Raw genomic sequence first — 117,025 nt, 5'->3', positions numbered from 1 at the left:
TGTCTGTCAGAAGGCTCTGTTATGTCCCACAACCCCTGAAGAAAGACACTGCAGCCCCAAAAGTGACACAGCGCTGGCTGAGAACTGCCTTGCAATAGCAAGTGTGAAGATTTACTTCCTTATTTTTGTCCCACGGTTCTCATGACTAGACCTGTGCAAAACAGGACATTTGATAGCCGTCCAGACAACAGCTGTCATATCTACCTGATTTCCATGTTGCCTTTTAGCCGGCTTGCTCTGCCTGTCTGATAATAAAGGGGTACTGCAGAGGGTGAGCGGCTATGAGGAAGTAATCCAGGCACCGGTATCTTTGCAACTGTCCCTTTACTGCCTCTGATTTAATTGTCCTTACCTCCTGCAGTGGGAAAAGTGCAACATGCAGGTGGGCAAACACCGCCTTGCACAGCCAGCGCTAAGGAGTGGGAGTGAACTTTGCTCCTTTATTGGCTTATTGCATCAGAAACACCTGTCCTTCCTTCACCACCCCACACCGGTGTGGGGCAGAGCAGCCTCAGATCTGATCTCCAGGCATCAGCCTTGCATGTTCCCTCTTCTCTCCTTGCTGTAGGAATGGAGCATTGTTTGGGGCTGTATGAGTTTTCCTCCCTTGATCTGAAGCAGTGTCATTCCCATGGAGCTCATCTTACCCTGGACAGCTGAGAGGCCTCCAGAGGCAGAGATGTGAACCTGTTTGCCGAGTTGAGGCATTTCCAGTGGGTGGCAGAGAAGCAGAGCAGGTGATGGCTGCCCTGACACACAGGGGGTGTGACATTTTCCAGCAAGCTGCAGACCTGCAGCTCTGATCTGGGTCTTCAGCAAGAGCAGGAGATACACCCCATGCAGTGTATCTCCAGGACATGTGGCAGGCTGATGGGCTTGGCTTCAAAATGCCTCTATTTGTAAAGCTCTGAATGCAGCACTGGCTCTTTAAGTCAAAAACATCCACACACTCCTTCCCTGAGACAAAACGTCTTTGTCCCTGTGCATGAAACATATTATGATTCAAATTCCTGCAGAGCCATTAGAACGAGAAAAGTGCATGAGTCTGACAGCGTGGGCCTGCCTGCAACTCTGAATATGATTATTAATCATCCTAGATATTAATAAAAGCATCTCTTCTTGGTTGGAACATTTGATTTTTTTTTTATAAATAAACACTGTGAGTGGTTATAAATATTGATCACTGCCAGTAATAGTAAGACCTTTTACATATAGTCTTGCAACAAGACAATCAATCCTGCTGAGGACCAGATTGGAAACAATAAATGGCTTTTTGGGTCCTGAACTGTCTGGGAAATATGGCTTTTATTCTGATGTCTGAGAGAGGGGTGAAGCTTTAGGGAAGAGGGCTGCAAAATCTGTCCTTAGGGGGTCTGCATTTCTAGGGAGGTTGACCAGGGTTCATTTTCTCTCTTCAAGTCACAGAAAAACAGAATTATTAGGTATTTCCTCTTTCAGACAACTTATGAGTGGTTGTCAAAACATGAGACTGGTGGTGACCAGCTTTTCGTTTTCCCCCCACTAATTAGGTACTAATGTGCAGTCTCTGCCTTTTGCCTCAGCTTCCATATCTGGAAAATGAAAAAAAATCTCACTTCCCTCTTCATCAAGTCTTGTGAGAGATGATGTGCAAATGCTCAGAAACCTCCAGTGCTTAAGAGTGCTAAAAATTAGGTGGATTTCTCTGTTCCTCCAAGTGTGGAATACAAGAATTACGTTAAAATGAATTGAATTCACTTTAAAGAAGAGAGAGCTTTAGTTTCAGCTGGGAAGCTTGGGAAATGCCACCCATGGGGTCAGGATGGCCGGGTCGATCTGCATGTGTCAGAGAGCTCTGAAAGGGGATGAGTGTGGGTTTCCTTTTGTCTCAGTGCTGGCAATTGCATGTCACTGTGGACAGGCTGTCACCAAACTGACGCTCTCATTATGCCTGACCAGTACCAGCCAACTTGAAGGGCCCTTGGAAAAGGGGAAGCAGAAGACACACACCAGCTCTGTGGTGCTCTTTCTCCTTGCTGATAAGCTCTTCCCTGAGTGTGTCTTAATCTACTGCTTGTGTCAGGGTGGAGAAAAGGGCACGGGGTGAGAAGTGGGATATGTATTTTTAAGTTTGGAGAGGGATGTTCACTGTGGGGTTGAGATGTAGGCTACCCATAAGCAAAAGATGTGGAAAAAAAAAGATGTGGAAGCCAGGGCTTGTCCATCCCCACTGGTTTTGCAGGAAGATGGAGACAGTGCCGGAAATTGTTTGCATTATTTTCCTAGTGCTGCATCTCTCTCACAGATGGCAAAACTCCCTCTAGGCCTCCTGCTTGAAAAAGCCCAGCAGGCTGAAAAAAGCCTGCAAGGCTGATTTTTTTTTTTTTTTTTTTAGAGTTCTGGGTGCTTTTAACCACTCCTTGACATCATTTACAAAGGCAAGGAACAACTTTCTGGCACGTCTTGTCCTTTGGCACAGCTGCATGTGAAGCAGCTCACCAAATACCTTTTGGAGCACCTGAGAGCCTGAGGGGCATCTCCTGCACACCGAGCAGATGGGCAGCTCACCTGGGCACATGCAGGGCAGAGTGTGCCCCCCACAGCCAAACGCCCAAAAAGGAGCAGATGGATTTGCAAGCCACGGGAGGATGGTCAGACTCAGGATCACACCCAGGGGTCTGTTTGCTGGGAGCGCTCAGCCTGCTGGAATGAGGTGGGTGAGGACGAGCAGTGCCTGGGTGCAGCCAGCTGCCCTCTGTCCCCGCTCCGGGGCTCAGAATCCCGCCGGCACCGTGCAGTCCAACGCGGGGTTGGTGCCCTGCAGTACAAACGAGGCCTCCAAATGATGGCTGCATTAAAGTGTTCCCAGCCCCCAGCGATTACAAAGGGTGCCTGGCAGAACAGGAGTCTGTTTGTCTGCTGCGCTCTGCACAAACAGTCGCTTCTGTAAATACATCTCACATGAGCAATTAGCCCCGGCAATAAAGAGGTTCCATCTCTGCCGAGCCGCTCGGGAAGCTGTTCTTCACTGGGCACCGGAGAGGGCTCAAGCAGCTGGAGCAATCCCCCAGCTGCTGCCTTCCCTGGGAAACCACGGCTCTGGGGCTGCAGAGCATCCCCTCCATTCTGCTCCAGCCCTCTTGGCTGGGTCTCGGTGCCTTGGCAGACACCGGTGATGCTCTCCAAACAGCCCCTGGGTGATAACTGAGCACCCGGCAGCAAGCGGACACACGTTGCTCTTCAACTCCTGTGACACCCTGGGGGCAGGGAAAAGTTATTTTAAGGGTGCAGGAAATATTATGCTGCGAAATTGAAGCTGGCTCCCACTGTGCTTGGAAAGCACCCAGCCCAGCTCAGCAGCCATTCTTATCACTGACTAAATGCACTTGTAATTATTTCTCCTTTCCCTCCTTCCTCACCGTTACTAGCATTTTTCTCCTCTTTCATCTTGCACAATTAAACCTGAAAACCAACCCAGGAAAAGCACTAATCAGTTGTTATTCATGCATATTTGCAATGCCAGGTAGAGGCCTCCTCTGGATAGCAGGGCTCTCTGTTCCAGGCTCTGGTCATTGCAAAATCCACAGAGAATTATTAGTATCAAAGCCCTGGACATCCTGGTCCCACACACAGAGGAGAGATGTCAAATGTGATGAGCATATTGTAGGCAACACGCCTTGATGCCTCTTCTTTTTACAGCACACTCTGCGTTTGGAAAAAAAAAAAAGAAAAAAAAGAGGGAAGAGACAGGGACAGGTAGAAATGAGACAGTCACCCCCAGGCATGGGGCAGCCTGCTGCCTAATGTCTAACTTTCCAAGGAGGGCAAGTCCTGTTGTGGAGGGGAGAGGAGCTTTTGCTAATGCTGCTCTCTCTTTAATTTCTAGCTTTGCTTCCTGAAAGCAGTTCATCCTCTCTAAATCTTTCCAGAAGTGAACACGTGTCTTTTTCTTGGAGCAGAAATTGAAGTGCTCCTGTACTGCTTTGCTTGTTCCTACACTGGTATCACTGGAGTACAGCTCCAAGAAGATAGCCAGTCTTGCAAGACTTGTTAAAACAAACAAACAAACAAACAAACAAACAAACAAACAAACAAACACAAAAATAGAAAAAAGAGTGACACAGATCCTTGTTAATTTATTTGAAAACACCAGTATATTTGTATATTGGTACTTGTAACAGGAATAAAGTGTTGTTCCCCACTTTGAGTTGGAGCAAGGAGCCAGTGTGATCCCTGGTGGCAGCCTGCTGTCCTCAGGGCTCCACAACCTAAGAAGACTCAATGGCACCATCTGATGGTTGAGAGGAAATATTCATATTCGTGAATACTCCTCCATTCAATGCTATTCCCAATCAGTAACAAGGTTTCTAGCTCGGTGCAGGTGGGTTAGTGGTCTTTCAAGGAGGCTTAGGGAGGGATCCGGGAGTGTTGAGAGGTTTGGCCTGTATGGGAGGAATGCTACCCTCTTCCTCCTTGTCTCCTGCAGTGCTGACACAGGGGAAGCAGCAGCACCTCTGGAGGAGGTATGTGAAAAATGGGTGACAGTGACCTTGTAGGGTACAGTCACAAAAATGTAGGATGCTGCTGTGGCTCCCCAAGATCAGCACAGAGTGCACTGTGCCAGAATGGGTGTGCTAGTAGAAACAACGAAAAAACACTGCCCCAGCAGCCTGGACAAGGGAAAGCTGAGCTGGAGCTGCTAGGGAGGATTTGGTGTGTGTGTAAGGCTCTGTTGATGTAGGTGGCTCAGACCAATGGGGATTTGTTTGGTAAGTGCCCTCCATTGATTTTTCTAAGTATAGGAAGTTTTGATTTCTCCAGCAAAGGCTGTAAAGGAAGGTCAGGTTTATTCTGTGTCTACTTTGCAGCATTAGCAATGGAAGGTGACCTGTCCTCTTTCTCCTCTGACTCTGATGTCTGCAAGGGCAGTAAGTGCATGGAGTCAGCTAAATTTTGCCCCCTGCTCACAGTAATCTGCTGCTACATGAAATCCAGGGGGATAGGGTGACAGGTAAGAAAGCTTTGTCCAGGGCAACTTCCTCAGATTTGCTGGGATACAATGCTGCCATGAATTAATCAACACTTAAAACAGATACCACCATTTGCTTCCTGGGCACCATGATTTGTGTAGGTGAAAGCAGCTGAAATAACTCCCTGGAGTTTATCTTTGTGGGAGTATGGAAGCACATCCATTGGTCTTTTCATGGGATCAGGCCTGTGTGTCTCATGTGCAAACTGGGGCCACAAGAGCAGCTTTTAAAGGAAGAGATGAAAAACCCTGTGTTCAGCATGCTGGGGATCTGGCAGAGTATGGAGGTTTCCTCAGGGCATCCCCAGGCTACAAGGCTCTGCTGTCCACAAACTCACACAAAAATTACTTACTTCTCTCTGCTAGTCCTAATCCATCTGCAGGGAAAAACATGGCCACTACCAAATCCCTCCCAGGTCTGTGGGAGCAAGATGTGAGTTTTCCTCCATCTGCAAATGGTCACTCCTTCCCACACACTGCCTGCCTCAGCCCTCCTGGCCAGGGCACTGGTCAGTTGTTGTATGCCTGTTGCTTAATCTGGCTGTTGTCAAAGGGAAGTTTTCTTCCTGGGTGGAGCTGATGGATGCAAGGGAAGGCTTGATCTCGATCTGCTTCTGGCAGCCAGCACCAGTGCTAATGCTTTCAATGGCTCATTAGTCATTTATGGAGTGCACCCAGGCACCTGAAAGTCTTCCTGGGGATGTGGGGAGAGTGAGGCAACACATTTATAAGGGGCTGGGCAGCAAGTTGTTTGCGTCATACCTAGGAAATCAGCCCAGAGCAGATATGTGGTTTCTGGATGTAGCTCCACCAGGTTTTTTTGATGCCCCAGCTGCCCAGCATGGTTCCTCACCCTACCAGCTGGTTGCTTGGGCAAGGTGAACTTGAAGGGATGGGAGAAGCAACCCAAGGGGAGTAGGACTGTCCTTCAGGAGTAGCAGGATGCCACTGAGCTGATCATTACCATAAGTAAATGTTCCCCAGCAGACTAACACACCTATCTGCTTATGCCATCAGTGTGAGTCTGCACAGAGATGCAGTCACCTGTTAACCAGCTGGTACCAGTCATCCTGAAACATGGAGAGGGTGGAGGAGACACTTCCATGCACACAGCCCGCTCAGGAAGTCCATGCCATGGATGAGCAGAGACCACATAGGTTGCATTCCCATGAAAGGCACCAAGCTTTCCCTCCCTTGACCTGCAACTGTCACCTAGGGGAAAAAGTCATCCCCTTCCTCCACTGAGGAAGATGGAGATGATTAGTAAAGCACACAGTCAGCCAAAGCAAACAGGCAGTTCTGGCCAGGCTAAATGCTTGGCCCTCTCACTGCAGTCCCTGTTACTTTTCCCTTAACTCTCAGCTTCAAGGTCCCTCAAAAAAGCATTCCTGGAGGTTGCAAAGAAGAAACAAGGAGAGGACAGGCAAAGAGGTTTCCTGAAACCCAAGGCCTGAGGGGGACATGTGAGAGGCATGGATCAATAGCTGCACTTCCGAGAGCCTCCAGGCTCCCTGGATCAGCGATAATAGCGGGCTGAGCTCATTGCTAATAGCTTTGGTGGGAGAGAGAGCCAAGGGCAGCCTGTCTGCTTTGGAGGAAGCCTTGATGCTGTCTCTGTGCCTCTGTCAGCAACACTGCCTGGTGCAGGAGGATCCTTTTTCATTACTCCTCTGTGCATGGACCGTGTTTTTTGGTGAGGAGGGGTATCAAGGCTTGGTCTTTGACTGGGTGTTATCAAATGAAGAGTAGAACTGGCAAAGCTGCAGAGATTATCTGAACTAGATGACTTCCTGCTGTGATCTGAGTTAGCTTGCTGGTTGTATTCCCTTTAATCCACCCTGATATAAAAATACCCCAAGGAAAGATGATTGCCCCGCATAGGGAGGTTCCTCTTCCTAAGAGATCTCTGTACTCCCACTGATGCTCTGCCAGGCACCAGATTGCCTGGCTTTGAAGGAGTACAAGGTGCACTCTTGTGGAACTGGGGTGAAACCAATTACCATCAGGAGTGCATGCCCAGGGCCTGGTGCAGAAGGTACCTAAGCTTCATCATTCCTGTTTACTGCCTTCTCCTGCTTTGCCTGGCAGGGTTTACCTCCCCTGTGCCAGCCTTGCACCCGGTGCTGCAGCATGGACAACTAGGGTAATGTGGTTATAGGATTTTCACAAGAATACTGAATTTCCCTTTTTTTCTTTCTTTAGGTTTCCACAGCTAAACAAACTCCTCAGGGATGAAAGCACTTCAGGAGCCCTGAGTGACCCAGAGGACTCATTATGGGGCCAAGGGGGAAGAGGCGAGGGCAGAAAGTTCAGCCATCCGAATGCCATCCCACTGTGCTGTCTCAGTGACATTACAGCCTCAGCTACAGCCCTCACGGGCACCACTTATCCAACCAGTGCCTTCACCCTGATGGAAATTGCACTTCTTCATCTCCAGCTTCTCCATACCCTATGTGCCCTGCTCTCAGCATGGTGCCCAGGGCTGAACCCACAGCTGTCTGCAGCAGGGGCAAGCACCACAAAGCCCTGAGCACCTGGCTGTTTTCTCAGGGGCTGCACAACAAAAATATCCTGGTCATCTGTGCCAGTCTGTCCCAGAGGTTTGTAGCAAGTGAGAGGCAAGCATGCCAGGTGCCTGTGGGGAGCATCTTCTGCACATCCTGGCTGTTGCTCCGTAATGGATGGTCTGGTCAGCAATTAACAGGGAAAGCAGAGCAGGGAGAGGCAGCCCTGGCAGCAAAGTACAGCATGATGTACTTTTGCTTGGCACCAGCAAGGTCTGAGGAATGTCTCTGGTGGGGGAAGGTTAATGCTGCCTGGCTGGAGACAAGGCAGTCTGGCCCTTGCTCGGGCACCACCAAGTCTGCTGGGCAGTGGCTGTGTGGGGGTTCCCAAATGCAGAAGCTTCATCACAGCACTGTGCTCAGGGGGTGCCAGGGCAAAGCCAAAGCCAAGCCTTGAAGACAGGCTGAAGGCAGCAGCATTCCTGCCTGTCCCAGAATGATGTGCTGAGCCAGAGGGGATTGCTGCTGAGCATTTCCCAGCTCCTGAGGTTGGAGGGGACTGCACACGTGTGTCACAGATGGCACGTGGAATCTGTAAGGCAGTGGTCACTTGTCACTGACCTCTCTAATGAAGAAGACAAGCTGGATGTCAGTAAAGAAAGAAGTTTTGGGGTGCAAGCAGGGTCTCCTAGAAGTGGACATCTTTTACAGCCATCTGTCCACAGTCCAACAGCTGGCGTCTTGAGTTATCAGTGCTGCAACCCAAACCTGGTCCTCAGTGTGTTCAGAGATGTAAAAGACTTGAACCACATGGTTCAAGTGAATGGAGCAGGACACACGTGGCTTTTAGGAACACATGGAGCCCTTCCCTTCTCCTGTACCATATGTAGCCTGGAGATGAGATGGGAGCTGGATACTGCAAACATTAGAGTTGAGATTTTCTTCCCAGCCTTGCTGATGAAGGACAGGTTGCTTGCAGAGGCACTGAACCTCCATAGCCTTGCTCTTTATGCTCTTAGTTTGCACCTATAGGGTGCAAGGGATTTCAAAGCTGAAGTACAGAGAGCTAAGCCTAGCATTTAATTTTCCAGATAGTACCTGCCCTTCCTCAAGTCACACAACCTGGTGGGGGCAGAGCCAGGCTGGGGGCTCCTGGCACATGGTGGGCTGTGGTCTTGCAGACATCGTCACTCTCCAGATTTCTGTCCTGCATCGGTCCAGCAGGACGTGTGAGCAGCTGCTTGCCTTTGTCCCTCTTTTCTCTCCTCCTCCTCTTTGTACCAACAAAGCACCAACAAAGCAGCAGTGCTTCAGCACACTGCAGAATGGGGTTTGTCCGGCACCGAGTGTCAGCCCCAGCTCTCCTGAAGGATGTGAAACGAGGGTAAGCATCTTTCCCTGGTGTTGAACAGTCAGAACTGCGATGGTGTGAAGGCTCCCAGCAGAGGCCAGCAGAGGCTGCTCGCTCGCCTCGCTGCAGGGCCAGCGCACGGCTGTGCCATGGCACAGCTCAGGGTCTCTCCTCCCCTCCTGAGCACAGCTCAGCTGCCAGGGAAAGGTGGCCCCCAAAGCTTGCTTTGAGCTTGCCCCCGTTGCCTCCTCTGACTTTGCTGTGGCCTCAGCTCAGGGTTAGAAGTGGCCATTCAGCAGCCCTTGGCAGTGTGATGGATGCTGTGTGGTACCAGTGAGGTCTGTAAGAAAGGACCAAACTGGGCAGGTTGGTCCTGCTCTCCTACAACACCATGCCCCCAGATGGCCCCAGGGGTTGTTATTGAGGGCAGGTCACTGGGATGGGGGGAACACACAAATACACAAATATGTGTTTGCCAGGACATGCAGGACGCATTTCCAGCCCATGGTGGATGGATGTTCAGGCTCCTGCTTCCTTCTGTCCTGCACCCCTGGCTGCTGCCAGCCTTGACTGAGCTGCAGACACATCTCCTCTGAGGCACAAGCTCCCAGCTCTCCTGTGCTGGGCTTTGGGGAGAGGCACTGGGAACCCATTCATCCCGGATGGATGGAAAGGCTCCATTGGGGTTAGCAGTGCAGGATCAGAACCTCAGCATGTGTTATGTGGAGACCCAGGACGTGGTGGTGAGAAGTGCCACAGCCACAGCCCAAATCCAGAACAGCTGCCCACTTCTATGCAAGGTGGATCTATTGACACCCAACACGCATCTCTGCAAGACACAAACCAGACCTGGCTTGGGATACTCAGGTGTGCCTTGCATGGAGGTTGTGCTTGTTCCCCTGAGAGCCCTCGAGGTTCATGAGGCACTCTGGAGCAGAGTGCTGGGCTCCCTGGTGACAGCAGGGTTGAAGAGTGATGCCACGAAGCAGCAGGATTGGAAAAACTGGAAGAAAAACCTGAAGAGCGGCAAAAGAGGGAAACTGTGGGGCTGAAGCAGCAGAAAGAGAACAAAATGCCATTCCTACAAACCTCCTCCAGTTCTTCTGCCAATGCCACGCTTTCCTTATCCCAAGCAACCATCCCTGCCGTGGCAGGGCGGGTGCAGGAGCTGTGTTCTCCCCCAGCAGTGCCTTGCAGACACAGATGTGCACTGGTCAGGATGCAGCTCTGTTCCCAGCATGACTGGCTGTGACTCAGAGAATGCCTCAGGGGAGCAAACCAGATGAGGAAGATGCTGCCTTCTTGCTGTTTGGAAATGAAGCCACTTTTTTAAAAAAATGGAGGCCTTTTTTTAATTTGCCGAGGTGCTTTGCCCACTGGGCAGTGACACAGTCTGTGGAGAAGAAGGAGGATTGCAATTTGTGTGGGCTGTGGGCAAGATGGGAGCAGCTGGGTCATGCCATGGGTATCTAGGGGCCAGCTGGATTTGGGCACAGTCAGATCCACACTGGTATTCAACACAGATGGTTTCTGCAGGAGAGGATTTTTGTTTTCATTGTTACCCTGGTGCCATGAAATGCAATTTTGGGAGACATTATCATTTGCCCTGCTCCTGCCGACACAGCTCCTTCCTGGCAAGGCAGTGAGAAGGAGCAATGCTGAGGGGCTGCCAGTGTGATCTATAGGGATTGCAGCATTTTGGGTCAGGGCACACATATTTAGAGGTAAATCTACAGCAGGAACACTACCTCTCCTTGTGCATGGCAGCTTTATTAAATAGAAATAAATAAAGGATCTTTAAAGGAGAGGCAAACGAGAGACACAAACCCCATCCTTGGGGCAATACAGACAGATGAGTAATGGGGCCCTTTGAGTAAGTGCCTGCCTGGCCAGCTCTGAGTCACTGAGCAAACAGCACCAGCCTGGAGCCAGAGGCAGGGCTATTCTTAGCCCTCGCTTGTCAGGAGATGCTGCCGAGGGAAAGGAGGCAGGTTAATGGGTGTCAGAGGGGGAAAACATTTGATTTCCAACTAGAAAGCCCCCAAAATCCAGCCTGAGGCTCGGTTGTAGTAACCCAGACTGGAGGTGACAAGTGTGAGGATGAGGAGGGTGACCACTGCCATGCCAGGGAGCTCAGGACAAATTTCTCAGGGAGTTGAAGGGAGGAAAAAGGACACCTGGAGGGACAAGTGTTCATCTGCTGTGTGCATTGCCCAGAGGGAACTGGACACTCCTCTGCCTGGGGAACATCTGGTAGCACAGAGTACGCACCACCCTCACCTGCCCCCTAGCAGCATCTCCCTTTCCCACCTGTCTGGCAGGGTCCCATTTTGAGGTTCCAAAAACCACCTCTGCTGAGGCATCCTGATGTCCCTGCTGCAGATGGGATTGCATCAGCAGGGAAGGGAGGTGGCAGAGGGGTGCTGCAAAGACCTGGACTCAGTTGCACTTGGGCTCCTTCTAAATAAAGAATCTCCAGTCATACTGGCTCGAGCTGCTGGCTCAGCCCAGAAGCCTGGAAAACTAAATGACATCATCTGGGTACTGCCGACAGACAATATTTCCACTCAGACACTGAGTGCCTGGGTTTCAGCTGAGGAGTGTGGCCAGGGAGCATTGATGGCTTTATGGAACTCCTTAATGCCTTTTCTCTCTGCAAAAGACCCAGGCGAGCAGTCACCCTAATTTTGGTCTCCACTTTCACCTGGGGCGTCCTAATCCAGACCCCAGGAGGAACCCCAGCAGCATCCCAGCCCTCTAAGCCAGCCTCGCTCCTATGCCACATGGCTGGGACAAACCCATGGACCATCCCATCAGCTCCTTTCCCCTCTGGGGTGCTCTGGCCACAGCTGTGGAGGATGCTTAGCCAGTGCCTGAGGGCTGGTGGGATCTACCACACTTGGCAGCGGGTCTGTAATTCCAGAAGGGGGGTCGTGTGTGGGAATTTTGTGCCTTGCTGCAGTAGTGCTCCAAAGCAATATGCTCATGAGCCTTGTCAGCAGCTACTGCCATGGAGAGCAGGGTGTCTCTCTAACCACCTTGTGAAGTGACATTGTGGACAGGAAAGTAAGCAGCAACACAAAGCATCTGCATCCCGTGGGCATCCTGCAGGTGAGGACCAGAATTACCCTGTCAGTTGTGGAATTACAGTCTGGTGTGTAGGAGAAGGACTGGGGGCAAGGCTTTTCCCCCCATCCCTCCCCCCCTCTCAACAGAGGCTCCAACTCTGCCTTCCTGGGTGGCCTTTGGCAAATAACCTGCCATCTTGGCTCCAGGTTTCCTATTTCTACAAGCTGGGATGAGTGGTATTCTCCTCTGATTTCCAGAGGACTCTGGACTAGGTAGAGACCCTCTGCAGGGGTACATGGAAAAGGAAAAATTAAGCCAAATAACAATAATTACTTTTCTCCTTCCCATGGGTGTTGTAAGGATTAGCTCATGTTTAGCAAAACCCTCTGTAAGTGCTAAATGTTATTAATGTTCTTGGATTGCTCCAGAAGTGAATGTGGCTTTCCAGGGAGTGACGGGGTTTTTCCCTTGGCTGGCACGGAGCTGCAGTGAATTCCTCACAGCCCAAGGAAAGCAGCTATTCCTGTTAGGCTCAGGGCGTAGAAGAGTGTCTGCAGCACAAAGCAGTGCTCACCTTGTTTTTCATCAGTCTTTGGGAGATGAAGCCCAAGATCCCTTCTTGCATCTATGCACAACCAACAGTACACTGGAGGAACACGCATCCCATGGAGCCTCTCCAAGTGTGGTGCCCTAGTAGGGATTCATTTCACCAGTGGGGCAAATGGCATCTGCCAGGCTGCTCCCAGACACACCATGAAGCAGGAGAGACCTGGGAGGGGATATGGTTGCAGCACTGCCTGAAGAGACCACCCAGCAGCTGAGGCCAGAGGTCAGAGCCATAGCACAGCTCATGAGTGTCCTGGCTCAAGTAAGGGTGCAAGGGCGGGGTCAATTCATGCCCCTGGCTGTCCTAAGTGTCCTAACACACAGCACCTCTGTGCACCAGGAGTATTTATGCTCCTGCGAGGTGTGAAAAAGCAATGCACACCACCTAATGCTGGAAAGCCTGGGGGAGATGATAGATTCTCTTTTCCAGGCCCTAGTACTGGAAAAAAGACACCAAATCCTCACAGGAGAGGAAACTGGCTTGTGACTGGTTCAGCCCCTACCCGACCGCTCCAGCAAATGTCCCTCCTGGGGACCCCCAGCTCTCTGGGCAGGGGTACAGGGTCCCAAAGCCCCTCCAGCTGCCAGACCCTGTCACCCTGGCTCTCCAGCCCTGTGAGGCTGGGGCTGACTTTTTGTGACCCCTTCTCCCCATGCTGACTCAGCCATGCCCCCGTGGTGGGTGGCCACAGCCCCGGGTGGGACGGCTCGAAGGTAAAGGCAGTATGGACTGGCAAGCTTTCAAAGAGGCCACAAGCTAAATAAATAGCCAGCAGCCTATTTCAGTGGCTGCTATATTTAGCTCAAGGAACATTTATTTATAGGCTTGGCAGCCATTCTGAGTCAATAAAAGCCAGAGAGCTGGAAAAAGGACGTTCCTGGGTTTCTCGTTGCAGTAATGGTTTCTGCCGTGCAAACCGCGAGGAACAAGGGGAGAGGCAGCCTCAGCACCAGGGCAGGAGGAGGAAGCTGTGCTAGCTGCACACCCATGGGTGCCTCTGCCAGGGGACAGAGCCTCCACATGCTTGTACTCCCAGCCCCAGCTAAGAGCAGCTCCACCTGGGTTCCCTCCCACCTGGGTTCCCTCCCATCTGGGTGCTGCTGCAGTCCCCTGGCCCAGAGGGAACGTCTCTCTGAAACACGAAGGGATTTCATTGTGCCTGTGGAAGTAGTGACACAAGGTGTCAGCTCTGAGAACTCTGCTGCAGCATCTTCTCATGGGGAGTGAGTTTGGAAAAAGTAATCCAGGGCAAGTAAACTGGGAGGGAGGTGGCCGCAGTGTTCATGTTTCTCTATTAAATAATTGTCCCTTCTTATGTCACACATGGCAACAAGTGATTGAGAGAGAAGGACAAGCAGACAGCCTCTCTGGATCTGCTAGTGCTGTCAGGTGCACAGGAGGCCAAAGCTGCACATTAAGCTTCTACCCCAACAGCAGGTGATGGCAGTAGTTTTGAGAAGCTTTACAAAACACCCAGCAATTGCAGCTGGATAAGGGAAATGAATTTGGAAAAGACATGGGAGTTTATCCTAACCTGTGGAAAGCAGCTGTGAGGATGGATGTCCCTTTGCATATATGTCAATAAGTGCTGAGGCTTTCTGGAGCCAGAACTGCAGGGAGCCTGCTCACGCCTTCTCCTCCCTCCAAAGAAAACCTTCTGCAGGGGCAGCAGGGAAATGCCTCCACCACCTTCCACTTGAGCACAGTCCAGCCAAAATGGGGCTGCTGCTTGGCAGGCGCCAGCTGCCCCCTGAGCACAGCATGGCTCAGTTGGCCATCGGTGAGCAGGGAATATTTATAGGGTTTAACTGTAGTGCACAACAAGTGCGTGGCTACATGCTGCTATTATGTCAGGAGCAAGGTAGGAGCAGAGCACAGCTGGGAAGCAAAATAATAATAATTATAATGATAATAATGGTAATAATAAAAACAACAACAGTATATTTCAATGCAAACACTCCATGTCTTTAGCTCTTTAGCTTGGTGATCTGTACCATTCCCTACATGTGTGTCCCTCCATCTGGAGCAGGACTGGGACAGTCCTTTGCATTAGAAAGAGATGCTTAGGCACCTGACTACAGCTTCAGAGCCCCTAGAGTGGCAGTTTGCAGTCTGAGTGCCTGTGAATGCCCCAATTAATTTTATGCCACTACTCTCTCAGCCATGAACCTTATTTTTGCTTTGAATTAGTCCAGCTGCAGCTTTCAGCTGCTGGCCCCTGTACCTAGACACAGGTCTGGCTGTGCAGCCAGGTCTGTCTGTGTCCAGGTCTTGGCTCTATGTCCAGGTCTCCACCAGCTCTAGGCCCCATCACTGCACCCAAATGTCCACTGCCCTCCCCAAACTCCCAAAGACCCCCATCCTGAGAAGGTCTGACCCTCAAAAACCAAGGCTGACACCAGCTGTTAAAACACCTATTCGGGTATTTATTACAACACATTGTTTCAAAATACAAAAGAAAGGAAAAGAAAGTAGAGGGTAGAAAAGCACTGCTGTTTACAGCCTCTGGTAATAAATAAATAAAGACGAGGCAGGGGCAGGGTGTCTCCCCGGGTCCAATGCCGGCGCTGGCCAAAAGGACAGCGAGGAAGGGAGTGTGGTGGGGCTGGTGGCCAGACTCTCTCTTCCATGCTTGGGAGTCCCCAGGTACACCAGGGTGGGTACAGACCCCCTCTCTGTGTTGTGCTTGCTGAGGAAGAGTCTGATCCTACAGGGATGAGGAAGGGAGAAGAGTCTCAGTCCCAGCATGGTTGGAACCTGCCTGCTCCCTCCCTGTCCACGGCTGTTCCAAAGGCAGGTGAGGTAGGAAGGGTGATGCTGACTGGGACCCCAACAGAGATCTACCAGGGTCCCCCAAGAGAGGGGTGAGACCTGAGCTCTCTCCTCTCCAGTGTGGTCTCAGAGCAACCTTGGAAATGTGTTCAGCACAGCATGATGAGAAGGACCCCAACCCATGACAAAGCAAAGTCATGACAGAGACAAGAAACTGTGCCTGGGCCACTTGGAGAAGGGCAGTGTTAAACCCCGCAAATTAAAATGACTCTTCATGGGGCTGGCGCAGTACAGGGAGTGTTTTGTACCACGGTGCAGATGGGGGTCCTCTTCCCTTCCCCTAATGTCTCCTCCTGCACCTTACAGTTATCTGGAAACCTCCAGGCTGTACAAAGAGCACAGGCAATGGGTGCAAAAAAGCCAGCACCAGCCTCTGTCTGCTCATGACACCACAGTTTTGGTAAGTGTTTGATAAAGACCATACAAAGTCCCATGCTGGGAGCTACTCCCAGCTTGTCTAAATCCCTCCAGGTACCGCAGGCCACTCACATGTCTCCCTGTGGCTCTGCCACTGGGCTTGCTCTAGCACTGTCCATGTGTCTTCCCCAGGCCGCGCTGTTCCTGGCCAGGGGAACTGCCAGCACGAGGAGGACACTGAAGCCCAGGAAGCCCAGGGCATGTGGCAGCAGCCAATGTCCCGGGCTCAGCTGAGCAGGGCAGCTTTGAAAACCAGCTGCAACGCCAGAGCAAGAAGCCCCTATGGGGGAAGGTGCAGCCTGCAGCTGCGGCCAGCTGAAGAAGGTGAGAGGACCACGACCTGGACGAAGCTGATTCCATGAACTGGATGCCTGGCCAATGCTTCTTAAAGCTTTAAGCTTTTGACATTTAATCCTCTGTTGTTGGTGCCAGTGGGTTCCTGCCTCTTGCAAAAATAGGCAGGAACTTGTATGGGGGAGAGGAGCTGCAGGAAGGGAAGGGAAGAGTTAAAAGAGTGGATCTGCCCCGGGTTTGGGTGCCTTTATCTCCTTAGGAAGCACCTCCCTCCAGCTCCTCTGACAAGGGTTTGCCTCCTGAGGCTTGGGGCAGCCGGGAGCTGTGCCGAGTCAGCCACAGCCGGGCTGCGGGGAGCAGAGAGAAGGTGAGATGGGGCCTTGCTTTTATTCACAACAGAGAAACAAAGAGCAACATACAAAGAGTAAGAAGCAAAAAAGTACAGAATCATAACCATAATAATCATAATAATAATCATAAATACTCAACTCTATCATTCATAGATTGCAATGACAACACTGATAGCTTATTATCATTAGTATTAAGAATGGGAGGGGAAAGGGGACAGCAGGAGGGGTTTCCGAGGGGCATTGTCTCCTAAGGGGCAAGATGTAACGGGGATGGACATCCAAAGAAACAAGCAGACAAAGAGAAGGGCTGGGAAAGCAGCAGGGGCTGGGGACGCTGCTGCTGAGGCCAGGGACGAGCCTGCTCTGACCCAAGCCTCTGGCTCAGTGTTGCCAACCTGATCACTGCCCTCCTGCCAGCTTTGCTCAGCCGGGAAGGAGGTGGCTGGGAGGCTCAGCCCTAAGGACAGGCAGAGGCTGGAGGGAAAGGAGCAAAATGTCCTTCCTAGTCTGAAGGAGAGCTGTGATTTGCCCAGTTCTTCATGTGGTGGAAAATGCAGGCCCACTGCACTTTCCACTGCCATCGGACACTCAGCAGCTTTGTTGGTTCCTCTCTTGAAAGAAGAGACCTTTCCTCTCCTCTGCTCACACTTCCACCTCTGTAGGTCACTACAAATGAAACCACCCTCATTAGATCAGCATAGAAAGGTGATTTTCGGTTCCAGTGAGGCTTTGGGATGGGTCAGCTGGCTGTGAAAGCCCATAAAAGACTTGGCTGACAGATGATGTGGAGGATTACCACCCGGCACATCCGTCCTCATGACAACTCACTGCTCTCTGACTCATGGACAAAGTGGTTCATCAGACAGAGTTTGATTTAAAAAAAAAGATAATTGCAAGCCACTTGGAGACCCTGATGGCTTTGGGTCAGGATGTGCAGGAGACATTTGGGCAGGGCTGCTCCATCAAGGCTTATTTCTGGATATAGACTTAAAATATTGTATATATGAGGGTTTCTGATGCACATGCCCAATGTAAAGGAGAGGGATGAATGCAAAGTACATCAAAATAAGGCTGCAGAGGTGGGTCATGAATGTCTACAATCTACTAATCTTAAAATATACTTATCTTTGTTTTGGTTTCAGAGGAGAGAGGAATCCATCGTGTGTAAAACCTCAAACATGTCTCAGAAGCATCCAGCGATGGCAGAGTGTAGATGACAAAAAGCAAACCATGTATCTGCCTCTTTGCAGACTTGCAGGATCTCATTTACAACATGCACCCTCTCCTTCCTGACTTGCTCCATATGCTTTTTTGTGCTTGCAACACACTGTATCATGTAACAGGAGGAATTAGATGGGAGCTTTCTAGTGCATTGTCTCATCTCCCCACCTGGTAGTGCCCACCTGTTGTCCATTCTATTACATCCCTTGGGAAGTCAATTAAGCCTCTCTCCATTGCTCAAAGCTACACCTAACCAGCTCCTGCCAGCAACCTGCCTGGCCTGAGCTCAGTAAGTCTGTGCTGGTACCAACCCTGGAGGACTTCGGGATGGACAGGGACTGAGTGCTACGAGGCAGAGATCAGCAGACAATCACCACTGGCATGCTTGGGAAGAGATGTGGCCACTGAGGAAAGCAGAAGGGCAAGGAGGACCAGAAGTACTCCTTGGACAGGAGGCAGGTGACACTAACACTATGCCCAGTGTGGAGGCACCAGAGGAAGGATGAAGCCTTTTTCTTCTCCCTCCTTGAACTTGACATTGATGCCTATTTAGGATGGCCTGCTGCAAGTGGAGCTCCTGAAAGAGCTGCCTGGCTTGCAAGATGGACCTAAATGCCTTTTGGAGTCTAGAAAGAGAGCTTAGAAAATAGTGTCATCACTGCTTCATGGTGAAAAGAGAGCAATGTTCAGGATGGCAACACTGAGCAGGTCTGAGGTGGCTGCTGGAGGCAATGATGAGTGGTGGGAGGCTTTTGAGGACTGACTATGAGATCTCTCACTCTCATCAAAAATGATGTGGGGAGAGGAGCAGGTGGTCCCTGGCTCTCCAACCACCCCCATCCCTCCCTGCCACACCACAGGGAACCAGTCAGGAGCATGCTGGGGGTCCCCATCATCTCACCAAATAGCTCCATGGAAAACCAGAAAAACTAAAGCCCGAAGAGGGCAAAGGAGTCTCCAGGGAGACTTGCCTCAACTGTGAACACAGAGGTGGTTGAGGAAGACACGAGTTGAAGCCAGCAGCCCCTCCTTGTGTGATTGCAGCTCCTCATGCCTCTGCTTCATGTTCAGTTTTAAACCTGAGATCATTTGGTTTTGTCACGGGTAGTTTGATTTAAAGATAGAAACAAATGACAAGAGGAGGAACAAGGGAAAGGGAGAGAAACCATGTGGACCCAGAAAAGAAAAAAAACAACACTCCAAGGATGACACAGGACACAGACATGCACGAACACAGACCCCTGAGGTATCAGCTTTGCAAACTAGTGCGAGACAAGGGAGAAAGCAAAGACAGCTGCAGGGAGAGATGTGCTTTGCAGTGGAGGCAGCTCAGTGCCTCCAGCTTCAGAAAGCAGCTTCTCAGCAATCCTGACATTGGGGTTTGGGGGCAAGAGCTTCCCACCAGATGGGAGGAAGCAGCCAACAATCTCTGAAAATAAGTCACTTGTGCCCCTCCATGTGCTTGCAGAGCTTCATGTCTGGACAGCTTATCATCCACTGGATGGAAGGGAGCTAGCCTGGAGGGCAACAGGACCGGGGGAGTCCCAGCACCTGCAAACACGCTCCTCCCGAGTTTCTCAGATGTGAAACAAAGGATGTGGGAAGCCAGAAGAACTGCCGCCCCCAAAGGGAAAGTGGTGCCCATACCTTCCAGGCAAGGTAGCGGAGGTGAGAGGAAGCTGAAGGGCTGGGGAAGGCAGGAACGATACCTCCCAACAAGAAATCCCAACTACCACCAGCCTCCCATCCCCTCCCTCTGCTGTGGCAGCTTCCGACGCCTTCCCAATGCAGCTGGAGGTGACATCCTGCAGTGTTCCATCCACTTCAGGGGACTCCCACCCTTCCACCTCCAGCAAGGATGGGCAGCCAAAAGGAGGGGTGTGGAGGAGAAGGGGTATGGCTGGGATTGGGTGACTGCCGGGATGGGGACAATGCCTAGGATGGGATGATGGCTGGGATGGTGTTAATGGATGGGATGGAGATGAGGAGAAACAGAGACCAAGGTGGGAAAAAGAGGCAGCAGCTTCCAGAAGAGTTTTCTGGCTCAGTTTGTGTCCTAAGAAGGTTTTATGGTTTGCTCGTTTACTTGTTCATTTCTAGAAAAAGTGCCCAGAAGAGTCTCCTGTCCCTTTGTTGGTATGCCCAGAGAGAAGTGGGGAAATCTATGTTGTGGACATTAACTATAGAAGGAGCCACAGGCCTCAGATATTGCTTAGAAACTCGTATTTCAGATTTAAATACCATACACAGTAAAAATAGAGCTGAAAGTACCGCCCCACATTGTCTGCAAATCATTGCCAGAATGAACAGCTTCAATAAATTAAAAACAAAACAAAAAAATTGAAATATTATTTACGTCTCAATAAAAATTGCAGTAAAACCATTTACCTTTTCTTTTGTGTGTGTGTTTTCGGGTTTTTTTTTCTTTATATTATATATAATATATATTTATATATGTATAGGGCTGCTCCAGTGCAGCATTTTTAGGATACTTAGCCAGAGAAACAGAGGGGAGCATGCTTAGTGCACCAGGGTGCAGGGAAGGGGCAGCTGTGGTCCCCCTTCCAGGTGCCGGGCCCCAACACCACAGCCAAAACGGCAACCCCTGCCTCTTCCCACTTGAGTTTTAGGCCCAAATTTTGAGTGCAGGTCTCTGAGGGCTGGGAGGGAAAGGACCAGGGTGAGTGCAGGAGGGACACTAAGCATCCGCCGCTATGTTTCCCGACTCTGGAAAGACTTGTCCACCTTCGCTTCGGTTTCAGCGCTTGCGCTCCCGAAAATGCACGCGCAAGTATAAATACACCCCCCGACCCCACCGCCCCCCCTTCCCGCTCCCCCCAGCTTAAATATCCCCCCGCCCCAGCCCCGTCCCAGGTCTCCAGGCACCCCCAGTGAGTGTCAGGACACCTCGATGATCTCCATGCTGCCCGAAAAGCTGGACTGTTTGCTGATTTTGCCCAGCTCTTCCCGAGCCCTGCCCTCGGACATGGTCTCCTCGAATTCCATCTGGCAGCTCCTCCGCTTGAACTGCTTCTCGGCGCCGGCCTCCTCATGCCAGCTGTGCCGCCCGTCCCGTGGCTCGGCGCGCGCCTTGTCCCTCAGTCTGATCTCGCAGCCAGCCGCCACGGTGCCGCAGCCGAATGGCGCAGGGTACGGGCCCGCGCTGGCGAACAGGCCCCCGCCGCCGCCGCCGCCGCTGCCGGAGTCCTTGCCGAAGAACCAGCCAGCCTCGCCCGAGGCAGAGCTGGGGGACTCCAGGTGCACCCCGCTCCAGGCCGCGGTGGCGGTGGCGGGCGCGGCGGGCGGCTGGCCGAGCCGTGGTGGCAGCCCGTCCTCGGCGCCGGGGCTCTTGCGCGTGGCGCAGGTCCCGCCAACGTTGAGGCTGAGCCCGTGGGCCGGCGAGCCCGCCGCGTGCCGGTGCTTCCGCCGCTGCCTCACCTTGGCCTCCAGCAGGAGCTCGGGCCCCGTGGGCCGGTCGGGGCTGTCCGCCCCTGGGGAGAAGGGGCTGAGGCTGCCCGAGCCCGAGGGGCTGTCCAGCTTGCAGAGTTTGGGGGCTTCCCCAGGTCCAGAGGGCCCAGGGGGGTCCTGCCGCAGGCCGGGGGAGTAGGCGGACTTGATGTCCAGGGAGAAGGAGCGTTTCAGACGGTTGGTGTCCTGGATGCGCTCGGAGGAGAGGTGCAAGCCATTGAGCCCCTGCTGCAGGGTGGTGGGTGACAGGACCTTCGGGGTCCCGCCCTGCCGCTCGGGGTCACTGGTGGGGGACGCCGAGCCGGTGCTCCTCGGCACGTCCTCGGCCTTCTCTGAGGTAGGTGTTAGGGGATGCCGGCTGCTCTCAGCCACCTCTGCTGGGTCCTGCTGGGTGTCCCCCTCGCCCCAGTCACCCTTTGACTTGAGGGCCTTGAGGAGCTTCAGGCTCCTCTCGTACTCCAGGAGCTGGCCCAGGAAGTTGAAGTTGGGCGAGATGGATGGGCGACGGTCCTTAACGAACCTGCCGAGAGGCACAGACAGCCCCGTTGATGCTTGGTCCTTCAGTGGGCCACCCCTACTCTCTCAGCCTCTTTAGGGAGAAGAGGCATCATCGAGAACCTCCTGACCAGACCATCCAAAGAAAAGGATCTTGGGGAACCATGGGGCCTTGGGATGCCCCAGGATTAGAGCTGGGATTGCCTCCCCGCTCCCTTTTATCACTCCCAACCATTCCTTGTTGCATGCACTTTATGAGGGGAGCTTTGGTTTGGTTTTACTGGGACCCAGCCAAGGCAAGACAGAGCTTCAAGAAGCCCTGACCCTCTCCTTCTGGGCTCAGCCTGCTTTCCTTCCCCGGAGTGAAGCATACTGGCACAACCCCCCACTACCCTCAGGGGAATACTCACCTGTAAGCATCATCTGATGACATACCCATGGTCTTCATGATGTAGGCGATGGCAATGGTGGCTGACCGGGAGATCCCAGCCAAGCAGTGCACAATCACCTGGCAGCTGGACACCTTAGCTTTGTCTGGAGCATGGCAGAGGAAACAGAGAGAACAGCGAAGGTGAGCAAAATGGTTCTAGCCTCCCTCCCCAGCCCTCAGCCCCTTTGTGTGAGAGCTGCTGGGAGCAAGACCAGGGAGGACAGAAGAATTCAGGTTGTGAAGGCTGAAAATTGGAGAGTCTGCAGCCATAAGAAAAGCTCACCGATGAATTCAATGGACTTGTCCAGCCAGGGAAGCAGCTTCTCACAGTAGTTGTCATTGACAGGAATGCGCATGAAGTGACTATCACAGATGAAATCTGGCTTGGGACAGGAGTTGCTGGCATTTAGGACATAGCTTATCCCGTTCTGTGTCATCAGGTCCTGGTGGGAAAGAAGCCATCAAATGATCAGCTGAGTTCAGCCCGCACCATGTACTCAAGGTCTGTCTCGCCATGCACACTCCCTGTCTTTTCCCATCCCAGCATTTTCTCCTGTGGGTCTCCTAGTGCTGCCTTGGCCTAGCTGATGATAATACAGCAGAGACCAGCTGAAAAGCTTGTGTCAATTTAGATGACACAGGTTTGAACCTCAGTAGATCTTTATTTTGGTCCAAGTAAAGTGATCAAGGCCAAGGACACCTGGAAAGGGGTCCCAGAGGGGAATACCCAATAACCCCAGTATGAGAGGAATAGGACAATACAAGAAAGAAAATTGGCAAAAACTCTGTCTGAAAGCTGTAAAAGTATCAGCTGAGGGAGAAAGGAGACATCTCATCAAAGAGCGGAGTGAGTCACTGGTAGCACCCTACATTGACCAGTGTGGCCAGAAGATGCTCTATCCACAGGCTACAGAGTGAGGTTAAGGGTGGAGGCTTTGTGTGGGCAATGCTTCTCTTCTACAGCACGTGACCATATTGTGGGGATGGCAGAAAACACAGTTCTAAAACATGAACAAAACCCTCCAAGGAGGTGGGGAGGGAAGGAAACCATTAACTTCCCCATCTGGCATTGACTCCTCAGGATTTTGGCCCCAGGATTTCAGCCCTGGCTCTCCAGTGACCAGTTCCTGCCCTTCCAGCGGGAAGGATGGAGCCAGTCCAGCTCCCAGACTCACATTCCTGTAATTTTTTTCTTTAATTTCCTTCTACTCCCTGTACATAATTTTTCTCTCCCTCCTTTCTGTCTCCAGCTCCAGTCTGGTGTCACGATCCCTCTCCTTCCTTGCATCTCCTCCATGGACAAAGATGCCTGGCTGACTCCCTCATGGCTGCAGTAGGGAGATGCTTGGCAGTACTTTTAACTGCAATTCCTCTTTCTTTCTTCTCATCATTACTTTTCCTTTAAACAAAATTCCTTCCCTGTGTGACATCACAGCATAGCCTTTCTGGCACCTTTTAAAGGGCACTGTGTGGGAAGGAGAGGAATCCTTAATAACTTCACCCCTCTGCATGACTGGGGTCCCCAGTGGGACGGGGAAGATGTGTCCCCTCGACAGGGCTGTACCTTGTTCAGGACATCCTTCTGGGAGCCCAGGTAGAGATGTGGCAGGATGCGTGTGGGGCCAACGTTGGCCACAGGCAAGCATGGCTGGGAGATGCTCATCGGCAGGATGGCAGCTGGCTTCCCCTCACAGAGCCCTGGGAAGCAGGATGAGAAGGTGGCAAAGCCTCCTGTGGAGAAAACAGGGACATTGAGCTTGGAGCAGCAAGGCCAAGATCATCAGTACCTGGCACCCCGAGGCCCAGGCTGGGGACAAAGTGGTGATAACCCTGCAGCCCTGGAGCCTCCAGGAGCAACAAGCCACCAGCCACCACTGACCAGTGCACATACATTGTGATGGCTGTGACAGGCACATGGAGAAAGGAATGGAGAACCAGCTCTGATGTTTCCCTGTCACAGCTGGGTATTAATGCACGTGTGAGGCATCCCACACCCTCTCCAATGAAGTTGGCTCTTCTCAACTTTAGCTGAACAGCAGGAAGAGACAGTCCTTTTCTTGGCTCCCGCCTATTCTGAGGACAGGGCCACCTTTTGATAGCAAAATTCATCAGGATAAGGATGACGACAACGAATCCCACTGAGATGCAAAGCTCCTGGGGTGTGGGAGGTCAGCCCAAACCTTCTGCTCTGGCTACACTAACACATCACGATTTCTGAGAGACAGCCCCTCTGCCCAGCCCTGCCAAGCCAATGACATCTGCTACATCATACTGGTATAATGGTACTTGCAGGCCACTGCTCTTCTTCATGCTATGACCTTGCTGAATGTGATAGCAAGCAGTGTCCAGTTTAGTGCACCAAGCTGCTGGGAAGTCACACTCAGCTTGAGCATCTTGAAGCCCAGCGTTGAAAGAAAACCCCCAGCTGAGGCTGCAGTAGCTGGCAGCCAGAGCTACTGTCACAGTGTCTGTCATGGTCAAAAGCCTGAGAGCCTGTCCTGAAAGCTTGAGCAGGGCTGCAAGCCTTGCCCTGCTTGCACAGTGGGCAGCAAGGGGAGCTGGAAAACCCCAGGTGCTGTTGCATGTCCTGCACAGTTCCATAAGACCACTGGTGATCCTGATTTGCTCTCACTTGCTGATCCCGTACGCCAGGGTACAGCCAGGTCTGGCTAGCAGTGGCCTAATTTCACTCCCCTCCAGCTGAGGACAGCTGGGTGGCAGCTTCATGCAATGGAGAGGAGATTGAGTCATAGCTGCCTCAAGTCTCCCTTGAGGTTTTCCCAGTTATGTGAATGAGCAGATGCAGCTTGACATCAGCCAAAGGGCAGAGCAGACTTGGGGGCTTGACCGCCTTTGACTGTCAAAGGGACCAGGATGCTCCCACAAGATCCTTTTGAAAGCCCAAGTCTCTAGACTGAGCACCATGAGAATCCCTGGCCCATCTCCACAGCTAAACAAGACTTTTTAATGAGCCAGTCCCTCTCCCCTTTGGAAGCAAGGCAGCCTTGGCATATTCTCAATTTACCTTCTCCAGCATTTGGGCAACATTTCTGCTGATCCTCCTGGAGCACCCTTCTGGCTGCTGATGTGGCACCCACGCTCCAGAGAGGCATGACTGGTGCTGCAGACAACCTATCTGACATCTTTGTGAGATGAAGGTGATGGAGAAGCCAAAGCAGTGCACAAAACCATGCTCATACCACTTGGGAACATCCAAGGTCCTCCACCACACTCCACCTCAGCACCTCCTGGTGTCAGTGCCCACTGGCCTAAGGGGATGGTGTTCTCCAAGAAACCTCTTTCCTCCTCACTCTTATGTTTTCCTGTCTGGCAGCTAACACATCTCCCAGCTTCAAAACCCAGTCAAGACAGGAGGGGTAGAGTTAAAGCACCTTATCTTTTCCAGTACTTCCTTTTCTCTGGCTCCCTCCAAAATGACATCACCTCTCAACTGGGATATTAAATCAGAGCAAAAGCAGGAGGGCCAGCACAGGTGCAGCATAGCTCTGGTTACTGCTCATCCCTGCACTGTGTCCCCGTTGCCAAGGACTGTCCATCACTAGCCAGAGCTCTGCACGGACACATGCGACCTCCCCGCTTTGTCTCGTGCTGATGCCTAGGGGATGCTGGGGCAGAAACCCCCTGGGAAGTGTTTCCTTCAGCTATCCCTAGAGAAGCCTGCAGCATTTGAGTGGGGCACACATCTGACCCTGGGCTGGTGTGAAACAACGCGGGAATTTTTGTGAAGGAACACGGCGCATTTTTAGGGAGCAGGGTGCACACAAATGCAGCCTCAGGGATCAGTGCCTGCTCTGGTCCATAGGTGGCCAGCCTCTTGCACTCACTCACATTCATCAGGAGCTGCCCAGGGCAGTGGATGGGTTTGTATGACTCTTCAAGGTGATCTCATAGTTCAAGCAGGTCAGGGCATGCTGCTCTCTCCCCGTTGCCCGCCCCCAGCACACTCAGCTGGCAGCAGATCCTCTGCCAGCCCTGCCTGGGGAAGTCCAGGCAGGAGCTAAGGAGGGCTGTGAAGCAGGCAGGGATGTTTGTTGAGTGGCAGCAGCACCCTCAGCTGCAGTGCCTACCAGGGCAGGCGGCCACAACTGGAGGATGCTGGCACCTGAAATGATGTCCATAGCTCACCTCATTTGTCCTAAGCAAAACCTCAACTCTGTGTCTGGGAGTCCAGGCATGCTCCCAACCCACCTGTCCTCATCTCCCCCATACTTGCAGCTGCTGAGGGCAGCCTGGGCTTGGGGGAAACCCTAGAGATGGGGCCGGGTACTTGACACCATCCCAACATGGAAGCGGCACTCACCCCACCCTGCAGCGGCTGCTCCAGCATGCCTTTCATTTTTTGAAAGCGAAGCAGCTCTTTAAACAATCCCAAAGGCAGTGAGTGTCCCTGGCTGGGCTCCAACTGATACCTGGGCTTTCCTCCCCTCTATGCCCCAGGCCACGAATCCCAGATTTTGCTGGGAGAGAGCAGCAGAGCCCAGTGATGTGAGGAGCCAGGGTAGCTGCAGTTCTAGCCTTTCCTCTTTTATTCGCAGTGCTGGTGCCAGGAGCACCATTTCTCTTGGCACGTGTGGAATTTAGCTCAGGAAGGATTTGTATTTGTCATGGAGTGGGTGTCTGGGGATCTCTGGTTTCTTCTGGATGCTCCCCTACACTGGTGAGGGCTTGCTGGGGAGGAGCTGGTTCTTGTGTCACAGCCTAGTGAGCTGCTCAGGGCTCCAATAGGAAGGGTTCTCAAAACCATTCTCTGGAAAAAAGTGTCTGCCTGCCTACTGTAATTACCTGAGGCAGAAATGGTGCCCAGGAAGAGAAGTGGGAACTGAAAGGGAAGGGAACCAGAACAAAAGTGGGGATGCTTTCACTGCAGCTGCTGAAAATGGAGGAAAGAGGAGCCAAGAACCAGCACCAGACAGGTTCTAGGAGGCCTAGGAAGTGAAAATCACCCTCCTGGAAGTGAAAATCACACGGAGGCACAGGGTGTTGCAGCAGCTTAGTGCCAGAATAGTGCAACAACAGAGACCTCTTATCTCCTCCGAGGCTTCACTCACATAGTGCTGACCACCCTTCCACCTCCTGCTGTGCCCTGCAGAGACCTCTGTGGGCCAGCCCCCAGCCCTGCTCTGCATGGCCCTTCTGTCAAACAGAGGACAGAGGAAAACAACACAACTTCTCCCCATCCCCGTCTTTGCCAGGCCCTCCCCTCTGTGCACTTTCCAGCTGAACAGCTATGATAACCTCCCAGTGAAACTGGATTTTGAGAACAGATGCTGCAAAAGGAAGGTAAACAGCCCTGGGAATCCTCCTCAAGTCTGTCCATCAAGCCAGAGGGAAGATGCCAGCAGCATCTTTGAACAGGCTGCTGTGGTACCTGCACTGCTGCAACTGTTGGGAGCCGTGTGACTCCTCCCCTCCAGCAGCAAACTGCACAGTGAGGTTGCAGTCCCTGCACCAGTGTCTGTCTACGGCCCTGAGACAGCTGTAACCAAAACGAACAAAAACACAAACACGGAAAGAGATTACAAGATGTAAGGACAGGAATGTTGCGCTGCTGAGCTGGGACTCTGACACAGCTGGAGAACCCTCCACTGCCCTGGCTGTCACCATCAGGTGGTCTCTGGGGACATCCCAGTCACAGCTGGGTCACTGACAACATTGCAAGTAAAAATCTGTCGCTTGTGAATTGCGCTGTGCTCTTCTCTGCCAAGACTGGGCAGCAGTGGTGGTGCAGAGAAGGTGACAAAGGAGGTGACGAAGTCCTGGCTAAGGACAGGGATGTGGTGTGGCATTATTTTCCTTCTGGTGCTAAGCCTCAACTTTAGGGATTTACAATCCATTAAGCTGCATGAGATGTTAACAGAGACGCTGCGGAGGATAAAAGGAAGGTGTGGGACACATAAAGCTGGATATCCCAGCTCCTGGTTGTTCTCTGTGTCCCTCCCTGCACTGAGACCTTCTTTCTAGGCTGGAGGTGTAAAGTGGAGCTGGGACTTGAAAAGCCTCTCACACCTTGCTCTGCTGGATGCACTCTGTGCATTCATCTCCAGCCTCACCTCCTTTTTCAGAGGCCTCTGAAACAACCCAACAGCTCTGGCCTTGATGCTGTGCCCTGCTGACTGTAAGAAGCTGTGAAAGGGCTGCCCAGGGCACCTGCCTCACCCCAAAACTGCTCTTCAAGAGAGCCACATGCCTCTTGAACACCCCCAGCCCCATGAATCTCATAGAAGCTCCCCACAAGACACACAGAACAGCATGTCCTGTTCAGCAGCCTCCCCTGTGCATTGCAGGCTCAAAGGTCCCCACCAAGAAACAGGGAAGAGGTGACATGTCACGCTGCTGTGCCAGCGGTTTGTGGCAGCAAGGAGGAGGAGATCCAGAGCTGGAAATCCTCCCTGGGCCAGCAGCTGCCACACCCCACTGCTCACCCCCAGCTCTCACACCGGAAGCTAGAAGGAGACCTACAGGGGCATTAAAAATGTGTTTTAAAGCCCACCCTCATCGCTGCAATAATGAGAGTTAGAGAGCAGCAGCCGGAGCTGTTCAGAGACCGGCTCCCCAAGCAGCTGCCAGAGGTTTTTGCGGCAGGCCACAGCCCCACCAATGAGCTTTGTGCCTGCGCTTGTGCTGGAGACCCTCTGCCCTGCTGAAGCTCCTGGCAGCTGAGGGGGCTGAGAGAGGCCAGGCTCCGGCCGGCTCTCATTAAAATGCCTGCGGTGGCTGGGAGCTGCTGCCAGGGCGGCACGTGGCAAGGAGCAGCGGGGCATGCAAGCGAGCACGCGCCTCGGCTTGCTGCTGGAGCAGCCGCCACGCCGGCATGGCTCCCGCACTGCTGCGTTGTCTTGGAGGCCACGATGGTGCCTGGATACCCCCTCTTCATCAGCCCAGCCCCTTGGGGGACATGCTGCTCCCAGCACTCCGACCCATCCATCCCTAGGTGTTTAAAGCACCTTGCTGAACTGAGGTACAGCAGGAGATGGTAAGAGCTAGGGGGACCTGCAAAACCCCAGCCCTCACCTGCATCATGTTCAGCCTTCTTATGACAGTGAGCCTGAGTGCTTGGTCGAGCATCTCTGCCGCAGGTTGAATTGAAGGACAGAAAATGGAGGGGCCTGGCAAGCTGCACATCAACCCCCAGAGCCGCTGGGAAAATCCCTCTTTGCAAAACGCCATCTCCCTGACTCTCGTGCTGGGTGGGAGCCTGTTGGTGCCGGCAGCTAAGGGCGGCACGATGAAACACTGCTTACTGCCACCCTTACTCACCGTGCTCCAGGGAGCTCCGGGGCTTTGTCAGCATTTCCTGCTGCCTGGGACGTGCCTGAATTTTCCCCCTGCCTCCATCCTCACTGTTTCCCCGGTACTGTAGTCCCCTTTGATTTTGCCCATCCCTCCCAGCAATGCCTGATGTGGACACAACACGTTTGCTTGCGCATCCTTCCCACAAGACTGGTGAAATCCTGGTGCTGCAGCCTGCCCAGCTTGCCCTCTCCTGGCTGATGCTCTTTTATGTCCTCCCATCTCAGTGCACTGGAGAAAGATGTCCGGTTTTCAACCAGACTCTTTTTCCACTCCCCTACTCCCCTGACCAGGTTTCACCATCCCCTCATTTGGCACAAGATTTCATCACCCCACTGTTGGCTCTTTTTTTTTTTTTTTTTTTTTCCCCAGGCAGTGGGGACGAGAAAGCCGATGAATCAGCCCTATTATGGATTCATGAGCATTCCCTGTCTCCCCAACGGTCACCCCAAACAGCCTCTGTCCATCTGCTGCTATAGTGCCCTGCCGCCTCCCAACCTGTGCCAGCCTCCCATGCCCTGCAGGCTGCTCCCATTCTCCCAAAGAAACAGAAAACATCTTTAAAAAAAGGAAAAGCAGCAGAAAGGAAGCCCTCCACCTACACAACCATGGACACACTCCTCGAGCTGTTGAGCTTGATTTTCCTCTGGTGACTCTGCCTGCTTTGGACCAGCCTTACTCGTTCTAAGTAAAGAAAAATGTGTCATTTCCAGGAGTGACTTATTACTAATGACACCATCACTGGGTTATGTACTTCATGCCACAAAAACCTGTCAAGCACTTTTAGCAGCCTCCCATTTTAAGTGGTGATGGAGGGGAAGTCGCTTGATTCAACCCTTCGGTAATCTAGGTCATCCCAGGCTCGGCAGATTTTTAAGCTGCTCCAGTTAATGTCCCCTTCCTCCGCGCGCCCTTTGCCCTGACACTGGGGAGTGGAAACATTGCAAATCCCCTTTCTGAAAGAAATCACCCAAGATGGGCAGGCAGGGCAGCGCTGGTGAAGCGAAATGGCTCCGGCGGGCAGCTGCCTGGGCGCGGGCAGCAGCGCAGCGCTCGGAGCCGATGGTCCCTTGTTCTCCCCGTCTCCCCGCCGTCCTCGCCCGTCCTTGCCCCGCGCACTCTCCTCTGCCCGGTGTCTCCCTGCCCCCCTCCCTCAACCCGGCGTCCGAGGGCGCAGAGATGCTGGAGGCAGATCCTCCTGGCTCCCGAAGCTTTCCTCCTTCCCTTCTCCGCTCCGTCCGCGCCCTCGCCAAGCTTGCCTGGACGGCGAAGGCTTCGGGGGAGTCCGGAGCCGTGCCCGCAGCCAGACAGTCTCACCGGACCGCGCAGCGGGTGGCAGGGCTGCCCAGCGCCGGGGCCGCTGCAGATGCCTCTGCCCGCTGCAGGCAGCCGCTCACCTGCCTGAAGGAGCTGCCCTCTCCGTGCAGCTCCTGTCCCAGCCCGGCCGCCTCCGCCAGCGCCGCGCACATCGCCCCTAGCTGGGCACCGGCCACCGCTCCGCTCCGCTCCCCTCCGCACGCTCCCCGCTCGCTTCCATCTGCCCGCGCTCTTTGTATCGCCAGCACCGCGCTCCGCTCCCCGCCGGCCACTCGGCAAAGGCGATCTCCGGCCCCCGGGCAAAGCAGGGCTCCGGCGGCGCAGCCCCCTCTTCCCGCTCCGTCCCCATCGGAAGGAAAGGCGCCGGGCCGGCTGACAAACCTCTCTTGTCCCTGCTCTCCTTCATCCTCCGCACCCTTATTTTCAGCTTCATCTGCCCCTCGCGCATGTCTGTCCAGAACTGGTCCTCGGAGGGAGCAATCATTACATCCACGGGCATCCAGGCAGCTGGGCTGCGGCTCGCGGGGGCACCTCGCACCGTCGCCAAACAACAGCTGGCGGGCAAACAAAATACTAAAAAAAACCAAAAAAAAAAAAGCGCCCCTGCGGCAGAGCAACGCCAGCCTCCCCCCGGCTCCAGCCTTCAGGCTGAAAAAATAAAAGCCATTAAAAAAAAGCCGAGCGGGGTAAGGGGGCTCGGCGTAGCCCCCTTTCCCCGGCCGCCCCCCTCTTCGCCGCCCGCTGCAGCCCGAGTGAGCTCAGCCCGGGAGCAGCCGCCCCATCCGCCGCCGCGCTCGCTGCGCGCCCGTACCGCGCTCATAGCTAACGGGTCAGGCATGCGGCCGCATTCCTTACTCAGCACACAGACACGCAGCACAACGCCGGGCTGACATATGCTCCGCTCCCTGCTTAAAGGCGCAACCGCGATTTTCTCGCCTGCCCAAAGCCCCCCGCAGCGAGCGGCCGCGGCGGGAGACGGATCGCTGCACCACGCCGGCTTTGGCCCCGCGCAGTTATTATGGGCACGGCAACGTGGTGTGGGAGGAAGCTCATGCCCACACCTCATTTTAGCACCTGCCGGGGCGGTGTGCGATCAAACCCCCACAACGAAGGGGGGATGCAGCACCGCCCCCCACCCCGGCTCCCTGCTGCTTCTCGTACCGTGAAGGGACCACGCGGCTGCACCCCCTCCTCGCAGCGGCTCCCGGCGGGACCAACGTGCATCCCCTGGGCGATGTTTAACTCTGAACCCCAGCACCAGGAAGGGCAATGCCGTGATCTCAGTTTCCCAAGAGGGAAACTGAGCCACAAAAGATTAAATAACTTCTCCCGGGCTCTCTGCTGCAGGGCAGAGCTGGGGACGAGACAGCAGGTCCCTAATAACCAGCTCATCTTGTCCCTTAATATCGCCACTAAGAGCACCGCCCAGGAGGATGCTCATCCTGGAGGGTCCAGTGGAGCTGGAGATGAATGGGTCCCCACAGCTGGCAGGAAAGGGGGCTGCTGGCACTGGGCTGCTCACACCTGTGCATGGCCATGTCAGATGGAGTTATCTGCCTGGTCCCAGCAAAGCAGGGCCGTGGTCTGGAGGAGATGCACCCTCTGCCAAAGCCTTCTCACGTGCAAAACTCCAGCAAGAGGGGACATGTAGGAATGGCCTTTTGGCCTTTCCTGGTCTCACTGGGGGGTCTATCCATCTCTAGTGGCTTCTGAAGCAGGTGGGGAATGATGTATTTTCTTCTTTGCATTTGTTCTAGGGAAGAAAATTACTTGTCCCCCGCTTCCCACCCGCAGGACTCCTTAATACATCTCCACACAGCTCCTTACGAGTTTATTGGTCTGAGCCCAGGCCTCCAGAAAATCATTCAGGATTATAGTAAGCGGGGGAGAGAAGGGGGGGCATGTATTGTGCCTTTGAAAATCTGAAGCTTTATGGGCTGAAAAACCCCAGGCTGAGCCATATGTGAGTGACTTCAGTGTTTTTCCTTTGAATGACATCACATGAGATGAGGTCATTGGCATTAACTAAGTGCTGTCTCCTCCCCCCCACCCCGAGCGGAGCCAGCCTCCTAACGAGCCTTGTTGTTGTAACAAATATGGTTTGATTATTATCAGATGTGGGTCAGAGGTTGGATAAAATTCAAAGCGTGCTCCAACTAGGCTGGAAGAGAGAAGCAGTCTTCCCCCACAAGCCATGCTAGGGAAGTGACTACCACAGCAGGTCCCCAGGGCAATGTGGTCCCCCACATTTGCCACCATTGTCACTACAAGGGAGGGTGCATGATGCTGTTGGCCAGTGCCAACGCCTGCCAGGGATGGGGATCCCTCCGTGTCCCACTGCCAGTGCACCAGCAGTGCTCTCCCCGTGCTGGTGGGTCATCCAGCTGTGACCTGCTCTGGTGGCTGTGGGTCTACGGGGGGGAACCTAGTCACTCTACTGCGGTCACTGGGTCATGCAGGGGCAGTGGGCAAGGGGGATGCTGCAGGAAGCATGTGGTAAATTAGAGGGTGCAATATTCAACTTGCCCCTGACCCAGAGATGCACAAACAAAATTTGCCTTTCCTCACTGCCTTCTGGTTGTCCATCTCCCTTAGGCTTCCAAGAGCCCTGGGCACAAGTTATTTTGGTCATGCCAGGGTCCTCAGGATGTGTTTGGACTGAGATTTCAGTTCAGGGCTCCTGGGAGCACCAGGTGGGAAGCTGGGGATGACACCATCAAGTAGACCTGAAGGCAGGGGGCTCACCAGTGTCCCATACCTCTTTGATCCTCAGCAAAAGACAAGTGAGCACAGATAGCCAGCAGCCCCCTTCCTCCACCAGTGTGAAGTCCAGCCACACCGAGATACCACCTGCAGCCACCATTCCCCAGGAAGCATCCTCCTCTCTGCTCTCTCCCCATTTTCTTCACCTTTTTGCCAAAACCAGTACAGGGGTTGGCACCTGAGGCAGGGGGCAGCTGGCAAGCAGAAAGATAAAAGGCAACATCCATAGTGCAGAAATACATTCCATGTATCAGCTGCTGCCCTTTGTCCCTTTTTCCCAGGTGCTCCTCCTGGCCAGGATGTCACTCATCCTGCCTCCAGCCCCTATTTAGCAGACAAGAGATGCATCCCTCAGAGAGAGATGCTCAGCCTTGTCAGCCTCACTTCACTCTCGTTGCCACAGCACTCCCTGGAAAAACATCTGCTGCAATGGGTTGGAGAGACTCATGCAATCCTCCTGCAATAGCAGGGAGCAGGATGAGTCCCTGTCCAGCACCTACATACCCTGTCAGGACAGTGCCTACGGCCTGGCACAAGCCCAGCTGGGCAGGGCCAGCAGTTCCTCTCTCCACCCAGCACTGGGACCTGGTAATAATTGCCAGTGACGACCTTTTGCAAGCATGCAGCACAGGCCCAGGGAAAAGGGGGAGGCGGATGAGGGGAGGCAGATTTCTCAAAAGGAAGGAAACTGTAACTGGGCAGTGGATCCTGCCCATCAGGATCTCTTACTGGGGAAGTTGCCTTCCCCCCATTGACCTTCCAGAAATGAGAAATGAAATTACACAGCAGTTTTCTAAGGCATAGCAACCAGAGGGCTGCTCTTCCCTAAGCCCCTTCTCCTCTGTCCCACTCTGCCTTTGACCCTTTTGCTTGCCTTTTCTGGGTCCAATGGTTAAAAACACGGCCAGAGGGGGAGGGGAAGCTCCTCAGGGTAATTATAGAATCGGGAAAACAAGTTGTCTGACGACAGCGTTGCTAAACAGGGAGGTTTAGAGCATAGGTCTGGAATACAATCAGCCTTGCACATACGTGACCTGGCTTAACCCCTCCCAGGGATGCAGTCACTGCTCCCGCCGGGGCTGAAAGCCTCCCAGGCATCTCCTGGTTGTGGTTCAGAGTGAGAAGGGGGCACCTTACTCTGCCTCTGTGCCTTGGACTGAGGGGACTGGGAACACTCCCTAGGCACCCGCCAGGCTGGGTGTCTGAATTTGGATGCCAGCACCCACTGAAGAGCGGATAGAAGGCAAAAAACCACAGTCCTGCCCTGGCTAAAGTGGTCCCAGATGGCTTTGCTGTAGGAAAGGAAGCAACTCCTCTAGGGATGTTCTGCATGAGAGGAAGGGATTCAGAGAGTTACCTGTAAAAATCACAAACTCTGCTATTCCCATTTGATTTTTTAAAAATGCCTTTCCCTCTAGGCTGCTATGAGCATACTACCTCACCACAGGAAAACATCACCACAGGTAATCTCCATGCACCTCACCACCTACAGCCTTAAAACAACTGGATGTAAGTCCCTGCACAGCCCTTCTTACAGTCCTGACTATCATTTGGGCAATTTTAGATGAAGAACAACCAGAATCCCCATTCACATTATTTACAAAGCTGGTTCTCCAAAACCCCCAAATCTGGGAAAAGCAAGAAACTGAGAGTCCTATGGGAGCTTTTTTCCTGTCTCTTTCCACTCCCATACTCTCCTCTTGCCAGCCAAGCATCTGCTTCTTTGGGTTCATCACAGTATGCTTTGGGATGGAGATGGCCACACATGGACAGAGGTGCTTGCAGGAGGTTCAGGGACAGTAATTAGACTTGAAGGAAAATCTTGTAGGTACATCTGATGGATTCGTGCCAGTAAGTCCCCAAGAGCTCTTAGACATTACAGCCTGAGGGTACTTGAAATAGCCCCAATGCTTGACCAACAAGGGCACTTTCAGGCCCACGTACTGAGCAGAGGCTCTGCTGGAGTCAGGGGACAAAACCCACCAGCTAGTGTATTCTGCACAGGCTATGTCTCCAGCAGACACACTCACAGCCCGAACTCAACAGGTGAAATCGTGGTGCTGTGCAGAAGGGGGGATGAGGAACGTGACCATCAAATGGCCAGCCACACGCAGGTCCTGCCTCCCCACTCCCATCAGACAGCTTGTGACTGCTGAACCCTGAGATTCACCCACATGGTTAGAGCATTGTGCTAATGCCACCCACGGCTGTGGGTCTGAGGGTTTGATTTCTGTATGGGTCATTCACTTAAGAGCTGGACTTGATGATCCTTGTGGATCCCTTCCAGCTCAGAATATTCTGTGATTCTGTGACCAAAGTGTGGGTAATTGGGGTATTTTCTTTCTAAGGTTTTAGCTCCTTCTTTTTCTTACATTGAGTTTGTAAAGACACCTCAATCCTGGTTCTAGATCTAGATCTAGATCTAGATAAGCTTTGATCTTCTGCATATGCCATGACAAGCTTTGGATGCACATGCTGTCACTCCAGCCTCTGAGACTTGGACTGAAGGCAAGCCCCCTCTGCTCTGCCCTGCCTCTGCTCTGCTTTCACACCTGCCTAGCTTGGCTTTTTTCATTCATCTTCTCTTTTCCTCCAGAGCAGCTCCAGCCCAATATGATCCAAGAGGAGCAGGCAGCAAAGGAGATGTGTGGCTGGCATGTGGCTTCTCACCAACATGACACAGGAAAGCATTATGGACTTTTCAGCCAAAGATTAAAAAAAAATGTTTTTCCTTTCCTTATTTCATTCTTTTTTCCTTTTATTCTTTTAATTAAAATCATCTATCTCTGAGTCCTTGTGTCTAAAATAATTCCAGCCAGTGCCTCAGTGCTAAACCCACTCATGCCTGGGCAGCCCAAGTCAGCTCCTGCAATGGAAATCCCCTTTCATTTTTTCGCTGCTTCTTTTCGCCTATGGCAAAGTCACCTGTCTTTGGTAGATTCCCCCAAAATCCCCGGAATCTCAGCCCCCACCCAGACCACTGCAGCCATGCAATTCCAGCTCTCTGGAGCCGTGCTGGATGGCCGTGGCACTGCCGGGCTGCAAGGAGCTGGGTCCTGGCCAGCCTGCTCACTGAGGAGGATGGCGAGTGAAGGGCTGGGAGGGATTTGTCGCTGATGATATTGTTACATTCTTTCCGAATCCTGGGAGTAAACAGACGCTCCAAATTTAGAAAGAACAGGACTGGAAAATTTAAACATTCCTTGAAGAATTGGTACAAAAGCGGGGGGAGGGGGGCGCTGAGGATGATCTCACAGGCGCTCCCGAGCCAGATGAAAAGCTCATGACTCGAGTTCAGAACGCGATTGAGGGGCCTGTTTCAGGTCGGAGCACGATATGGCAGCGGTGAGGCTCCCCCAGAAGATGGAACTGCAGCCAGAAGAGCCTCTGTCCTGCAAGGGGGGGTCCCAAGCCCCACCACTGCTGGCTACACTGGTTTTATCTCCAGCTGGCACAAGGCTTCCAGCACGGGAAAGAGGAGCTGGTGCTCAGCCTCAGGACCAGGCAGGGACAGGATGGGTGACTGAGCATCATGTGGACAAACCTCCCAAGCCCCCAGCTGTCGCTTTTAGCCACTGAAGAGGAGTAAAAGAAAATCTCCACATGCAGCTGGACAAATGGAGAGGAGCTGGTGAAGCTCAGCACCCACCAGCTCAGCACCGCACAGGGCTCTGGACAGGCTCCAATGCCAGAGCTGGCACATGGGAGCTGTCAGGGAGCAATGGAGCCAGACTGCTGCTGCTTCATAAGCAGATAATGCCTCTTAATAAAGACCAAGCGGGTGATTGCAAAGGGGAAGAATAAGGGAGGAAAAATATAGCAAAGTTAAAAAAAAAAAGGGGGGGCAAAAAAGGCAGGAAAAAAAAAAGCAAAAAAGCAAGGGTTTGTGCTGAAGTAAACAAAGGTTAAAGAACAGTCAGGCTCCTGCAGGAATAGCAGAGCTGGGCTGGGAGGGAGGGGGCATTACGTAATGCAGGAAAAATGTTGGCTCCATTCAGTTTTCCACCACTTCATGTGATGTCAGGAAAACCATATAAATCAACAGTCTTTCTGCTCCCACGGATGGAGGGCAGCAAGCAGCACTATTTATACTTACACAATTAAAAAAAAAAAAAAAAAAGAAAAAAAAAAAAGAAGAAGAAGAGAAGCTGATGATTTCCAAGACTGGGAATAATTGACTCAGATTCTTCCCTGCCAGCCACTGGAATCGCTGCTGCTGGGCTGTTAACCCTTGAGGAGTCTCTGGCACCAGTCCTGCCACTCTCAGCTCCCCTGTCCTCACCCATCAGCCTCCATCTGCTGCTTCAAGGGTCAGGAGGTCACTGGCCTGGAGGTGAGCAAGGACAGCCAAGCCTGGTGTTTGCATGAGATGGGGACACGGAGGCACAGACCATGACATCTGCTGGGGCTGAGAGAGCTGGGCAGCACAGAGGGCTGTGCAGGGCTGCCACACTGAACTGGGGACCCTCAGGACAGCTTCCCTGGGATAATGGCATCCACTGAGGCACGGGCCGAGATTTCAGCAGTCCTTGCCAACCCACTGGGATCACAAGGCCTTCTCCAAGGAGAGCTCAGGCACCTCTTCTGAGACACCAAATGGGTTGGGGCAGGACAAGGTGCTTGAGGCCGGAGTGGACAGACTGAGGGGTTAAACCCCACAAGGGCAAGGGTTTAGAACCAGGCCCACTCACACATCCTGCCCCAGACCCCCCAAGCACTCCAGAGCTGTCTCTACACCAGCCCATTGCTGCCCACGCTGCAGGCAGGAGGGAGCTGTGGCTGTCAGCAAACGTGCCCAGCCTCCCCTGGATGCTCTGCACAGCCATTCCAGACATGATTTCCATGTGAAACACCGCCGCCATGACCCAGTGTTCTACATTTCAGCTCCAGTTTTTTTCCACCTGCTGGTGGCCCGTGTTCCACATCAGGCTGAGGCCCTGCTGTGCTTTTAATTTGGGAGGCTTGAGCTTTGCCTGGTGCTTAGCACACCCGCACTCTTGCTAGGGCTCTGGGCTCCTGCAGCCCAGCAGGATGGAGATGGTCATCCTGATGGATGGAGGAGGTGTGTGCCCAAGTAGGGGACAGCAGGTTTGGTGGCAGGGCTTTGGTGGTGGTGTGCTGATGGCTGAGGGGGTGGCATGCTGCTGGGGCATGCTGTGCATGCAGCTGGGGGACACTGGGACTACGAGGCTCCCCCAGGCCTCCACCTGCCTTAAGGCAGGAAAAGGCTCCGGGGTTTTCAGGGCTGCCTCACACAGCCCTGGAGGCTGCAGGAGGACTCGGTGTGAGGGGCAGGGGTCCGCAGCCAGTGTACAGCACTGCTCCTCAGCCAGCCCTGGGAAAGCAGCACGGGGCTCGGGGGTGCCAGGGTCACACCACCCAGGCTATTTCCTGACCCATCCCCGTGACTAAGCAGGTTCCTTCCCAGATGCAAGCGAATCCACCTCTTCCTTCTCCTGCACCACACGCCAAGCTGTGCCCTAGTTTATGCCACGGTGACCTTGGAACCGCAGGCACAGCTACTGAGGCAGGCCAGGGGCTGCCACAGCCAGCTCAGGGAGGCATCCTCCAGCACTGGCCTCAGCAGAGCTCCTGCAACCCAGGCCACAATAATTAGCTTTAACATGATTTCATGTAGTCCCTGCTTGTTTTGGCTGCTAGAACCCGGGTCTGGGGGGTTTAATCTCACTGTTTCTCTGCTCTCTTCTCCCCATCACAATGCAGCTGCTCTAATTCAACAGCACTCACCCCTGCCTTGCATGGGCAGGGCTCCTTGAATGCCACTTGCCCATGCTACCTTCCCCAAGGTCTGTTCCCTCCATCCCTGCCGTGTCCCAAGGCACAGAGGTTGGTATCCTCTGCCTCAGCCCCAAAGCAGCATCCAATTGCCACAGGATGAGGGCAGGCTTGAGGGACAGAGGTGATTCCCATCTCTGTGCTTTTGGCACTGTTCAGGAGCGTGGCTGGGCTCAGGGGGATGGAGGGGCTGCATGGGGCAGTGCCTGCCCACCCATCCATGGGCAGAAGGCTCAGAGGTAGGCAGCCATCCGGGCAGATGTCCCAGCCAAGGGGAATCAAAGGCATGTTCAGCTCTCCCTCAGGCAGTTCCCTGCCTCTCTCTTCTCCTCTCTACTGGGCTGGAGCTTTTCATTCATCAGTCACTTGCCTCATTGCAGAAGGGCTGTAATTAGGGCAGCACGTGTCTCCTCCTGCCTGCACATTTGTGCCCGGAGAGCATCATCTCCAGCAGACCCTGACTCACTCAGTGATGACCCTCTGCCCCTGCCATCCTTCTCCTTTCCAGCACATCCACGGATTTCTTCTCCTGCCCTCCCTTTAACAGCAGCAAGAGGGAGCAGAGTGCCTGAACCAGGTCTGGTCCTTGGCACATTCATCAGGGATGAAGCAACAGAGGGATGGGAGAACAAAGGGCAGCTTTTGGATGGCTGGATCCATGCCACCACAGCCCCTCTGTGCCCTCCTCTTTCACTCACCCTGGCTGGTGGGTGCAGCAGCAGGGAGATGGACAGTGCAAGGAACGAAGGCACAGGGAGGACCCAGTGGTGCCAGCGTGGGCTGAGCCTCCTCAGCCTGCATGCAGGGCTGCCTTCCTTCCCCACAGCCACTGGTGGCCAGGGAAGTGGGTGCACATGGACACGGACAGCCACAGCTCTGTCACTCCAGGCTAAGGGCATGAGTGCCCCTTAACCTGGAGCATGAAGAGGAAGTGGTAAGCCAGGGCTCCTACCTGTGAGGATGGAGACACTGTGGAAACAGCTGTCCAGCTTGCCCAGGAGGATGGAGAGGAAGCTGTCAGCAGCCAAGCCGGTCACATCCCGTGTGCTCTGGTCATAGACCACCACGTCCTGGTGGTCCTCCGCCTCCACCTGCAGGGGAGTGACAAAAAATGGACATCAGAGGAACGGGCTTAGCACTGAGGATGCTGCTGTCCACACCACCATGGGAAGCAAAGCTGAATTTAGTGGTCACACAAGCAGGAAATTCCAGCTCCACAGCATTTCAACTGCTGGTTTTGACCACTAAATGGAGTGTCCAGCCAGGCTGGGACTCTGCTCCATGGCTACAAGTGTGTCAGTAGAGGTGCCCACTGGTGCACTTCACCAACTGTGAGTGCTTTTGAGCATCCTACCCAAAAGAGGGTCACTCCTCCCCATTGCCCACCTTCAGCTTGCTGTTACTTATCTGAATCCCAGAAATCACCACGACTTCTTCCATCACTTCCTCCTCAGCCAAGTTTTGCACTCAGATACTCGTCCTCAGCCTGGCTGGTGTCACAGGGACAAGAACACAGGGATTTGGGAGTGGTTCTGCAGGCAGGGGTGCTGCCAGCACAGTCCTTGTGCTGGGGCTGGATCAACAGCTCTTCAAGGCTCAGCCTAGGGACACCACAGTAATGCCTATACAGGCACTACACCTCACCTCAAAAACCCACAGATCACCCCTAAGGGCTGAAGGAGAGAGAAAATATCTTCTTTTGCTTAGTGGATGTTCAGGATAATATTCTTTCTTCCTTTTGTAATGTATGCTGGGGCCTGCACAGTGCAGAGATAAAGTGGGAAGAGGGGAAGGAGTTCCTGGGCTGCTATCATGTGATTTTACATACCACAAACTGCACCTAGCTGCCCACCACTGCAAGGATAAACTGGGGCAGGTGAGATGATGGGATAATCTGCAGGCAGGCAAATTTCTGCAGGCAGGAGTCCCCACACACCCAGTGATGACTGGATTGCAATGAGAGCACTCAAGGCACAGCCAGACACTCTCACACCTACCTGAAGGTCCATGCAATAAAAGAAGATAAAAATGCTCACAGAGGCATAGCTCAGCTCACCTGCTGAGGAGCTGGGTGTATGGCACACGCCTGCCCTGAGAACACCTGCCCTTCCAGCCATCGGGGTAAGGCACATCCATCACATCATGGGAGGAAAGGGAGGCAGCAGCAAGCAGGGAAGAGGGAATGTGTGCAAGCTGCTCTCTTCTCAGCTAGTGCTGGAGCTGCCCATTGGCCACCCCGTGCCAAGCCCTCTCCAAAATGTCTTTAGGAGAACAAGGTACCGCTCATGGACACCCTTGTTTTGCTGTCTCACTGCCAAGCCCTATCTCACCACTAGAGCAGATTTGCTCAGGGTTGCCATCATTATTAATGCTGCTTTCACACCCTGCTGCAGGTGCTTCCCTGCTCAGCGACGTGAGCACCATCCAAATAAAGCTGCAGGGAGCCCGGGTTTAGCTGAGCTCATCACATCTCTGCGCCGCAGCGGAAGGACAGCCCCGCACAGCAGAGATCCCCGCCGGGGCACCACGCACAGCTGTGCACCAGCCAGGGGGGCTCCAAGGACCCACCTGTCCCCAGCCTGGCACCAGGCACTGGAAGGCAAAGCTGGCCCCGAGGCTCAGTAGGATGACAGGAGGTATGAAAGGGCAGGATAAGAGGGAAGAGAAAAGGACATGGGAATTCTAAAATAAGACACTGAAAAATGACTGAAGCCACCTGAGATAAGACAGATGAGGATCTACCCCAGCATCTTTTCCTCAGCCAGTCCTGACTCAGGACTTTTGTGGGAGGTCATCCAAGCACAGCTGGAGGGAAACACAGTGGCTGACAAGCCGGTTCAGAATTGGGAACCTACCAGTCCTCAGCTTAGCCCTTCAAAGCTCCCTAGCACATCACAAAGACCCAGTTCTCATCCTGAAGCCCCATACCAGCAAAAACATCTTCCCCCAAAAAGCACAGTGAGGCAGGAATTACCCCGTAGTGGGGCAGGGGCTCATCCCAGCTGCACAGTCCAGGCTGAGGAGGCTGCAGGAGAGATACCAGCTCTGGCTGAGCAGTATTATCCCACAATAGGATTTAGTGTTCCCTCCACACGGGAAGGCTTTGTTTGGGCCGTTACTGCAGGGTTGCTGAGCGACGGCAGAGATGTGCGACACGGTTTACATCTTATTAAAGTTATAAGGTTTCACTCAATGTAAATGCCAAACAAGTGCTGGCCTCGCATGGCCTGGCTGCAGAAAACAAATACTTGGCTTGCTGGGGTGAGGATACCTGCAGGAAGGTCCTGAGGAGCCCTCATGGAGCATACAAGGAGCCTGCACTGACATCCTGGCTCCTCATCACCAAGGGAAATAAGGCAGAGATGTTTAATCAATCACATGGGTCTCGCATCAATCTCATGCCCTCCTGAAATGCCCCATCTCTGGCCCTAAACATAGGGAGGCTAAAAGCTACTTGGGACAGAGGAGGAGGGTAAAGCTGAAGAGATGTTCCATACTAGATTCCTGCTTCTGCCAGGTTGGCATAGGGCAGGGACACAGCTGACAACAGAGGTATCCTTCTGACAAGCAACACTTCCACGGGGACTGCTGTCACCTCAAGACTGCTGAAGTAACCCCAAGCATCACCCTCCACACAGGGTCCCCACATCCATCTAGCAAGGGACAGCAGGGCCAAGATGCAGCAAGTCTTTTGGCTCCAGGTAGATGTTGAGTGGGGCTTGCAAACCCATGAATGCCTTTGAAAAGCTGCTGGCCCACTCCAGTGCTGGGGGTGGCCCAGAGCAACTCCTCAAGAACAAACCTCGTCCCTGCCAAAATCCTGTCTGGAGGGGTATGACCAGCCTGGAGCCAGGACCACCTGGCCAACAGCTCCAGCCAAACCCCAGCGGAGCCCATTGATTCACTGCCTTTGTGCCAAGCCCTGTGCTCCCCATCACTGTCCCCAGCTCTGGCTGGAGGTAACTCCCATATGGACATCAGTCCCCAGCACTGCGTGGTTCAACACACCTTGGGTCCCAGCTCTGTCTTTCCCCAGCTGCCAAGCAGGGATAATGATGCTCTACAGGTGATCCAGGCTAAGATAAGAGTGAGCTATTATTATTATCCCAATTACTACTGACAACTCAGTCACGTATTGTTTCAAAACACAGTGAATCACCCCACTGAAATAACAGGGCTTCCATCAACATAAAGAGCAGCCAGGCACACGGCTCAAAAATAAGCCCCGGCTTTCCCTCAAGCCAAACAGCTGCTTGCAGAGCCAAGCTCCTAATGCAAATAAATAAATATTCCCATCACCTGAAGAGACCCTTGTCTTGCTTCAAAGCATGGCTGTAGTTGCTCTGGAGATTGCTGCATTTCAGGAAGTGAGAAGTGGTTGAGAGGTGGTCTTTCCAGGGGGATCTTGAAGAAGTAAAATTTTCAACATTTCCCTAAAGAAATGCTAGTGAAAAACCCAAACAGGAATTTCCCATAACCTCTGCTCTCCAAACTGCACTGAGGAGCTGAATTATTCCAATTGTTATTGGAATTTATTATTGTGAGAGTTTATTATTGTCAGCACTGGGAGAAGGGTTCAAAACCAACCAGAAGCAGTTATGTTGGTACCATTTTTGTGTGGAGGGAATGACTGTGGGAGGAATTGCTGCTGCAGCTTTTCCCAGATTGGGCACCATGGGAAGATGTCCAGGGCTTGGGGAGCAGCGGCTGTGGCAGCTGCCACAATCGTAGGATCGTAGGATCATAGGCATAATTCATTGAAAAAAAAGAAAGGGGTTTTAAATGTCTCCCTTTCTTCTTTCCTCCCAAATGGTCCTTTCCTCTCCTTGCTCCAAAAAAAGCCAGGAGCTGCTGCTATCCTACAGCATCACTCCAAACTGCAGCCCACAGAAGTATTGCTAATGGCACTCTTCCTTCATAGCAACATGGAAAAGAGGAGAGTAAGCACTGGGAGAAGCAAATTGGACGAATTCTCCCACCCCCCCTGCCAGCACGCAGGAGGGAGGAGCGGAGCTGGCGGCCAGGTGGGGTTTGCCCAAATGCTTTGCCCCGCACCAGCCCGTCTCCTTCCCCAAAAGGCGAACACCACCCTTAGGATCGCTGGGATGGGATGAGCAGGTCCAGCTCTCTTTGCCGGAGGCGAGGAGCAGTGGGACGAGCCCGGGGTTCGGGGCTGCCCTTTGGCTGCCCGGGCAGCCCCGCGTCGCTGCCATCCGCCTTTGTCTCGGCAGCCCCGGCCGGCCGGGAGCAGGAAACAGGAGGAGGGCGGGAGGCCCGTCAGGAGGAATAATGGGGCCGGACAATCGCGCTACTGATGTCACCCTTCCTGCCATCTGCTCGCCACGCCAGCCGTGCCCCCCGCCCCCCGGCCCCGGTGCGGGGAGCCAGGGGCACAGCGGGGCTGGGAGATGTTGACCACGGAGGCAGGGAAGGCAGGGAAGCGACACAGGGTAGCAGAGGTCTAAATCAGCTTTCAGCATCCCCTTTTGAGGATCTGTGCACCTCGAGGCAGCGGATCGTATTGATTTCTGGGGGTCCCAAAATACAGTGTGACTGAAATGGGAGGTGGGGAGAAGAGAAAGGGCGACAAGAAGAGTTCATCATCCCAAAGTACAAACACACAAGTGCATGCACAAAAAGGCTTGGACATCCCAAGCCACAGCCACTACCCCTGCTTTATGCCAGATGAGAATACGGCAATGATCCCCTCCCAGTCCTCCCCTTCAGCTTCTCAGGACAAGTGGCTTAACCTCTCAAGGGTGTCCAGAAGCTAATTAATTTTTGGGCGGCGTGTGCTGGGAGAGCCAGCAGGCGGTGGGCATGGCAGGGGCTGTGCAGAGCAGCAGCAGCGGGGACATGGAGCCTCCTGCCCACGGATGTGCCAGGAGGGATTTCAGCCTTATCCAAAAGAAAAGCGAAGAGGAATTAAAGACGATGGCAACGCCTCTCTCCTCTTCCCCTAGCATCCCTGGTTACAATCCCACCCCCGGCCAGTACGTGGACCATTATATAATGATCCAGGAGCCGGGAGAAAACGATCCTTCTAAGCTCCTTCTATGGGGACAGAGCAGGGAATGCCAGGAAGGACCAGCCGGCTCCTTTGGGAGCCCACTGCTCCACTGCAGCTGGCGAGCTGCAGGTTTGCAGGCGGATGGCATCAGCTGATGTTAACTCTTCCATGCTTCCCCCTTCCCTATCATCCTCCTCTTCTTCCTCCCCCTTGCGCATCGCCCGTCCTGCTGCTGCTGCCGCTCCACGTGACAGCGGCCACTGCAGAGGTGACCCTCGCCGGGAGGAGGGCGGCCGCTCCGCTCTCCTCGGAGCTTGCGAAAAACTGATTATTCTGCTTTATTCTCCAGGGGATTTAAGAGCAGCTAAAGCCGTTCAGGAATCAGTCTCTGCAATCCCCTCCAAATCGCCCAGCCCAGAGCATCACCGAAGCAGATTGGCGAGAGGCCGGCCCCCCCGCGCTGCCAGTCCCCTTGATCCCGGGGTGATGTCACCGGCAGCCAATGCGGACAGCGGTGGCTTCTCGGGGTGGCGGGGGGGCGAGAGGGGGGGACACGACGCAGATGGCTCCAGCTGGGCCCAGCATTTGATTAATCGCCTGAATTACCCTCGCTTTGCCATAAAATTACAAGGCGGGAGCGGGGGAACGGTGGGAGCGAACTGGCAAGGAGGGTGGGCTGTGATGGCAAGCCACCCTTCGGATGGTGAGCCATCCTCGGGCTCGTCCCGCGGCCACTGCGGGATCCAGGGGCACAGCCCTCGGGCAGCAACTCGGTACCCACCGGCACAGCCCTCGGGCACGTTTCCGTCATCCATCATCTCGGTACCCACCGGCACAGCCCTCGGGCAGTGCCTCAGCAGAGGGCACGACCCAGCCCACGGTTCTGCAGGGACACCCGGCACTGCTCCGGCCGGGGCTCCAGCCCAGTTCCGTGGCTCAGAGCCACCTCTATTATTTAACCAGGAGCGATAGAGAGGAGCCTGGGAGAGATAATATGCCATGACACCGGATAAGAGCTTCTGGCGTCACAGGGGAGGAGGATTACATGTCCCTGAATGGAGTTAGAGATGACAGAGGGGAGGGGAAGAGTTTTTAGCAGGGGATTAAGCTTACAGCTCCAGGAAGGCTTTGGGGGGTTGTTTGCTGTGGTAAGACAAGTCCTAGGGCTGATATACCTGTTAGACTTGCTTGGGGAGGGCTCCTGAAGCAGGGAGCCACATCAGTGGGATGGGGGCAATGAACAAGTCCCCGAGGACAGCCCTGAGGCCAAACGAGCTCACACTTTAGCTGTCCAAAGGGTGTCAAAGAGATGCTGGCAGATACCGGGGTCAAGGAATGGAGGGGAAGGATCCATGTGTTCCTCCCATCCTTTAGACCAGTCTGCATCCCACAAGACAAGAGCGTGTGAGCACCCACCAGGAAAGGTGAGGGTCAGATCCCTTACCTTCATCTTGGAGGCAGGCTGGATGAGCTCCGTGATGGAGACCTTGTCCTGCTGGAGCCTCCTCTTGACGAGCTTGGAGCAGCAGATGTTGACGGAGCTGAGGACGTGCCAGGAGTTGTACTCCACGAAGGAGCGGCTGTCGATGACCAGGGTGCCCTCTGCTCCGTTCCTCAGGAGGCTGGCCAGCTTCTTGGGGTCCATCACCTTGCGTGGGAGCCTGTCCCCAGCCATAACGGGCCGGTCCCCTCTACGGCGAGCGGGGAGCGAGGGGTGGAAGGGCAGGGCAGGGACGCCAGCACCCGTCTCCTCAAGGGGAATGAGCGAGGCTGAGGGGTGAGCAGGCAGCACCTGTCCTATTCTCCTCACACTGCTAATGCCCAGAGTGCCAACTCATTGTGCTGCACCTGGAAAGAGAAGAAAGGAGATGACAACCCATCAGTTGGGCAGGATGACATCTGGATGTCTTCAGAAAAATCTAAGAGTGCAACAAGCCACACTTTCAAGGTGTGTTCTCCCACAGATGTGGCATGTGCGACTCCAGAGCTGCCCAAGGCAGACGTTTTCTCTTTGTATTTAATAGCCCTCAGCAGAATTTTCTCACATGCATTTGTCTAATTGCTTTTTGAAGCCATGTCAGCTTTTAATTTAACAGGTACAGTGGCCAGTGGCAGGGAATAGAATGGTTTGCCAGTTACATTGACGAAGTCCTTCCCCTGGTTTGCTCCAAATCTGCTAATTGATGGCTCCTCTGGGTGACCCTTACTACTTGCACCAGAGAAGACCACACGCCTGTTCCCCAATCTTCTCCACAGTTCTTACCACATTTAGACTTAATTTAAGGAGCTTTTCAGGTCAAAGCAACTACAGAGCTGCCACTTACACAGACAGACACCTTTTGCCACACTGGTCAGCCCTGATGTGCCATGTTTGAGAGCCAGGCACATCAGGGACTTGCACAGGGCAAGATGTGACCTCCTTTCCCTGTTCCCAACCCAACAGCTCCTCACACTCAATTTGCTTTTTCTGACCTCTGCCAAGCCCAGAGCTAATGGTTTCACAGAAGCAACTTAGCTCAGCTCTAAGGTTCTGCTGCTGCATGGTGAAATCTAGTTCAGGGCCCATCATACACACCAGCAAATCAGGTTTGCACACTCATGTTCATCACTTCACACTGAATTTCACCTGCCTGTATATTAGAGCCTGCTCGTGGGTATCTTTCCCAGCTTGCCTCCTGGCAAGTCAAGAGAAGACAAGAAATCAAGCTGACCTTTACTCCTGTCTTCAAGAAACAGGCCAGGCATCAAGGCAGAGGTGCTGGGAAGTTGTACTTGGACTGAGATGGCCCCCGAGAGCCTTCTGCTTTTCAGCACCTAACTTGTACACCATTAGAAAGGGGCTTCATATACAGGAGTGCTTGGTATACAGATACCCTGTGTTTCCATCTCAGGAGCTGAGGGGGTTCGAGCCTGGTTCTCTCTGAGGTGAAGAACAAGATTCCTCCATGTCCAGCCCATGAGATCTGCAAGAGCAGTAGGCAGGCTAGGGAGCATTCAGCTCAGGGTGTCCTCTTAAGTTTTAATGGAACACGTCACTGCAAGTATGTTTTAATGGCATTAGGTTTTAATGCCACTGCAGTCATTCAGAAAATAAGCCTGGGCTACTACCAGGCTCCTCTTGTTGCTGCCAGACGGTGTTTTAGAGAGAACCCACAAGCTGTTTCATGGAAGCTTTAATGCATCTGAATTAGGAGGACTATGAATAACGTGCCTGAAAAGGCCAGTGTAAAGATTTTCATTGACCTCTGCAGGATCAGGATTTGGCCCATGGACCAGAGGAGGCTTACAAGTCACACTGATCCGAGTAAGCCAGCAGTTCCCTTAAGCTCTTACACCTGCAGGCACCTACTGCAATGGTAGCTCAAGAAACAAAAAACATCCTTGAGTCAGACACGCTACTGGGTGACATGACAGGGACCTCAGTTACCAGCCACCAAACCTGGAGGACACTGCCAGCTTGTAGGAAAAGAATGGAAAGCCACAGAATGTGAGGATGGGGGTTCCAGCACCAACAGCCCAAACTTCCCTGGGCTACCTGATCTGCCTCCCAGAGCAGGAGTAGATGTCTCAGGCTTCAGCCTCAGGATAAAAGCTCCCAACGGGAGGCCACATTAGGATGTGCAGTACTTTCCTTCCCTTGTATCACACCCCTGCTGCCTCTGCCAATGTGTTAATACAAATTACAGGAGGGAAAAAAAATGCCCTAGAAGCTGCGATAGTGACAGCCCCTCCTGGCACGGAGCACTTTGGCAGCCCCTGGCACTCTGGCACGGCTGTGCCCGGCGGCTCCTCGCCCCAATTCCAATTGGAGCAGCCCCCTCGGGGGCGGCGGGCGGTCCCCCCGCTGCAGGGACCCCGCTTCCCCCGGCTCTCCTCGGGGGGGGGCTTCAAAATTGAAACAGTTCTAATTAGGGGGTCTGAGGGGGAGCGGGGCTGGCTCCTGCTGGGATATGACACACCTCATTACGCTGCTACCGCCTTGCCAGAAGCCCCCCTGCTGTCCCTTGGCTATAGAGCCAGGGCACTCAGAAAGGATGCAAATTAGCCAGCTTTTCCCCTTAGTCTTCCTTTCACACCCCACTCCCCAAATCACTTTCTGCCTCCCTTACCCATCAGGACACCAGGCTGTGAATGTTTTTTGTCTCTTCCAATTCCATCGAAGAAAGAAAAAGGGAGTAGAAAGAGCTGACAGACAAAAAATCCAGAATAATACTTCGGCAGAGGGATGAGTGAAGTGGGAGGAAGGAGTGATCCAACACTGCAGAGCTCCTCCGGATATAGCATGGTATCAATCTCCAGATAGTGAGCAAGGGGTGAACTTTCTGGGTGTCAGACACAGAGGGTTCTGGGAAAGATAACAGATCCTGATGACCTTATCACTCTAAGAGAAACCAAGGCACAAGAGGCCTTCACAAAGTCCAGCAGATGACTGAAAGCTTGGGTGAAAGAGATTGGAGAATACAGATGAGGTTTCCCAAGTCAGCTAATAACCCCCATTCCTGCAGAACAACCAGATGAACCTCTACAGACTCATGTGACACATCAAACGGGTTCCACTCCCAGCTCCACCCCAAAGATGTGAGGGAAGGCAGGGCAAGGTTAGTCCATTCTGCCCCTCTTTCCTTTACAGGGGATGCAGTTGGCCACCGGGGAGCTGCAACCTTGGCATCAGAACCAAGACACGGGGACTTCCCTGCATAGGTTCAGCCAGGGCAAAGGCAGACAAGCAACTTCTCTGATAGCACCTTCACAGTACCTTGCAGGCTGTGTATGAGATGGTCTCTGAGAAGAACAAGCTGTAATGTCCCCATACCTGGGAAGACCAGAGAAGGAGGGAGGATGTCTTTTTGCTTCTGCTCAGATGGGTCAGAAGGAAAATTGAGGGAAGAGGCTTAGCCATGGAGCAGTGCTAAAGTAAGTGATCTTCTTACCATGGTGAGAGGAGACCAGGGGAAAAGGTTAACCTGGAACCTAAATTAGGGTTTCAGAAACATAGCTGTGTTCCTCTCTTATCAGTTTATTAAAGCCATCTTAATCTTCTTGAGTGTTCCTGAAGAACATTATCATAATCCTTTAATCCCACCTCTCCCTGGAGTGCCTGTAATGAGGAGATGGGCACATGGCTTAGCTGAATGGGGACAGCCAGCAGGAGAGGCCACACTGCAGCCGAGGGACAGAAAGATGGGCAGAGATTAGCACTGGGCTGGGCCAACTAAACAGGACTCTGTCCCTGGTGTCACCTCCACAAATGCTTGTGCAGGTGAGGGGAGCTGGCCACACGAGTCACAAGCATGGCAGAGATGCTCACAGCACGCCAGGCTAAGGGCAAGTATTCAGTTTGGCTGTGACCTTCTTCTGGGCAGGGCAGGGCAGGCAAGAGAGCAATAAAACCCAGAATATACACCCCAGCCTTAGTCTGTCTGTTTGGCATGAGAAACCACAGGAACTCATCCCTGTACTGGCCCAACACAGATCACACATGTGGAGTGATGCCACCTCCCTCAACTGCTCACCTTGCACAAGGACCCGAGCCAAGAGATGTGATATGAGAAGGGCGCAGATCTGGTTTCTCTTTTACTGGAGACATCAGCTGGAAGGGCAGCAGGTCTCCACAACAACCCCAAACCTCACTAAAACCTCACTAAAACTTCACTAACCTCATGTCCACTCCTTGCACCGAGCCAGTGTTGTGTCCTGGAGAGCAGCCCCGTGGAGGAGATGCTCCCCCCACTGCCACAGGCAAGCCAGCCTTGCTGCAGGAACACATTTCCATCATGCCTGTGAGACTGCAGCTACAGCATGTGATGCTCATCCCAGGAGCACACTCTTCTGGTGGCATCTCCACCTCGGGTTTACCAAGGGAGAAGAGCACCACAGGCAAACATTTGTTTATTTGTCCCCAGTAACCTGAAAGCAGCCACTCCTGAAGAACTGCCATCTCCACCAGGGACTCAGTGGCACTGATCTAAGTGATTTGGCTTTCCCCCTTGCAGCCTAGGGGCTGGGGGAAATATCTGTGCCTTGTGAGCCCTGCACTGAGATGCTGCCTGGCCAGGGCTCCTCCATCCATCCAGGTCAGCCCTGCAACCAGCCCCAGGCTCACTGCTAGGACGCTGGCAGGACCCCACGGGACCCCAGCTCTCCAGACAGTTCCTAAGACACAAATCACAGCAGTTTTTCCAAGCCCCACACCCTTTTTCCTGTTCATCCCCTCATTTCTTTCAAGTGCTTCAGCACTTAGCAAACTCCCCTCGGCTGGCTCATGCTGTTTGAGGGATTCCTAAATCACAGGACCATTACTAATTATTATTATTATTTTGCAGCAGCAATCAGGGACGCGGGGCTCATTAACAAGTTAGCACCTCTGGTTTCCCTGGAAACCCGCAGCTGCCAGGCAACGGCAGCGCTCCGGCCCGAGGCGATGCCACTGCAGCGCCTTCAGCTCCTTCCCAGAAAGATGCTCGGGTCCTGCACGGGGTGGATGAACCCAGCCTCGCCAACGGGATGAGGTTAGGAAACTGCAGGATGTGTCCCCTGCTCTGACCCATCTGCTGGGAACCTCAGCCCTTCTTCCCGATCCTGTTCTGCCACTCACAGCATCACAAACTGCGCAGCGGCTCCTCCCTCCCAGAGAGCCATGTAGGCTTTCTCCAAGGGCGAGGAATTCGGAGCATAATGATTCCCCAGAGTAACAGTGGGACAAAGCTGTCAGGTGCCTGCAGCAGCCGTTTTGGAGGTGATGTAACTGATGACGATTTCTCAGCAGTTTCTCAAGGTCCCTTTAAGAGGCAGCACAAAGGACTTCTTTGCTTGACGATGGAAAAATGGAGTGGTTTTTTTTTTCCTTTGCTCCTTAAAAGGAGGCAGGGAAACACCACTAACCACATCCACTAACTCAGACACAAAATCTGCTTGTCCACCTTTCCCTAGTGATTCTCAAGGATGGGGAGGAAGGACTTTGCCCAAGCCCCAGCAGTATGAAGATGTAGGGGAGATGGCAAAGACTTTCCCAGCATCAGTTAAGCCAAGTGGAGATCCACTGCTCTTTCCTAACCCCTACCATCCACATGGGAGACAGAAGACTCTCCTACAGCCTCATCCACACCGATCTTACAACCCCATCTTGTCTCCCTGCACACCCCAGGCACATTCCTCCTGGGACAAGAGCTCCTGCGCATGCCTCTCCATGCAGGGAGCAATTCAGGAAGGAGGGAAAGGGCAGCATTCTCTTTTTCCCACAGCACATCACCCGGAGGCAGCCACTGCACTTTTGCCAGGGTTTCAAGCCTGCTGATCTCATGATTCCTTTAATTTTTTTTCCTCCTCCTTTCTATGCCGCAGTCTCCTTTCAATTCCTGTAGGCTGGAAGCAGCAGGCCAGAGAGCCTGCGAGGAGCTGCATGCAACCAAACAGCACCCACTCGCCTCCCTGCATCTCCCATTGCCCCTCTCCACCTGCACCCTGCGGCCCAGAAGGTGTTTTCCACCAGAGGACGTGGCTGAAGGGCCAGGATGTCCTTCAGCAAAGTGCCAGATGGTGCACTCACACCGGGCAAGGGACGTGGCATGGAGCCACGTGGCAGTGCTCGTGTGGGGGTGCTCAGCCTTGGCTACGTGGCTGGTAGCGTGGGACAGCTCAAGGATGGAAGGAAAAGGGACAAGTTGTACCCAGCTGCCAAAGGAGCCTTTCACATGCACCCTCACCCCACGAGGCAGACCAGCTCTCCTGGCTGCACTTAAGCCAAGCAAAGGGGTTTCTCATCCTGTCCCACCACTTGATGTTGTGCCAGCAGCTTTGGATGGGTTATGACTGCAAATGCAATTGACTCCCAGCCTGTTTCCACCAAAAAAGTGCACTTAAGGATTTATAGACTGGCCGCTCCCAGAAAAATTTCTGACTGCAGTCATGGTAGTCAGTCTGGAGATCCGGTCAGGAAAAGCCAACAGGGACAGCAGGGAAAGGAATTTAGCTGGAGTCTAGATGACAAGGGCAGTATCTCCTCCTCTTAAACTTGTGCTTTTAACATGATTTATATGGTTTCCCCTTTAGTATAAACACAGGCTTTCATTTTAAAGCCTACAAAAGCCAAGACCAAAGGTTATCCATGACCAGCCAGCCATTTAATCACCACCTTTGCCCACGCTGAGGCTATTGCTCCCAAGCATGCTGCTTTCTAATACCAAGCTATCCCATTTCCATTCTCACCCTGCCAAGCTGAGAGCTGGCCACATTCTCATCCCAGGGCTAAAAGCATCTTCTGCTTTGAGCAGCTTGGCACACATCACAGAGGACACGATGGAGAAGAGAAACCTAGTTTTGTTGATCTTCAAGGCCCTTGACTTGCCTTACCCTCTGCCTGGTATCCCATCGTTTGCTGTGTGACCCCACGTGTCCAGCAGGTTTATCCTGAGGATAAGATTCTTCTTTGCCTTTTTACAGCAAGAGCAGACAGAGGCAGCCCAGAAAGGTAGGCAGGCAGATACTTCTGCAGGGCTGGTCTGCCTCTCTCATCCTAAGACAACAAACACCATAAATACCTGCTCGGTGCATTTGCAGTCTCCTGGAGAAAAGGTCTCCAGGACCTGGGTCCTATTTTCCTACAACACCTACACACCAAGTAAAATAAAGCAGAGGATTAAGCTGTGGTTCTTCAAAGCTGCAGATAAATATAGCATTTCACTTCTTAAGCACAATACCCAGTGACAGGAACTTGTCCATCTCAGCAGAGTGCTGGGGACACTCACAGGTGAGGCCAAAGCGAGCACCCAGCACATAAGTCACTGCACAGTGCAGTGACTAATGACAGTGGCTGATGCCCAGTGCAGTGTCATTAGACCCCATATTCAAATGACAAATAGGACCCCTGCCTCCCTGAAGAGTAATGATGTTCCATTCTGTGAGGTTGTCTGCAGTTTCTGGCGAGTACCAGTGTAAACTGAGGTGCAGATCCCAGCACAGGTTTGCAGCCAGAAAAAAACAATGCCCACAGTTATGCCACCCTGTTCCCACGAAACTGTGAATCTCCCTAGGAGATCCAGAATTCAACACAAATGCAAGGGGCTATGCCGGTTTTCCATGGGATGAGACATTCCCACGCAAACACATTTTACAAGACTTTTCCGACCTGGTTCACGGCTTGCTGAGTTCTCTATATGCACACAATAGCCATATTGCTCATGGGTTTGGGATGAATTAGCACGTGCCAGCTCAGGTTCCACTTCCACAAGGAGGCACCAGCTCTGAGTTTCAGAGGATTACCTTTCTCTAGAAAAAACACACAAGGCAGGCAAAGCCCAAGCTGATGCTACTGCCCCACTCTTCTCCTTTTCCCTTGGGGGCCATGATTCATTACCAGCTGGTTTTGTTCTTAATCTGAGGTGACACAGAGGTCAAACAACGTGGTTTGCAGGTCTTCCTCCATCCTCAGCACCCTGTCAAGCCACGGCTTGCTGGTCAGATGCCACAGCTCTTCATGTATGAAATCCTGCAGCCTGGCATCGTGACTGAGCTGGGTATCGCAGCACTTTGTAACATGGGTCTTCTCTCTGAATCCATATTATCACTGCTACTGTGGCTGGCAAACTACAGGGAGTCATTTGATGGAGGAAACAGGCAGCAATACTCCCCTCACTGACTCCAGGCAGGTGTCAAGCATGACATATATGTGTACTTTAACCCCCATTGAAAAAAAACCCCCAGAGATATATCATGACATCCACCCAGAGCTTAAACACCCTCCAACTCATCTCTACACCAGCAGGTCTCACTCGGCCCTGCTTCTGAGCCTGCAAGTGAAAGCTGGGGTGATCAGACCAAGCCTAGCTCCTTTTGGGCTGGCTGACCCCCAGCTAAGATCAGTTCAGTCACCCTCACCTTCCCACCTGTCCTGCTGGACTCCAACAGAGCTCACTCTTATCTTTGCATCAGGTACTGCTGAATGAACCTTGCTCAGGTGCCAGACAAAGAGGCAGCCAAGCTCAAAGCAGAAGGGATTGTGAGGATGACACAGAATTAACAGGCATCAGCATTCAGCAAGCAAGCGGAGAATGCACCGATCTATTTTTAATGGTACAATGAGAGTGCTTTACAAAAGGATGTGTCTGGGGAGATTCTGCCCAGTCAGAGATTTGCATTCGGGTTTTTTTGCAGCAGTCAACTTCCCCTGATGTGTGGGAGGCATTTTGTCTCTTCACCACCCCACAGAGAAATTCAGAGGGCCCTGGCTCAGTTTTGACTGGAGTCTCATCCCTCTGGGTCACCCTCCTGCCCTGCTGCATCCTTGTGACTTTCCACCAGAAGAGCTGAACCCGACACGAGCAGCAGGTAGGGTGTAAAGGACAGCTCCAGGTTTGCCTGGCTTCTGGGTGTCAGCCCTGCTGAGCCAGCACAGCTGCTGGGGACATCTCTGCGAGGTCCCCGACAGCAGCACAGTGGTTAACACGGCATTTCATGGGCTAGCTCCAGTCGGCAGGGCTGGCACCCTCTCTGCACCAGCCCTCCACTCAACAGCCTCCAGAGCCAAGCGAGGCTTGGGCTGCGCCCGCCCGCTCCCCAGGCAGGGCTGCTGGCCAAGGCAGATGTGGGAGCCATGAACAACTCCACTCGAGCCACGGATCAAGGAGGACCAGGCTGCCACCGCAAGCTTGGAAGTGAGGGTTGTTACAGGCAACACAAAAACAATCAGATGTTGTAGACACTTCTTGGTTGCTTCTTTTCAGCAGCATGCCCCAGAGATGGAGGGACCCTTTTTGTCCAGAGGGTCTGGATTTCAATGGGAGATGCATGATGTACCCAGGCACAGGTTTTACATATGGAAAGGGCCTGACTGCTCGATGCAGAAAACCTGCAATGCCCTAACAGACTGAAATTTCTCCCTGAGCTTCTGCTGCATCAGCTGAATTACCATGTGTTAGCTGCAGACAGCAGAGCTCCTCAGAGAGAAAAATCCCCTATTAAAAAGCTGAAAGGAGAGGAGCTGAGAAGCCGGGATGCGGGCACACAGCGCACCTCCGTGCCCGGTGAGTAATGTGGGCTGACAGAGACGGGCCGGAAAGACGCACTGCATCACTAGCAGGGCTGGAGGACGTGGTGGGGGACAGGATGCCAGGGGCATGCTGTCACTGGAACCTCCATACAGGATCAAAGCAGTGGTCCACCTCATTCTTGTCCCCTCACCAGCACTGCCTAATAACAGGTATCCTACAAAAGCCTGGGAGAAGCAGGACGGTGGGTATTTATGGACTAGTCATGCAGTAATTTAGGCTTAAAGGGACCTCAGCAGTTCAGCTGGTCCAACCCCTCTCTCCCTTAAAGGAGAACGAGCATCGACACCAGAACAGGTTGTCTTGCCCTTCTGGTTGGCAAATGACTTGTTCCAAGTCATCAGTGGACTCGTAACTCAACATGTAGAAACCCTACACAGAGAGGCTCTTTTGCAAATTGGGAGACGACCTTGAAGGACTCTGGAGAAATTCCTGAGGAACACAAGGTCTCTGCCCCAAGAGAAGGCTTCATTTAAAGAAAATACAGTGAAGGAAGACAAGACACATGCAAACATTGGGGAACCATGAGTGCTTTCCACACACAAAAAACAAAATGGAAAAAGGTAGAAGAGGAGCACAAAGAAGAAATCAAAGAAGGTTTTCCAGCCCCAGATAGGTTCCTGGGAGTCTCTTAAGTAAGTTTCAGCTTAATGCACACAGTCCCTGCATTTATGTCCTGTTATTGCTGTTTACAACAAGAGACTCTATGTACTGGACCAGCTCCCAGTGAGCACCTCCAGGTTCTCCTCTGAACCCAGCCTGGGCTAGCACTTCACCTATCTTCTGAAATGCTGATCCTTCCAAGACCCCATGCAAACAATACCTGTCACTTTATAAACTGAAGATTCAAAGCAGCAAAACCAACCCCACAGAAGCTCCGGGCAAAGCAAAGGAAGAAGATCCTGCACACCAACCTAGATTGTCTTGTCCAGCTGGGTCTAGAAAACCTCAGAGGAGGAGCCAAATATCAGAGAAGTGGAGCCAGCCATCCTACAGGAGCCATGGAAGTCGACAGCATAGTCTGGGCAGGGCTCTGTGCTGTGCACAGTCCCCCCACAGTCACACCTTCACTCTTACCCTGCTTTCCTGAAGTGGAGATGGTTGAGAACCAAAGGAGTCTCTTAGACAGCATGGACCCAAAGGTTTGGGGTAGAAAGTCTAGAAACATCTCTTGGAAGAGAAAGAGATGTTTTCCTCTCCATGAACTCATGCTAAAGAGGAGACAGGGTGACCAGGGCACTGACCATGACCAGAGCTCGGTATGTTCCACCATGGTCTCAACTGCTGGCCCACTTCCGGCAAAATAACTGTCCCATGGGGATGAGACACATGCCATGGTCTCCCCCTCCATCAGATGAGCAGGCAAAGCCATCGCTGGGGTGCACTACACCACTCACTGTCCCTGCAGGAACCTGCACTACCACTAATCACACCACAAGCTCTGCCTGGCTTTGACAGCAGCCCCTGACACCAGTAGTGCACAGCATCTTGGCACGGTCAGTTTTTACCCTCCCTCACACTCCCCTGGCTGTATTATAATCCTGCACACAGAAGTACACCCCGGTCTCCTGAGCAAGCTTGAGAAAATCTTGAGCACAGAGCTTGTTTAGCTTCTTATCTGATGAATGCTCCCAGGCCACTCACCTCCCTTCCCCGAGCCTGCCACAATTACGTCAGGTGCCTCCTTCCCACTGGCATCAGGCGGGACAGGTGTATCTTCAGAGAAGAAATGTAAAGCTTGAAAAACAGGTTTTAAAACCCAGAGGGCATGGGGATGCAGAGGAGTGTCAAAGCTTTCCCCACAGGATGACTGCACTGCCACTCTGGCTGCAGGAGTTTCTCTGCATAGCAGCAAGGAGAAGAGTGCAGTGAGACCCAGAGACCGTGAGCACCTGGGGACTTCTGCAACCATCTCCCCCTTACCACTGCCATTAAACACATGGCAGAGGGTAAAATAGTCTATAGGCTCTCCCAGTGCAGCATCCTGGCTGTCCTGCTGGGAGACAGGGATCAACATCCACAAGCTCCTTCTCTTCATCACCTCCTTCTCTACCAGATTCAGCTTGCTGGCACTGTTTCAGTATGATGGCAGTGTGTCCTATGAGCATGCACCATAAATCAGGGCTGCCAAAAGCTGGAACACCTCCTTTTCCTCCTTCCATTCCTGATAGTGTGAACATGCTCTGCACCTGACTGTGCCCACGGCTTTGGGAGCTGATCTGTGCACCAGAGAAATTAACCTCTGATCCCTAAGAAAAGCCTTGTTTAAAGGCAAGGAAGCAAATCCAAAGAGGAAAAAACCCCATCCCTCATGCAGATTACAGCAGCTGTTGCAGAGGTAAGGGGCAGGGATGGAATGGGGACCCACTCATGCCAAGAGAAGTCACTTCAGAAATCCAGAGGCATAATGGGTTTCCAGCCTTTGGGGGTGTTTCCTGCCTTTGGACATTTCCTAGGGAAGGAGACGGTTGCACAGGAGAGAAGCAGGTTTTCTCCCACCTCTTTAGATGCAATTTGGCAGCACGGGACAGACACTACTGCTTAGTCCTACCCAGCCCTCAGGGGTGTTTTCATAGTAAAAGTGATGTTGCATTTAATTTTAGGTGAATACAAGCTCTCCAAAGGCTCAGTGGCTTTCTCAGTGAGGTGCCTGGCACCCAGAAAAAACACACTGCAGACCAACACGGTGCAGTATTTGCAAGAATAATCTCCATGCAGAGTCCCCAGTAAATGCTTCTAAGGACTCTGGCCACTTTGCTCAGCTCTCCCAAGCTTAGCAGAGGCTAGATTTTAAAGAACAATGCTAGATCCAGGTTTTCCTTATGTCCAGGTTTTCCCTACCTATGTCTAAGCAGGGACAACTGAAAATCACGGGAGGACAATCTGTTGGGTTAGAAGACTTTTGGTGTGAGCTGCTGTCATCTCAGCTTGGAAACCTTCCAGCCCCAGGTTTGAGCCTCTCAGCTGTGTTGCCAACAGGCTATGGGCAGGAATTTCTGCCCACTGCCATTGCAAAGAGGCATCTGGGCATCCTGTGCTGCTCACGTTCTTGCCTGTCTACTTTTGTCCCAGCCATTTCGACAATCCTGCACATCCAAGCTGTGGATGGCTGTGCCACTGTGGCTGTGCCACACAAAACTGGGGACGAGACACCTGCAAAGTCCTTGAGGGTGTTTTAAAATCCAAATACGCTACGGCCAGGAGGATTTTCTTGGTGCCACAGCTTATTTTGTTTTGGGAGCCGTTACAAGGAAAATCAAAGCAAGTGCAGAAATCCCCATGCAGACCCAAACCCCAACAAACCTCTTCTGCAGAGAGAATCCTCCCGGCACAGCCGCCCTCTGACAGCACAAGCAGAGGCACACAGAGGCAAGGCCAAACCCAAAATCACCAATTCCCGTGCATCGAGTCCCTCCGAAAACAAAGCTCTCCTCAGCCGTGCCCTGAGCCTTTCCCTCAGCGCAGGAGGATGAGACAATGCAAGGCAATGTCAAACACCGCTCCACGGGCAAGCTGCTCTCAAGGTTATCATGGCCCCTGCGCTGCCAGGCGCAATCCTCAGCGCTACCTGTTCAGGCTGCTTGGATATCCTCAGCCTCTCCTGCGGGAGAGGGCTCTGCCTTATTACTCCAGATCAGAGGGAGATGGAACCTCTGGCAACCATTCCCAACGCATTCGTCATCGCCAGCTGCTTGGGACAGGGATGGTCTCTCCTACATATGCTTATGCAGCACCCAGCTCCTACCAGGGAGCTGTCGGTAACTACTGCAAAACGAGGGATAAACGCATCCTTGCCTAGAAAAATCCAAATATCCCTATCAGAACACCACTGCATCGCATTCTTCCTTCTAACGAAACCGCAAATTACTGACCTGTGCACAGAGCTCCCCCAATGCAAGCTGAAGCACTGACATCAGCTTTTGCTGTTGCTCAGGAATTTAATTCTGGGGGAGGAGAAAAGGGAGGGGGGAGCAGGAAGGAGAAGGAACTTATTTATCAGTAGGGGAAATAACCAGGAATCTTTAAAAACAAACAACGCTCAGCTCAGAAAGCAACATTTACCACTATATAATGACTGAGGGTGCGTGGGGGATGATCAATCGGTCCAGGCACATTAGGGGAGGTGGAGAGGATTTTTTTAAACGAGCAGCTTAACTCATTAATCGCGAGCAGCGCCTTTGGAGCCGCAGCAATGAAGTGTTGCATGAAACCCCCGCTGCTGAACACATGCCGGCTTCGTTTAAACGCCAAGGACACAGGGCGACACTCCAACCTCTTTCATCATCAGAAAAACCACAGCGCTGTTAACACCGCTTCCTCAAACACCAGCCCTCAGCCCCGCCAGAAAACCCCTCCACCCGCGACCCCCGGCCCGCCAGGACAGCGGGTATTCCCCGGCGCTTCCCAAGCCCCCTCCTCACCTGCACCACGGCCGCCCGGCGAGCGCACACGGCGATGGCAGGGTGGGATTTCCACCACCCCCCCGCCCCGAACACAAGCGCAGCATCCCCGACATGCGCGGCCGCGGAGCGCCAGCCCCCCCCCCAAACCCCCCCTTCTTTCCCCAATCCCCGCCGTGGGGCTGCTCCCTCCGCAGCCCCAGCACTTCACCCACATGATTCCCCCTCGCAGCGCTGCCATTCCAGCCCGGTACACCCGCGAAGCGCTGTGCCTAGGTGCGCACAGCCCGGTGCGCGCACACACACACCGGCGCACGCTGCGGCGCTGCCCGCCGCCTTCAGGGCGCGATGCCGGCTCCGCTCCGCACACGCGGGTGCCCCGCACCGCCCCCCGCGCCCCCCTCCCCGCCTCCCCGGGGGGCGCAGGGCCCCGTCCCGCACGGACACGGCGCGGACGCGGCGGGACGCGCACTGACCCGGCGCGGCGGGCGCGGGCGGCCGCCCCGCTCCGCGGGCTGTCCGCTGGCGCGGCCGCTGCCGGCGCCGCAGGGCCCGCATGCCGCGGCGGGCGGGGGGGGGGGGCCCGCTCCGCGCTGCTCCGCGCTGCTCCGCGCCGCTCCGCGCGCCGCCGGGAATGCGCCGGCGATGAGGTCATGCCTCGGGAGCGAGCGGGGGGGGGACGGGGGAAAGGGGAAAAAAAAAAAAAGGGAAAAAAAAAAGGGGGGGGGAAAGAGACAGCGTTGACGTCACCCGCAGCCAATCAGCGCGGGCGGCGCAGGGCAGGGTGACGTCAGCCCCGCGGGCGCGGAGCGGGATCGGAGCGGGATCGGAGCGGGATCGGGGTGCCGGGCTGCCCGCGGGGACAGCGGCCCGAGCGGCGAGGCGCTCCACGGGACCACCCTGCAGCCTGGGACACCCCCGGAGCCGCGCTGCTGCCGGCAGAGAACGCGCAGCAGTGTGTTTTTGGGTCGGGGATGGTTGCCGGGCTGCCCGGCGTTGCGAGGCTGAGCCCAGAGCTCTCCCGCAGCTGGGGCCAGCCCTGGCGCCTGTCAGCGCCCTGCCTGCCGAGCCTGGGGCAGCGGGGACCTGCGGGGCAGCCCATCCTCTCTGGGGTGCAACGCATCCTCTCTGGGGTGCCCAAGCTGCAGAAGGACAGGCATAGAGGGTGGCGTGGCAAAGAGTGACCAAAAAGCTGGGAGCTCAGGAGGAGCCTGAGCCACAGGTCGGCTCCCGGATGGATGGAGTGGGCTCACCCTCATCCTGCTGCAGGTTCACCAAAGAACAGCGCAACTTGGCCCGGTTACATGGCTGGGGTTTTTCTCTGCCCTTGGCCCTGGCTTGGCAGCTCCAGCTTAGAGAGGGATTAGGGTTTAGAAGCTTAGGTTTTGCTGGTGCTTAGGAAATGAAGGGAACCTTCCTCCCTGCTGATACGGATGCCGGATGTTTTAAAATTAACTCTCATGTCTCCAGAAACGCGGACGGCAGCTTGCTCGAGAAGAACGTCGAGCTCCCACAGTAACTGTCGGCAAAATCTCTCCCAGAAATGTCATTTCTCATAAAGCACCAGAAGTATAAAACCCTGGGATGCAAAATCTCACTCTCCCCATTGCATAAGCAATGCTGAGTTCATGCCCTTCTTCTAGTGCAGAAAATCTGTCAGCGGGGAAACTTTCAAAAAATGAGGGATATTCTACCTAAACTCATGGGTTTCAGCCCGGTTATGATAATCAGGGGCAAGATGCTGCGGTAGCACGGGCACTCACTACTTTAGTAGCATGGGAACACTTGGTCCTGGTGGGAGCTGGAGCAGCAGCATGACCGGCATGGCTGGAACGAAGCCTTTCCTGCTGGTTTTCCTGCCCACCTCCCTCCTTGTGACCATGCAAAGCACCCAGACCTAGGGGAAAACGTGAGAAAGACTTCTTTTGCCTCAGTTTTGGACTGTTTCCTCCTCTACCCAGCACCCCTTTTCTGGAGTAAAATAGGAAAAGAGAGGGGGAAAGGAATGAGTCTGAAAATCCCAAAGCTTCCTCATAAAAGCTGTTATCTAGGCAGAGAGCCATGAGCTCACAAAGCCTGCTGAAGGAAGAGGATTTAAACAGCTTTTTTCCAAACCCCAGTTAAAATCAATGTTTCCAATACTGGACTTGGCACATCACGATGAGCATCCCAGATGAGCTGTTGGGAGGATTGTTCCCTGTCTGTCCAGTGGCATGGCACAAGGGAGGAAAGTGGGAAGCAGGTGAAGTATGTCGAGCTTGCAGCAGGCAAGGGATGGGGAAGTGATGAGGAGGAGGCAGAGGATAGAGTGTCCCGAGGGACACCCTTGAACTGTACATTGCAGCAAGAGACCAAGCTGAGCTCCCTCTTGAGCCTTCATCCCTGCAATTTCTCCTCAGCTAATCCATGGATGCCCCTGCTGCATCCCTGGACGATGAGGACACAGGAGATTTGACCCACACGAAATCCCCGTTGGCAACGTCCAGGAGGAGCAGCTCCAGCGGGGCTGGGGACCAGTGGGACACGTTCGGGTTCTCACGGCCACGGGAGTGGCTCCAGCCCACGAGCCCTGCATCTCTCCCACGCCCACTGCTTCTGTGCGAGGCAGCCAAGCGCCTGGTGGGGAGAAACCAAAACAAATGATTCACTGCTGCTAAACTGCTCCCGGGATCACAGGGGCCAGGAGCAGGCGTTAACTGAGGCTTGCAAAACCTCACCTGCCTCCCAAAGCTGGCAGCTAACCCTATTTAGATCCCAGTCCTGCTCAGCCTGATATTCTGGCTTTTGGGTGCGGACCCACGGCTACATGGAAGTGGGCAGCCAGCCTGAGCGAGGGCAGCGCTGCGAGCACACCTGGTCAGCTCTGCATGGCTCGGGTCATCCCTATTACCCCTATTTCCCCCCGGGAAATTAAATTGGGAGAGCCAGGGCAATGCTGTAATGGTCAGGCAGGCAGAACAAAGCAGCCTCGTCTCTAAGCTCCATCTACCAGATGTGAATCTATTGTCTCAGCCTCAGGGCCATCACACCCCCTTCTCCATCACAGCCATCACGAGCTGAACAAAAATTACACAGCAAGTTGCTTATGGCTAAAGGAAAGCACTCTGTTTCAGGTAAAGCACTTTAAAAATAATTCACCCCCCCCCACTCTGGTTTTTCCTCTTTCCCAGATTTCGGGCACACCTAAAGATGGATTGCATCCCAGATACGTGTTTCCAATGCAAGTTATGCTTGTACACGTAATAGTTCTTGCTAAAACGTTTTCCAGGCCCCCTAATTGCCATGGCAGGCCAAGTGCAGAAGAGTGCAGCAGAGCCTTCTGCATGCATCCTGCAGGGATTAAAATTGGAACCTGATCATGAAGGAAACTAAAACTAGGAAAAAGAAATTGCTGCCAAACCAACTTTCTTAACCATCAAAAAGAAGAGACTTTTGTTAACTTGCAATTTCTTTAAATGGCCAAATAATATATTTTTTAACCTATCCTAGTTATTTAGATGCATTTCCTCACACCACTGGCTGAGCCAGCATCCCATCACCCTGGCTCAGCAGAGCTGGCTGTGGCACAGGACACTGTGTTCCCACTGCAGGGGGTATTGGCACCTCAAAACTGTGCTGATAGCTGAGGCCAGAGGCAGTCCTTGGGCTGGCATGGCTCTCCTTCTTCCAGGCTTGGTTTGTCCCACCATGTGTTGGCCTGTCTGGGATGTCCAGGAGTGGGACACGTGGTGCTGGAGGAAGGGGCTTGTCAGGCTTTGTATCACCTTGTTCTGTTGTGTAAAGAAATGTACTGACTGTGGTGAACTCTGCATTTAAGAAGGGCATCGCTCCCTTCTTTGGCCCATGCTCTCCCCAGCTCTCCCACCTCATGGCTGGGACGGATGCACAGATCCCTGTGCACGCCACCTTCTTCCTGCAAAGCCCAAAATGGTGTCACTCAGCGAACAGAGCTGACATGCTTGAGCAGGCAAAAGGCACTTCCAGCATTACCAGGCAGGTGTGTTTCTCACACGGGGGCTACCATGGATCTGTCTCCATTTTCCCGATAGGAGTACCTGTCTGTGTGCAGCATGGCTCAGCCCTCGCAGCGTGCAGAGCCGTGCATGCATGTTGCAGGAGCAGCTACTGTGCACTTAATTGCAGAAGGAGCAGGCTGGAGGGCCGTGTGTTGTGCCATTCAGCTCAGCACATGCTGCAGAAGCATTCATTCTGTAGCTCTGAATGTGCCACGAGGCGCTCCTGCCAAAGGGGAAAAGGAAAAGTAAACCATCGTACATTGAATAAATTCCCTCTGATTCCCTCTGCCCCAGACATATCGGAGGAAAGCTGGGCAGGAGCATGGAGATGTGCCAAATGTGGGGCATGGCTGCTGCGTGCTGGCACGATGGGTCAAAGTCGTGGGATGGGAGAGGTGGAGGAGCAGGACCTTTGCACTGGCATGAGGCTATCACGACAGAGGAGCTGAGGCTGGCAGCAGCAGCCAAGCTGCACAGAGGCTTTACAGTAACACCCCTCAGGTGCAGGCAGCATTCCTGCTCCTTTGCCCCCAGTGCTGAAATGAAATGCCATGCTGGCCCACATTAAGACTTGCCATGGGGAGTGAGGGGCTAGGATGTGCCTAGAAGCTGTCTGGGGTCATATTCACTTCTCCGAAGGCAGAGGGGAAAGGACAAGAGAGAGGATAGGGACAGGGGAATGGGAGAGAAAGCAAATGGTTTCATTTGAATATATCCAAGTCTTAAAAAAATAATCACTGCCCAGTGCTCTGGGACAAGACATGGTCTTTCTTCTTTGTATGTGAGTTGGAGATGGGAAAAACATTACCCTGGGCCAAAAGGCAGCATGGAGATAGGCTCTATGCAAGGGTCTGTCAGGTCCAGACCCTTTTTCTGTACCCTTGTGGTGGTTTTTGTTAGGCTGCTCACCAGTTGCTAGGGGTTTTTTTGTTTTGCTTCGATCATTTTCACTGATGAGAGCATCTGCTGCCATCTGTGCCTCCCCCTCCTCCCGCGGCAGGGCTGCACACCGCCGTGGTTCTGCCTGCAGATCCAGGCACTCTTCACTGTCCAACCTGCACAGGATGAGGGGATGCACAGGAGGGAAGAGGCAGCTCCATCAGTGCTCTGCTCTTCCCCTGTGTGATTTGCTGACAATATCTGGGCACTGCTGCAATTGTACCCCTCACAGGACACCCACAGTGCCAAGGTCCCAGAACTTGGTGGCTCTAAGCAAGGCTGCAGTTCTGCCTCTGAGAAGCCATCAACCTGTGAGACAGTGTTGGAGGGGAAAACAGAGATAAAAGGGCTTTGGTAAGGTCACCCAGGACATCAGCACATGGCTGGCAAGGGAGGTGAGAGTTGCTGCTTGCTGGTAGTGTGACTCTGCCTGCTGGCCCATGGAGTGCCTGGGAAGCAGGGTTGTGATGCTACAGCGTAGTCAGCTTCTGCTGGAGGATTACACACCCCAGAGCAGGATAGAGGTTGCCATTTGCATCTCTCTCTGACTGTTAATTTGGGTATCCAGGCTGATGGCTGACTCACCATGCTCTGCCTGCACGCCTGGCGGCTCATCCCAGTCAGAGGAACCGGTGGATGTCGACACTGGGCCGGGAGGTCCTTACCTGAATGAGCTCCATGTCATGTTTATTCCTGCCAGCCCATAGATAAAGGAGGATTGTGGAGTCGCGTTTACCAGCCAAACCCAAACCAGTTCACCCCAGCTGGGACCCGATGCGCTGCTGTCTGCAAACTGGCTTGGTGGCATTTGTGCGAAGGAGGCATCCCGAGCCCTGCGTGGCAGCGGGGACAGAGGCTCGGCTGAGCACCGAGACTTGCGTAAGCACGGCAAGGTTTGCTCACGCACTGCCTGGCTCGCAGCCACCTTTCCCTGCCAGCGTGGAGGGTAAATGTGTACATTTGTCTGACGCACATGTCCCGGCTGGCACGGAGGGCACATCCCTGCGGAGGGCTGGGGACCCGCTCCTGGCTGGTTCTAGGAGCCACGCTCACTTCACAGCTGCTTCTTGCTCAAGCCAGCGTTTGCCCTGTGTCGGGGCTGGCAGCTCGCCGGTGCCGGGGCGTGTGGCGGGGAGTCCCTCAAGAGCGTGGAATGAACGACCTGCGCTCCTCGCTAGGGCAAAGCCGAGCCGGGGCCGCGGGGATGGGCGCAGCGCTGCCGGCTCCGTGCTGCGGGGAGAGGGGGCCCTCTGCCTGCCTCCCGCAGCCTGGCAGCTCCAGCTCGGCCCCGACACCCCGATCTCTGCTCCGTCACCTCCTCCTGGCTGCTCGGGGGCTTCCTCGGGGTCCCCCCGCAGCCATTTCACCGCGGGGCTGAAGGAGCCCCGTCCCGAAGCGTTTCCTCTCCGGACCAGGGTGACGCTCAGCAGCCTCGGTGGCCTTTCCTCAGGCTCGCCCCGAACGCCTTTCAGCTACCAGGGACACCAAATCAGCACAGGTGTTTTAGGCACAATTGGACAATGTCGCCTAACAGGGAACAATCGCTCCCCTCGAGCTAAACAAAAACTAAAAAGCAATCCTCATCAAGCTGTCAGGCTCAGTTTCCCGAAGGAATACAATTAAATCTTTAAATGGCAACATGACCGTCAGTTCTTCCCCATCTCAAAAGATGCTTCTCAAGCTGCGTTCGGCTGTTCTTCTCTTCCACCCCCTCCTTTCAGTTTTCCTTCCCGCCGCGGAGCGCAACAGAGGCTGCGGCTTCGCAGCCAAAAAAAAGTGCGATTTGGAGAGCGCGGCGCGACGTTGTGAGTGGCAGGAGTGAAAAGGCAGAGAAGCAACTCTTGAAAGCCTGCCTTCTGCCGCGGCGGGTGTCAGCCTTGGCAAAACCTGAACTTCCAGAATTTTCTTGCAAAATTAAAAAGAAAAAAAGTAATTAAAGGACCTGTCGGATTTGGCTGCTGCTTTTCTTTCCCTTGTTCCCTCAAAATGAAAAAAAGTTCTTTCTTTTGCTTAACAGCACAATTAGTGCAATCTGGGATGTACTTGCCTGACAGTATATAGGGATGTATTTTTGCTGTCTCAGTTTGTGGTTCCCTGACACTGACGAGATGAAAAATGAACGCTGAATACCTTGATGCTGCTTCACTTGGAAGACCTATGCATGAATATTTTTTCTCCCCCAAAAGGTTGGAAATCTGTGTGTCCCCCTTATTTCCCCCATTTTGGGGGTGCTTTCCTTTTGTTGTTGGTTTGGAGTGACTCCATTAAGGGGGAAACACTAAGAGAGAGGAAGGGAAAGCACAGGAGTTTTGCTGCCCACAGCCCAGAGCTGCAGGTGGAGCTGAGCATGTGCTGGGGTCGGTCATCCCATCCTCCAGGCACAGGGTTACTGCATCCTTCTTGCCACCCTGTTCCTGTCCCTGGCGGGTCTGGGTGGACCTCCAGCCTGCTGCAGCGATTTCACCTCCTACAATGTGGGTAACAAACAATAAATATGATGGCTACTAATAATAACCCTCCCATTGCATCCCCAAATATACATGCAAAAAATGCTGCCAAGTCAGTTCAATATTCCCCCTGGTTCATTAAACCAGCATTCATTTTCCTGCAGATAAGATGGTCCGTCAGGGGAAGGGATGATGATAACTCATTTGTCACACTTGTTAAATGTAGAAAAGGCTGGCTTTGAGTCACTTCCAGTTTTGTGTCAGCTCTGCCTTTATCTGAGCAGCCCCATGCCTGCATGCCAAGCAGGGTGGGTCTCTCCTGTGTAGCACAGGAGATGGGGATGGTGGCTGTCCCTGCAAGATTTCCTAGAGTCAGGGGTGGTCCTGAGTGCAACGTGGCTGACATGAGTCACAGATCATAGAAAGGAATGCACTCGTTATTGCAAGAGATGCCAGTGGTCGCACAGGGATCTAAACATCCAGCTTGGAACCCCTGGCACTCCACACAGGGTGACCCTGTCTGAGTTATCCCCCCAGCCCATCCAGCTGCACTTGTGTTTGAGCTGAAAAGCCAGAGGGGTGTGATGGGGAAGGATTCCAAGGCAAGGCCTCAGACACAGCCAGCGTGAGCTTGGTGCATGTACAGGGGGAGGGAAAAGGGGATACAACTTCATCTCTGTGTCTCTTCTAACCTCGGAAGATCCTGGGATGACTGCTCTGGGTGTTGCCTAAGGTAGCACTGTCCCAGTGGGATATAATTTGCCAGTTCTGGGTGGCTGCAATGTGAGTCATTGCGGCTGTATCCTCTTTGGGGGCACTGCCATTGTGACAGGCACCTCCTTCCTCAGCCTGGGACGAGAACTGGCTATAGCCCCTACATATGTTAGGATGGAAACGCCGATGGCCATGACCCCTCAGGTCTTGCTCCAGGGAAGGGAGCTAGAAGTAACCGAGAGAAAGAGTATTGACCTCTGAATGAGTCATCATGGAGATGTTCATGGCTGAGATACTGTCAGGGCATCATACATGGCACTGCCAATCAAAACTGTTGTAAACAGACCCCTGATCTGATCTGGTGTGGCCTCCAGTGAGTGGAGGATTGCAGGTCTTTCTGCCCATAGCTCCCCTGATAAATGAAGCCCAGGACAGGATGAAGGTGTGGAGACCTGAGCAGGAAGGAGGTGACAACTCATGATGCTTTCAGGAAAGCATCTTCATGATCTGTCCCCACATCTCACTATGGCACGTCCCTCACAGAGCACAGCCCAGAGATAACCTGCTGATTTAACCAAGCACTCAGCAGATGATGATGTGTCCCATGACAGCCTGTCTGCATTCCCCATCTCTTGCTTCACCTCTGCTTTCAGGGTGGGTGCAAAGGTGGATCCTGATGCCTTTTCCCAGCTCCATGGCAGGTCTGCAGTGATTGGTACCCCTTGGCATGAGGTCATCTTACAGCTGGGAAAAGATGAGGCAGCTGTGGCATATGAGATGAGATGAAGGGTCAGAGGGGCTGATAGGCTGTATTTTAGTCCTGGTCTTGTCATTCATTTATGGGTGTTTTCAAGTCAGGGTGTGTTGATTTGCAGTATGACTGGCAGCTGCAGGCAGCTATTGGGCAGGGCTCTGAGCTCCTGCCCGTTTCAGTGGCAAATGCACATCGTCTCCGAAATCTGGCTCTTCATAATGACCCTGGGAAGTGCTGCAGTAGCAGCAGGTTCAGACTGCAGCGATTTATTTCTCTCTTCAGCGTTGGTCCTAGCAGGGGAGGGGGGCCCTGCCTGCCTTTGCCTGCTTGCCATAGATCTTCCATCAAGGAGTCAGCGAGGTCTCTGCTCTTAAATCTGGGTCTGCGCTCCCCTTCACGGCTGCATGCGGCCCCGACCTGCAGCAGCATCCCTCACTCCTCTGCTTTAAATCTCTCCCCAGCAGCTGCTGGTGACATTAGCATTTTTTTTTTTGCCAGCCCATGGAGACCAGGAGCCCAGCCCTGCTAAGGAAGGAATTACCCCGGCAGCATCACAGATCAGAGGTATCTTTTTATTGACAGTTTACAGAAATACAGTAGCACTCCACTTAGGTGGCTTAGGCGAGTTCTCCAGAAGGTGCTTTCCTTCTCAGCACTGATGGGAGATCCCCAGGAGAAACATGCCCTTTAACACTTTGGGGTTTCTCTGGAGGCTTTGGGGCTCCCCAGCATGAACTTCCTAACACTTTCAGCTCTCCAGGGGTTGGGAGTTGTTTGAACCAGTGGATGAAATTCAAGAGGAGAAAAGGAAAAGAAACCCCCACAAGCTGGGGGTGGTGGGGTGGTCTGAACACACCTGATATGTTGTGAGCCAGCCCTGCCATGATCCCCATCGATCACTGTATGTGTCTCCAGCTCCACAGCACCCCACTGTTCCCTAGAGATCAGCTGTCTGCCACTAAGTGTGCATAGCTCTGGGCTTTGCACGCTCTTTTCACACAGCTTGTTGGCCATACAACAAGTATTTCTTGGTCTGTTTTTCTTCCTGTACGTGCGTTAAGAGTGCGACCCTTTCCTTTAGCTGTTCACATACCATTTCAGGGCAAGAAGGGTATGCTCAGCTGGGCTGATAAACTAATTTAACTTTTATTTATGTATTTAATTGACTCTTTTTTTTTTTTTTTTTTTTTTTTGGCAATCAAGGTGTAGTAGTTGGTTTGTTTTGTGTGTCCTTGCTACAGGAAACTGCAGACACTTCTGGCGTAGAGGCATTTTGGCGGCGGCAGCTGCTGTTGGCCTCACTCAGTAGTCAGTGAGAGGGTATCGCAGGAAGATGAAGATAAGGATGATACAGAAGGTGGCAAGGGCTGAGCTGGTGATGTTAAAAAGCCGGGCAGTCTTGGCATCTTCAACTGCTCCATTTAAGTCATTGAGGAGTTTCTTATCCCGGACCTGAGAGAAAAAGATAATTAAATAAAGTGATTGCAACATGTATGAAAGACATAACTTGTTTCAAGCAACAGCCACAAAACCCAGTGCACCTGTATGCGGTTACCTGTACAGCAGATGAGGGCTGGGCTGAACTTCTTTGTATTTGAGAATTTGGGGTGCTGTAAAACACCCTGAGGTGAGGTTTGCACCCCATCTCTTCTACGGGTTGAGCTTGTGAAGCCAAGCACTGTAATACCTGTGGGCTGGAAATTCTTGGAAGCAAAGAAAACCTGAAAGAATGACTCGCTGCTGTTACCAACCAGGCAAACCAGGGCCCCATGGTCCCTGGAGTGGGCAGTGTCATTTGGAGCCTGCACAAAGGAACTGAGATGCCATTGTACACCCCGGGCACACAGGCACTAAAGCACACTTCCCACCGTGTCACAGCACCCTGGCCCTGCAGCGCCAGGCTTCAGCTCGCCCAGACACAAGGGAGAAGGCTGGCTGCAGTTTCGGTGTGCATCCCGTGCCTCTGTCTGCACTGAGGGGCTGAGCGGGTGAAACCTGGCACAGCATCCTACTGCAGCTCCAGGGCTGTGCACCAGCCTCCAGCATATTAAGTAGTCCCGGGTTAATGAGCTCCTTTCCTTTTGCCGGTCTTATGCGGATTGTGTAGCATCTCTGCCACAGGCAGTTTTCTATTCTGACAGCACAGTCTGCTCCCTTCATTATCCTGCAGGCTGGGACTTTTATGGGCTTTCCTTGGGACCGCTCTGCAGTGGGCAATGATTGTGCATGTCCATGTCACTGGCCTGTCCCCAGCTCTTCCAGGCTGCCAGGCAGTGCATGGCACAGCCAGGCAGCAATGCCACTAGCAGGCACTCCCGAGGTACTAGTGACAGCATTAGCAGGCAGCAGATGGCACTGCAAGGCAGCAGATGACACTGCCAGGCAGCAATGGCATTACCAGGCAGTGGATGGCACTGCCAGGCAGCACATGGCACTGTGAGGCAACGATGGCATTGCAAGGCAGCAGATGGCACAGCCAGGCAATGATGCTGCGAGCAGGCAGAGATGGCACTACGAGGCAGTGGATGGCACAGCCAGGCAGCCGATGGCACTGTCCCCCAGCAGCAGCTCTGCAGTTGGATCCCAGCAGAGGAGGAGTCACTGCTTCCTAGCAGGGATATGTCCCTGTCCCCAGGCTGCCCCTTCATCCAGCACTCAGCAGACTCAGGCAGCTGGAGCCACAAGGATGAACACAAGGACCAGGACACTTGATCCCTCATCCATTTCCCATATCCAAGCAGGGTGCCCAGGGTGTGGCAGGACCTGCCCCACTGCCTGGTCTGGGATGGGGGTTGTGGGGAGTGGGGCTGTGAGCCCTTTGCCTGCCCTACTGCCAGCAGTGAGAGCCCTGCAGGGCACTGCTGGCTGGACACTGGATGTGGGTGGCAAGCTGCAAAAACCAGAACCAGAGTCAGACTCAGGAATATTAAAAGGCTTTTATCGATCAGGAGCTTTCCAAAAAGACACTGCAACAGATTCAGACCACATCTACAGACTTTTCTCTCTTCCTCCTGCAGTGCTTACCCGCAGGGCTGTCCTGAAAGTCTTCTGCTGGACATGGGGAAGGGTTGCTGCACCCCTTTTTCCCACTGAGCCATGCCGGTTCACGGGTCCTCCAAAACTGCATTTCAGACCCTCAAGCAACGTTCCTCTTCTCCATCACACCAATGAGGACTTCTCTGCACAAGCAAACCCTGATCCTCTGAAATGTGGGTAGGGAAGCTGCTGTTGGCATGAGACCCACAGGATCTGGTGCTGGCAGGCACATAGGCAAGAATGAGCCTATTTTTCATACTTGTATTAAATCAAACCGTGCCACGTCCTTGGCCTCTGATGTGCCCTGCTCACTGGAGCCTGTAGCTGGAGCTGGGGCCATCTACTCATTGCTCTGCTGTGGAGTGCTCAGCTCAGCATCCTTCTGGGATCGCAGGGAGGGGACAGTCACAAACTGCACGTGTCTTTGGGGCACACTTGGCTGGAGCTCTCAGCAGAGGAGATGATCTCTGGGAAAGCATCAGGCCGGCAGCTTGGGAGCCCACATGCCTTTCTGTGTCAGCTGAATGTCCGGGATGACTCACATTTGAAATTATTCAGTAAGTTTAACATCCTCCCAAAAACCCCTGGGCTCAGCAGCACCAGGCATTTGGCACCTCCTCACGAACTGGTGAGAAGCCCCAAAGGTGCTGGATTCAGGCCAGAAATCCCGCTTGCCGCTCCCAGCCGACTCTTTGAAGCTCTCACACACTTTCCTCTTCCCAGCGCTGGGGCTGCCTCAGGCAAAACCGACAGGAGCAAATGCCTTTTGCCCCTTCCTGCACTGTAACCCAGTGCTCTCTGCCGCAGGCAAGCTGGCGTTTGCTGTCAGTGATTGCCAGGCAGACAGAGGTTTCTCCAGCAAACCGGCACACCAAGCTCTACAACCCTCCCGCAGCCAAGCCACTTCACCTTTGTGGGGCCAGCTCCTCTTGTCTCCAGGAGCTCTCTCCTACTCCTCGCCTCCTGTTCCTTCTGTCCCTGGAGCGCCCTAGAACCCTAATTTCCACGCTCACCCTTCTCCAGTGTTCCCAGCAGCATCTCCCACCTGACACCAGTTCACACTTGCCTCTCCTTGACTTTCCCATGGCTCTCTCTTTGGCCTTGCTCCTGTCATGCTGCTGCTGCTGAGCATCTGTGTGAGGGCTGCCTGGGGCTGCCCTCTCCCCTGTGACACCATTTCCCCACTCCCCTTTTTTTTTGGTGCTTTCCATCTCTTCTCTTTCCTGTTGTTTGGGTCCAAACGATGGCTGCTTTGACTCCTACCAAAGGGCACCCAGCTCTCTCCTCTCCCTGCACCTCCAGCTGGTTCCACCCACACACTCCTCCTACCAGCCCCTAGGGCTTCAGTGGTCACTCTCATGAAAATCATCCCTGATTGCCTATAATCATTTAGACTGAAATGGAGCCTCTAAGCACCAGACAAGTGCAAGGGCCCTTGTGGACTAAAAGCGCAATGAAAAGGAGTTTGTCCTTACACACCACTCACATCTTCAGCTTCCCACATCTCTGGAGGGCAGCCTTGTCTCCTCCTGAATGGCCCTGCACCCCCAGATGCTTCCAGATGTCTCCCTTTAGTGTCCTGCTGTGGCAACTGAGCCAGGCTCTGGAGGAGCTCTCCTGGAGAGCAGATAAGTGTTTCAGCTTCTTCCCTGCTTTGTCCTTAAGGAGATGCTGGTGTCTTTCTTATAGCCTAAATTCAGCTTTTCCTATTTCCATGCTCCTGTGACCACCATCATCATAATGTGCTGGCAGCTGGTGCACGAGCTTCTGGGAGCCCTGGAAGCTGATTCCTTCCATAGCCAGAGAGATGAAGCATGGTGAGGGACAGGTCCCCAAGGCCACAAGGCTGAACCCCCACCCCAGACCCAGGTGTGGTGTTTTCTTAGTCACAGGCTCTTCTCATCATCCCTTTGACCCTTCTCACCTTGCCTAAAACTTGATGGGGATTTTTGGCCCTGCTTTGCACTGAGATGAGTGGAGTGTGAGGATAATTACATCTGCTGACTGGGGTTTCCCTGGGCACCTCCAAGCACTCTGTGGTGGCATCTTTGGAGATCTCCCCCAGACAAGGCAGAGCTCACCTCTGATCCAGGCTGGCAACTTACACAATTTCTTTCTCCTATCGCAAAACACAAACAGCTTTTGTGCTCTAACATGCAAACCTTTCTCCTCTCCTTTCCCACCAGCAAAAGGTGGTGTGGCCTTTCTATCCATCCCTTCTTGCTTGTCACCTTCCTGCTTACACCACCTTGTCTTCCAATATCTCCATCTCACTGTGCCTCCCACACCTCCAGCGTGCCAATGCCCAAAGGTTCTTTCTCTCCTCCTTCTCCTCACCATCCTCTGGCCTTGGGGTTTTACCTTCTGCTTCCTCTCCAAGTGCTCCCCTTGGCTCCTGCCACCCCACTCCCTCCCCGAGCAGTCACCTACCCTCTCTTTGCCCTGAGGCTCAGCCCCTCTTATTTTTGGGAGCAGCAAACTTGCTGCTCTAGTAAAAAGTGCTGCCTCAGCTTGCAGAAGGAGACAAATGGTTTGTTGATAACAAGTCTAATGAGGCTGTTTTTAAAGCAGCCTGGAAGTCCACAGCTGGTTGTCAGTAAACCCATTTCTATGCAGAGCTCCATGTCCCTGCGCAGAAGGAGCTCTGGAGGCGATCCTTGGATTTATTTGCTCTGTGGATTTCTCAAGAGCTCTCCAGCCCACGTGCCTCTACCACACTGGCACTGGCGTCATGGGACTGTCACCCCTGCATTTCACCCACATCCATAAACCAATGCTCCTTCTAAAAAGCAGGATGAGAGCTTGCCTGAGAGGTTGGGCGCGGCAGCTTCTCGGGGTTAATAAATAGCTGTGGATTTGTGCTGGGCTGCTTCCACTCAAAACAAGGAAGATCAACAAGTGGCAAGAGGGGAAGGCAAACAGTCGTGCCCACAGCTGTGTGCTAAGGGCTGGGCAGAGAGTGGGTAAGAGAGCTTGGCATATTTCCATGACCTCAAGGGGCAAGAAAACTCTGCAAGCAATGCTGTGGGCTCCTGGTGAAGCTTAAAAAGCCAGTAAGGCTCCTCGGCATCTTCATCTCTACAGAGCCACAGCGAGGCATCCACACTGCGGCTCATCTCAGATCCCAGCTCCTCTGATCTCTCTGATCTACAGCCTCATGGCACAATGGGTACAGAGAAGGACTTGGCTCACCCTGACAGTCTCCAGAGACAAACCTCTGAACAACTGAAGTGAGATCTCCTGCCACCAGGCACTGATGCATCATTCATTACCACTTGGAGCTGGGAAAGGGGAAGGGAGGGAGGTGCTGAATATCAGACCACAACATTTGCTTCTGATCAAAACCAACTGAATCCAAAGCATTGCAGTTGGAGTGATACTTTTATCTGTGCTGGGCTGGGGTTACTTTAGGGCTTCTAACTTGCCTGATCCTGCTGCTGATCTCTTCTCCCCCAGCATCCAGCACACATGATTAGATGCAAGCGCCTTGCTTGCACTCTGGGAGGCTGACCTTGAGAAGCCTGAGATGCTAGAAATGACCCCTGGAGGGATCCATGAGTTGTGTGACCCCGTTGCAGCCCAGCAAGCTGTGTTTGCTGAGGATCTGGCCTGCTATGGGGTAAATAAAGATGGGGCATGATGCCACACTCCTGTTCAGAGTGCTTGGCTGTGACGTCTGTCACACAGAACCTGCCTTGTATGTCACGGTTTCTGCCCTCACCTTACTTCACGTGTTTCTTTCTTCACAAATTCTTTGGTGCAGGGGTGGAGGTTTTTGACATTTTTTAGTAAATGGTTGTCACCATGAAATAGCATTTCCCTGCAGAAAGAAATGTAGAAGGCTGTAGCTAGCATGCAAAAGGCCAGGCAGACATGCCCGTTTTCCCAGATGTGGCTGAAACCAATAAAATAGGGCATGAGGAAGGAAACAGCTTCACAGCAATATTCAAGTGTACCAAGGATATATCTGTCTTCCACTGTGGGCATTAAGCTGCTGAAACCCGAGGAAATGCTAGGGTGTGCTAAGATATATACTGAAACAGCTCATGCACTTGGGTTACAAAGGAGATACTGCTTTATTAACAGTATGAATCTGTCAGAAGCAGGTGACCTTTATGACAGGGAATTGAAAATGCTATTTCTGATAATGAAAACGATAATTCCTGAAGTTGCTAGATGTTTCAGTTATTTAAAGGAAGTGTAAAAGCTGTGACCCAGGAATCACTTAATGGCATCAGTGCACTGATGGCCCTTGAGGAAACCTGTGTCCCACTGGCTGAGGTAGGGCTCTGCTGTCAGGGGTCCCAGAAGAGACTCAGGGAGAGGAAGGTGCAGCCTCACTCTTCTCCTTCCTACACCACCTTAGTCAGTCCCTTTAGAGCACAGTCCTAGAAAGGCCGGACTTAAAGTGCCTACTGCTCAAATGTTCTTACATTTAATCGCAGAGGAACAGGAGAAGTCTGTTTAAAGGGATATCTATCCTCAGGGCATTTCTTGCTCCTGTTTTCTCTGAACTTCTGGGAAAAATATTATTGACGGTAAAAGAAAAGAAAACATACTTCTGGGGGAATAACCATAACACCCAGCCTGGCTAGGGTGTTGTGAAGATCCCTGCAGTAGCTGTGGCTAAGAAACACAGCTGCCTTTCTGAACATCCCAGTCTTCCCCAGGACAGACCTGCTACCGCCCCAGCATCTGCACTGCCTCTCACCGCCCATTCCAACAGCAGCTCATGAGAGCATTTGGCATCCCTTCAGCCACTTGCTAGCTCTGTCCTCTGCCTCTGAGGGACATTTTGTTTCTATTTTCCCCCTGCCACAGAGTCACAGCCACTGGGGAGCTCCAAAACCAGAGCAGAGTTATTTCTACCCGCTCAGCGTTACCTCTGTTTGGGTACCACGGTTACATCCCATCAGCTACCGCCTTCTCAGTCCAAAAGCCAAGGATGGTTTTTGACAGCCATCTTCTATTCTCCTTTCTCTGATTTGGAGCAAATTTGCCCATTTGCCTTCCCTCACCACTGCCTCTCTTTTTCATGCTTGAGTCTGTGTCCTCTAGATCTTTGCAGACAGATGCCAAGCCCACGCCTCTGTTCTGGTGTAAGGCCCTGGGTGACTTCTGGACTTTGCCCTTCTTTCCACCCCATGTTAAGGATAGTGAAGGGTCCAGCCTCTAAGAACTTCGCGGGTGGCAGACACTACTCTATCCTGTCACCAGGGGATGGGTCAGCCCTGTTCTCAGGCTGTCCTGCCCTCACTGCTGCAGCAGCAAGGGACCACATGTACCCAGATACTGATGGTAGCCTCTTCCACAGGAAAGATGTCAATTGTTAAAAGCAAAGACAGACAAGGAAAGGCTTAAAAAAATAAGGAGGAAGCCAGTTTTTTCTTCCCTTGCTGGATCAAGGTGTGGGGGATGATAAGGGACTTGCTCCCCCACTCATACTAGCCTGCTGCTTGACTGGATTTGCCCTTTGCTTTGTGGTGATGCTTTGCCCCAGGATGATTTAAGTTATTAAGTGCCTCATCCAGGCAGCAGCAGAGCCTCCTGCACAGGCAATGGATGAGAGCTCGCCTCCCATCTTGGGGAACGAGAAACTGAGGCAGGCACCACAAGGCTGGTGCTGGGTGAGTCCAGGATACAGGGCTGCAGACTTGTCCCTGAGCCTTTCTGATGGAGACCCTGACAGTGCTGGGAGCAGCCTCCTTGCAGTGCTGGGTGCTCACAGTCCAGCTCACAGGAGCTGTATGGGGTTAATTGATCTGCTTCTGTGACGAAGCCCGTCTGCACCCTGGCCTTCCTCTAAATGCTGCCTGCCAAAACAAATCAGCCAGCTCCTCTCCGGGCCACCCAGCCGCCCCGGGCTCTCTGCACATCCATTCAGTTAGTTTTGCATCTGGCAGGCAGGGAAGGGGAGGGCAGCCCAGGCCCCTCTCTCCTGGCAGCTGCCAAGGGGCTGCCTGTTTGCCAGGCACCATTCCTGCCGGGCTGCTCTCCCCTGCAGCTATCAGAAATAATAACCTGGTCCCATTCCCATCACGGGCTGTGCTCCATGCCATCAGCCTCTCCAACAACAAGCTTTGTATCCCCCCAGCCCCACACTGTGGGAAGCCCCCTGCACTCTCTGCCACCTTCTCACCATTCCCATGATCCTGGCAGGTCTCCAGAGTATCTTTTGGGATTTATAGGGCTCGGGGTGGGGGAAGCTGGCCACGAGCTCTGGTATTTTAATTACGGAGAGGGCAAGAAAGAAACAGGCAGGATTGCCCTGCACTTTGTAAGCTTCTTACCCCCTGCAACTTGCCAGCTGATGGTTGATCCTGGCTGGCTGCTTCTGACTGTTCCTGCCTGACCATCCAATGCTGCTGTGTCCTATCCTGATGATCTCTAACAGCCAGGATCCCAAATAAGGGACCTAGTGCCGGCGTGCCTGCAGGTGCAGCATGAGCCAAACCAGCCCTGTGTTGCCTGCCTGTCACCCTGCTGCCGCGGTACAGAGGAGCCTCTGAGGGTACTTGGAGCAAGTAAAAGTGCCTCTTCCCCACCTGAGGTAACATCCCAGGCTCTTCAGCTCTTCCCATCCCCATCCCCATTGTCTGCAGCCTCTCATGTGCGTGGCAAAGATGTGTTTCACATCAGGCACACCCCCAAACGCTTCCCCCCTGCCTGGTCAGCCCCTACCCCGAGCCTCACGCTCTGTACTCACTTTCAATGAATAGGCCAAGGCGATGAAGCCGAGGCAGCAGAAGTTGAGGTATACAAAGTTGAAGATGGACCAGAGATAGTAGTCGTTCACCTCGGTGGTGTCAGGGTAGATTTCGATGACAGTGGTGGGGTTGGTCATGGTCTTCTTCTCCACCGAGTGCTTGCACGGGACCGCTGGGCGCAGGCTGTCCCCTTTGCAGCTCTTGCTCTCCATGAGATAAACGGCAGAAGAAGGAGACAGGACGGGCGAAGCTTGCCGGAGAGCGGGGGGCTTGGCGATGCAGGCGAAGCAGCCCTGGGGGGGGCCCTGCGGGGGTCTCGGGGTCCAGGCCACCCCCTCAAAGGGGCATGGCGGGCCCAAGGGGGGGTCCTGTGTCCTCTCCGTGGTGGCTGCCGCGGCGTCACCGCGCTCTGCCCTGGCAAAGCGGAAAGCCCCCCCGTGAAAAATGGGGGTGAGGGGATGGAAAGGCAGGGGTCAGGGGGAGAAGAGCAAGGGAGGGAAGGAGCAGAGAAAGGGAGACGCGGGGGGAAGGCAGGAGAGACAGAGAGGGACCGGGAGACCGAGGAGAGAGCAGGGAGAGGAGTGAGGGAGTGGGCAGAGGAGAGAGGGAGGAGAGTAGGGCAGGCAGGAGAGGGAGGAGGGAGCACCGCTACACCCGGGGACCACGACGCCGCCGCCTCGGCGCGGAGCTGCCGCCGGCCCCGGCCCCGCGGCGGGGGCAGAGGCGCGGGCAGGGCGGGCAGCATCCCTCCCCCGCTGCCACGGCCTCCCCCCGCCGCTGCCCGCTGGCCTGCGTGACCCGCCTTCCAGCCACCACCGGTGAAATATTTTTTCTTTTCCTTTTTTTTTTTAAAGGAGACAAATAAAAGCAGAAAGAAACACTTGGGAGGCGCCGGGGGGCTGCGAGGGAGTTGCCAGCGGGGCGCGCTGCAGCCCCCCGCAGCTGTCCCCGCCCGCCTGTCTGTCTGTCGGTCTGTCGGGGCCTTCTCCTTTCTGTCCCATGCCGGGATGGGAGCTGGTGGCTCGGCTGCGGGCGGAGCGGGTCTCCCGGTGCGGCAGAGCATCCCGCCCCTCCGCCCTCCCTCCCTCCCTCCTTCCTTACTGGGGGTGGGTATTTTGAGGGGGGATTTTTTTTTCCCCTGAGTCCTAGTCTTTGCGGAATTCCAGATGTGATTCCATTTCCCGGTTCCTTCCACCTGCCAGCAGGTTTCCCATACCCCCCTCCCCCCATCAAATTTTTTTTTTTTTTTTTTAGGATATCGTGACTGGGGAGGTGGAGGAAGAGGAGGAGGGGAAGAGGGCATGAAGACAGAGGATGGGGAAGGGTATATTAGAAGAAGTTCCCCTCCACCCTAGCTTTGCAAATAGGAGAGACTAGTCCATCTCTGGCTGCCCGTCCGTCCGTCCATCGCTCTCCTCCGAAAGCATCAGGAGGAGCGAGGGATACTCACAAGGAGGGATGCGGGGAGTCGCTGCATATCCGGCTCAGCACTGCCTCCGGCTCGGCTTCCTCGGCGCTGGAGTTGAAGGAGGAGGGGAGGGCGGGGAGGGGGGCACCCATGGACAAGGGATGAGCAGGGAGGGAGTTAGGGGATGGGAAGGTCAACCTGCAGCCCCCTCTCTCCCCCCGAACATGCTTCACGCAGGAGAGCTCCTCCGTGTCTCAGCCCTTCTCCTCGTGTCCCCCCCACTGGGACGTCACCTCCTGCTTGGAGCATCCTGGTAGCGCCCCGCTGGAGAAGGGCATCTCCTGGGCCCCGGCCGAGCGGCTTCCCCGAGCATCAGAAGGGGATGCTCGGCCCTTTCTCCCCTTGGTCACCCACAGAACCCTTGGTAGCGGACACTCGCTGCAGCCTTGTTTGCGGGTTCACTGCTATGGACATAGTGAAAAACTAAAACAAGTGTGGCAGGAGTGCATGGGGACAGCCGGAATTAACAAGGGGAGGTGGTGGTGATGCAATGCTGTGGGGAATAGTGGGCTCTGGTCTGGAGGGGATGAATGGAACGGGGATAAATCCTGTGTGTGAGGTAATAGATCCTGCTGGCATGGAGCAAATCCCAATGCAGGCAGGGGTGGGAGCACTCCGGCAGCAGAATGCATCGGCATGTGGCTGCTTTAGGGGAGGGGACTGGGGGTGTCACGAAGGCTGGTCAAGCCCAGGAGGGCTTGGCTGTGCCCAGGCTTCGCACAAGATCGGGGATGTGCTTGCTGCCTCCCATTGCTGACACTCTGGAAGCTGCACGGAATCCCAGCTCTAGGGTGCTGCGGTAGCGTCCCCCCAGGGACGTGATGATGGAGAGCAGCTGGTGCCGTGCAGGGACAGCCTGCAGGTCATTCAGGAGGATGCAGCCGTGGCACAGGGAGGGTGAGGACACAAGGACACGCTGTGTCACCCCACAGTGACACAGCCTGGCGCAGGTGGCCTTGTTGCAGCAGGCAGTTCAGGGGAAGGTAGCAGAGAAAAAATCCCAGAGTACTGGAAACAGGGTGGGTAGAACAAAAGTTCGTGTGAGCAGAAACTGCAAGGGAAGGGAAATCCTTTGGAAAAGCCTTAAGCTTACCCACAAAGTGCTGAGCTAAGAAATAATGATGGTAATTTACTCAGCTCTTCACAGGCAGGTTTGGCTCCAGTGTAGGGGCACCCACCCTGTGTTCATCCCTGTGGGTTGGTGTGATGTGGGGGAACTTTTTGCACACCTACAGATCTCTGAGCCTAAAGGAGGTCCAGTTTCCACGAGACCAGTTTAATCCTTCTGAAGGTGCCTGCATTGGTTAAAAAAGGACAAATTGCCCTCTGGTTCAGGATTTATCGCTGCTGGAGTGGCGTTGGGTCCTGCCAAAGTAAAGGTTTTATTAGTGCTACAGCTGCCTGTGATGAGACCCAGGTCTCTCTCCAAGGAGCTGCTAAGAAACAGAGGCAGTGCTAGGGTGAGAGTGATGCTCCTGTGGGATTAAGAGGTTTGCAGGAGAGGCAGAGCCATGGCCAGCTGTCGTCAGCTTTTCTGGAGGGCTTGGACAAACTGAGCGGTGCAGAGTATCCTCCCCGCAGGCTCAGGAGAAACAATGAAACCCCATGGATGCTGACTGGAGCTATGATGAGCCTGCTGTTCATTTGCCTGGGGAAAGTTGTGTGGGTAAGGCTGCTCCTCTTCTTAATGTCAGGCAGGGATGGAGGGTGAGCAGAGAAAAAGGTCAGAGGGGTTTTGGAGCAGGTAAGAGGAGGCAGCAGAATGATGTAGGGAAATGTGAGATCAACAGAGACAGTCCCATTCCCTGGTATGAATAGGACTGAAAGGTCAGGGAGGTTGAGTAACTGCTTTTCCTCTTCTCCAGGTACCAGGTCATCCCTACAGTTTGCAGAGCACTTTTTGGTCTTTGGCTTAGTGATTCATCATATTCCTCGATGTTAAGTGTGAGAAGTGAGAGGTTTATTGCGTGGACCACAGTGGCATATATGCAGCATCACTGGTTCAAAAACCATCCATGTGACCCTTCCCCCAGGGAACTGACATAAAAAATGGAAGAAATAAAACTCCTCAATATTCTGCATTATTTTAACCCTCGTCCACTTTTCTAGGGATCTTCAAAGGTCCATGCATGCCCTCAACCACATGGCCTAGGACTACTTCCTTTCAAATAAAAGGTGGGGTGAGTATGAATAATTGCCTGCGTTACTGTGGCGTCAAGGCTGGCTTCCCCTTGTGCTAAGCACGGGACAAACAGAACAGAAGGATGCTTCCTGCCCCAAAGCAATTCTCCCGTAATCACGTCAGAGACATGTGGGCTGTAGCATAATCAAATACTGTAAGACCTGTGAGAAAATCTTCCATCTCAAATCCTACTCAAGCTCTTCAGAAAACCATTATCACAACCTGACCCTGCTTTTCCTTTTTTCTTTCTTTTTTTTTTTAACTTATTTCTAAAGGAAAAAGTCCACAGCCTCCTGAATGTTCCTTTCCTATTAACCCTATCAAATTCCTCAATGGATTGCTAAGTTCCATAAGCAGTAAGGCAGCCTGAGACTTGGAGGGGTAAATCATATCTTCCCACTCTCCCTTGATCTCTGTCTCCTGTTCTCTGAGCTTTCATCCTGCACTCTGCTTCTCTTCTCTCCCAAAGAAACCTAAAAATAAATAAATCCAAGAAAGAGCGGAAAAAGGAAAAGCCATCAGCCCCCAAAATGATGTGCTTAGTCATTCATGGTGAATAAAAATAGGTTCCCAAATGAACAAATTGCTGAGCCAACCAGATGAGCAAGTCATCTCCATAAATGAGGGGTCTCATCTTCCCTCTCCTTGGGCAGGTCCTTGTGTTAATGGGCTTTTGGTAAAGCCCTAAACAGAATTACTTGGAGAAGGATCAGGTCCACGACGACAGCACTGGGGATCAGTGCCCTGCACCCTACTACTTAAGGGGACATGTAATGAACAATTTGATGTTCTTTGCATCAATGGAGACACTTAATGAAGAGTGAAATACCATATTGTCATGTGCATAGAGTTCTGCAGAGATGGTGCAGTAAACAGGAGGGCTGAAATAAACCTAAGGACTTTCTGGGCAAGATAGTGTGGGACTGCATTCAGGCTGCTCCTGGGGCAGGGTGTACTTTGCTCCCTGCTGGAAAAGCATGGGGGGGCAATTCTGGCTCTTGGTTTCTCCTGCCCTTGGCCAGGAACAAGGCTATGATTGCTCCCACTGGGATGTAACGTTCAGCACACAAGGCACGATTGAAGAATTAGGCAGAATCCCCCAGCAGAAACAGGGCCCTCATATTCCTGTCAATAAATATTTGGCAGCAGATGACTTGTTCTCCCCTTGGGCTATTGAGGAACAGTGGGCTGCATGATTGGTTTTCAGGATCCAGCCAGCCCTTTTGGGTTAAATCCATCTCTTTAACACAGGAGAGCAGCTGATTGGGGAATTTAGGCATCCTGGGGAAACAGGGGCTCAGGACATGCCAGTAGGGAAATCAGCTAAGCTGTTTGCTTAGATCTGCTCTCAGAAGACGGGATGGGACTTGGCTGCATCCATCTTGCTTATGTAGATGATGCTTTTTTTCAAAGTAGGATTAGCTCTTATCTTCCACCTGGCACATGGGGTCTTCATTCCACTTCAGTCTCTAGCTCCCAAACAGCAGTGCTAGGACTAAAAATTACACAGCAAGGCAAGAGGGATGGATTTTTCCTACATTGTTGAAAAAACCCTACACTGTGTTTATCACTGGGCTCCAGGACTTCCCCAGACTTCACACCTTAGTTGATTTTAGGCCAAACTTGGAAACTGAAGTTCCGTTTTGGCTGCTACAGGACCACTCCAAATCCTAAGCAGGAACTTGCTCTAATCCTAAGCAGGAACTTATTCTAACTGGTCCAGAGACCAGGGGACAGCCTGAGTTCCCTGTTAATGGACTACCCTTGGCAACACTCAAGTGCAGAGGTGCAGAAGGCTGTAGGCTAGCAGGGATGCTGGGAGTGCCCGCTGCCCCAGTGGTGCTGAATCAGGCAGGTGGCACTGTCATGTCACCTTGCAGAGGCTGAATTATGTTTAATCCTTTGGAAAAGACAAATTCAATAGGGTCCTAGCATGTTTCCTTATCTAAGAGAAAGGGAGGAGCCCTTCTGAAACACACATGAATCCACACAAGTGGGCAACCAGATGTCCAGGGACAATAGGTCAGGGAGACACAGTCTCTGCACACCCACAATGAGTCTGGCATCTCAAACTGCAAAAGGAAAGACCACTCTCAGAGTTAAAGGGGAAAATACTGTATTTTCTTTTCAATTTTCTATGAAGAGACAATTAATTCTGACAGCAAAATCATTTTTTAAAACCAGTCACATGATTAGAGATGGGTTTAAAAATGCAAATAAAACAACAAGGGGAGGACACCCATTCAGGGAAGACTGCAGTGAACTGGTCCTCCAGCCTATCCTACAGTGTGTCACTCAGGGCATCGCTCTGGGCCACGCTTTCCCCAGGCAGCTGCCTCCTGCCTGCTGGCAGGTATCAGCCCACCTGGAGTTTCTGTGCCGGGACCAGCACAGCCATGGCCCAAGCACTCTGCCTGGGGCTGTGCTGCACATCCCACTGAAATCTGATGCTGAAGATGTTCAAAAGCCACTGCCAGGTCAATGCCAAGCTTCCCCCTCACATCAGGCCTGTTCAGCAGGTACCCAAGGGGCCAAATCTGTCTCCCCGTGCTGAAGAAATCTTGCGGCTGGGAAACGATGTAGCAGAACTTGAAGGAGCCCTGGGCACTTAACTGGTATGAAACTGAAGATCTCTGGAGAGGTGCTGAATATTTGCTAATTTTGGAGCAGCTACTGAAGATTTTTTTTCTTTTTGGTAACATGCTACTGTTCTCTCGCCAGTCTAAAAGAGTTGTCCTTTGGTGTCCAGATGTGGAGTTCCAGGTGAAGATTACGAGGAGGCAGAAGCAAGCTTTGTGGAGCAGCATTTGTCACATCTGGGGTTGTAGAGGATAATATATGTGTCCCATGTGTGCCTACACCTGTCCCCACTGTCAATGCCAGATCCCTCCAAGGTGAATGGTTATAATGCCAAACTTACTTCACTGGGCAAAACCGTCTATTCACTCACTGCCCGAAGACCTTCCTCAAAAAATTTCTTGGCCCCACTACTACTGCTGGCAGGATTATCAGTGAATTTTGGGTAGCCAGGATCTTGCCATCTGCTTAGCCTGGTCTGGGGTCATGGCCGCCACTAATCTTATCCTTTTGCCACTCCCCTAACTTCAGGACCTGATCCAGCACACTGGGAAAATGAAGTCTTTTACTCCCAGCACAGGGGCTGGGATTCTTGGCAGGCTCTCTCCTGCTCTCCAGTACTGATTAAAACTCATTTTATCATCCTCCCAGCTCCACCAGTGTTTGCCTACCAGTGCCAGCCCAGCAAATGGCTCCACATGTGCAGATCCTGGCTCACTGGGAGGATCTGCGTGCACAGCTAAATCAGCTAAATTCGAAGCAGGATTGTGCCTCACTCTCTCTGCAACACAGCTGGACATGAACAGAGCTCACCAGTGTTAGAACAGTGGAAAGCAGGTACACAGGGTGTTAAAGGTGTTGGATTTTGGGAGAGGGCAGCAGGGAAAGTGAATCCAAGTCCAGCAACTGCCATGGTATCCTCATGCCCAGGAGGTTTGCTGGCTCTGCCAACTGTCTCTTGAGTTTTGGGCAGTTCAGAATGCTGTGAATCATGTTTCCAAAAGCTCTTATGAGTCTGACAAACATGGATTTTACCAGTATGGTTTCAGCTTGCAGATCACTTAGTTGCTTCAGGAAACATTATTCTCAACTCACTGGCTGTGGTTGAAGCCGGGAAGATTTGCTGTTTGGGGAACCTGGGAGAAGGTCACTAAACTCGAGAGAGAACTTGTGCCACATGACAGAAGGCTGGACCTTCATGGCCCTGAATTCAAGCAACCTCTATTATAACCTATCTTGACCCCTTAATATTCATACTGACTGAAAAGTCCCCATGGACTGGCTAGAGCCCCCCCCAAACCCCTGTCCCACTATGTCAGGCATGTGGATATCATGCCTCCCAGCTCTCCCACTAGTGCCAACACTAAACAAGACACCATCACAGCCCTCAGGCTCTGAAACTCATCCCCTGGGCACACTACTGTGCTTCCCCAGCACATGCTCTCCTAGGACCAAGCCAGCACAAACTCCTTGCGAAATGACCTACTGGTCACTGCCTCAACCTGCCAAGGAGGGGTCATAATGACACATTCTCTCAGGCCATCCACTCCCCCACTTCATGAGTGAAAAAGCAATAAGAACTAATGTGCAAGACAGCCTTCCCTTGTCCTTCTCCCCCAGCACAGAAAACCAAACACAAGAGCAGTAGCACAGCCTCTCTGCATGAACAGATGTGCCAGGGGCTGGTTTCAGCCAGGTGCCCTCCCCCACCTGCAGGAAGGACACCAGCACTGGGAGATGTGAGAGGGCCTTGTTCAGCTCTGAGAATCATTCTCAAAAAGAACTACTGGAAGACCTAGCAGTAAAGCAAGGGACTACTCCAGCTGGAGTTGTCAGCTAGAGACCTCCCAGCACCACTTACTCAACAGAGTGGAGAAAGTAGCTAGCAGGGCACTATGACTATTTTCCATGTAATTTTAAATCTAGTTCCATTTCTTTCTCTTTTTTTTTTTTTTTTTCTCTCCTTTCCACTCACTGGGTTTCTAATACTGGTAACCTTTCTCTACAGCTCCCATGTGTGTGTGTTTAAGTGTGTGTGTGACAGAGGCAGTGGGGGTCAGGTGTTTAGGCACTTGTTGCAAAGCCAACACGGTTGTTATCACGGTCAAAGGCGGAGTAGTAGGGTCCAATAAAGACATCTCCCAGGATCCAGAGTGGGCCTCCAGGGGGTGGGATGTCCAGGCCTGAAAAGCCACTCATGCATATAGTCTCTCCTGATGAAGAAATCTAGAAAGAAGAGTGAGAGCTTCAAATTAAGCAGGTCATTCCCTTCCCTCAACCTTGCAAGCTTGGCAAGAACACCTGCAAGGCTGCCTTTGCTTCAGCCTCTCCCAGACTGAGATCCACAGATTGCAAAAGTGAGTCCCAACCCACTGCTTCTACGACTCCAAACCCAGCTCCCTCTCCCTTAAGCACTAAAGCACCAAGCAAAGCTGCACATGACCATAAACCTCCCAGCCCACACAACTCGGAATTAGAGCCATTGGTGAACGTCTGCACAAGATGGTCCTTGCAAGCTGATTCTGATGGCTTAAATGACAGTCTGGTGGCCTCTGCTATAATAAGGCTGGCCTCATTGCACCAGAATGCAGCAGAAAAGCACTGAATGTTTGTAGAAAGTGCGGCAACAGCTTGCCTCCCCTTCCTTAACCATCCTGCTATCCTTCACAAGCATTATGGAGGGGGTCTTATTCCTGTGAGACTTTGATGAGGTTACCTGGATCCATCTGCAGTGCCACCACCCTGACAGCCCAACCTTTCAGACTTTTTCCTGAGCACCAGCTCCAGCACTGCTTTGGCTGCTCTTGTGTTTTGGTGCAGTGGAAGCAAAAGCCAGGCCTTGGGGAAGAAGCATAAGGATGGAAAAATCTCCCGGACGTACCTTGAGGACATACTGCTGTCCTGTGAGGACGAAGGCCTTGTCTCCTATTGTCATTGTGACGTTAGGCAGCGTTGGCACTTTTTCACAGGGGATAATGTACTGAAATTGCAACAATAAAGGCTTTAGATTGGACCTCCCACACGCTCAGTCTTCCTTGAGCACAGTCACATCTTTGTTGCAGTTTTCCCTAAAACCAGCTCATCTCAAGGTGCAGAAGCTCTAGCTGGGGTAAGGAGACTGTTCCCTGCATAGGGCTCCAAGCTGAGGGGCAAGAGGGCTTTATGGATAGGCATGAAGCCAAAGGATGTTGGATTCAGCTTTTGGCTCTGCTGAGTCCCAGGGCAGCGCAGCCACAGTTGGGGGTTTTTACCAGAGGAGAAGCAGCTGTGGCTCAGTACACAGACAAAGCCAGTTTAATTTACAAGTCTTGGGGATGATGGCAAGTCTTAGCCAACTGCTGCTACAGCTTGGGGTCTCTGACATTGCAGAAACGCATGACAAATGCTCATGGCTCTGATTTGGGAAGGCTTTCAGAGCAGGCAATTTTTTTTCACGGTCTTTATAATCCATATTCTTCCACAATTTTAGGGAGGAGAGAGAGTCCTGTGAGATTAGCTTTGATGGTTGAAAACTTTCACGCAAAGGGTTGCCATTTGCATGAAATACACTTTTACTAAAGTGTCTCTGGACTCATATTAATGTGAATCTTTCGTCTCAGCTGCAACTCAGATCCCTTCTCTTCCACCTCCCAGAGATGGGTGGCAGAGGTGACTCAAAGCTTCCCAAAGTTCGTGGGACCAGGGCTTTCTACCATGAGCATGAATAGGTAGTGAATACTAGCAGTCAAAAGACGAAGGGGTCCCTGCCGTGCCAGTGGCTTTTCCAGGAGCACAGGCTGGGAACAAAGATCAGAGGGAGCAGAAGACTAGGGTCACAACAAGCATCTGGGTACAAAGTAGTATGTAAGCATAGATGTTGTGCTGGCCATAGACCCCCATATTTCCAGCCCAGCCTCACCTCGCCTTTTATGAGTGGTTTTGCACCAATGGCCTCCTGTATCTTCTTCACTTCTTTGGTGGGGCCAGTGATGAGTGAGGTTCCCGTGTCTACAATGGCCTCACAGCCCCCCTCACACACGGTCAGCCCGTTGGCAACATCCACCCTGGGGAGAGATACCTAGGCATTAGAAAACCCTTAAAGGGCTCCCAGTGAAGGCTGCAGGAAGCAGGTACACAGTCAGGCAAGGGAGGGCTGAGACAGACACTCAGGAAGAAGAGATGCTCAGAAACACTGATGCAGCACCAACTCACCCTGGCTCCCTGTTGTCTGCTCGTGACCGAGCAGGTGCCTTGAAGTGTAACTGCATTTCTGCAGAGAGCCTGGATGCTGCCTGCCTACTCTGCCTGCTACCTGCACTCCAGAGCTAGCGCTGCAGCTAATGGACATGGGAGAGAGCTAAGGACAATGAATTATGAACTTCTATGGCCTGTGCTACTGCAGAAAAACAAAGGGTTAAAGGAGTGGTGTTACAGCCATGGGCAAAGGAAGGGTTCCTGTACAGAAAAAAGGCAAGCCAGGAGCAGCTTGGCTTCCTCACTCGCATCGCATTTCACAGCAGTGCAGAAAGACAAAGCCTTCTAGCCAAGGGTCTGCCATACTTTGCCAATGCTGCAGCTCTGGGGGAAAATGAGAACTAAAACACCACGCTGGGGAGGGATGCAATTCCCAGGAAAAGGACACACTCTGATCACAGGCCACTTTTAAGTTCCCATCACGTGGGAGAGCTCAGAATAGACCGTGGGGCTGGCGGCCGTCAGCTCAGCCTGCTCTCCTCCCCTCTGCCTCCAACAATGCACGCTGATTGCTGCACCGTGCCCTTCAGTCAAGGGCTGGCTTCCTGAGGCCTCATCCTGCTCCTCCGGAGCTGTGTGCAGGACAGACATGCAGCTCAGGCCTTGCTGAGAGCTGAGCAAAACTGAGGTTCAATCTGTGGGGCTCGCCCTGTCTGCAAGGAGGACACACTGGCATTTTTCTCTGCTTCGCAAGGATGCAGCAGGAATCCTTTCAAGGGTCAAGGGTCTAGTCACAAACAAGAGGAAATGATTTTGCAGAACATCTCCTCATGGCTTCTGCCTCTCGTCTGCTTCCAGCAACAAACAACCCAACCCTAGGGTGGGATTTAATCTGCTTTTTTTGGTGTGGATATGCTGCAGGGATGATTCTTTTTAGAGGAGGGTCTCAGGCATATGCTGTGTGCACATGTGACCCCACGCACGTAGTCAGGTGGATCGGGAACTTACGAATCCATGTGGATCTGCCAGTAGGCCTTGCGTGTGACGTTGAACCAGCTGAACTCGCCCTTGTAATACTTGGGGTCAGTCCCTCCCAGGACCATCTCACCGCCAGGGACACCAGAGGGATCTCTGAAAAACAATACCCAAAGCTGTGAACATCAAGGGCGAGGCAAGAACAATCTGCTTCAAGTGCCCCATCAAAATACCTGCTGGGGTGCTTGGAGATGAAGCATAGCACTAACAGTATTGGAGCCAGATAACTTATGTTGTGCTATGTTATGTCAATATAAGGACAGATACTGTGATATAGGCTGGAATGGGGAAATAGGAATATTTGGGCTCAGCCAGAGCATCCTGCAGCTTTCCGCCTGGTAGTTTCTCACAGAAACCTGAAGAAACTCGCAGTAGGGAAGAGGGATGGCAAAGAGAAACTGAGCACTGACACAGGGACTTCCCAAATCAGCTTGTAAAAAGTGCCTGTGCAGGGCAGGACACAGCTGATGCAGGGCTAGGTTATCTGCACTCAACTCTGCCAACCAGCAGCCTTGGAGTGAATCCTCAAGGTTACCATCAGATAAGAGCTCACTGCCGAGCAGATGGGAAGAAATATGGTGATGGGGGAGGGCTGCTGCTTGAACGGCTAGCAGGTGCCCTCTCTGCTCTTGGTGTGCTACTTTTTGGGCTGAAGTAGTTTAGAGTTGCTGCTGCGGTGCCAGAAAAGTGATGGGGTGTCCTGCGGGGAGCAGCAGTGGGTGGGAAGGTGCTGGCAGCTGCAGAGGAGGATTTCCCAGGGTGGAGAGAGAGAGCACTAGCCCTCTCATTAGTGATGACTGATGAGTGGCACCCTTGCCTGGGAGGCAACATGGTGGTGGCCACATGGCTTATGGATTTTGGCAGCAGACTGGGGCTGTTTACCTCTCTAAAGGTGACTGCATTAGCAGCAAGCTCATGATCACAGCCCTGTTTATTTTTATTTCTCTTTCCTCTGAAACACCCTCTGTCTACTCATCAGTTAAGAAATCTGGTCACAGATCCACCCAGCTTTTTATCAGTAAAAGAACTGCATTTCTACTTCCCTTCTCCTTACTTCAGAGTTGCACACATAAGAGATTTTGGCCTGACTGCTCCTGCAAGAACTTGCTGTGACTTCTCCAACTGAAAAGTGTTGTCCAGAGTGTAAAACAGCAGATGACAAGAGGTGCTACTGGGAAAAAAAAAGCCCTCTGGGTTTGCCCTCACAACCAGAGGTGTGCCACCAAATCCAACACTACCTGTTTAGGTAGAAAGAGAACATATTTTTCTCGACCAGCTTCTGTTTCATGACGTTATCGAAGAAAGGCTCGGCGCCCTCCACAGAGATCTTTGGGAATGCCAGGCCCAGGATGCCATCAAACTTGGCAGCGATGAATGTCATGCCTGGCTGCTTCGTGGCCTCCCCAAAGATTTGATGCTGGATTTTCAAGTCACCAAGCTGTGGGGAGATGGGGACGGAAGGGAAAAGAAGATTGTAAAGAAAATTGTCTCAGGGGACCTGGGTGGTAATGGAACCTCACTGAATACAGGCTGTAGCACGTCCCCCAATGTGCTGCCACACTCCTGCCTGCTTTCACCATTGCATTTGCAGGCAGCTGCAGAAACCAGATACCCTGGTGCCACTCCTGTCAGGGGAAGAGACTGGCAACTCCGGCTCAGTGGAACCTCCTAAGTCCCTGCAAAGCCCAGCATACTTCTAAGGGGAGGAGAATCCCTTTAGCCTTTTGCAGTATCCCAGCACTAGCCTTGCTGTTCTGCAGCCCCTCCTCTCTCACAGAGGACCCATATCCATTTGTCCCTACTACATCTTCTCCTGTAACACTTACTACATCATTTCCTCCCAGTCTGAAAAGCTCTTGTGCTACGCCTTTAATCCTCTTCCCCTCTCTAGACATCTTCTAAGTTCATCTGTGTATCCTACCTCCATGAGTGCTGCACCTATCCTCGGTTGGGAGCACAGATCCCTCTCACCTCTGCCCACAACCCCTGTGATCCTCCCTATGTAAGAAACATCCCCGGGATATTGCTGAATCTCTTGGAAGAGCCACCAGCCCGCAGAGACCTTCCGTTAAAGGGGAGAAGACCCAGCCAAGAAAGTGAGGTTGAGCCTGAAGCACAAAAATAGCAAGCAGAGTACTGAGAATTCAAAGGTCACCTCCCTTGCCAGCCATGAGAAGGACTGGCATTCCCCAACGGAAAGCTGAAACGCCTTCCAAGGGCAGATCCCCAGAAAGAAGATGATCAGAGAAAGGAGGATAGCTCTGCTGATGGGGAGCAGGATGCATCTGCTGGCTTCTGGCTTTAGCAGTTCAGGAGGCTTGTGAGCTTCTGGCTGACCACAGGCAATTTTAGCATCCACGCTAGGACAATTTCAGCCTCTCAGCCTGCAGCTAGCAGCCCTGTAGTGAGCCAGGCTAGACTGACAAGCTGGCCTCTCCTACCTGATGGCAGATAACGATCCCTGTAAATTACTAATATCCCCCCAGGGTTAGCCAGTGCGAGGCTGGGACAGCAGCGCTGCCTTTAATGGTATTGGAGGATTGCACTAGGAAAGGGCGATCGAGCCTTGCGAAAGCTGAAAGCCACAGGGCAGGATGTGGGGGGAAAGCGCGTGGCAACGCATCCGCCAGCCCGCCAGCGCCTGCCCAGCTGTACGCCCCAGGTTTACAAAAGACACCCCTCGGCACCGCTGCTCCTCAGCAGCTCACAAACTTCAATGAAGCTTCTACTTAAAAAAAAAAAGCAAAATGCAACGCACTGATAACACTGAGCGTCAGGTTTGTTTGACTACTGCTCTGCTTGCACATCCCAAGGGGGAGGCAGATTTCTGCCCAGTCATGGATTCTCAGCAGACCCTGCCTGCACTTGGTCCTCAGCAGGGCTGAAACCCAAGACCATCTATAGCAGAGTGCTCCTGCCAGGTGACAGATCCTTTGTCTCTGTCTCTTGGCTGGCTCTCACCCCGAGAGCAACCGAAAATCATGACCAATAGATAGATGGCTGTGTGGTGGCCACTCTCCAGCACTTTGCAGATGGGCGTTGGCACTCCACAGCTCGCCTGGACTCCTGGTTAGTGGCCTCAGCCAGCAGTTAAGCACTGGAAAGCAAAGGTAGACCAAGAGGTGAGGGCCTCTGTGGCACAGCTTAGCACCAGGGCTTGGGGTGCAGAGGCACAAGGGAGAAGCAAGGAAAGTAATCTCCTGTGCAGTGTATCTGCACTGCAGTCATGGGAGAGACTTTGTGCCCTGTGGCCAGCTAGGTTTCCTTTGCTGTCCTTGAAGGACTTCCCAAGGTTGGGCTGTGATAAAGAGATGAGATGAGATGCCTGAGCAGCAGAGGGCTGGCTGAACCTGCTGCTCTTTGGAGAGTAAGCAGCACTGTGGAGTATGGTGCTACAGGGCATCACTCCTCCACAGAACAAGAGAGGATGTTTGACATGAGCTCATCACCCTTTAAAAAAAAAATTAGGGCTGAGGGACTCTAGACTACCTGCCAACAAACATCTTTTGGTCAGACGTCAGAGCTACGAGAGGTTGCTGTAGCTGCTTCCACCCACAAGAATGGCTGGAGCCAAGAGGGTCATCCTGAAGGTTATTTCAATGTCTTTCTTCCAAGCCTACCTGATTGGGAGCTTGCCTACAACATGTTGTGCATCAGAAGATGCATCCTGGTGTTCAAGCTGAAGGTCCCTGACCCTCAGAGTCACCCCCGCTCCTGCCTACTACAAGTGGGACACTGCTCAGCTCCATGCAAGAGGTTCCTCTTGCTTCTGTGCAGACAGAAACCAAAAGCTACAAGCTGTGCTGTCTGACAAGAGCCATTCCCGAACAAACTGAGGCACAAAATCCTTCCTCTGAGCTGCCAGGAAGTGGAAGGCTAATTAGCAAACAGGCATAAGGGTGACAATTACACATCAGAAAAAAGGAGAAAAAATGGCCATTCTCTTTCTGACTCATTTTAGCCCTTGCATTAAGCCCACACTTTCTAAGGACAATGAAGTTTGCTGTTTGCCTTGCTGCATCTTCGGATGCAGCCTAAAGGCAATAGCTGATGCTTCCAGGCTAGCCTAAAATCTTCATGCTGTAAGGATGGGTTAAAGACTGCGTATCTTGGAAAAGTCACACTTTTAGCTTCTCCTGGATACTTTTTGATTCTGATCAAATTGGAAAGCCAATACTTTTCAGCTGAACCTAAACAGAAACTTCCAGATCCTCAGATTTATGTGCTTATTCAAAACTTTTGCTTAGTTTCTCCCCCCCTGCAAAGCAAACATATGCTCTTATCCCTGCCAGGAGAGCGAGTAATCTGAGAGCACATGCACCCCTGACGTTTGGCAGCTGGCAAACTCTCTCGAGCATCTGTACCTGGGAGGAAGTCATGAAAGGCACTTGTCCTTCACAGGACAGAAAGCTCAGCCTTTGCTTGGTGAAAAACAAACTGTGAAGCAACCACCAGCCAGTTAACTCAAGCTGCACCCTGAACACTGCTTGGGAACCACCCCTCAGAGTGTTACCCAGCCTTTACAAGCATAAGCACCAGTTCTTGATGTGAGAACAGGATAGGGCAGTAAAGAGACCTTTTCTGGTTTGTGGCAGCTGCCCATGTGGATATCCACTAATGTGTGGATATGGGCCAAGAACAAGCTGGGCACCATCAGCAATAGTGCAGTGGTGTTGGCATGTGCTTGGGCTGGTAAGCTTTTGGGGTCACCAGGAAATATGTTGGAGGGATGGCCAGAGACCATGTTTGCAGGGGCACCATGTGAGCAATCCCTACTCCCACCCTGCTGACCTGCACATGAATACCTTCTCCCTTCACAGCCTGCCATGGTTATTGTTACCTCAACAGTCATCATTACCATGCCATTTCAAAGCACTTGGAAACACAGCACTGAAGGATGTTCTATACCAGCAGGACACTCAAGAAAGGAGACCCATTGAAATCTAACAGCACAGAGCATTCTACTGACAGCAGTCTGGGGCAGCATGGGGCAGGGGCAGCTGTAACTCACCGTGACTACATCTTGGCTGAGGAATCCAGAAAGGCTCCCTGTCCCATAGTGGATGGCAAACTTGGTGCCGTTCTTCACATAGGTGCTGGATTTAGCAGAGTCGTACTTGTGGTGCACCACTGCAGTTGGGAGGGAGACACACAGCATTAGTGCTCCTTTATACCTACAGTTCCCCAATACCTAACCCCACACCATCCAGCTTATCTGGACACTCAATGATGTGAAGGTGGGCCTGAACCTAGGGTTTGCCAAGCCCACACTGCTTAACAAAGCATTTCCAGTGTCTGGGGAATTAGGTGGGCAGATCCAATTCAGGCTGTTAAATCCGATTTGGCTACTGGGTATTAAAAGCCTAGAGGTTATGTGGCTGGTGTGGTGTGTTAGTCAACAGAGCAAAACGTATCCCTCCACATGCTGTGGAGAACCAGGGTGGCTTTAAATATAGTCTGCTCTGGGCATGAATGTTTTCATCTCACGGACTTATCACTTGTTTCTTTAAATAGGAGTAGCTGGAAACTTTTCATACACTGTTTTTAGTACAGAAAGAATTAAAAATATTCCTTTATTTGCAGAGGAGAAAGGCTTTCCCCTAGTCTAATCTGCTTTTCCCCTTGGCTGGGTTGGGAGCTGTAGGGTATCTCTGGTTTTACGGGCAGGCAGATTCCTCCTCCCCAGACTCCTCCCAAGTCACGAGCTGGCCAGCACAGTCCCGTGGCTGGCTGCTGAGTGGTGCACACAGCAGCTGAGGATGAACCAGCTGAGCCCTACACAAAGTAACAGCGTTACACAAGGAGTTTCCCAGCTAGGCTGTCTGGGTCCCAGTTTGGATTCCAGTCTGGCAGGAGCTTAAGCTCCTTGTATATTCATAAAACGAGCCCCTTGGTCCTAGCACCTACTGAGGCACTGCCTTGGGAAACCATCTCTCTGCTACAAATCAGGAACCCCCTAGGCATAACAGGTCTGGTCCTCTCCACCCTGTCAGCGTCCTAAATCTGTTTCACATATGCAAAAAGAACGTCTGTCTACAAGACACACAAATTTCCACCCAACTCCCAATGAGCACTGTGGAATGCCTTTCATGGTTGCATTTGTTGACTCCACACGTTTCTCCACTTTGCTTAGAGCAGCACAACCAGTGGCTTTTAAATGGCATTTTGCCATAGCCAGGTTTGACATCTTCAGCTGTGGAAGTTGATTGCATAGGAACGCCACAGAATTAAAAGAACACTTGTAGTCCCTAAGACATTCCCATTTCATTGTGCCTACCTGGCTCTGGTTAATTATAACTCCATAAACATGCACACACATGCTCCGTGCAGCAATAAACCAGAAACTAGGACAGTTTGTATCAGATCTGGCAAGAGGTTGACTTAAAAAAAGTCAGCCTTGCGCAATGGGCTAACAACAGCATTGGTCGGTAATCTGGGGAGAAACATCACAACCAATGATGCTGCTCCCCTGCTATAGGGCTGAAGCTGTTGGAGCAGATTTGGCCCTGGATGGGGGTTACTTGGAAAAGAAAAAAAACCAGTAAAGGACTAATGAAGGATGGATGCAGAAGCTGGGACTGTATTTCCAGCTCTGACTCTAAAAATCCCAACAGCCCCTTTCACCCTGCTGCCTCAATTTCTCCTTCTGCAATGCAAGACTCTGCATTTTGCAGGGAAGGAGAAACTTTAGCAGTTTCTGGCACCCATGATACTTACTGCAGGCAATGTCCAACATGGAACAGTGCACGGATGGCACCCAGAGGTTGGAGGAGCCAGTGTCAAAGATCACGGTGAAATTCTGGGGAGGTGTTCCAATACCAATCACACCGTAATACTGGGCCTGCAAAGCAAAAGAAGGAAGCCATGAGCAGAGGCAGCTGGCTAACAGCAGGGATTAAAGATAAAAAAATCTCTTAGGGTTGAATAGAGGATCTTATCTGGACACTGACCTCCTCATTTTTGGCACTGATGGATTCCCAGCCTTTGTCCTCTGGAAGGGAGGTTCCCCTTCAGTGTTCACAACTCATTACAGTGGGTGTGAAAAGGATAAATCGAGGACAAGTGGGATGGGTGTGTGCGGGGGAGGACATTTGGGGCAGGGAGACAGGGGAAAAGAGAAGGGGTGAGGTCTGCAGGCTAGCATGCAGTTCACTACAAGGATGAGAAAAAACGATGGAAGGAAGCCAAGCCAAACACCTGTTACTGAAAAGCTGAAACTGGCTGAGAAGCTGCTTTGCTCGGAGACTTTCAGAGAAACTGTGGGTTGCAGTGAGCAGCAGCACTGCCCACTGCACGTGGAGGTACAGCTGCGGGGGTTTTGGTGCTTGCTGGTGACCTCCGGGAATGGGGAGGAATAAACAAAGGCTCAGTCTCGAGAACTGGAAGACTGAAGAAGTGGTGGGAGCAAAGAGCATGAGCAGCACCACCAGAGACGGATTTAGGCCTCCAGGGTGAAAGACTGGGAGAAGTCCCTATAGCACAGCTTTCTGATGGATATCACTTTGCTCTGAGACTAATTTCTGCTGGGACTGGAAGAAACCTGAACGGCTAAGTTGTTGGCAATGTATCCCTCTCTCTACAGAGGAAAGGATGAATGGAGAATGCTAGGCAGGCGCAACATGGACTCATTATTCCCCATGCTCCCAAACAGGCAGGGAGCTGTGTCCTGCCTGGTGAGCAGCTGTTTCAGGGCTCTGGAGAGAAGGCTGCTAGCAAGGGAAGTCAGCCAGTAGTCTTTCCAAACCCCCCGTGAAGTTAACCGGGGTGGGGAGGGAAGAAAACAGGATTATCAAAGCTGTTCACCTCCTGTGCGCTTAGTTTGCAAGGCTTGCTTACTAAGTAATTAACAGTCCATTGCAACATTGCAATTAGCCATAATGAGGAGGCAGCATTTGCTTCCAGTGATTCTGTAATTATTGCTGGGGCTTGAGAATTAACCCCGGTACAGGGGCTCCGTTTGTCACATACATAGACCCATGAAGGGTTCCAGGGGCTGGCAGGTAGCATACGAGGCAGGCTAGTGGGGGTTGTCTTAAGAATTCCTTTGGCAGCAAAAGTATTTTCAGCCAGGCTGGGAGGGACCCAGTGATCCCTTGTCTGCCACCACAGGTTGGGTTGGTGTCCCTGAGACAAGGGAAAACTGAGTGGCAGTCTGAGCTGTGGCTGCAAGAGAGAACACCGTGACACAACCGTTTGCTCTGGCTTTCAACACTGCCAACTGAAACACCGGTGGCCCTTCCCAGGACAGGAAAGCGCTGGTTGGGTGACAAGAGCCCCTGGGGAAGGACAGCAGGGGGAATATATCCTGAATTAATGCCAAAGCATCTGGGCCTGGCTTTATTCTGCCAGTTAATGCTCATAACCTACACCGCCTGGTAAGGAACTCTGAAACAGTAAACCCCACACGTGTCTGGCAGCAGGGCAAGGGCAAACTTCATGTCCTTTATCTGTCTTCTCTTTCTGCCATCACACAGGTCCCTTTGCTCCCCAAGCTGCTGAGAAGAAAGTGGAGGTACAGGGTGGCTTTTCCCAAGGCAGTGCAGAAGATGAAGGTTAGTGAGAGGAAGGGTCCTGCATCCCTAGTCCCATGGTAGTACTCAATCTGAGTCTTCTTCCAGTATCTTGTGCTCAATCATTTATGCCCCAACACCTTAAGGAGTGGAGCATGATTTTTATGCCCCTGTCTTGCCAGAAGTAGAGTCCAAAGGGCCAGAAGATGCTAGGAAGGATTGTAAATGAGCAGGCCTCCATTTATGATCGTTAATTAGCGACAAAGGGGAAGGGAAATAGGTCACAAACTGAAAAGCTCCTGCTTGGGTGGCAGTAGGTTGTTTGTCGTTGTTATAATTACTAGTACTAGTATTTTTAGTTTAGCAATGATGGGAAGCACTTTTTGGCACCCACTCACTAAGCCATGGGGGTGCATGAATCTGTCCTACAGGATCAACATCTCTCTCTCTCCTTTGCCTTCCTGGCTGGTGGGAGGCTGGCATGTCTCACCACCCCCTGGGATGGGTACCCCTGCAAGTGACAGCCACTTGCCCAACATTGTGCTGGGTGCATCTGCTGCAGTGCAAGGGATGGTTCGCAGGGGGGTTGTTACTCACATCCATGTAGTTCTTCAGAATTTCTGGAGTGGGCTTGCCCTCTTCGGCAAAGCCCAGCTTGTACTTGATGGCCTCCGTGATGGAATTCGTATCTGGGATCTCACTGCCTGCCTCTCTCAGGATCCGCCGCATGGAAGGGAACTTGGTCAAGGGGATCCTGTGTGGGGACGGCAAACACACACCTGTTAAAGGGGGTGTGTAGGGGAGGGATACCTAGGGAAGGGGGGCAGCAGGGCTCCACTCAGAACAGGGGATGCGCCAGTACGAGCTGGGTGAGGTTTGGGCTCCTGCCAGCACGCTAGAATCCCCTCGCCGTGCTGCGTAGAGTGTTTTTTCCAAAGCCGGAGGATAGGGGGAAAGGCCGGGGGGTTGCCAGAGGTCACCAGGTGTACGGGAAGCCGGGGCGAGGCCCCTCCATTTGCAGCATGGGGGGAGTGCTCCGAACCTTGCTTTGATGGAGAGGGAGCCACCCCCTATGGAGGGCTATGAGAGAAGCTCGGAGGCCACCGCTGCAGTAGCACCGGGGGTGCTTCTCCCATGTACCCCCCAACCCGGGCGGCTCAGCAGCCCCCGAGGAACCCCCTCCTCTCACCTGATGAGGGAGGCGCAGGACCCGGCCAGGGCGAGCAGCAGGAGGAGGCCGCGGAGCCCCATGGCGGCGATGGCGCTGCTGGCGGCGGTGGCGAGGGGTCGGAGGCTGAAGGTCCCGACGCTGAAGAGGCCGCGACGCCGCTCCCGCTTCCCGTCGCTGTTTTTGTAGGCAGAGCGGCCGCTCTCCACGGATTTCTCGAGTCAGCTGACGGTCTAAAATTGCAACCGGCGGCGTCACGTGAGGGCGGGCAGGGGCGGGGAGCGGGCGCGGGGCCGGGGGCGCCGCCTCACGGCTCCCCCCCCACCCCGGGGTGACCCCCGGCGCCTCGGGCCGTGACTCAGCCCCCGGGAAAGGGGAATAAACACAGGGAAATCAGTCACGAGATGCCTGCCCGGCCGCGCGTGCTCCTTCTCGACTGCCTTTAACTTCCTTCTGCTGGGCTGATATTTTTTTTTTGTTATTTCCAGGTTTTCTGGTGTTTTTTCTCCCAGGGGAGCGGAGCTGGGGGGGACACGGGACACACGCACAGCCCCCAGGCAGCAGACCCCGAGCTCCTGGCAGGGCTCGGCTGCTCACGGACCTCGGCCACCCACCCGCTGTCACCACGGAGTGACATCGTGCACCCCCGCCCAGGAGGGCCATGGCACCCCCAGCCCTGTGTTTCCCCCAGGACATCTCCAGTTTGGGAGACTCGTCCCTGCAATCCCTCCGAGCTGGGTGTTTCTGGGGAAGATGGGCATATCCTAGGCCACAGATTTTTAGGAGGTGCAGTGTGGGACGAGGGGATGCCAAGCTGTATCTGCCACGCCTCAAAATGCACTGTGGTGGTACTGAGTCAACTACAGTCATGGAGAATGATGCTGGTGCAGGACAGAGCTATCAGCCTCCAGCAGCCCCTGAGATCTGCCCCTTCCTCAAAGTGCATCAAGGAGTACCAGGATGGGCTTTTCACCATCACCGGAGTGTCATAACAGGGTTCAGAGGTGCCACCCCACCAGCTCAGGAGGCCACAGCTAATCTCTGCCCAGTTTGCCCCAACAGAGCTCCTACAGAGCCACGAGACCTGCTGGAAAAACAGTAAAAGTTAAATCGGATTTACAGACATTTTCCCTTCCAAGCCCTGAGGGCAAGGGGGAATTGTTTCCTGCTCCTGCTTGTGCCTAGTTGTGGGGATGGGAAAGCAGCAGCCTGTGGGATGAGCTGGACACTGCTGGAGTGGGGGACCCCTAGCTTTGTGATGGTGTTCTTGTCCCTCTCTTGTCACATTCATGTTCATGCAACTTCTGTAAAATTGCTGGGTCATGTTACTGGCACCTCACTTGCACCATCTCCTTCCCACAGTCTGTCCCTAAGTCTCTTCCATCCTCCCACGGCCTCACACAGGATCCTGTTGCCCTGGGTCCATGCATGCTATCCCCCAGCTGTGATCCATCCTGAATATTTTTAGAGGGCATTTCTGCCCTGGGCTGTATCTTGTCCCACAAACTCTCCAAATCGCCACATGTTGGTCAAGCTGATGGGCTTCAGGAAACCTGCTGCCTTCCTGTGGGACACAGCTGCCATTGGGATGAGGTTTTCAGGAGCGATCCTGGAGGCATTGGTTGAACCTGGTGGGTCCCGTTATTTCGGCCAGCACCCTCTTCCCTCCTGCCCCTGCGGGTGTGTGGTCAAGCTGAGTGCCACTGACCACGAGTCAGCAAAACCCGTTGCCCTCCCGGCCCCGAGGCACTGCGTGACTCAGCAAAATCCGTGTGGCTCATTTGGGCAAGGGGCCAAGGCATAGCAGGTCCACAGCACCGGTAGCCTGACCCCAGAGGCATCACTGCTGCTGCTGCTGCTGCTGCTGCGGCTGCTGCTGCGGGCTCCAGCTCACGGGTCTCCTCCTCTTGTCCCCCTGGATGCTCACAGGTAGGAGTGGGTCAGACATAAACCAGCCTGACCGTGGTCCCATCCAAGCACACCTGCCTTCCTCAAGGGGTCTAAACCCCTTTACAAAAGTGCTTTGCAGACAAAAATGGCAGTACTGACGCCAGGCCCAGGCCTCCCTTACATCCCTTACAGGCTTTCCTGGAGCCAGTGCCAGAGCCCCAGCCCTCCTCCCTTCTCTTTGAAGTGGCTGGGAAACTGTAGCTCGCCAGGAAATCTGCACCTTGTTCAGGCCCCAGGCTGGGGCACCTACGGTAGTTCTTCCTTGAGCGTCTCCAGTCTGGCCAGTCTGTACTAGAATCCCGTGGCTATGGAGTGGGCTCCAGTTTGCAGGGATGGGCTGCTGAGTACAGCATGCCATACTAGTCACGTACCATCACACAGTGCCCAGCAAAGTGCTTCAGCAGAGTAAAGAACTCGACCCAGGCTGTGTCTGGCTTTTTTTTTTTTTTTATTCCAAGGGATTAAAGACAAGCTTTGCTCTTATGAATGAACCTTTGCTTGAGTTTCATGGTAGCAAGGCTTGAGTCCTCATCTGGGACTGCTCTCATACCAGTGCAAGAGGGTCATTGCTTTTAGAGCTGTTCTAAGTGACTTACATGTCCCACGTTTCCAATGGTTTACTGGGAAAAAGGGAGAATGGGGCTGTGCCAGAGAATGTTACAAGAGTGATCTTCTTCTGAGTGCTTGCAGGATGGGAAGGGACTGGGGGTCTTATCCCCCGAGTTTTGAATCTGTTTCTGTCCCTTGGCACCAGTAGTTTTGGAGCTGACACTGCAGTGCCTGTATGCTGGGGTGCCAGTGGCTCCAGCACGGAGACAGGATTTCTGCATTCAGGCTCCCTCAGCACCTCTGTGGAATGTTTGCCCTGGTGTTAAAGCCTTGAGAGGTACAGTGGGTATGTTTAACTAGGAGCTGGGAGCACGTCTGGGTATAGGCTGGGACCGTGAGAGTTGCATTATATTATCTTAAAAAGATAGAGTGGCACAAGCCTGGGCTTAGGGTTTTTTACACATTTTTCCTTGTTTGTGGAGCAAACAGGGAGTGCCATGGCTGAGGCATCTAGAGAACGTGTGAAACACAGTGGAGGGATCTATCCCTCCTCACTCCTATTTTGTCACAGTGGATGAACCCCTTTCCTTGCTGCTCTGTCTCCCTAGCCCCCTGCATCCCCTGTGGGTCCAAGGGGTGAACCAGCACATTGTCCCCTGCAGCCACAGCTGTGGGTGTGAGGTGACACACCCCACGCTTTCACAATCTCAGTCCCTGCTTGAGAGGATTCCCGAGGTGGGGTCAAATGACTCAGCTCCAATAGCTCCAGTTTGGAAGAGCACCCCAGCTCTGGGAGATTGGGGTCTGCTCTGCAAGTGGCACCTGGCTATCCCGTCTGCCCTTTGCCACACAGGCAGGGACCTGATGCAGCTTAGTTTATAAATGTAGAATCCTTTAGGTTGGAAAAGACTTGCAAGATCATCAGGTCCAACCATTAGCCCAGCACTGCCAAGTCCACCACTAAAGCATGTCCCTAAGTGCCACATCTGTCTGGCTTTTAAATGCCTTCGGCAATGGTGATCCCACCATTTTCCTGTTCCAATGCCTAACCACCTTTTCAGGGAATAAATTTTTTCAATATCCGGTCTAAAGTTCCCCTGGCACAACTTGAGGCCATTTTCTCTCATCCTGTCATCTGTTACCTGGGAGAACAAGCTCTCACCTCACTGCAATCCCCTTTGCAGTTGTAGAGAGTGACGACGTCTCTCCTGTGCCTCCTTTTTCCCAGGCTGAACGTCCCCAGCTCCCTCAGCCTCTCCTCATAGGGCTTGTGCTCCAGACCCTTCACCATCTCTGTTGCCCTTCTCTGGATGTGCTCCAGCACCTCAATGACTTTCTTGTAGTGAGGGGCCCAGAACTGGACACAGGACTCACGGTGCAGCCTCACCAGCACCAAGTACAGAGGGACAATCACTGCCCTAGCCCTGCTGGCCATGCTATTTTTGATACAGGCCCAGATGCCACTGGTTTCCTTGGCCACTGGGGCACACTGGCTCATGTTCAATTTCAAATGCCTTATTTTTGGGGGGCTCTAGCAGGTCTCCCATTTGCAGCTTGCCAGACTTCTGCCAGGGCTGCTACAGTGGCCTCTCTGTCCTTACACATGGGTGTGTGTTTGCCTTCACCCTTTTTTTCCTAAATTTATTTATCACAGTGGGTACCAATGCCATGAACTGCAATGACCTACAGGGCAAGGAAAGCTTCAGCTCAGAGATGCAGATTATTTTTTTTGCTCAACTATGGGTGGGATGTTTAGAGGGCATCTTCAAATTCAAGAAAATGCATTTTGCTTTTGAAGCTTGTTGCTAAAAGAAAATTATTCTCCCATCTGAGCTGAATAGAGCCTACGGGTGCACAAGCCTGGGCAAGTCTGGTTTCAAACACCCTGCCTCCACTGGTGCTGGTGTGAAGGTGCTGGATGCAGCTCATTAGCTGAGCCTGATTCACCATCCCTGAGATCCCGAGTGAAGCAGTGCTAACTTTTTCCCGGCACGGTGCCAGGAATTCGCCCACTCCCTACACCGTTTCCTAAACTGATGTACAATTCACAAGGTGAGGGTGCGTTTTGCAGTGGCACTGGCACATCCCAAACTACACCCTTTTTCAGGGTAACACCCACAAAAGTCAGACTAAGAGGTGGTTTAGTAGCAGCTCCAGGTGATGGGAAACCTGGGAGCAGAGGAGGGGTTGCACTAAGCACAACAAAGTGACTCACGCAGGCCCTGGCCATTGTGTCCCAGCGCTGTGGGCACTGGGGAAGATGTCCTTGGCATTGTGGGTGGTGGCAATCTCCAGTCCATTCATGCCGGCTGGCTGGGGCTGGTTTGGAGGCACTAGCCTGCTTAAACATGTTCTGGCTGCCATCATGGGCTGCAGTGACCTTGGGGAAATGCCAAGCTGCAAAAGGCCAGTGCTGCGTGGTATTTTTCCCCTTGCTGTCCTTCACGCTGCAAACTGTGATCCTGTTGGTGGGTGAGGGTGTCTCACTGGTGGCCGTGTGACACTACTGGATGTCATAGGAGGCAGGAGCCCTGAGCATGGCTCCATCCTCATCAGGGCCATTTGCAGCAGCCTTCAAACAGAGTGTTTTCATCACATCTTGCTCTTCCATCTTTTCCTGAGCTATTTAAAAACAAAACTCAGACAGGATTTCATAAGTAAAATATACTTATGGTCTTTAAGATTCTGAGCTGCTCTGGAAGCTGCTCTTCACTAGGATTTACTTAAACACTACCTTGCTTCAGTGGGCTGCTGCCAAGTTTGACATCACCTGTCCCTGTGTCCCACGCACTTTGTGGCCCTGCCCAAATCCTTGCCGCCCCCACACCACCTCCCCGTTCCTGACCCTGCTCGGCGTTGGATGTTCTTCGTCATCCCCTGGACCATCCTCCCCCACGGCTAGTGACACACCTGGCACCCACCTTGGGGAGGAGGGGGCCTGCCTCTCCCTGGCTGCTGGCCCTGTCTGCTCCTCAGGGCAGGGATCTCGTGTTGTTTGCCTCACCTGAGTTATTTTGCAGCAGGCTGAAATTGCCAGGGACGGGCAACAACAAACCTGGCAGACACTGGCAGCAAGGCAGCGTGACCCGTGGCTGACGGGATGGGGTGGTAAGTGGCAATGATGGTATTGATTCATCCCCACCCACGCCAGGATGTGATGGGGAACACAGGGACCCAACTCACCTTGTCACCGCCTTGAGCAATTCCTGCTTCTGTCCCCCATGTGAGCCTGGCTTGGGATGGGGGGTATTGGCATACTGGTGGGGTTCCTGTCATGATGCAGAGAAGTGCCTCCAGCCATGTCCAAGCACACGTTTAATTTCCTTTGCCAGCACTAGATGTTATTTAATTATTTCCTTTAGTTTCCGGCAGAAGTTGTCCTAAGACGACCATCATTTACACAAGCATGTCTCTTCCGCGCTGAAGACGCTTCTGCTCCTGTGTGGCCTCAGAAAGATGATGGTCAACACCCCATTGCAACCCAAGGATCAGCTTAAAAGTTGTAATGTGCTTTCTTGGAAAGGGAGCAGCCAGCTCTCACTGGTGATTTGGTGAGTCAGTCTAGACCACCTGGGGCAGTTTCTGCTGTGTCAATATTTCCACAAAGGCTCTGAATTTTAATTTATTGTTACCTTTTTGCTAAGCTCCATCTTTACTTGCCACCACAGCCACTATTTTCTGTCTGATTGCCTGGTTAAGATCTTGAAACTGGTTTCAAAACCGGCAAACAGTCTGTGGCTTTGCACACCCTCTCTCTGACCTTCTACATGCAGAACAGCCTGTTAATAATTTTTTGCAACGTGGGACGTGGCATCTCAGCCTCTCTGGCTGAGAACTCGAGTGTTTCTCAAGGTACACTGTCACCAGGGTGACTTAGGGTTAGGGTTATGGTCAAAAATGTAAAGATGCCTTGCTCAGTGCTCATGACCAAAGGTGCTTGTAGGTTAGGGAGGTGTGGGAGCATCCTTGGCAGACATTGCAGCTGCGCCCAGGTCCCGCAGCCTCCAGCATCCTCTCTCTCTGCAGCCAGGAGTCAATGAAGCTGAACAGCTCGGACACTGCCACTGCAGATCTCTATTAGCAGATAAATACCTGCTAATCTTCCCTCCCTGCAGTACCACCATTTCATAAAAAACTTGCTCTTGCTTAGCACCGAGTTGTTTTTAGCATTGTAACCCTAAATTGACTGGTGCAGCGAGTGAGGGATTAAGGGCACGGTCCTGGCCAAAGGTCTCCCACAATTCCTCGAGGCCAACCGGCTGCAGCCTCTGATCCCTGGGGTCACGCGCCCCACCCTGGAACAAGGGCCACTTGTTTGGCATCGCTGGCAGAACTGGGCCCTGCAGAGGAGGCAGCTGGCCTCCTCTGGCTGAGAAGAGTAGGGGCCCACTTCCTTTTCTGGACCAGGAGGGTGTCTCAGAGGGGAACCCAGACACCAGGCAGCTTTGGCTGAGGCCGTGGGTGGTTGTTGGAAAGCAATGGTCAGAATCAAGTGAAGGTCCTCTGAGCCCCCTTTGCACTTCTTTTCCTGGAATGGAAAGGTACAGAACCCAGCAGGGTTCAAAGGGAGCCTATCTCTGGTGATGACACAGCAGTGTGGTCTGCTCCTGCCTTCCCCTGGCCAGAAAAACCTGAAATGGGTATATCAGAGAAGCATGCCATGACCATCCCCAGCAGCAAAACCCTCTTCAGGTTGCAGCAGGGCACGAGACCCTGGGGCATCAGCAATCCCTTGAAGGAGGGAGCTTAAGGTACCTCAGAAAACCAAAACCTGAGGAGCATCCCAAGCATAAATGAACTTATTACAGATGCCTCTAAGACAGAAACAGCAAGTTTGTCCTTGCAGCAGGGCATGAAGCTGCAGTAGTCCTTGACAGAGGGTGTTTTTGATGGCACATCATTGAAACAGGGCAATAAGGGCAGTTTTGATGCTACAAGATTGAACTATGGCCTGAAGCAGCTGTACTTGGCTTTATATTATGCAACCCCACAAGCCCTGAGTTTCCTTCCTTTTTTCCTATTTTGGGCACGTTTTGCCGTGTCACTGCCCACTGTGCTGACAGTGCTGGATGAAGGCATGTGGTGCTTTCCCCCTGCCTCAGCATCCCACACACGGCAGTGGTTCACGTGGGCCTGCCCCCACCACCCTTGACTCAGCTAATTCCCTCTCACCCAAGGTGGTGACCAAGCTCCTGCTGGCCCTGTCCAGGAATTGGCAAATGCAATGGGTCAGGATAGTGGAAGATGCCCAGGACCACCATCACCTCCAGCACTGTGTCCGTGTCCCCAGCACCAGCTGCCATGGAAGCAGCTGGCTGTGTGTGCTGGGCAGGGCTGGAGGTGGGGGCTTGGATCACTGCACTGAGCCCGGTGGTGTCTGAGCTGCACAGAAGTGGGACAAATATCTGCACCTGCTTACTGAGCGTGTTTGGAGCATCCTGTAATTAATGTTTGCTCAGCTGATGGCTGCTTAGCATTATTAGCGAATGATGAGTGGCTGATGTTGTTGATGTTGCCACCTTGAAACATCTAATTTCAGCATCTGCACTGAGCAAATGGGCCAGGTGCCAGACTGCTGGTGCCAAGGCCCTGCCAGGCTTTGCTTCTTTGGAGGTGGCTTCCTTTCAAATCTGTGCACATGGGCATCCCTGCCCTGCCCTAGCAGCCCCGAGTTTGGACCCACACGGTGGCCACAATGGCAGGGAAGGACCTCTGCCAGTGGCATGTCAGGACCAGCAGCTGCTCTTGCTAAGGCAAGAAGTGCAGAGTCCTCATGCCCACGGTGGCAGGAGTGAGCTTGGAGACAGATACAAGATGACATTCACAGGCCTAATCCAAAGCCCACTGAAGGTTTCTTGTGTATCTAAGCCATTTTGATGAACATACCAAACATACAATCAATAAATGAATGTGTGTAAAGGAGTTATAACTCAGGAGACTGAGTTATCCCATCCTTCCTCCCACACTGCTAGACACAGGCATGACAAGCAGGCACTCACACTGGGATGTTTGTTTATTTGTTTATTGGGGGGGGGAAAGAAGCTTTGGTGAGAGCAACACTTGTGAAGCCTTTAAAAATAATTATTTTCTGATTACACTGAGATTAAAAAAAACTAAGCCAGCATCATCTTTACCTCCTTGTCCGTAATCCCGCTGCTGCCTGAGCAGCCAGTTTGCATTTTCTTACGAGGCGTTTCTGGAGAGCTGGCAGGTATCTGAGGTGCCATGTCCCCAGGCAGCACAGTGGCCTCTAGTGGCAACTCACATCCAGCCCAGGGGAAAGAAACCTGCAGGTGAACCTTGCAGGTTACTTGTTGCCCAGGAAAATTAAGAATTGTGTCCAAACTGCCAGAAACAGGGAGAGGCATCCCTGTTTGGGGTGTGGTGTGATGTCAGGCAGGGATCCGAGCACACCCATGTACCCCATGTGCAAGGAGCAGCTCCTCCTGAGACCCCCACCCATGCCCTCTACCCACGGCCCTGGAGATCCATTTAAGGTTGGCCACAGTACTCAGTCCTGCCCCAGCCCCGGCAGTGCTGGTCTGCTGCCCTGGCCCCTCCATGCCTTGCGCTGCAGGCAGCCCATCTCCAGTGCCCTCTCCTGGTGGGACACTGGAGCTGTTCTGTCTCCTGGATGGACCTCAGTGCTGGGTTGTAGCCTTGTCCCAGCCTTGTTTTGCAGCTCCAGGAACTGAGTGTCCTACAGGTCTGTCTCCTAAAAGCACTCCGTGAGCAGTGTGCATGCCTAAGGAAAGCTGTCTTGTGCTATAATCTCTTTTATAAGGAGGAATAGCTTGGGCTTTCTTTCTTTCACCCATTCACTCATTTCTAAAAGATTTGTAGGTCCTTTACGGTTTATAAGTCTTTCTCCCTCTTCTGAGTTTAGCTGGAGCTGCCTGAAGCACTCACTAGGACATCAGTCTCCTCAGAAACCAAGATGAGTGTGTCTGGTGAAGCAGGGTCTTGACGGCTCCCTTTAGGCAGAGATCCTGGGAATTAATCATAGAATCATAGAATGGTTTGGGTTGGAAGAGACCTTAAAGATCATCCAGTTCCAGCCACCCTGGTGTGACCAGGGACACCTTTCACTAGACCAGGTTACTCAAGAGTTCCATCCAACCTGACCTTTAACACTCCCAGGGATGGGGCATCCACAATTTCCCTGGGCGACCTGTTCCAGTGCCTCATTACCCTCACAGTAAAAAATAATATCTAATCTAAACCTGCCTTTGCTCAGTTTGAAGCCATTCCCCCTTGTCCTGTCACTGCATGCTCTTGTAAATAGTCCCTCTCCATCTTTCCTGTGGGCTCCCTTCAGGTCCTGGAAGACTGCAGTTAGGTCACCCTTAAGCCTTTTCTTTTCCAGGATGAACAATCCCAATTCTCTCAGCCCTCCATCAGAGGAGAGATGCTCTATCCCTTTAATCATCTTGGTCAGCCTCCTCTGGACTTTGCTTAACAGGCTGATGTCCTTGTGTTGCTCCATCTTGGAGACTCTGAGCCCAGCCAAAACTAGCATTTTTTTCTTGTTTCCTTCAGCTTGTGTGCGTGGCATTTGCTTCACTTATTTCTTTGAGCAAAGTCCTCAGGTCCTACATGGCAGGTAGGTGTAGTCCTCAGTGTCACAGCAGAAGTGTCCTCCTGTCCTGGAGCAGTTGTGTCTTTTGGCTTTATCCTAAGATGTAGAGGACCTCTCATCAGGAGCAGAAATATGCATCAAGCTTTGCATGGGAGTCCATGCTCTCATCCCCTTTCCCTGAGATTTGCTTGCTGCACGTTAGGAAATCTTTCCTTGTCCACCAGAAGTGTTGGCTCCAACTGACCAAGTCCCCTATGTCACTGGGAGGGAGGACTGCTGGCATGCAGCCTATCAGCAGCAGGAGGGGACCCAGGCAGAGGGTACCCCCACATTCTGAGCCCCTTGGATGTTATGAAGCCCATCATCGAAGAAAATGTGAGGCTGGATCTGGGCGAGGATGGGGCCCTTGGGAGCCCCATCCATGAAGAAAGCCTCGTCGATGGGCAGACCCCATTCCCGGAGTGTCTTGATGGCTCGGATGCCCATGTCCCGCCCGCTGCGGGCTGTCACCAGGTACGTGCGGATCGGGGACTTTTCCTGGCCAAACTTCTTACGCATATTCCCGAGGTGCATGGCAAAAGCCTTCAGGGGACCCTGGAAGCACAGCAAGACAGTTGGGAGTGTGTGGGAAATAAGAAAACACTTACTCTGCCTGTAAAAGCTATTTGTTCCTCTTCCAGGCTTTCTCAGGGTTCTGCAGAGCACACAATGCCCGTGGGCTGTAGGACCGGGCAATGCAGTCCCTGGGAGTAAGGTGAGCCTTGTGGTGCTCATCCTAATCCCAAAGAGAGGAGCCAGCAGTGCCTCTAGGTCTGAGTCCTGCAGGGACTTGGAGAGCAAGTGGTCACAGCCTACAAAAGGTGGTGTTGGGATTAGCCACAATCCTAGATATTTAGGGCTTACTTATAGGAGATAACAGATCTGTTTCCAGTGAGACTCCAGGGACTGAGTAGTGGATGCATACGGAATCTGTAAGGATTTCTGCTTTTTTGACTGCTCATGCCAAAGCCCAGCTGGAGAGACGGGCAGAGCCTGGGGGTGCCCATGGAAGTGGGGTGACATGCTCACCTCTCCTATGGGGATGGCCTCCATCGCCCGCTCGTACTGCACTGCTCCCTCCAGGCCCTGCTCCTGGAAGATCTGGTCTGTCTCGTCGGAGAAGAGCACGGCATCCCCGTCAAACACCACACGGAGTGGAGTGCTGGGGGCCTGCACCTCTTGCTGGAAGACGAGCGCTGCTGAGACCCCTGTGAGACAGAGCAAGGTGGGGTCAGGAGGGACACCCTTCCCTGGAGCAGCTCATGCATGGCCAGCAGCTCCCCATGCATCTGCGGCAGCCCTGTCCCACATCACCATGCCAGGGCCTCCAAGTCAGGGAGCTTCCTGGGGGAGTCATTCCAGCCTTTCCATGGCTGTGTCATCCCCTGAGAAAGTGCTGCTGATCAGAAACCGAGGTCTGGGGAGATACTGAAGTGTGGTAAGAGATGGTGGGTGGTTGTCAAGGCATGAGCAGCCCTCCTTCTGGTGCTTGCTCACCCTGCTAAGCCTCAATCTTTAATGCCCAGATTTAGCACTCTGGTGTGAATAATATGGGCTGGCATCTCCATTGATTGCGGTAATTGGCTTAATTACAGTCTCTTCCTACAGGCTGCTCCCTGCCCACCCTCATATGTGGACCCAGGCACTCAGATGGGAGACACTTGTCAGGACAATGATTAGGGCAATGATTCTCTCAAGGAGGTTCCAGGAATGTGCTGTGTAGTGAAGGAAAGTCCAGGCTGCAGATGGCTTGCTCCTGACCTTGAAGGACGGTGGCCAGCTGATGTGCTCATACCCAAGCGAATTAGTAAGAAGGTGATTAACCCCATTAGAGGAGTTGGGGAGACTGCACTCCCTCCGAATGAGGTCAGGCACGTGCTTACATCTATCACTGAGCACACAGTAATTCTGCATGTACCAAGACAGCAAATTTCTGTGGCATCCACACAAAGTCCTGGGAATCACTGATAAATTCTCATTGATGAATGGAATTGCATCTTTGGTAGAGCTATGTCCAGAATGATGCATAATGCACTCAGTGACTTGTGAGGGCATCTGAGCAAGCCTGGTGTGTTTGCAGGCTACTGGTAAGGACAGAAGAGGAGACTGAACTGTTCAGGACTGTACTGGTAATCAATGCGCCATCCACCCCTTGTCCTTGTGAAATCAGAGGCTCTGGTGTTGTCCCTTGGTACTGAGCTGCTTGGAAGAAGTGTGGTGGGTTTGGGGACGTGGGATGGAGGGGAGAACACACCTCTCCGGAGGGCATTGCAGACATCTGTCCTGTCAGCTGAGAGGAACAGCTTGACACCGTGGGACTTCAGGTACTGTGTGGAGTCCTCGTCACTGACGAAGCAGAACTTTGAGATCTCCAGGCCTTCAGGACAAGGGATGGGAGTGAAGTCTTACGGAGCAACATCCTCCTCACAGCCCCTCACTCCCTCCCTGGGTCTCGGTGGGCTTTGCTGCAAGAGCTCAGGGCAATGAATTTCCCAGTGGTGTGTGGGAAACCTGCCTGTGTTCTTACTGCATCTTCTTAACCTGTTGTTGCTCCTATAAAACTGCAGAGTGCACTTAATATTCCTTCCATCCCTCCCTTAAATGAGCATTCCTCCTGACAGCACTCTGGGATTTAGGGTGGTTTTTTTAAACAACTTTTTTTATTTTCAGTACCTGCCTGAACATGCCGGAGCTGTGCAAAATGCTGCCACACTTCCTGGTGTGAAAGATATGGCTGCTGAAGGGAGCTGGGCTCCAAGAGAACCCTTTTCCCCCTTTCCCTTGTATCCCCTGGCTCTCTGTTTGCCACTGATGGCCCATTGTGGTGCCTGATCTGCTCTGCAGCCTCTCAGGGAACTCAGGCATGGCCAGGGATGGGTCCCCCTTACCGTAGTGCTTGGCGCTGTTGATGATGCGCACGCCGCTCTCTGGGCTGTTGTTGGAGAGCACCAGGATGTCAAAGAGGTCCCTCTCTGCTGGGTTGCTCTCCAAGATCTTCTTGTTAACATACTGCACTGCCTGCGTGGAGATTTTTTTTTTAAAGAGGCATGACTGCAGTACCTTTGCAGGGGCTCTTTTGCAGTTAAGGTTAGTGTTTTGTGCTGCATCTGTCAGCTATGGCAGGGCTGGCATGTTATGGAGAGCCAGACAGAGCAACCATCCTGGAAAAGCTGGGTGAGAGAGATGGACTGGTCAGGAGCACAGGTCTCAATGCCCTGCAATGAGGCCAAGAAATCAGGACAGGCAAAACTACATCCCGTGATGGGAGCTGAGACTTAAAGCAGGGATAGCTGAGCTTTCACCCTATCCTGCAAGTGTGTGCATGTGGCCCTAGCCAGCTGTGGGGCTCACCTGGATGAAGGCAAAGGCTGTGCCAGGTGGCAGGGGCTTGTCCTGGTTGGCCTGCTGGTGCCTTGTGTACTCCTCCTTGCCCTTCTCCAGGTAGAGCTTGTGCTCCTCCTCCAGGTTGAAGATGGCTCTGGTGGTCACAGCAATGACCAACGCCCTGCTGGGGTCTTTCTGCAGGACAGGGAGGAAAGAGGAGTCAGGGGACAGCAGATAAGGAGCTTGTGGAGGTGGGGTGAGCAGGGGACACCAACCAGAGTGGTGGGGTTGGGTGTTAGAGGTATCACCCCTGTGTCATGGTCCCTGATGCCAGAGGTACCACACCCAGTCTTCATCTTCAGGCCACCAAGGATGGGGCTGGCAGTTGTGAAACCCTAACCTGTCTGATAAGTGCCACACACTACAAGGACAGCTCACACAGAGGGGATTGCTTCATGATATTGTTGTTTGTGGGCACAGCACAGCTACAGTCATCTGTTTGTGCTGGGCTTCTCTGCACATACCGGTGGTATTACCCTTCATTTGTGACTGTCCTGGACAGTTGAATTAAAGTCTCCGTGTATATAGAGAAGCTTCTGCTTTCTCCCTGGCTGCTCCAAACTTTAAGTGTGAGCAAATGTACCTGCTCACTCCATGCAACTGGAAATCACATGGACTTCACTGGGACCAGGTGCCCAGCTGCCCTGGGACAGCCACTTCTGCTGAAACCCAGGCACGAGCAATTCAGGCCACCACAGTTCTATGCTGTGGTGTGTTCTCTTCTGTGGTGGCATTTCAAAACTTGGTTTGGAAATACAGGATGTGTGTTTTGTAATGAACAGCCTTTTACCTGTTTTACATTGGTGTTTATGACTGTGCTTTCTGGCTCTGCCATCTTCAACTCTCAGCCCTTAAGAGAAAATATAAAATTAAACTGACAGATTATAATATAGTCAATCTACAGTCAATCTAGAGAGGGGGAAGAGTGGAAAGGAGATAGGAAACATCCTACATACCAAATACAGCAGTCCAAATGAACCTGTTCCTGCTGACAGGAGCTTTGCTCCGAGAAAACCTGTTCTAATAGCTCCAATTAAATGTGATGTGCTTTTCAAACACAGATCACTGCTTTATTTTCACCTTTGTTTTTCTCAAAGAGTATTTTTCTCTGTGTGGAACTGCTGAAAGCTGTTGTAGAGCTCTTTTCCAAGCAAAATAAGGCTGTCTTTAAAAGCCAAAATAGGTTAGATCTTATAGGCAGGTTTCTAGTTCACATCCTTGTTGCCTTTTTTTCCGTTTTTGCTTGAATAGTGAATTTGTTGCTACAAACGAAGTTCACTGCATCAGCAGCTCATCTGCAGCTGTAAAAGGCCATAGTAAGTAGAAGTGTGTGGTGAGGGCTTGGATAAAGGCTGAGACTCCTACGATGGGGTTGGTCTGCCCCTCCACAGCCTGTGAGCCAGTCAAGCCCTACCTGATTACTGTACTGGGGGGCTGTGCAAGCAAAGAGCAAAGCCAACATGCAGTGTAAAGGACAAGTCAGGGTCTGCACAGAGACCTGTCTTTTGCCACGGTTTTATTTAATCAATGTTTATTGTTTAGGAACTGCAAAATGTTGCCTGGGTCAGTAGGCAACACCCCAGCCGTGAGAGCCACAGCCTTGCCATGGGGGGCTCAGTGCCTGACTGCCCCAGGAGCAGAAAGTCCTGCAGCTGGGCTACTCCCCCAGCAGCCAGGGCTGCCTAGAAAGCCAGAAGATGCTGAGCATCCCTTTGTTTCCTCCACCCCATGCCCCGTACTGGGAAGGGGTCTTCTCCCAGAGAGGGTGGCAAACACGAGCGCAGCTGCGCAGGCACAAACTTTTGCTCTGACACAATCTCAGCCAAGTATTCTCTGAAAGTCAAAATTAAACGCAAGGAAGCAACGGAGCTGAGCAGCCCTACCTGGTGGGAGAACCCACCTCTAATTTCTGCTTCACTGTTCCAAGCACTGCAAGCCAAGCCCAACTTCTCCTTTCCGGCTCCCTGCCCCAGTAACCCGCAGCGCTGTTCGCACACGGATCTGCACAGGCTGCGAGAGCCCAGGAAAACATTCCGGCATCGTGCTGCTGGTCCCTACGGCTGCCTAGCAGGGAGCAGATGTTCCCCTTGCACACAGACAGCTAGAGAGAAAAGCCCAAACTCACCCCGAGTGCTCCCCGGCACAGCCCGTCCAGCGGCAGCATCCAGCCCTGTCCGAGGCGCTGCTGTTTATATTTCCCCCTGCCCGCGCTGCAGGAAGCAGCAGGAAGCAGCAGGAGCCGGGATGGGCGCAGCTCCGCTCCCCGGAGTGCTGGGATTTGTAGGCAGCCAGCTGTTTGGCATCGTGCCCTGGCCAGCCTGCATTTCCCAGCTGGCATTGCACAGGATCGTGGTCACCTGGCTTCGGACACAGCTGCGGTCACCCTGGGGAGGGGACTCGGCGCTGCTCCTGCTCCTCGGCGCTTCGGCTTACTGCCTGATCGCTGTCCACAAGCCGTGATGTCTTATTTCTGCAGCTGGAGTGTTTACAGCGTGCCTCTAGTCCTCTCATTTCCCAGCCCATGAATGGTTGTATTTTTGACCAAAAAATAGAGGTACCTGGTCCAGAGTAACTCGCAGCCTATGCAGGGATGCGGGGGAGCAAAGGCAGGTGCAGAGCGTTTGCAATTTTACTGTAATGGTTTTGGATCTCTTTTCCCTTATTTTCTGAAAGCCGTGCTGTCCTGAGCAGGGTTGATTTTGGGACTAGGATTTTACTTTTCTAGGTAGACTGCGTGGCACCCAGCCCTGTGGGGCTCAGAGTGCCGGGATAGTTCAAACACTCCCTTTCTGTCCAAGAGTGTGACTGTCAGGGATGTGGGGGGAGAGGATGAGGGAAGGAGGGCTGACACAAGAACACCCTGCAGCTTTTTCCTTGCCCTGCTGCTGGAACAAGGTCTATTGCTGCAGCCTGCCAGCAGGATCACCGAATCTCCTACCAAAATGTGGGAAGCCACCAGGGTCCTGTGCAGTTTGGTCTCACTGAGATCATAGAATCATAGAATGATTTTGGTTGGAAGGGTCCTAAAGATCATCTAGTTCCAGTCCCTTCCACCATGGGCAGGGATGCCACGCAGCAGATCAGCTTGCTCAGGGCCCCATCCAACCTGGCCT

General features: G+C 52.8%; 4 protein-coding genes across 8 annotated transcripts; all 4 read right to left on the bottom strand.

Annotated features, from left to right (window-relative positions):
- Positions 1-14,944: 14,944 nt before the first annotated feature.
- Positions 14,945-60,983, bottom strand: DUSP8 (dual specificity phosphatase 8). 4 transcript variants are annotated; one of them, XM_088166681.1, is made up of 8 exons: positions 60,901-60,983; positions 46,688-47,091; positions 40,186-40,324; positions 31,056-31,247; positions 23,611-23,777; positions 22,330-22,489; positions 22,027-22,150; positions 14,945-21,641 (listed from the first exon to the last, which is right to left on the bottom strand). In XM_088166681.1, the coding sequence occupies exons 2-8, from the start codon at positions 46,916-46,918 to the stop codon at positions 20,552-20,554; spliced, it is 2,103 nt and encodes a 700-aa protein (XP_088022807.1). In that variant the 5' UTR covers positions 46,919-47,091; positions 60,901-60,983; the 3' UTR covers positions 14,945-20,551. The 4 variants fall into 4 exon arrangements, with proteins under 4 accessions (XP_088022807.1, XP_014748158.2, XP_014748159.2 ...); XM_014892672.2 differs by lacking the exon at positions 31,056-31,247 and having other exon boundaries at positions 60,901-60,978; XM_014892673.2 differs by lacking the exons at positions 31,056-31,247; positions 60,901-60,983 and having other exon boundaries at positions 46,688-48,857.
- Positions 60,984-70,106: 9,123 nt separating this feature from the next.
- On the bottom strand, positions 70,107-81,286 carry IFITM10 (interferon induced transmembrane protein 10). Its single transcript, XM_014892676.2, has 3 exons — positions 80,749-81,286; positions 79,298-79,712; positions 70,107-71,007 (listed from the first exon to the last, which is right to left on the bottom strand). The coding sequence occupies exons 1-3, from the start codon at positions 80,856-80,858 to the stop codon at positions 70,858-70,860; spliced, it is 675 nt and encodes a 224-aa protein (XP_014748162.1). The 5' UTR covers positions 80,859-81,286; the 3' UTR covers positions 70,107-70,857.
- Positions 81,287-85,047: 3,761 nt separating this feature from the next.
- CTSD (cathepsin D) lies at positions 85,048-100,568 on the bottom strand. Its single transcript, XM_014892674.2, has 9 exons — positions 100,433-100,568; positions 99,841-99,997; positions 97,451-97,574; positions 95,745-95,863; positions 91,972-92,171; positions 90,707-90,829; positions 89,424-89,568; positions 88,407-88,505; positions 85,048-87,751 (listed from the first exon to the last, which is right to left on the bottom strand). Exons 1-9 carry the CDS (start codon positions 100,492-100,494, stop codon positions 87,590-87,592), a joined length of 1,191 nt encoding a protein of 396 aa, XP_014748160.1. The 5' UTR covers positions 100,495-100,568; the 3' UTR covers positions 85,048-87,589.
- Positions 100,569-108,916: 8,348 nt separating this feature from the next.
- On the bottom strand, positions 108,917-116,158 carry LOC106863279 (cytosolic 5'-nucleotidase 1A-like). 2 transcript variants are annotated; one of them, XM_088166677.1, is made up of 7 exons: positions 116,038-116,158; positions 114,703-114,762; positions 113,880-114,047; positions 113,417-113,546; positions 112,783-112,905; positions 111,558-111,736; positions 108,917-111,083 (listed from the first exon to the last, which is right to left on the bottom strand). In XM_088166677.1, exons 2-7 carry the CDS (start codon positions 114,745-114,747, stop codon positions 110,781-110,783), a joined length of 948 nt encoding a protein of 315 aa, XP_088022803.1. In that variant the 5' UTR covers positions 114,748-114,762; positions 116,038-116,158; the 3' UTR covers positions 108,917-110,780. The 2 variants fall into 2 exon arrangements, with proteins under 2 accessions (XP_088022803.1, XP_088022804.1); XM_088166678.1 differs by lacking the exon at positions 112,783-112,905.
- Positions 116,159-117,025: the final 867 nt, after the last annotated feature.

Source organism: Sturnus vulgaris, chromosome 6 (genome assembly GCF_052056855.1).
Source record: "Sturnus vulgaris isolate bStuVul1 chromosome 6, bStuVul1.hap1, whole genome shotgun sequence".
Taxonomy (NCBI): Eukaryota; Metazoa; Chordata; class Aves; order Passeriformes; family Sturnidae; genus Sturnus; species Sturnus vulgaris.
Note: the sequence above shows the minus strand (reverse complement) of the source record. Positions and strands in the feature narration are given on the sequence as shown.

Coding starts and splice junctions, on each gene's coding strand:
- DUSP8 (XM_088166681.1), bottom strand. CDS start 46,918: ATGGCTGGGGACAGGCTCCCACGCAAGGTGATGGACCCCAAGAAGCTG. Junction 40,325..46,687: donor AGCCTGCCTCCAAGATGAAG/GTAAGGGATCTG, acceptor ACTCCCCTGCAG/GTGGAGGCGGAGGACCACCA. Junction 22,490..23,610: donor AGAAGGATGTCCTGAACAAG/GTACAGCCCTGT, acceptor CTTTCCCACCAG/GACCTGATGACACAGAACGG.
- CTSD (XM_014892674.2), bottom strand. CDS start 100,494: ATGGGGCTCCGCGGCCTCCTCCTGCTGCTCGCCCTGGCCGGGTCCTGC. Junction 95,864..97,450: donor CATGTTGGACATTGCCTGCA/GTAAGTATCATG, acceptor TCCCAACTGCAG/TGGTGCACCACAAGTACGAC. Junction 89,569..90,706: donor TGGCAGATCCACATGGATTC/GTAAGTTCCCGA, acceptor ATCTCTCCCCAG/GGTGGATGTTGCCAACGGGC.
- IFITM10 (XM_014892676.2), bottom strand. CDS start 80,858: ATGGGTGCCCCCCTCCCCGCCCTCCCCTCCTCCTTCAACTCCAGCGCC. Junction 79,713..80,748: donor GACTCCCCGCATCCCTCCTT/GTGAGTATCCCT, acceptor CCGCTTTGCCAG/GGCAGAGCGCGGTGACGCCG. Junction 71,008..79,297: donor CCTTGGCCTATTCATTGAAA/GTGAGTACAGAG, acceptor TTTTTCTCTCAG/GTCCGGGATAAGAAACTCCT.
- LOC106863279 (XM_088166677.1), bottom strand. CDS start 114,747: ATGGCAGAGCCAGAAAGCACAGTCATAAACACCAATGTAAAACAG. Junction 112,906..113,416: donor CAACAGCGCCAAGCACTACG/GTAAGGGGGACC, acceptor CTTGTCCTGAAG/GCCTGGAGATCTCAAAGTTC. Junction 111,737..112,782: donor CTGCAATGCCCTCCGGAGAG/GTGTGTTCTCCC, acceptor TCTGTCTCACAG/GGGTCTCAGCAGCGCTCGTC.